General features: G+C 41.1%; 1 protein-coding gene across 2 annotated transcripts; it reads left to right on the top strand.

The window, feature by feature from the left end:
• The first annotated feature begins 17790 nt into the window (after nt 1-17790).
• Nucleotides 17791-100819, top strand: PLOD2 (procollagen-lysine,2-oxoglutarate 5-dioxygenase 2). 2 transcript variants are annotated; one of them, XM_004597755.3, is made up of 20 exons: nt 17791-17930; nt 58975-59066; nt 61265-61401; nt 71832-71995; nt 73106-73218; nt 74686-74749; nt 77012-77109; nt 80814-80915; nt 83713-83838; nt 85221-85342; nt 86774-86878; nt 90551-90676; nt 92138-92279; nt 93642-93704; nt 94666-94779; nt 97466-97531; nt 98791-98895; nt 99964-100110; nt 100220-100345; nt 100510-100819. In XM_004597755.3, exons 1-20 carry the CDS (start codon nt 17822-17824, stop codon nt 100663-100665), a joined length of 2277 nt encoding a protein of 758 aa, XP_004597812.2. In that variant the 5' UTR covers nt 17791-17821; the 3' UTR covers nt 100666-100819. The 2 variants fall into 2 exon arrangements, with proteins under 2 accessions (XP_004597812.2, XP_058517393.1); XM_058661410.1 differs by lacking the exon at nt 93642-93704.
• The last annotated feature ends 22071 nt before the right edge of the window (nt 100820-122890 follow it).

Raw genomic sequence — 122890 nt, 5'->3', positions numbered from 1 at the left:
TGAACTGAAGCCACAAAATCTACTTCTACTGAGCTGAGGGGGTAAGAAGTGCTTCGTATAGATTTATTGTCTGTAAATCTTCTTGGTGTTACAAATACAAATTCAAAAAAAAAATGCTGATGCTGGGGTCCATGCGGTGGGTGTGGAAGACATGAAGGTGTGAAGAGTATTGTTCATCGCAGGCAGGGCTGAAAGGAATTTCCTGCTGCATAGCAGGGCCGGGTGGATGTGTCTGCATCCACCTGAATGCAGCTCCACCTCCCTTTGCATGGACACCCAGACAATCCCGCTGAGATTTCTGTAATCTATTTAGCCATTGTCTGCCACTGCAGAGTTGGTCTTTACTATCAATGTGAGCTTGGAAGTTGATGCTGCTGATAACGTCTTAGCAAAATGGCCTTTTACAAATTCATGTTGTCTCTGTTTTGGACCATCCTTGATCTTTAGCTCCCTCCTTCTGTGATGTATTTCCTCCTTTAATTGATTCAAGATTAAGTTGTAAGATGAGGATTGGAGTACGAATGTGTTACTGATTAATATGTGCTGTCTATTGAGAACATCCTGCTTTAAGGTGAAATAAACGGCCGAATTATCCTTGGAAACACCCCCTTGACCATAAAGTAAAATGTCTGAGCCAGAGTTTGACTGCTTCTGTATAAATAAAGGGGACAGTTTTCTCACATTGTCCATTATGATCCTGGAATTGTAGTGGTCCGTTTCGTTCCTCTTTGCGCCTCATCCACGCACCGTTCTCGAGTTCCAAACTCAGCTGGAGCTGGATTCTGGCAGCTTTTCTGTTGTCAAACCCATTTTACTAAGGCAGTTTTTACAAAACAAATTACACAGAAGATCCTTTCCCATTCAACCACTGAGTGACCAGCTCCTCCACATTGACTATGAAGTTCACCATAAAAGCAAGTACCACTTGGCACTGGCGGATCTAAGTTGGATGTGCCAATATATTATTCCTAATAAGTTCTAAACATTGTAAAGAAAAATTTACTCACAATCATTATGCCCATGTTTTGATTCTTACCAGTTACAATAATGGAAGCTTCACAGTAGTTATGTCATCATACATATGTAGCTAATTAGCATATCTGAGCATGTTGAGACAACAGGCTTTGAACTTCTGCCAACACTAGACTGTCAAAGTTCTGATCCATTCTGCATCTTAACAGTGGGTCAGTTTGCTTAATGTGAGGATAAGTTACCACAACGATTAGAAGAAAAAGGCCATTTCTCAAATTTATTATATCCTAAAATGAGAAGAAAGTTTTATTTTAATGCTGGAAATGGGTTGTGCCAAAGATAACGTCTCCTGTAGTACAGCACGCACCTAGTGGCTGCAAAGATACATTTCAACAGCAGAGCGGATTGTGTCTCTCCTTGGATGCAAACTCTTCAGAGATTTCAGTTGCTGTTTTTATGAAGCCGTGTCTCCTTAACCAGCCATGCTATTGCTTATGTCCACCTCGCCCCTCGCTCACACACTCTTTGCTCTGTAGGGTCAGCAATGTGTGTGTCCTCCTGCTCTAGGACGGGCCCCTCCTTGGCAGACCCTCTGGCTCACTCCTCCTTTTTCCTGCAAATCATGCTTCATATCTTGTTTAAACATTTGCTTATGAAAGCCTTGCCTGGCTGGCTAACCCGCCCAGTCAGCCTCCATAGAAGTGCTTTGAGCTGCTGCTTTTATCACCTTTATCATGCTTGGAATTCCCTTTTCATCTTTGTCTCCAGGACGGGGACAGAGAGGCGCTTCCAGGAGTGCCGGGGCCGCTGTTGCTTAGTGTCACACACTCTGCCCCAGTACTCAGCTTACACACAGTTCACGACGCTTTACGAATACTCATACAGGAATAGTTGGCATTCACCAAGGCACCAACATTTACTTTCTTCCACTCCTTCCTGATTTAAAACTCCCTTAGCACATTTTTTTTATTCATTAATTACATTGTATTATGTGACACAGTTACATAGGTACTGGGATTCTCCCCACCCCTCCCCACGCCCTCCCCCCATGGTGGATTCCTCCACCTTGTTGCATAGCCACAGCTCAAGTTCAGTTGAGATTCCCTCATTGCAAGCATATACCAAACATAGAGTCCAGCATCTTATACATTTTTTTAAAGGCAGCATGAACAAAGCAAGACAATTTAGTTGGAACACATTTTCCTTGCCAATAAATAAATAAATAAATAAATCAGATTATCTCCTAACACTTCCCTAGAAACATTTTCCCCAGATGACCTCATTCTCAGGGATCATTTTTAAATTTTGTTGAGAAATAAACACGGTAAAGTGAGCAGATGCTACGTGAGATGAGTTCTCAGCAACTTCAGTGCAGAGCAGGCCTGTCACGGTGCAGACCTTTTCCATTTGCACGGAAGACTCCCTCCTGCCCTCTGCGTACACCCCATTTCTGGTCCAGCAGCAGGCGCAGTTCTGATGTGTGTCCTGAAGGTCTAGTACTCCACAACACAGCAGAAGGGGCACCTGCTACAGTCACAAGGTGATCTCAAAGAGGTTCAGCTGCAGCAGCCAGACTCAAAAACACACCTTCTCTGTCTAAAGATAACCACGTTTCAATACATTGCTTCAGCACACTGCAGCTGCTCTCGTGTGCTAGTAAGGGGTTATTTTTCAGTTAAGAGATACAGTAAATTCTAGGCTGTCAGGTTTACAAGAAATGAACATTTTAGATGCATTATTTTAGGAATATATGGGCACCGGCAGTAGTCTAGTGGCTAAAGCTATTGCCTTGAAAGTGCCAGAGTCTCATATGGGTGTATGTTCTAATCCCGGCAGGCCTACTTCCTATCCAGCTCCCTGCTTGTGATCTGGGAAAGCAGTCGAGGACTGCCCAAAGCCTTAGGACCCTGCACCCATGTGGGAGACCCGGAGGAGGTTCCTGGTTCCTGGGGCTCCAGCCATGGCAGTCACTTGGGGAATGAATCAGTGGGTGGAAAATCTTCCTCTCTGTCTCTCCTCCTCTCTGTATATCTGACTTTCCAATAAAAATAAATCTTAAAATCAATGCATTATTTTAAGAATGCAAAGTGATTGTTACCTTTAATATTCTTTAAATGTGTTGTATGTCCTCAAAATTCAAGCAATATGCTTTTCTCATTTTAATAGTTTCCTACGGATGGACACCGTGGAGCAGCAGGCTCATCCTCTGATCTGTACCACCGGCATTTCATTTGAGTGCTGGTTCGTGTCCCATCTGCTCCGCTTCAGATCTAGCTCCCTGCAGATGGCCTGGGGAAGCAGCAGAGGACAGCCTAGTCCTAGGACCCCGCCCCCTTGCAAATGTGTTCGTTGCTGTCATATCAGCCTCCTAGCCTCTGAACCAGAAGTAGTGAAGTGGAATTCACATGTAATGATATCAAGAAAAGAGCAACTGAAAACAGGGAAATTCAAATGTAATATTTTTTAGATTGAGGATTGGAGGTTTAAAATTGTATAAAAAGAGTTGAAATCCCTTTTCTATTAACCCTAGTATAGCAAATAAAATAGATATATAATATATACCAGTTGCTGAAACTCTCAGGGCTGTGGGAGGGAATTCAATGAATTGAGTCTTTTTATGTCACAGCAGAGGGAATCAAAAGTAAATGAACTCATTTATTCATGAGGTAGTTATTTCATGACCACAATTTTCAAGGCGCCCTGCCAAGTCTGGGGGAATACTAACATAAGTCAGGCACAGCCTTGCCTTAACCAAGAATCCAAGTCTTAGATGAGGAACTAGGCATAGTCTGATAATTCAAGTAGCACGTAGAGAAGCAGATGAAATGCCAGGCAGGGCTGAAAGGAAGAGCTTGTGAAGCATCCAGCACTAGGGAAGTCCAAGGGTGACCAAACTACTAGCTACTTCCTTTGTGTCCCTGAATATGCACACCGCCATGCGCATTCTTCACTGAGTTCATCTTGAGGATAAAACTTAATAGAATCTATGTTTACTATGTTGATTACTCAGATGTTTTTAAATATTTACTTATTTTTTTATTGGAAAGTCAGATATACAGACTTGCAGAGAGACAGAGAAGAAGATCTGCCATCCATTGATTCACTCCCCAAGTGGCTGCAATGGCCAGAATTGAGCCCATCTGAAGCCAGGAGCCAGGGGCTTCTTCTGGGTCTCTCATGTGGACGTAGGGTCCCAAGGCTTTGGGCCATCCTGGATTGTTTTCCCAGGCCACAAGCAGGGAGCTGGATGGGAAGTGGAGTCTCTGGGACATGAACTGGAGACCATATGGTATCCTGTTGTGTGCAAAGTGCGAATTTTAACTGCTAGGCTACCACTGGGCAGCACTCAGATGTTTGATACAGATTTCAGAAAGATGAAAATTGAATGTTTGAGATAAAAATTCTAAGGAGAAGTAAAAATAATCTAATAGGGAACAGCTGATGATATTTGGAGCTATCAAATGCTTTGGAAGTTGAGGGTAGAATATATGGCTATATGTAAGAGCATTGATGTGAAGTTTTTGTTGGAAGAATATAGGTAAGCCAGGTACGGCAAGATAAGTACAGTTTCTTTGAATCCCATCCCAATATCAAGATTCTTTCCCCACAGAAAATGAAACCAAAGAACATAAACTCTGGGATCCACAAGAGATGGGTAGCATACAAAACAACGTATGAAAAAGATGGCAGGTAGCTGCATCTATTAGTACTGTACACCCCTATGTGTTAAAGTGAATCGTTACATCACAGAATTCTGGGGACAGTGGTAAAACAAATTCTAATTAGAAGGCAGTGTGGGAGAGAGTAGGTTATAAACAATGTCAATTTTAAGTTACTATGATGAAGGAGCACTCAGTCCAAATTTTTGGGAAAAAAGTAACAAACTTAAAATTCTATATTTGGCAAAACTAGCACTTAAAGTTTGGGAGTCTATTGAAGACATGTTCAGACATGAAAAGTTCAAAATACTCAGATTTCATGTGCTTTTTAATCAGCAGATTGCTAGAGAATTCACTGTGTCTAAACAATGAAGTAATCCATGGCCCTGGGATCCAAAACAGCAGAGAGTAAGGGATTCTAGGGTTGATGGTGGATGAATTCCATGAAGACAGAAGGGAACTCAACCAGTCCTGGCAGGAGAAGAATAAATGATGCTCTTGTGGAGTCATTTGTAACAAAGAAGAAACTGGTTTTATTGACCATAATACTGATGGTTTATAGCTTTTCACAATAAAAAAAAGAAAAGCGATTAAGCGCTGAAACTGTGTGGGGGCCTGGCCGGGTTTGGTCCCGATAAAAAAAAAAAAAAAAAACAGTACAAAACACAAAATGCCAAGGTGAAATGGCCTGTGCCAGTAGGGAATGCAACACCCGACCAGTACACCTCCCACTGGTTTAGGTGAGGGACGAGAGTGTGATGGGCAGAGCCGGGGAGAGCTGCGATACTCATTGGTTCCAATGGAGGTCGGGGCTCAGAATAGAACCATCCCAGGGGGTAAAACCACCAGCTGATCGGAGTGATGGACTGTGGCGGGCACTGTGCTTACTAGTAGTGCATGTAGGAGCCTGGACTGCGAATGCCTCAAAGTTTTTTTAGGGGATTCCCCTGAACAAAATGGAGGAATCAAAGCATTAACCAAGAAAAGATGGAAAATGGAGTAGATGAATCAACCACCTCAGCTTTATGCTTCCAGCGGAAAACTGGACAAGGGGAAACTCTAAGATGGACTATGTCAATCAGTGGACTCTGCACCAGCCTCATCATACCTGGACTGTTGCTGATGGTATGTTGGAGCTTCTAATTGATCGAGGTGACGCTCTGCTGGCTCTGCCTTCAAACCTGAGAGGGCCTCCCTAAGAGGCCGTTGAACTTGAACTGGACAAGTGGGATGCCGGACTCTGTATGGTGTGAACTTTTAATTAGGGAATCTCAACGGAACTTGAGCTGTGGTTATGCATCAAGGTGAAGGAATTCACCATGGGGGAAGGGTTTGGGGTGAAGGGGGTGGGGGGAATCCCAGTACCTATGAAATTGTGTCATATAATACAATGTAACTAATGAATAAATGAATATAAAAAAAAAACAGAGAAAGAAAAAAACAAACAAACAACCAATTCAGTGTTAGTTTATTGAATACTAAAACAAACAAAAAGTCACACTGCTTATTTATTTATGCGTAAGTTTGGTTCTTTATTTGAAAGGCGGAGTTCCAGAGAGAGACGGAGAAACAGAGAGATCTCCCATCCACTGCTTCAATCCCCAGACGGCCGAGACAGCCAGAGTGGGGCTGGTTCGAAGCGAGGATTCAGGAGCTTCTTGCAGGACTTCCATGTGAGTGCAGGGGCCCAAGTATTTCACCCAAGCTCCACTGTTTCCCAGGCCCATTGACAGGGACTTGGACTGGAAGTGGAGCAGCCAGGACTTGAACCACGACCAATACGAAGAACATGTAATAGTACCACAGGCAGAAATTGTGCCCAGAACACTACAACCCCTGCCTTAGTAACTTTGTTTTCAGGAAAACAAAAACAAACAAACAAACAAAAAAACCAGGAAGCATATATGAACGGACAATAAGGGGCTGGCACAGTGGTCTGTGAGGCCAATCCTCTGCCCTGCGACTCCGGCATTCTCCGGTTTGTGTTTTGGCTGTTCCATTTCTGATTCTGCTCTCTGCTATGTCCTGGGAAAGTAGAGGAGGAGGATGCAAATTCTTGAGATCCTGCACCCACATGGGAGTCCCAGAAGAAGCTCCTGTCACTCTAACTTGGGATCAGCTCTGCTCTGGCTGTTGGCAGCCATTTGGGGAGTGAATCAGTAGATGGAAGATCTTTTCTATTCTTCCTTTCTCTGTGAAATCTGCATTTTTCAGATAAAAATCAATAAATCTTAAAAAAAAAAAAGAAGAAGAAGAAAGGACGGACTTGGTGTTGTGGTATAGTAGCTTAAGCTGACATTTGATGTTTGCATTCCTTGTCAAAGTGCAGATTGCAGTACTGCTGTGCTTTTGAGCCAACTCATTGCTATGTACAAAGGGAGGAAGCAGAAGATGGATCAGGTAATCGGGCCCTTGAAACCTACTGTGGAAACCTGGAAGGTGTTCCTGGCTCCTGTCTTCAGTCTGGCTGTTATGCTCTTTTGACAAGTCAGCTGTGAATGGGAGATACCTTTCTCTGTGTTTCTCCTCTGTCTCTCAAATATGTATGTTGTAAAAAGAAAGAACATTAACTCATGAAAAGTGCTGGGCCCGGCGGCGTGGCCTAGCGGCTGAAGTCCTCGCCTTGAAAGCCCCGGGATCCCATATGGGCGCCGGTTCTAATCCCGGCACCTCCACTTCCCATCCAGCTCCCTGCTTGTGGCCTGGGAAAGCAGTCAAGAACGGCCCAAAGCCTTGGGACACTGCACCCATGTGGGAGACCTGGAAGAGATTCCAGGTTCCCAGCATCGGATCGGCGCAGCACCGGCCCGTTGCGGCTCACTTGGGGAGTGAAACATCGGATGGAAGATCTTCCTCTGTCTCTCCTCCTCTCTGTATATCTGACTTTGTAATAAAATGAATAAATCTTTAAAAAAAAAGTGCTTAGCTTAATAGTGTATTTTTTTTACACAGCCATAATTATGCAATCCCTAGTTACTAAAGAAATCAAAATTCTGACACACATTGGGAGAATTAGAACTGGTGGGTGTGGAGGGAGCAGGTAAAAACATTGAGTCTTCAACTTCCTTCGTAAGGCAGTCAAAAAATAAGTAAGGTACTAATTGGGTACCCAGCTTTTACACATTGTTTATAATACGCTGCATTTTGCTTGTTTTCCAGGCAAACTCCGTCCCACGTGGTTAGGAGCAACACGACCCCGTGACCCGTGACCTGTGACCCGTGACCCTGTGACCCATGCACAGCTCCAGGGGCAGCTCTTGACTGTCTCACTGTGAGTAGCATTGCTCTGAAATGATACGATTGGGTTAGGGAGGACCATGAACTCTGGTTTGGGCCAGTGACAAGTTTCTGGGCAGGATAGAAATAAAGGTGGTTGTTTTTCTTATTCGGGATTGTTTCTTGCCAATGTAATGATGCCCTGTTGGAATTCTAGAATCATAGAACAGCATAAAGAGCATCACCGAGAGACAGAAACAGCCCATCTCCGCAGTGTGCCTGAGAACTGCCCTGCTCCTGGGCATCTCTGTGCAAAAACATATCCTAGTTAATCCCAGCCCGATCATGATGCTAGCAAAGGAGTTGAGGGCGTCCCCGGCATCAGGGAAGACCTGGAGGAGGCAGAATGTCACATTGTCTTTGTTGAATCAGCTTCAGGGTATAAAGCGGAAATGAATTGTGTGATAGAGAAAGAGTGTGGGAAACTTGGCTAACAGGCCCTGGTGGCCAATAATAAAGACTACCAAAACCACCGATAATTTTTTTTTGTTATTTTATTCTTGCAAAAATAATAATAGCTATTGCTAATTACTAATCAGTAATGTTTTAGGTAATCAAGGTGTCAAAATTAATTATGTCCTTGGGTTTGTATCAAATTTTCTAAAACTATCTGATACTGAGAATCAACATGAATAGCAAAAGAGTCACATAAGTTACCTAACTACTGTTATTTAACTAATAACAATATTAAATACATCTTACAATTATAACCACAGGACAACAAAACACTACCTTAGTGTTATAACTTAAATGATTAATATATCCAAAACTCACACATTTATATTTTTTTGTTTAATGTTATTTTTTTGCTATACATAATGCAGGTTAAAGAAACTTGAAGCATGTTCTCATGTATTATGTAGCACATCATTTGCTTATGCATGTAGGTATTCAGCAAGAAAGAAGTGTTAGGAATTTTGGAATCCTGAATTCAAAACAGTGTCTGGAATATGGTGTGCTTTTGGGAACACTTATGGTGCTGAATAAATGAGCAATTGCACATCTACCTTAAGGAAATCGTGGAAAGGATGAGAGAAAAAGGTATTTTCCATTTTTATAAATGTATTTTTACAAAGTTTTGCTCTATGGACACTAGTAATATTTATTTATTTATTTATTTATTTATTCTCAGGCTGTAAGTTAAAATCCCTAAAAAGCCAAATACTTCAAAGGTAGAATTAGAGTAATTAATTTGATGTTTCCTTTTTTCAGAATTTTAAAAATTTTTAAGAAAAAATATTATGTAAAATGTTTCTTTAAATGCTTACTTTCCATACATATTCACAAAGAAAGGCAATATATATGTTGCCTAAAAATTGTTCTTTATTTCAGAAATAACGACAATTCTTTGTACCTAAAAAGTGTTTTTACTTTGGAATAAAATTGGTGTTAGTTATCTCTAAGTTGTGATTTTTTAAAGAATTATAGCAACCACTCGGGGGAAATGAGTACCTACATAGTTTAATGCAGTAAAACTACAGCGGTATTTAAGAAAAACACCGTTCTTGATGTAAAAGAGACATTAGAGAGCACCTACCAAAGGACGGCATCTTGATACCACAGTGGTAGGATGATAGCGTTGCAGAAGGCATGGTGCCTCCGGGGCGTGCACTGACTATTCTGTGTGCAGTCAGCAAGTGTATTCTATTCTTACTTGTTACTGTATTCATTGTTAACAGTGATCTTCAAGAAGCAGGAAAGCACCAGGTGCAGAAGCCTAGTGGCTAAAGATCTCACCGTGCTCGGGCGGGATTCAATGCAGATGCTGGTTTGTTTCCCTGTGGCCCTGCTTCCCATCCAGCTCCCTGATTGTGGCCTAGGAAAGCGGTTGAGAACGGCCCAAAGCCTTGAAGACTTACACCTGCATAGGGGATCTAGAAGAAACTTCTGGCTCCTGGATTCAGATGGGCTCAGCTTTGGCTCTTGCAGCTACTTGGGGAGTGAATCAGAGGATGCAAGATCTTTCTGTCTCTCCTTAAAATTTTAAAAAGAGAGGAGAAAGAGAAAGAGAGAGAGAGAGAGAAGCAGCAAAGGACTCTGTACATTGTGATCTTTGCCTATAATGCAGAAAATTATACTTGCTGTAAACCACCCCCTTTGGAAACACATAATGGCAAATATTACAGAGGTGACCTGTAATTTCTGAGGTCCTGTATGATTCATTGGCCAGCACCAGGCTTTTTTGTGTTTACGCACCCTTTGAAGTAAATTCTTTCAGTGCTATTGAAAAAAAAAATACTTGTTCTGCTGATTATAACAGAATGTACGTCCTTGATTTTAGGAATGACAGATTAAGAATAGTATTTGCACTTTTATGGTCGATTTCTGGTTAATATTCACTTCCCGGCCCGGGGGCATGGCCTAGCAGCTAAACTCCTCGCCCTGAACACGCCAGTTCCCATATGGGCACCGGTTCTAATCCCGGCGGCTCCACTTCCTATCCAGCTCCCTGCTTGTGACCTGGGAAAGCAGTCGAGGACAGCCCAAAGCCTTGGGACCCTGCACTCATGTGGGAGACCTGGAGGAGGTTCCTGGTTCCTGGCTTCGGATCGGCACAGCACCACCTGTTGCGCTCACTTGGGGAGTGAATCATCGGATGGAGGATCTTCCTCTCTGTCTCTCCTCCTCTGTGTATATCCGCCTTTCCAATAAAAAATAATAAATCTTTAAAAGAAATATTGACTTCCCTAAAACCAAAGTTTCATAATTTTCTGTTGTATTATGCTCTCTTCACGATACTTACAATAGTAGAGCCATTTGCATCTACTTTCATTATATGTCTTGTGGATTTTCTCAGGTAAACTGTGCTTCATTCCAGGTTAGCATTCTTTGAGGACTAATGATGCGGGTGTTTCATACAATTTTCCACTAAAAGCATTCTGGTTGGAACAGACACTTGGAGGTCAGACCTGCCACAACTAGCTCTTCAATCGTATGAATGAATGATCCGAGTCAGTGAAGGCTGAATCCTGTGTCAAGACCTGGAGTCAGACACTGTACAGCAGGTGGGAGGGCAATCCAGGAGACCCCAGCCCCAACTATATTAGGCGATCAGACAGGATCTGAGTTAGTGACTAAGATACTTGAGCCAAAGCATCGACGGAAACAATCTCAGGGCAATATAGTAGTAAGACACTAGACACTGAACCCATACATTCAGGCCTGCTTCAGGAAGGTCCAATTCCATGTTGTGTCCAGGGACCAGAGATTCTAAACTCTGTATACTTTTTTTTTAAAGATTTATTTATTTTTATTACAAAGTCAGATATACATAGAGGAGGAGAGACAGAAAGCAAGATCTTCCATCCGATGATTCACTCCCCAAGTGACCACAACAGCCGGTGCTGTGCTGATCCAAAGCCGGGAACCAGGAACCTCTTCCAGGTCTTCCACGCAAGTGCAGGGTCCCAAAGCATTGGGCCATCCTCGACTGCTTTCCCAGGCCACAAGCAGAGAGTTGGATGGGAAGTGGAGCTGCCAGGATTAGAACCGGCGCCCATATGGGATCCCGGGGCGTTCAAGGCGAGGACTCAAGCCGCTAGGCCACACCGCCAGGTCCAAAACTTATTTTACTCTAGGATCTTTAAGGGGGAAAAAAGATGAAGAATTATAAATATAGAATATGATAGAGAAGTGAGCACTTATTTAAGAAAAGAAAGTCCAGCAATCATTGGATTTCTGGAGCGCTGGCGTCCAGGAGCTGCTTCCCCTGCCCATCCCCCCCGCCCACATTTCCATAGACAGTCTCTGAGAAATTCTTGCTTGGGGACTGTTGCTGTTTACAAACTGGCTTTTTTCCCGCCTTCGGCTACTGTACACCTCTCAGACTGTCTCCTGACACTTACAGAGCCCCTGAGAGTGAGGCACACTGGCACTTCAGCTCCACCAGCTTCCAGGAGGATGTGCCTCTGGAAGGCTGATGCCTGTCAAAGGAGTTACACGGGAGAGTGAAGCACTCGCACAGAGACCCCCCCAAAATCACAGAAAGCATCACTGAACAAGGAAATTGAGATCTGTTGTACCCGATCATAATAAATATCATTCTGGTATTACCTTTGTGAACAAGTATGTCATAGCATTGAACTTTCATCAAACATACCAGGAAGACTGAATACAGACACCACAAATGTCGGCTAGTGACCCTGCCGGCTGGTGACTCATGGCCTAGACAGTTGTATCCCAATTATTTCCAAGGCTCATAAAACATCTGTTAAAGTCATCTTCCAACTATTGCTGTGCTCCCTGGCTCTCTCTCTCTCTCTGCTAGTCTGGCTTTCTCTTGCAACGTTGAACTTGGCTGAGTTTAGTTTTACATCTGACATCATTTTGCTAGGTACCCGGACTTCACAACACACATCTGTCCTTGGGAAGGTTCCATAGACCCATGCTAAGATGACGAAAACATACAACAGCGTTTTAAAAAAAAAAATGGTACCGAGACAGAAGTAAACTTTATCCCTTCCTGTAGTTAAATAAGAAGTCAGGGAGTAAAAACCTCCAGTCGGCTGCTCTCGCTCTTTTGACTCCCCTGCCAAATACCTAGCTTTTGTTTGTGAAGAATCCGATTTCTCTGTGTGGAAGTTGGGTTAGTGTAGTGGGTTAATGAGCTAATTAACACTCGTTAAGCGGAGCACTCAGGAATTGGGCCTGTGGCTATAGCACCTGGTCTAATCAGACTCATTGGTGCCTTAATGGCGCCCTAATGGGCTGGGGGGGAAAGAGTATATAGAGGGGTGATAAAGAGAGGCTTGAGGAGACTTCTCCCACCATGCCTGGTCTCCCTGTGTCGGTGCTTGACCCCCGGACCTTCGCCGTACCCATGATACCGGCTCTGCTGGCCGCGACAGGTTAGTTAATTTTCTCATATGGAATTTTGTTTGAAAGGATATACATCAGAAGCACTCACTTGGCAGACAATTCTCTTCAAATTATAGCTTTTAAAATTACAGCATTTTAGAGGAAAATGGCGGGGCCTATGGGGCTATAAGCCTCTCACACATTAAACAGCTTCAGCTTGGGAGTACCTTGTTCACTCTAAAGTTAGCAACGCCTCTCTGACGTCTGTAAGAAAGGCCCAAGGAGCACAGGCCGCAGTGCTTCCTTCTTAGAGCCTTCCACATGACCTTTTGGGTCCCTGAGGTTTGTGCCCCTTTGTAAAGTTTTCCACTTCGACTCATGTTCCAATGCTAAAAGCAATGGGCTCTCAGATTCCACCTGTCTCCCAGACCTCACTTCTGCAGGCAGGTTTTCCATTTCACTGACTACCAGGCTCCTTTGTGAAACTCCACTTTCTTCCCATACTCACCCCACCCCCAAAGACCTCTCTTGGGCATTTCAACTCTCCACTGATCGGTGCTCCTGCAACTGCTTCCTCCTCCAGGTTAGTACAAGCGTTCCCCAAGCTGTACTTCTCATTCACTCAACACACATCCATTAGGTAAATATTTTATGACACTGTATTCTTTTTTTAACGCACATTCAAATCATGTTGGGTGTGCATTTAAAACCTATCTAGGGACCGACTCCTTTTAATTGCTACCAATCTGGTTGAAGCCATAATCATGTGTCTCCAGGATGCTGCCGCAGCCCCAAACTGATCTGCACGCCTCACCTTTTATCTTTCCCACAACCTTCCCATCTAACCTGGCAGCTAGACTCTGTAATTCCTTTGCAAACCCATGTTCAGGTCATGCCAATGCTCTGATTAAAATCATCCATGTGGCTTTTCAGGTCCTTCAGAGTAAAGGAGCAGGTTGTTAGCAGGCCCTATCATTACCACCTCATCTTATCTGCTTCGATCTACCCTGCTTGCTATCTCTGGTGTCCCTTCCTGCTGTTCTTACCCACAATTTTTGAATGTTAATGGCCTCTCTATGTATATATACATATATTTTTTAAAAATTTTATTTTATTTTTATTGGAAACGTAGAAATACAGAGGGGAGAGACAGAGAAGAAGATCTTCCGTCCGATGATTCATTCCCCAAGCGGGCGTAACGGCTGGGGCTGAGCCAATCCGAAGCCAGCAGCCTCTTCCGGGTCTCCCATGCGGGTGCAGGGTCCCAAAGCTTTGGGCCGTCCTCAACTGCTTTCCCAGGCCACAAGCAGGGAGCTGGATGGGAAGCCGGGCTGCCGGGATTAGAACCGGTGCCCATATGGGATCCCAGGGCGTTCAAGGCTAGGACTTTAACCACTATGGCCATTGTGCTGGGCCCTATTTTTAAATTTGTTTGTTTTCTGCTCACAGGCCAAGCAACAGAGAGAAGTAACGACACAAAGAGAAAGAGATATTTTCCTCTGTTGCTTCTCTCTCTAATGATCACAGAAGCCAGGGAGTAGGCGAGGATGGTTTTCAGGCGCTAGCTCTCCCACGTGGGTGAGCAGGGGCTGGCCCGAACGCTTAGTTCATCTCCCACGGCTTTTCCACGTTGGATGGGAAGTGGAATAGCCAGGACTCTAAATAGGCTCTCTGGTATTTAATGCCAGGAACTGTAAGTGGCAGCTTAACCAGCTGCACTGTAACATTACCACGTTCATTGGCTTCACACAACACCTCACACACATTCTGGCCTCAGCATCCTTGAACTCAGTGTATCTTTAGTTTCCTCACACGACATGGCTTATTTGCTCTCACCATCTTCAGTGTTGTCTTCCCACTAATTCCTCCAAAGAACTCACTAAAGGTTTAGCACACCCCTTTCCTTCCTGGACTGTCCTAGTCACCTGTTCAGATTTATTCTTCTCTACATAACAAATTACTCTTATGTTTAACATCCATTACCTGAGAGTAAAGGTTCCGTAAAAATACTGTCGTTTGCTTTGTTGCCACCGATGTATCTGCTTTTGCTAAGGTCACAAACAGTGCTCAAGATAGTCACGCAGCTCGTGTTTTCCAACGGACAAATGTGTGAATACATAGGATGCTGTGCCAGTTACTCAGTACGCAAAATGAAAAGGACCTGGATCCTGTCCTCCTAAACAAACCGGCCTCTAAATGTTGTCACAGAGGAAAGGGATTTACTGAAGGAATCGGAGCAAGATGCAGCCATATAACCTGGTCCTTTACTTCAAGTTAGGCTTCCGTGGGAAGCAGCACCTGAGCTCCCTAGAACATGTTTGTCAGCTCATTTTAGACAGAATAAACATGCACAAAGGCATGGCAGCTGGGGAAATGCCTTGCTGTTTTTGAGCATGCCTGGTTCTCAAACAAGGGCTGCTGTGGCTGTGAGCACCGCAGACTGGGAAGGCCTGAAATTGAGTATTTTCCATCCCACGAATCAGTGGCTGATGGGTGTTGGTCGAATAGAGACCCCAAATTCTCTGGCTTCTTTCAGGATATTTTGGAGTGGTGTATTCTACGCCAAATTTGTTGGATTAAATTCATTATAATGAACTTAGCCATTACTGGCTGTACTCCCTTTCCTGTTTAACTTGACATTCATCTACCCCAACTCCTCACAAACATTTGTTATAGATTCTTGGCTCAGTGTTGGTTTCTGGAGGAACCCAATGGAATACAATGATTCTTACCCAAGCTCTAAGGAATAAATACAACGAGGAATTTTATCTGCTTTGGGAGATAATCAAGCAAACAAAAGTTGTTTGATACAGGGGAGAGTTTAGTTTGATCACAGAGGAATTTGAATTCTAGCTTAAAGGATTTGGATTGTTATCTATGTGGTGTTTGAGTTTGGGGATAAAATAACAAAAATAAGATGAGGATAATGAATGCAACTGTGGCTTATATATTAGTACTACTGTCCCATTGGCTTGGAACAGTGAGCAGTTAGCTAACAGTTATAGTATCATTAGAGTATGTTCATGGTTGCCATGAAAGGACAGTGAGCACAGGGGGTTGCTGGAGACAAAATGTGAAAGGAAACAATGAAAAGGTTTGACTCTAACCCTTTGAGTTGATGGGTGTGTGTGTGTCTGGGGACCAGCAGCATCACTGGTGGAGGTTAGGATGTCCTCCGTGGGATGAGGGCTGGATGAGTTAGACATGAGTTTATGCCAGGGGAACATTCAAGTAGAAATGTGTCACAGACGACTGGAAATATAAGGTGGCAGGAAGGATCTGGCTTCAAAACCGTGGGACGTTCAGTCCACAACAGAAGCGACTGTTCCGACAATTTCAAAGACGCACTTGCTTTAGGTAAGCCTCTTTCTCCTGGCTTTCAAAGCAACCTGCAGTTTCTGGTGGGTTTTGCAGTTTGAGCACCTACCCTTTTCAGTGTCCAGAGGGGCAAGAGAGCGTGTGAGAAGGCACAGACCTCAGATGTGGCTATCCAAGTCATGGAAAGTTCTAGAAAACCTGAGAAGCAAGGAGTCCAGTTCATAGAGTTTGGCAGAACGAGGCTGAGAATTCTAGAGGCTGAACTTAGGCCAAAAGACCAGCCATTTCTAGCAGAGTCCTCTCTGCTGGCCACCTGTTCAGTTTTTCTTCTTTAGACGAGCTAAACCTTGTTTCATCGTTGCACAGGTCACACTTTCCATTTCTTTAATTACTTGTTATTCCCCAAACTTATTCCAGTTTTCCTCTTCTGAAAAAAAAAAAACCTTTCAAAACACAGTTCTTGGAATAGGAAACAATTCTTTCTCCAAAACGTCACCTCCTAGACATATAGATACACAGTTATATGTTTACAGCTTTTCCCTGCTGCTAATGCTCTCATATTTTGATTTCATGTTAATTTCTGGCAAAGTGTTGTAACAGCAGAATTTATCTTTTGCAAAAATTGCCTGGTTTAATGTCATAGACTCTAACTTGGAAGGGTTGTTGGCTCAAGTAATTCTCCCGCCTTTCATTTGAGGTAGCAGATTCCAGAATGTTCTCAGGCTGATCATCTTTCTTCCTTAAAGTAGCTCAGGTTGTGAAATGAGTGAGGTAGGACTGTAAAACCTTCGCCTTCCTTTCTGTTTTTCACCCCTTTTTGCTATCAAAAAATATGAAGAGTAACACAGGGACTTGTTTAGAACTTAGTCAAAAGCTAAGCAGTCAGGGACGCGCCCCAAGGAGCTCCGGAGATGGCCCAGACTCCTGCCCGGGAGTACTTTTCCATGTGGACTAGTGGCAGCTGTTGTAAGGCACAGTCCCAGGTTACACACGCTGGGCTCCGATTCCGCAGGATTTAAATGCCTCATTACTGGAAAGAGTCTCCGGTTCTCCTGGCACTAGCGGTGGAGGAAGAAGTGTTCACCGGATAATAAAAAAAACTTGGGACTTACAGGGTGAGATAAAAACATGGCCTTGCTTTTTTCTTTTTTAACAGGCCGCTAAAACCTTCTCCCTTCGAAATAACAGACGGCGAGACAACAACTCCACGGCAGGGTCTGGCGGGGCCGCACCCAAGCCAGGGCAGTGGCGGATCTGCAGGCACTCAGGGTGGAGGCGCAGGAGCACCCAGGTCCAAAGAGGACCAAGTTCTCACCCTCCCCGGCTGCTGTTGGGAGCTGCGGAGCCGGGACGCAGACGGGAGCACCGCCCGCCCTGCCCCTTCCCGGCCGCTCCTCCTCCTCCCACTCCCAAACCCAAGCACAGCCTGCCCTGTTCCACCCAGAAGCGCTGCGTGAGCCTCTACACGTAGCCGCAGACAGCTCCTTAAATAGGGTCGGAGGTGAGCAAGAAACCCCAGCCTTGAGGCGGCCCTGGGCGGCGAGCGCGGCCGACCGCAGGGGCGCACGCAGCGGCGGGTCAGCAGGCGGCCAATAGCCAGGGCGCGGCCCGCCCCGTCGCCTCCCCTTTCGGGGAGCCTATAAGTCACCCCGCTCCACGCCTTCGCCTGCAGCGGGTCCTGCGCCCACCTCCGCCGCGTGTGCCGCCTGCTGGCGCCTGCCCCGGGTGGATCGGGGCTCCCTGCGCTCTCGCGAGAAGTGACGGTGGGGGAGCCGGCGCCGGCCCTCCCGGGGTCGAAGATGGGTTGGGACGCGCTCGGGTCCCTGCTGCTGCTGCTGGCTCTCGTCGTCCAGCCGTGGAGTCCCCGTGCGAGGGCGAGCACGGAGAACCCCTCCAGCATCCCTCCAGGTGAGCAGCGGGCGCGAGTCATTCATCCGCCGGCCCTAGGGGCGCTGCCCGTGGAGCCCGGGGCGGCCGGTGTGGTGCCAGGACCGCCGGGTTCTCCACCCGCGGCGCTGCGCTCAGACCCCGGAGGAGTGGGGAGCCCTCCGGCGGCCTCGGCTGCAACAGCGCTCCCGGGTTTCCCTTCCGAACGAGTTTTGGGGTTTCCTTTCGATCCTGCAGGTTCCTCGCAGCGTTGCGTTCTTCTCCTTTCCGGGAGCTGGCACGGTTTATCCGCGCCAGTGCTTTGCCCCTGTGACCCAAACACGGGGGTTCAGTGTACTTTCTGATTAATGGTGACAACATTCCTGCCAGGGCCCCGGGAAGCAGCCGGTATAACACCTAGCTCGAGCCAACAACAACCTCAGAAACCTTGTTTTCAGTAGGGCTCCTGGCTACTGGGGCAGCCCAGACAGAACTTTTCGTCCCCCGGGGTTTCCTCTACAGCTTCCCTCTGGGTCACCGTTTTCCTAAGCCCGGTGCTGCTGTTGGCTTTCAGAAGCTGGAACTGCACACATAGTTTAGTCAAGTTCCTGTAAAACAAACTTTCTACATTTAGCCAGATTAAAGAGCGTCTCACCACATGTTTGCCCAAACAAACTCTGTTGCCAGTTGCTGCTCAAGAGAACTCTTCGGGATTCTGTGTGTCTGTGCTTTGTTCCCAACTCTGAAACTGGATCTCCTATTTAATTCACTGCTTCTCTCATATTCTCTCTTCCCTCTCCTTCCTTCCCTCCCTCCCTCTGGCTTACCCCCTCCCCCGTCTCTCCTCCCCACCACTTCTGCATCCTCCTCACTGTTCTCTCTCCGAGTCCCTCTCTCTTCTCATCTTTTCTTTCATTAGCATCATTTTGCTATGCTTTATTTTTATCCCGTAAATTGCGTGTTTTCTTCTTGAACTTGAGTTGAGCAGAAACTTCCATTGCAAAGTGCATTCAGAAGGTGCCAGAGTCCTGAGAATCTGCGTGGTAGTAGTTTGTCCTCCTTGTTAAGTGTTTTCCAGGGAACCGTGCACAGGACAGCTGCCTAGCTTGCGCACGTTTCTGAGAACAGTGCTTGCTTTGTTACGTTGCGACGCCTGGGCTGCAGATGCGCTCCTGGGAGTCTTTCCATGCTTGTCTTTCTTTCAGGTACCCTCGATGACTTAATGGGACCCTGAACCTGTGTGTCTAAATGTGAACTCCTTTTAAAAAGTCGTTTAGAAATCTTTCTTGTAACATCTAGCAAGTAGACCAGTAAATGCCTTAAGCCTATTTGAAAATGTAAGCCTTAAAAAAAATGTTTCTCGTGTAAGTGCCCCTGTTGAAACTCCCAAGGACACATTGATTGTAAGTGAGCTAATTTAAGGCTTCCATAGTTTCGGAAGGGACTCTTCAACCAAATGTGTTTGTGTGTTTTATTCTCCTTTCCATGGAGTTCTTGCAAATGTCTTTACATTTACCTTCAAAACATGCTTGTTTCCCCTCTGACTTACATTTCACGGAGCTGAATAGCAAACTTTTAATGAATTATGGCATCACAGAAAGGGTATTTCAGATATAAATGTTTTCCTCGGAAGACCACATTAAACCTACCTTTGGAATGTCAGGGCACTTCTGGTAGGTGGGCGTGGGCGATTCCTAAATGTGCCACTGTGTGTGTGCGCTCGGTGGAGGTGGGTGTTGGTAGGCTGTCTGATAAGCTCGCCAGGGGAAAAGGCGAACACAGCGACAACGTGGCCAGACGCAGGAAGTGTGATTTGCTTCATCCCGTAGGAGACTGCTTCGGCAAGCTCATGGGAAAATGGAGTTAAAATAGGATGCGCCTTCTCTATGAACTTTCTGAAAACCTTGTATTTTATGGCTGAAAGTGTCTACTTGAGTTCTGTGGGACTCTTAAGATGTCTAGCATAAGAGACTTTGTCCATCTCTTACTGCTTGTATTCGTCAGCCTGTCCCTGCTAGCTACAAATAAATGCATTAGATTAGAAGCTCTTTGGTTGACATTTTGTTTGTTGTTGGGGTTGTTCTGTGCATTGGATGAGGTTTAGCAGTGTCCTCAGTGTTCAGTTAGTTAGAGGCCTGTACCACTGCTGGAAATGAAAAATGAGGAAATGTTCCGTGATGGGTAAAATTGCTCATTGTTGAAAATCAGTGACTGAGACAAATCTCTGTATATACTAGAAACACTGGCACATTCTAAAAGGGCATTGCAAAATTTCCAGCAAAACACTGTTGGAAGATGCTTGCTTCCGCACATGCGCTGTTTGAAGTATATACATTGTAGTGCTCACTGCAGCAGCACATATACTAAAACTGGAACGATACAGTGAAGTTTATACATTGTTTTCCCATGATGCACATTTGGAGTCTGCTCAGCAGTAATTTTGGATTGATAGCCACTCTGTTGAAAGCAAGTCGTTTTAGTGAGTTTCCATTTTTCCCCTGTGGTGGGGAATGTGCTGTTGGACTCTCGTCCACTGGTTTGGAGTGTAGTTTTTCCTAGCTCTGGTGCTGCGTGTTGAGGTCCTTGCATTTTGTCACAGTTCCTTAGAGTTCTGCTGTGGGGCTGGGTTGATTCTCTTCTGCTTGTTACTTTATGTTTAGTATAGAAAGAAACCAGCAGAATCTCAGTTGAAAAAAAATGCCTTTTTTCCCCCTAGACTCATGCATATTAATTGTATTTGAAAATTATGTCTTTATGGAAGCTTTTACAGACAGGACCCTGTTAGTCAGTGTCATGAAATCAGATCCATAGCTTGAAGTTACTCTCTGTTCTCTAGATGAAAGTGGGAAGGCCTGGCTCTCTATATTTTTGCTGGTCCTTTTTTTGTGTGAGATTTATTTATTTTTATTGGAAAGCCATATTTACAGAGATGAGGAGAGAGCAGAAGATCTTCAGTCTGATGGTTCACTCCCCAGGTAGTTGCAACAACCGGAGCTGAGCTGGAGCCGGGATCCAGGAGCCTCTTCCAGGTCTCCCTTGCAGGTGAAGGGTCCCAAGGCTTTTGGGCCGTCCTCGACTGCTTTCCCAGACCACAGGCAGGGAGCAGAATGGGAAGTGGAGCAGCCAGGGCACAAACCAGTGCTTGTATGTGATCCTGATGCATGCATGGCGGGAGGACTTTAGCCATTAGGGCCCCCTGCTGGTACTTTGTCAGCCTGTAGTGCTTCAGGCCTGGCCTAACAACTGTGGATATGTTTTCCTTGGTACTTTGAATGTACGGTGGTCTAAACTGAGCAGAACCCCAGATTTGGCAAAAGTGAAGGAAATGGTTTCAAATGTTTTTTTCAAGACCCGTATTTTTGAACCATGTTCCTTTTTCAACTCTTTAATTTACTGTGGTCCATGTAAGGAGAAAAGCAAAGATTTATCGCTGTCTGCTGGTGCAAACCAACAATTTTCAGGGTGGAGAAGGAAGGAGCAAGATGCTGGAGAAACTGTTAGATGGGAAGAGAGAGAGGTTTGTCTGGATATTCTCTGTCCTGTACCCAGCCACCCTGGCTGGCATATTCATCCACATCAGCGTCTATATGAAATCAGGCGTCAGAACAGCTCTAGACTGGCAAGGAATGTGGTCTTCCTTCTGTCACATGGGACAAAACATGGAGAAGGTTTAATGCTGATCCTGTCAAATGGTATGAAGATGACCTCTCAAGCTGATGTTGGAAGTACAGTGTCATTGGAGGACCAATTTGATAATGTTTATTTTTAATGCAATTGTTTTATGCAAATCATGCTTGCTTTGTGTTGTGGGCTTTTATGTTTAATACATTATAAATTATTTGAAGGAAAAGGCTGAGTTTTATTTATTTTCGTATTCTTCATGGTGCCTACCCTGTTTTTCTTGTTGACGTTTGTTTGTTTGTTAGACATTTATTTGAAAGCAGAATGACAAAGAGATGGAGAAGCATAGAGAGAAAAATGTCTCCCATCCCTAGTTTATTTGCTTAATGGCACAACAGCCCCCTCTGGGCCAGGCTGAAGGCAGTAGCCACGGTGGTCTTCATTCTGGTCTCTCACATGGGTGCCAGGGGCCAAGACATTGTGCCATCTGCCTCTCTCCAAGCCGCAAGAGAGAGACGCTGGATCCGAAGCAGGGTGGCTGGCTGTGGATCCAGCACTCTGACACGGAATGTCAGTCTCCCGAATTCTGGTTTAACCTGCTGTCTGTGATGGAAACCCAGACCCCATTTCTTGTCACAAAGAGATTCTCTATGCTGAATTTGACCTACTTTTAGAAGTAATGAAACTTGGCATGCAGTCAGTTAGTGTACTCGTTGCTCTTCTTGTCATGACTTTGGATACATTCCTATGCTCCGTAACCATCACTTCCTCTGTGTGACCTGGTGAGTTATCGGTCAGGAAAGACCTTGTGTGTGAGCTTCACGTGGCGGCCATTCCTCTCCGGTGACAGTTCCCGCCTGCCTCACTTGGCTGGTATAAAGCATCCCTTTCACTCTTACTGTCAGCTGATTTTGTGCCGCAATTATTTTGCAGTAAGAGTCAAATGGAGATATTTTGCCTAAGGTCAAACAGCTAGAAGGCAATAGAGGAGGGGGGAGCATGCTCTGTCTTCCGGTCTTCGGAATTTTTTTTTTTTTTTTGACATCATTGTTGGGATGTTGAATTTCTGAGTTCTGTGTGAAAGAAACAGAATGGGCAACCATGATATAAAGGAGCAAAACAGCACAACAGAAAGAACTGTTTCTGCTAAAAGCAGAAAGAACACACTTTTAGGCTTATATGAATGAAAAGAAATGGATTAGTCACAGACTGAAGGAAAGTTGGGCCCAAGGTCAGACTGTGTATGGCCCTTGTGCCAAGTCCAGTAAGCCAAAGCCAGCTTTGGCTTTTTTTGTTTTTTAGTATGATCTATGAGCAGGCAGGTTTTTTTTTTTTTTCAAGTTTCAGTGGTTAGGAAAAAAAATAATGTGCTATGATCCCTGAATATGATGTGAAATGATAAGGTCTGCTGACTTATTGCTTCATTCATTCATTCATGTATCGCCTACGGCCACTGTGACACAGAAGGTAGAATTGAGTAGCTGCCACACACACTAACATGCAAGGTATTTACTCTGAGACTTTGTGCAGAAAACTTCGCTGATCCTTGCCTTAGGAATTGGCATTCCTACTTAGGCCGTGGCTCACACAAATCTTTTCGAAGGAGCCAGATCGTGGACAGTAGCAGCTGGCTCTGGGCATTACAGCAGCCTGGTTCTCATTTTAGACTTTGTCAAAGATTACTCTGGTATTCTGGATTTGAGTTTCAGGCATCTCTGTTACATCTTTTTGAACTCGGCATTTAAAGCTAATAAGATGTGTTCTTTGGTGTGAATAGTGTTATTAGCAGACGTTATTCAACTCTGAAAAGGGATGCTTATTCTTCAGAGCTTATGTAGCAACGGTACTTTATGGAAAAGAATAAAAAATCATTTTAATGCAAATACATTTCGAAATCTATGCATTGATGTTTTCCATAATATTCAAACTTTTTGAAGATCCCTTGCATTATAGGAATTTGCTCTGGAAATGATCAGTCTCTTTATCAGTGAATATTTTTATTTGCCTTCGAACATTATTTTAAAATTGTCTAAATTGAGTAACTGGTGGCTTTTAAGCAGCACATATTTTAAAATAATTTTTTCAGTTGAGAAATGAATGGTAGAAAGGGGAAGGGCTGGAGGGGAGGGGGAGAGAGAGAGAGAGAGAGAGAGAGAGAGAGAGAGAGAGAGAGAGAGAGAGAGAGAGAGAAATGAATGAGTTCTCCCATCCACTGGTTTGCTTCTTGGATGCTGTCTGGGACTGGGCTGGGCCAGTATTGGGAGGAGCTGGAAGTTGGAAACTCAATCCAGATCTCCTGTATGGGTGGTGGGAACCCGGGTCCTTGCGCCAGCATTGCTGTTTCTAAGATCTATTTTAACATGATGTCAGAACCTGAAATCCAGGCCTCCCATGTGCTAATGGTAGTCTCAGCTGTCCTGTTTATTGCTAGACTAAATGACGGCCTCTCTCTATGTATATTTTTTGTTTTCTATCTTAATGGTTTGCATTTGCTTTGGAGTGTTTCCCTTACCATGCTAAACTTAATAAAGCTAGTTTCCAAAGCTATTCAACTTGTAGTCAGCCAAGAAATATTTATTTTTTAGATCTTAATTTTAAATGATCATTTTAAAATTCATATAGAGTAGATTTCTTATTTTTCATAATGCAGACTTGAAAGCACAGGAGTTCCTCTTTTCCTGATCATTTTCCTCTTTCTGTTTCTCCTCCTTGTTTTTATCCCAAATTATTACGATAACATGGGCATTTGCTTCATGGTAACAAGCTTAACTTTCTGCTATAGAAAGTATAGGGACATAACAAGTATAGGCCAAAGAAAGAACGCAGGATTAAAGACATAATAAAAACCAGGAATCCTACCATTACTTAGGAAATTGAGAAGCATGCGTACAATGCAATTTATTCCCAGTATGCTAATTTCAATGACAATGACCAGGTTTACCGTGCTCTGTGTATTAATTGTCACATATCAGAGAGAAGTTATGTGATATTTTTCTTTCTGAGACTGGTTCATTTTGCTAAACACAGTGGTTTCCTGCTGGGTTCATTTTCTTGCACATAGCAAGATTTCATTCTTTTTGATGGCTGAGCGGTAGTCCATAGTGTATGGGAACTATATTTTCTCTATCTAGTTAACAGTGGAAGGGCATATGGGTTGCTTCTGCATCTTAGGTATTGTGAGTTGCACTGCTCTAAGCATGGGCTGAGAGGAACCCTCTCACATGCAGATTTCATTTCCTTTGGACATAGTCCCAGGAGTGGTATGACTGGTTTGTATGGTAGATCTGTTTTCAGGTATCTGAGAAGTCTGCGTGCTCTCTTCCATAGTGGTTGGCCTGGTCTGCCACTTTTGCAGCAGTGGGATCCAGGTGCTTTTTCATCCAACGTCCTTGACAAGAGTGGAGGTACAGATGCTTCAGTGAGTTTTTCTACTCCCTCTGCTCCCGCGGGCCTGTGTGTGTTGCAGGGTGTATCTGGGAAGGAACTACTACAGATGATTTTGCAGTACAGGAGTGATCGCTCCCGTACAAGGCTTCCTCATCAGAAAAATTCTTTATGATTTCAAAGAACAGTACGTTCAAGTAAGCTTTGATATTTTTTCACTTAGGAAAAATAAAGTGCAAAGATTTATTATTTTTCAAGACATAAGTAATAATTCGATCACATTTTTTTGTGTGTTTAGAAAGGAGATCTACTTTTGTTAATGCACATGTAACATTCTTTAAAAAAACAATCTCATTTAAGAAGTAGTTTAGATTAATGTTTTTACATATTTGGTGACTAATAATTGACTTACTTTTTCCCCATTGCGTTAGTAGCATTTTGGGGAAGATAGTACTTTTATTATTACTATTATTATTATTATTATTATTATTTTGTGAACATGTGGATCTAATGCCAGTTAATGCAGATAGAGATAGTTAATTTCTCATCTATTCTGCTACAAAGTTTTAGCTTAAAATTTAGTTTGTATAGGTTTAAATTCTTTCCAACCAGGGGAAATATTTGAGTTGCAAGTGGACAAACTTTTCTAAGTCATTTGGAGAGCAGTCAACGCTTCAATCTCTTTTCCTTTTTTGACTGTTACTTTTCTTATTAAGTTCCTCAATGACAGGGAGGTTCCATGGGATTCAGCGGGACTGTCATCGACATCAGCAAGTCTTTCTCTAGGCTGGCGACTTTGTTTATGAAGAACTACTGTGCTTACAACAATCAAAATCGTCTCTAGAAATGAAAAACAGATTCAATTTGAATATAATTTAAAAACATGACGATTGCTGTATACTTAACAAACTTTTATGTAAATGAGAAGTTTGTGAGCATGCAATGAAATAAAGGGGTAAATGAGGAGAGAAGGGCAGGAAAACTGAAAATATACCAAAGTTAACATTAAATCTTATTTGTTATATTGTACTTTTAATATTTCTTTGCTTTGAATGCATAAAGTATTTTAATGTTTTATTACACTAAATGATCCACCTTCTGATTTGATTTTACGTTTCATTTGCAGACATTTTAAGTGGTATTTCCCCATTTGCTTTCCAGTAACTGTTAACTTATTTTGGGTTTCCTTCCAGAAGTTAGGGGACAGGTAGTGTTTTTTTTCTCTCATGTAAGTGCTCAGGACAGCAGAATGAGACAAAGCAATTGCAATTTGTTTTTAATCCCTATTTCATTTTCTTAGAGAGAGAGAAAGAAAGAACCATCTCCTGGTTCGCTCCCTAAATGTTTGCAGTAGCCAGCACTGGACCAGGCTGAAACTAGGAGCCGGAACTTTATGCAGATCTCCCACGGGAGATAAGTAAGAACCCAGTAGTTTAAGTTACTATCTGCTGTCCCCTCTGCCCCCCCCCCCCCAGTCAAGGTGCACATTAATAAGGGGTTTTCATTGGAAATGGAGTGCTGGAACTTGAACCAGGCATTCTGGTTTCCAGTGAAGGCATATCAAGCAGAGTCAATCATTGCACCAAAGACCCCAACCCAGGCATACAGTTTTGTCTTCACCAGTATTGTTGGTCAGTTCCAGACACTCCAGTGCATTAAGTAAGGAGATACTTAATATACAGCTTGCTACACAGGTTGGTCCTCCCAGCAGCAAATAGAAAGAGGTATTGAGAGCCTGCCAATCTTGGCTTCCTGTTACTGAGATACCATTCTGGCCTAGAGGACGAAAAGCCGAGAAGCAGTACTGCATTCCGGCCTCAGTGAGCAGTGTCCGTTGGCAAAGCTAGGCCATGGATGAGTCTGTTGGACTGGTCTGATGCCACAGCTTTTATGGAGCCCTAGGGAGCTACTTAGAAGCGCTACCCACAAGGGAGCCAGTTACTTTTACTTTTAGAAGATTTTAAGTTCGTTTTCTAAATCTTTCCTCCTTGTTTCTTGCAACATATTAAACGTTAGCAGCTATTTTTATTTACTTAAGAAGTCCTGTATATATAGGATGTACATGGTTTTCTTAAAAGAATTAAACTGGAAAACAAAAAAGAGAAAGAAACTAGCAGTTTTGCTGGCAAACTCGAATGACCACCCCGATTCAATCGTCTGGCAACTTTTTACAGGGAGGTTACAGAGAGTTTTTTGGAGGTGATTTTCCAGTCGTTTCTAAGCAAGCATTGGGGCCCTGGTCTTCGGAGGTCCGCTCTCCGCTCCCAGGCTGCTGGCTTCCCTCTGGCCTCCGACGGGCAGCGCAACTGTGAACGGACCCTCTGTGCGTCTGGCCTCTGCGCATTCCTGCGGGCCACGGCTGGAGGAGCACAACCCTCCCTTTCTTCGTCGTGAAGTTTAGACAAGGTTGGAATTTTTTGAGCAGTGACTTTACTAGGTAACCAAGAACAAAACAAAACAGAATTCCAAACTGGAAAATCACCAAAGCAAAGAAATGAATGCACTTAAAGAGTGATGATTTAGACTTCTTAATCTATTTTGACTTGAATATAGCTCAGTTCCCAAATACCTGGCACCTTCTCGGAGATTTGTAAATTCTGTGCTCACATTCAGCTTTTGTTTTTCAATTTTATTTTGTCAAGGTATGTTTAAATTTACTTACAGTAATTGTACACGTTTATTAATTGTACATACTATATTTGTAGTGTCTACTTACATATTTATGTATTACATGTATAATTCAATATATTTATGTCATGTGCAATGACCAAACTAGGATGATTAACTTTCTGCCTCCTGAAGCATTCATCATTTCTCTCTCTCTCTCTCTCTCTTTCTTTCTCCTTCCTTCCTTCCTTCCTTCTTTCTTTCTCCCCTCCCCTCCCCTCCCCTTCCCTTCCCTTTCTCCACTCCCCCCCCCCGTTTTTGTGCTTGGATGCCTCAAACTGCTCTTTTGGCTTTAAAAAAGTTATGCTAAATTCTTAACTTTAGTCGCCCTAAAGTGTTGTAGAAGTTACTTATTCCCTCTAATTGCGTTTTTGGACTTGTTATCTTATATTCTTTTATTACTCTTCTCTACCTTTGATAACCTCTAATGATCACTGTTCTATATTTTGCTCTTACACTCTTTTAGTTTCTACAAATGAACAAGAACATGTAGTGCTTTTTGGGTTTTGCATATTACGCTTAACACAATGTCTTCATTTCCATTCTTATTGCTCCATTCTAGTTTATGGCCAAGTAATATTCCATTTTGGTTTCCGTACCACACTTTCCTTATTCGTTCAAACGCTGATGGGTGCTTGGGTTGATTCCATGTCTGCTCCGTTGTGAATAGTACTGTAGAAAATGTGGGAACGCAGGTGTCCCTTTGGAATACTAAATCATTTCCTTTGGAAACATATCCAGAAGTGGAATAACTGTACCATGGGATAGATTTGGTTTTATTTTTGTGAGGAACTTCCACGACGTTTTCATTACATTTGTCCCATTTTACGCATGCACCACCAGCAGTGTGTTGGAGTTCCCTTTTCTCTGCATCCTTGCCAGCATCGCTCTTTTTGTCTTTTTAATGAAAATTGTTCTGGCGTGGGTGAGGTGGTATCACATCATGGTTTTGAATTCCATTTCCCTGATTGTTCGTGATGTTGAGCATTTTTGCCAGTGATATTTTTCTCCACTTTTCTCCATTCATTACCACTTTTTAAAAAATGTAGATAGTGCTTTTCCATGGTTGGAGCCGATAAGGAGCTTGTGTAGATTTGAAACTCTGAAATATTTTAATTGATTGACTTAAGAGGCAGAAAGGTGGAGAAACAGAGAGAGATGGCCCGAGAGAGGTCTTCTATATGCTGATTCATGTCCCCAAAGGCCTGCGACTCCTGGGGCTTCGCCAGGCCGGAACCAGGAGCCCAGAGCTCACTCCAGTTCTCCCAAAAAAGTAGCGAGGCCCCAAGGGCATGAACCATTGCTCACTGCATCTAATGTTCCACATTAGCGTGAAGACAGGTCAAAGGCAGAGCCAGGATTTGTTCCCAGGCACTCCAGCATGTGATGTGCCATTACACATGTCACAGGTGAAAGTTCTCATATTTCTGTATTGCCCTCATTGTTGGTTTCAAGTTGTAATTTGTGTTTGCTTTTTTTTTTTTTTAAGATTTTATTATTATTGGAAAGCCGGATATACAGAGAGGAGGAGAGACAGAAAGCAAGATCTTCCATCCGATGTTTCACTCCCCAAGTGAGCTGCAACGGGCCGGTGCGTGCCGATCCGATGCCCGAAACCAGGAACCTCTTCCGGGTCTCCCACGCGGGTGCAGTGTCCCATAGCATTGGGCCGTCCTCCACTGCTTTCCCAGGCCACAAGCAGGGAGCTGGATGGGAAGTGGAGGTGCTGGGATTAGAACCGGTGCCCATATGGGATCCCGGGACGTTCAAGGCGAGGACTTTAGCCGCTAGGCCACGCCGCCGGGCCCTGTGTTTGCTTTTGTCAGTGACGTATTACAATACATCTACATTTCTGTAATTAGGTAAGTCTCAAGATTTGATGCTTCATGCACTTTCCCTGGTGGCATTAACCAGAGTGCATCTTAGCAGATATAAAGGTATGCCAAGAATAACTCTCATTCTGTAATATTAAAAATGTGATAATATTTCAAGATAGAATGCATTTATTGAGTAACTCTGTGCTATGTTGTCTGTATGGAGGAAAAATAGAAAGTGAAAATAAGCTGACTATGCCTGGCCCTATAGCCTGGTGGATAGTCATCACTTTGCACACTCCGGAGTCCCATATGGGTGCTGTTTCCTGTTCCAGTTGCTCCATTTCCATCCAACTTCCTGCTTGTGGCTTGGGAAGGCAGTAGAGGACGGGCCAAGGCCTTGGCACCCTGTACTGCTGCTGGAGATCTGGAGGAAGCTCCTGGCTTCTGGCTTCAGATCAGCTGAGCTTTAGCCATAGCTGTTGCTTGAGGAGTGAACCAGCAGATGGAAGGTCTTTCTCTCTGTAAATCTTCCTTTACAAGAAAAATAAATATTTTTAAAAGAAAGTAAGATGAATAACAACAAAAAAAGAACGTTTGGTGCCTTTTCTTTACTGTAATGAAGTTTTCATGTCCTAATAGAGTTAAGACATGGGTAATACTGAAGAAATTGAAGATGTGTGTAGGGGAAGCAGCCTGAACTGCGGGGAGGAGTACACACAGCTGTTGTCCGGAGCACTGCAGCTCAAGTTCAAGTCTCCCCTCACAACCTGAGCCGTTTAATGAGCCGCTCTCTACTCGGGTTACGTCACGCTTTTCAGATTGTGTTAGGATGATTGACAAACACGCAGTGCTGAAGGCATCTGAACAGAGACCACAAGGAGGCTTAGCATGCATATATTGATTAGGCCAAAGGAGGCATGGATACAAGACAGTTTGTATTTTTTGAATCCTAACTTTGTTTTAGAAGTTAAACGTGGCCAGCACTTGATACTACTTTTTTCCTAATTCGCTTTCGATTTAGAGATCATCAGGTATGGCCAAGAATAACTAGAATTAAATTTCCATTTAAAAATATTCCAATTTTTTTTTAATGTGAGAAGATAAAAGAAGTGTGTTGTTTATAGGAAACTGTGTTCTTGTGAGGACTCCTGTTATCTTCACATTTTGAAAAATATTGCAAACTTTGTAAATTTGTTTCTCTGCTTGATACTATGTAAGTGTATTTCTTTTTCGAAGGCAGAGCAACTGAGAGAGATGGAGCCATGGAGACAGAGGTAGGGGAAGAAAGGGAGGGAGGGAGAGAAAAGCAGTCCTGAGCCCCTGGCCACCACCTGCTGCCTCTCAGACCCCTTAAGAAGCTGGCGGGGAAGGACTTTACCCCAGACACTCCAGCATGGAGTGTGTGTGTCCCAAGTGATCTAACCACTTGCTGCAATGCCTGCCCTTCTGTTCTGGATTGCTGAAGTCATGTAGATTAACAGAAGTAATTCCAATAACTCTGGGAGTTTCGTTTTGTTTTGCAAAACAAACAAACAAACGAACAAACACACCCCTTTGTGATGTGTGCTGCTGGAAAGTTGCTCACGCTCTTCCAGGGCTGGCACTATAGCCGGCTAAATCCACAGCTGTGGCGTCAGTGTTCTGTATGACCACTGTTTGTGTTAATAAAATTAAAAACCTATCAAAGGCTCCGCTTTACCGCGTTATTGAAATACTGTCCATCTTCTGAATTTATCTTTCAGATTTATGAATGTCTTTAAAGTATGATTGGATCATCGTAAGTTAAACCAAAGTTAACTTGAGGAAGCATTTGTGTGTGTACAGAGGTGTTTTCTAGTCACAGAGATTATGCTTTTAACGTTAAGAATATGAACTCTTTTTGGCTAGTTTATTGGGTCATTGTTACCATAGCGTGCATTTTTTTCCTGTTAGTGTCTCTGGAGTTAAGCATATATAGTGATTAGCATGGTCTTAGGCCTGTTATTGGAGGAAGGCGGTGCTATCCAGTAGGAAATTATGCAATATAAGATTTGAATGATTTAGATCAATAACCGAGAGAAATCCAGCAATAGAAGACATTTGTAAGTGTTGGCTAAGAGGACGTTTGCTGATGTAGAATTGGACACTTCATTCATTCCCTGGCAGAAGAAGTACAATATGGATAGTTAATTTGTCTGAGCTGTGCTAATTTTAGTGGTAGCATTTCATCTTAAGCAGAGGGACTATACCAACTGTTCTTGCACTGCCACGACTCCCAGCCTGTGGCTGCCGTACCCGAGAAACGGGGTGCCGTCTTTCCTTTTCGGTTGGTTGTAAGAAGTCCGCTGCTTGCCTTGGTGACTGACAGATGTTCTGAGACACAGCTGTTCCCTCTAACTCCCTGCTGCCATGATGGGTGTGTTTCATTGCAGAAGGAGCCTTCTGATCCCTTGGTATTCCTGAGAAGTTGAGGTGCATTTTGTGTGCTTGTGGAGAGCTGTGTGTTTCCACTTTCATTCTGATTAAACGTATCATAGAGCAATTCAGGATGATGCTACTTAAGTTTTAAATATTAGGGCAAGTACAAACAAGAATGTTTGCTTTCTGGAAATAGCAAGAGTGGGTCACTGTGTAGGAAGGAAGGATTATATATATGTATATGATCTTGCTTGGCTTACTGGAAGCCATGATTTATTTTAAGCCTGAATAGTTGGAAATTGCTTGCACGCTAATTATGAGAGGTGAGCCATGGGAGACAGTTTAATTGTTAAGAGTTTGAAATACACAACCTAAATTTAAGCCCCATTTCTACTACGTATTTGCAGATTGTCAGATTGAGTTATTTAACCTCTGTTAGTTTCTTTACCATGGTGATTGCCTGCTGAGATTGAACTTCAAGATTGAATGTGATAATGGCTAGCATAGTGTTTGCAAAGAGAAATGGCTCAACAAATGCAGCTAGAATAGGTGTAATCAATGACTGTGTTGTGATAATGGGAAGAAAAATGTAGATGTTCAGCGAATTGTGGAAATAAGCTGTAGCAAGGTAAAATGTACATCTTTGGTTATGAAACTTGTAGGAAATGCCTAACGAAGCCAGTGATGCAGTTGTAGTTGCTTTGCTGATGCTCTTGTACCACTTACTGAAGTTCAGATATTTTATTTATTTATTATTTTTTTAAGGTTTACATAGTTTATTAGGGTAAAAAGGTTCAAGGGCTATAGGAAAGTGGGTAAGTCTATTATTTCCATATTGTTTCCTTCATGTATGTGAGGTAAGGGGGATATTGAGGGAGAAGCCCCACCCAGTTTCCCACCCACCCCAGGTCCTGGATGTGAAGCCTGCTCTGAGATTCTTGCTGAAGTGGTTTTGATAGTTCACCAGTTATGAATCGCTGCCAATCTTGCCACTCCAAGCACGATGAGGTCGTTGAAGAATCCACTGATTTACATAGTCCATCATAGAGTCTCCGTTTGCCCGGTATTTCGCTGCCAACATATAGCTGAGGTGGTTGATTGACTTGTTCTGTCTCCTGTCTTCTCTTGGTTAGGGTTCTGAGTCCAGCATTTCAATTGGGTCTGAGATGTTCCTTTTATGTACTAGCAAGCACAGGGCCCGGCACAGTCATTGCCCCAATCAGCTGGTAGCTGCAACCTCTGGGTTGGTTCTGTTTTCAGCCCCGACTTGCACTGGAATCAATGGGTGTTGCAGTCCAGCCTGGTTCTGCCCAGCACTTACTCGGCCCTCGCATAAACCAGTGGGAGCTGCAGCTTAGTTGGAGCGACCCACAATAATCCCCACCAGACCTGCCCCCTACCCAGGTTTGCCAGACTGTGTAGCAGTTCAGTCTGTCCCACATCCCATTCGGCTCCCGTACATGTCAATGGGTATTAAGAATTGGTTCCATCTAACCAGCTCAACTATCCAGCCCTCATGGTTGTTGTTGGGTGCCTCTCTGTCTAGCCACCCCAGCCCCTGTCCTAGTCCTAGTTTTAGTGCCCTCCTGTGGAAGTGGTAACCCAAGAGGGAGGAGCCCACTATTTCCCTCCCAGGCCTCTCCCACTCCCAGATTATGCACTCTCCAGGTGGTTCTGTGGTTTGACTTGACAGAATTAGCCCCCAGTGCCAGCTTCTGCCAGCTGATGCTCCGGCAAAGCCCAGACAACCCTCACACATTCTAATTTTGTTTGCACCAGCAGGAATAATCAGCCCAGTCTGGCTTTTCCCTAATCTAGTCCACATGAGGCCCACAGGTGTTGTAGACCTGCTTGGTCTGGTCTGCTCCCTTCCCAGCCCACACTTTCCAGTGGGAGTAGCTGCCTGGCAAGAGGATCCCCCTTTATTCCCCCTGCTGGCTCTGCCCCCTCCATTCCTGGTTCTCACGTGTGCTGGTTGGGTGCTGCGGTCAGATCTGGCACAGGCAACCTCACCTTGGCATTCCGTATTGTGCACTGGTTTTTGTCGCGACTGAACCTGGCTCGAACCACACTCTGTTCTGGTGCTCAGATTTGCCAGTGGATGACGTGAACTGGTTCAGCCTGGTCTGCCCTCAACCCGTGCCAAATGTATGCCAGTGGGAAACTTTTCATGGCCTGTTCCTGTCTGTTTCCTTTCATGCTTCTTGTGCTTACCTGCTGGGTCTGTGTGCTGCCAGAGGAGTTGCCCAGATTCCTCCATCAGAACCCCTCCCAATGCCAGATTTTGCACATACCAGTGGGTGTCCATGAGCCAGCACTACTCATTCACCTCCTGTCCTAGCAGGAACAGTGGCTTTTCCTAACTGGCCTTCAACCCAAACTGGTTCTTGCTGTTGGATGCTTTAGCCCAGCAACGAATTGTCCATACCCACTTACAGCTCACACATGGCTCAGTAGGGGTTGAGACCTAGCCTAGTCAGTCCCACATCTACCCTGGTCCTCCAGAGTACCAGATGGTGTTGGAGTCTGGCCTGGTTTGGTGCGTCCAGTCCCAGTCCAACACTTGTGCCAAGGGAGACTACAACCGTTTCTTGATCAGAATGCTGCCACTATTCCATCCCACGAGCCCCTTGGTGGGAACCTCAACCCAGCTAGGGTGTCCCCTTAGCTCCGCAACTGGGTCTGTTCCCAGCCATAGATCATGCGCATGCCAGTGGCTGTTCTGACTCGGCTTGGCTCAGCCCCTCACCTGTCACGCCCTCTGCCTTAGACACTGTAGCATAGCGTCCCTGGCTCACGCAGACCAGTAGATGTAAGAGCCTAGCTCCACTTGACCTGTGCTCCATCTTGGTTTCTAGTTTCACTTGTGGGCTAAGGTTTGCTTAGTCCTGCCTGGTACACCCTGTTCCATTACCAATTGACACTAATGTCAATTAGCCAGCTGTTGGAGCTACTTTGCCCAGCTTGTCCGACCCCCCAGGTCTGGACCCCATGTTCACCAGCGGGAGGAGTTTCCCAAGTTCCTCCACTTGATCCCCTGCTAGACCCAATTCTTATAAATGCCATTGGGTTTTAGGCCAGTGCCCAGTGAAGTCTGGCCTTCCATTTGGCCTTGTATGAGCTGGTGAATGTTGCAGCCTGACCCACCCCACATGCTATTCAGGATGCACATTTGGGTGCTGCTGCCTTGACCAGTCCAGACTGTTGTGGGTTCCTTTACCTGTGATTGATGGCAGGCTCCTTGGTCACACCTAGCTTAGTCCATCACCCCTTCAACTCTTGAGCTAACCAGTGGGGCTAGAATTTCCACAGGGTTTGGCCCACATATTCCCCACAGAATCTACCCCGGATATGGTTCTCGAGTGCTAGTTAATGTCATGGCTCTGCATGGTGTGACCCATCTCCTGATCCATCATCATGTCAGGTAATAGGATATGATCTTGCTGGACAAGCACCAAGCCTTAGCTTTTGCATGGACTGGTGTTCGGTGATAAGCATTGTCATTAGGAATCTTTGGGATTAATTCGTATCCCAGTAGTGCACTGGGTTCAACCTGGAGCTACCTAAGCAGCAATTCAAAAACCAAAACCCCAGAGCACCCGGCCCGGCAGGCCTGGTGACAGCTTACCATGTGCACGTGGTGGCTGGTGTGTGGGATGCGGGCATGAGACCCCCCCTGCTGCCAGGAGGCTGCTGGAAGTTTTTACTCCCAAGCCCAAGGTCGCACCCCTCCCCTATCCCATTCACCGCCCTATGAGGGCGGTGGGTGGGCCCCGGACCCCAGGCAGCCCCGAGCCCGCCTAGCCCTGGAGACCCCTCCCTCGGTGTACTTACCCCAAAGGGAGCATCTGCTGGAGCCCAGGCAGGCCCGGGGATAGCCCACCACATGCACGTGGTGGCTGGTGTGTGGGATGCGAGCATGAGACCCCTGGCCTGAGACCCCCCCCGAAATTCAGATATTCAAAGTCTTTTTTTTTCACTTCCTCTCATTCTTGAAAATCAGATGTTGTTATAGCCATTTTATCACTATTTTGTTTCATTTATTATGGAGAACAAATATGTGTATCAGTCATTAAATTCCTCAAACAGTAAGAATTTTTTTCTCTTAAATATTTATTTATTTGAGAGAGTTACAGAGGGGGGCCGAAGAAAAGAGAGAGAGAGAAAGAGAGCGAGCAAGCGAGTGAGCGAGAGAGATCTTGCATCCAGTACTTCACTCTCCAAATGTCTGCAACAGCTGGGGGGAGGCTGGCCAAAGCTGGGAGCCAGGAACTCCATCTGGGTCTCTCATGTGAGTGACAGGGACCCAAGTACATGGTCATCGTCTTCTGCTTTCCCAGGCACCTTAAGTATGCAACTGGATGTGAAGTGGAGCAGCTGGAACAAGCAGTGTCCATATGGTATGCCGGTAACACAGTGGCAGCTTAACAGGCTGTGCCATGACATTTGCCTGTTACATACTGTTGATACTGTGAGCGCACTCAAAGTGACTCATTAATGTCACTTAATATTAATGTCACTTAATTCACTGTTGCTCACTCGATTTAGAAATGTCTTTTTGCAGTTGGCTGATTTGATTGGGATCTATTAATTTCTCCTAAGTGCCCCGTTAAGCTGCCCTTGTGTCAGTTTCAGGATTCTGGCAGCCTGAAAGACAAATCCAGTTTGCCTGTCATGTTTCAGGAGACTCGATTTCAGGCTCTGCTTTTAAGATAAGAACATTGACACAAAAATCAATGTTCTGTTCCTGGGTGAAAAGAAAAGGCAAGCCTGCCAACCCTGAATTTGCTTCTCACGTGGTGGCAGCAGCGGGGGGACCCTGGGGACTGTTATCCTGTAAGTGGTGTTTGTGTTCCCCTGGGTGTTACAGCTCCCACCTTGCCCCTTCCCCTATGAGCCGTGAGACCCCTGTGCTGGGTGTGGATTACCACGTGGGGTGATTATTCCTGGATTATTTCTCTTAGTTCCTCATGGTAGATGCTGCTGGCATCCCGAATAGCTAGCCTCCAGTGGTGCTGAAACACCTTCCAACGCACTGCGTGTCCACCACTGGGAAGAGAGATCTAGCCTGATGTCAGCTGGAATGGGGAGACAGCCTCTGTCTGAATGCATCTTTCTAAATTTGCGGTGCTACTTCCTGTGCCTTGTCCATTTCCAAGTGTGTTTATGATTATTTTCAAGTTGGTCGTTTTCCCGAGTCTTTACTGTCACAATCCTACTCAATATTTTCATGGTGTCCTTTCAGCCCGTTCATGAAATCATTTGAAGGATAATTTCTCATAGCACTTAACAATTTATTCTATTAGAACCAAACATTTCTTTAAGAACTACTTTAATCTTTTTCTTTATTTCAGTCCCTGTGTCTTCATCCCTGGAGGCAGAGTTGGAAGAAATCAGAATATTTGAGCTTTTTCTTATCCCGGCTTTTTTCCTGGTCTCTTGTTCTCTCCTCCCTGCTGGCCCCTACAGTGTTTTGTGGTAATACGTAATCTCTGATTTCCTTAGGGATATACTAAGATCTTCTTAGTATTTTCCTGTGAATCAACCTCCTGTTCTTGGCTGGATTTTAACCTGGAAGAAGGAAGAGGCAGCATCTCTTACTGCTGGATAAGAAGCCAGTGTGTGCTGCTCTGCCTAAGGAGATTCTGGAAGCTTCTGTCGGGTCACTGCACTCACTACTGTTGAGAAATGTGAGCACCTGCATCAGTCAGGGTTCCATTTAGGAAAAGGAATCCATGTTAGGTTGAACAGAAAGGGATTTAACAAAAGTGATCCCACGCTTATAGAGAAGGCTTGTAAAAGATAAGATTTTCAGCTGAACCTGTAGCAGCGACTTACACAATAGTGGAGAGCTGCCCGAACGAACGAGGAAGCCATAGTCTTTGTCCCAGTAGTGTGGCAGCAGTTCAGGAGGCCACCATTAGAGCCGCTGAATTCACAAGTAAGTGTCATTCGTGGCTCAGGATCCTGATCCCACGGGCTGCGTAGACTCAGCAGGTTGTTGACTGGACTCCAGTCTGCCTCTGATTTGTATTTATCTGTTTCTCTTCTTGTTCTGTCTTCCTCTGCTCTTTGCCTTATCATTCACAAACTGAGAGACTGACCCTGGAAAACTGATGGAGCAGAACCTGGCATCTGTCTGACCCTTGTTACCTATAGAAATAACCCAAATCGGGCAGGGGCTGGGGTCAGCTGCCTTTCACAGCTCAGGAAGACATGTGAAAAAGGAGCGACATTGTCATCCAGACGCTCAGCTTCAATAACTGTTGTAGAATCTCAACAAATCGCTAAGTCACTTTTGAATTTTATGGACGACACTTAGAATTTTATGGAGAGGCCCTGGTAGGGACTCAGCGCTGTATACAAAGCATATGCCACTTGTTAACATTGAGTACTAATATTGAATGCTTTGTCAAGTTTTAGAACAGTTATTGAAGAAAACAGTCAAGTACAAGTATAAAATAAAAGCAGCTAAGTGTAGAGATTTCTGTCTCCTCACCCTCCACTTTTACGCCAGTGGATCTCATAACTTATGTGAAGGAAAGTTTAATGCAGCTTATCCCCCACTACAATCTTACAATGTTTGTTTGACTTTGCACTGTTTATTCATTTTGTTGCTATCTGGTGCTCTTATCAAATACAGTCCAGTGTTAACTTTCACTAAATACTCAGCTGAGGAAAGTCACTTTTCTGAGATGAAACAACCGGGGCTCGCTCCAGGCTTTGGGATTTCGAGAAAGTCAAGAGATAACAGAGGAAAATTAAGATCCTTTAAAAGGAAGGCTTTCATTTGACTCAGCTTATTAAGTATTAATGAGAGCAAAAGTACAAAGACATACACTGAGAAATACTGTTGAATGTACTTTGTAATGATGGATTGATTCTTAATGATTTTTATTTGAGAGTTTGCTTTTCATGTAACTGGCTTTTTCACTGCTGCAGTTTGTTTGTTCCTAGCAGGAGCTATCAGTCAGCTTGAGGCTGGAACTCCTGCTGAGCGGCTCTGCAGAGGAGCACCTTGCCTTAGCATTCTGGTGTTTGGCTTCCCAGCATTGGGGGTTGGCAGTTGCCACGGTGCCTTTCTTTTGCTTGGCTCTCCTGGCTTCCTCCAGCTTGCTACACAGGGCGTTTATGTTAAAGTTCTTGTTTATTTTGCTTACTATTGTGACAGGTCCAGGTGGCCGGCAGATATACTTCAGTGTTAAAATGAATGAACACACGGAACTAGTTTGGGAAGCGATGCATTAGATGAAAACATTCCTATATAGGTGTGGTATGTTGCCATGAAATTTTAGTTCTGTGGTTTGTGTGTGTGTGCGTTTTAAAATAAACATCTGAAAAAAATGTTTACTTTCATTTTGATGAAGATAAAAATAGATATTCGATGAGTCCGGGTTTATTTTGAGAACGTGTGTCTAATAGGCCAACATGTGCTCCATAAGCAGTTTTCCTGCATAAATCGTTCTTCAGGCTCTGGTAGGAAATGACAGAGCTCTTGTAAGAAGTTTTGAAGTACAAGTGGGAGTTCATGACAAGGACATATTAGTTTCAATGAAGATACTATGATTTCATTTAAAATTAATTTTTTGGATATATAGCTAAATATGAAGACATGAGAACATATGGATTTTGTGCATGTGTCCACCCTCAACAAGTGAACCATGTAAAAACATTGTGATATTTTCCCTTTGTTCCTATATCCTCATGTGTGTTTAGGATAAAACTGCTGCAGACACGCTGTTGACATTTGTGAAAAAAGAAGCTCTGCATTCTTCTTTATTCAAAACACATTATATTGTAAACATTTTTATGGCATTGGACACTCTTGTAAAGTTAACATTTCAATTTCTACCAGAGGATTTTCCTGTAATTTGTAAATCACCTCCAGACTACTGATTATTAAATTTATTACTTTGCACTGGCAGAAATACTGTAAAGATACTATTGAAACTAAAATTTGCATTCTATTTTTGCTTATCTTAATATGATATATTTAGAAGCAAACTACATCAAAGAAAATGAACTCTCGAGTATCTCTTGTTCATTATTATCATATTGCTTTCAGAAGATTGCATTGGTGTCTGTACCAGTAGTGTACAAGATGATCTCTTGGTGAAATTGCATTTTAAATGTATATCCTTGAGTGTGTAGGGGTGAATCATGTGTGTCTCTTTGTTTCTTAATTTTACGGTTTTGCTTTATTTATTTATGTACTTGCTAATTTATATAAGCGAGCAAATAAATAATAAACTTATATACATGCATATGTAGGCACATGCATATACATGTATATATACATATACGTATACACATACACATGTATTTTGTCCATCACTGTTTCCGCTACATGGAAAATGGAAAATTGCCTGTTGATCTCCTCTTTTTCCACCACCATTTCCACTACTTGGCAAGTTGCACATTTTAGTGGAGTAAGACAGGATAAGGCACAAATATCTTGCTGGACTGTAAATCATGTGAAGAAAAATAAAGCGAAATTAGGGCAAGCGTGGTAGATCAGGCCATGTTCTTTTGGGGAGAGTGATTCTCCTTTATCTGTGATTTCATTTTCCAAGTTATCAGTTATTGGCTGTGAACCACAGTCCAAAGTTGCTCCATGGAAAATTGCAGCAGTAGACATTCCTAAGTTTAAAATTGTGTGCACTTCTTAGACGCATGATGAAATCTTGCCACGGCCAGCTGGGACATGAATCACCCCTTTGTCCAGCCTGTCCACGCTGTGGGTCTTGCGCTTGTGTTTTGGACCAACTCTCATGATACTGCGATGATTGCATTGAAGACACTGCTGTCTGCTTAATAATGGTCTCAAAGTGTGTGAGCTGCGATGCTGGCGATTCTGATACTTCAAAGAGAAGGTGTGGAATGCTTCCTTTACATGACAAGGCAGTAGCTCTCAGCCCCATAAGGAAAAGAAAAAAAAATTGTGTTGTTTCCTAAAATTTACAGTAAGCATTAATCTTCTGTCCATGAAATCATGCAGACGCATGAAGAAATTTGAGCTTGCTGTGCTGTCACATATAGGTTGCAGAAGTTGTGGCCACATAATGTGAGGTGTTCTTATTTGCATATCTTCCTGCATCTTGTGACATAGGCATTTTCTCATGTCATCACAAGGAATCTGATTCAATACAGTGAGATATTTGATTAGAACATATTCACTAAAAACACTGATTATAGAATAATTGTTTTGTTTTATTGCTAGTCTTATATCATGCTGAATTAATAAGTTAATCTTTATTGTAGCTATCCATGTATAGGAAAAAATCTTCTCTCTCTCTATCTCTTTTTTAATCCATATGAAAGCAGAATTACAGAGATAAAAGGAGAGACATTTGCTGTTAAACTCCCTAAACAGCTGAAACAGCAGGGCCTGGGCCAGGTCAGAGCCAGGAGCCAGGTGTCTCTTCCAGGTCTCCCATATCGGTAGCAGGAGCCCAAGGACTGGGACCGTCATCTGCCATCCCCTCAGGCACACCAGCGGGGAGCTGGATCATGTGCTCACATGGGATGCTGGAACCACTGTCCACAGCCTAACCTGACGTACCACAGCACCAGCCACCTGCCAGAAATCACAGACAGGGTTAGATACTGTCCAGCATTCTGGGCTTCCATTAGGCATCTTGGAATGTATTCCAGTGGACAAAGGGGTCTGGGAAAGCAATGGTCTTGTTTTCTGGGGATGGCTTTTCACATTTGGTAATATTTGAACAGGACTTGATGGATGGGTAGCTTCTGGGAGAGCATGGTCATAGGCAACGGAAACCACACTTGCAGAGACTGAGTGAAGGATGTACTTGATGTGTCTGCTGTGCAGCCAAGAGCCTAGTGTACCTGGAGTGGGGACAGGGAGCTGGCGGCCGCTGCAGCGATCTGATTGTTGTTTAGATCGTATGACTTAGAGAATATGTTAATGTGTATTGAAGACGAGAGGGAGTAGCTGTTCGAAACATTCGTATCCACAAGAGACAAGATCTGTTCTGCCAGCCAGAATTAGTTATCCAATCTGCATGTATGCTTGGAGAACATAGCTAAGGCTAAACTTCAGCTTCACTCTGTCTACAGATGGGTGGCTCTGTGCAATACAATTGCCAAGCCCTGAAGAGGCATGGCTGTAGTCATCCCATTCTTATAGCAGCGTAAAGAATACATGGAAGAAGGCAGGGATGAACGAGTGGAGAGATTATAGGAAATGGTTTCAGTGGTCCAGAGAAGAAATGGTGGTACCCTTGTTTTTATTTGAAAGATTTGTTTATTTGAAAAGGAGAGAGAGAGAGAGAGAGAGAGATGGAGAATGATCTTCATCTGGTTGGTTCATTCTCCAAATGGCTGCATTGACAGGCTGGGCCATCCTGAAGCCACTAGCTGAGAAACTCCATGTGGGCCTGGAATAATGGGTTATCTTCACTGCTTTCACAGCCATGATAACAGGAAGCTGGATCAGAAGTAGATCAGCTAGGACTCCAACGGGTACTTGTATGAAATGTCGGTGTACAGGCAGAACCTTAACACTCTAGGCCACAACACCATACTCCAGGAGGTAAGTTTATGCCACACACAAAAAAGGAGTCAGGATAGGGTAGGTTTTTCCAACGTTAATAACTTTCCAAACATTGGTTGGTAAGTGTGAGAGGATCATAGGAGTTAAGAAAGACCCCAGGGCCTCTCGCAGTGGCTCAATGGCTAAATGCTCACCTTGCAACCGGGATCACATATGGACACTGGCTCGTGCCCCAGCTGCTCCACTTCCCATCTAGCTCCCTGCTTGTTGCTTGGGAATGCAATAGAGGATGGCACAAAGCTGTGGGACACTCCACCCTGCATTGAAGAGTCGGAGGAGGCTCATGGCTTTGGATCAGCTCAGCTCCAGCAGTTGTAACCATTTTGGGAGTGAAGCAATAGATGCAAGATCTTTCCCTCTGTCTCTCCTTCTCTGTAAAACTGACCTGCCTTTCCAATAAAAATAAATAAGTATTAAAAAAAAAAGAACTCCAAAATTTGTTCAAGACGTTTTGCATGTTATGAATCTATAAAGATTAGGGGAATATGCTATGCTTGCTATTCTGTATATTCTTACACGTTTCAATTGGGCACATTTTTTAAAAGATTTATTTTTATTGCAAAGTCAGATATACAGAGAGAGGAGGAGAGACAGAGAGGAAGATCTTCCGTCCGATGATTCACTCCCCAAGTGACTGCCACGGCCGGTACTGCGCCGGTCCAAAGCCGGGAACCAGGAACTTCCTCCAGGTCTCCCATGGGTGCAGGTTCCCAAGGCTTTGGGCCATCCTTGACTGCTTTCCCAGGCCACAGGCAGGGAGCTGGATGGGAAGTGGAGCTGCTAGGATTAGAACCGGCAAATTGGGAACCTTTTTGAGAGATTTTGGTGACTGTTTTACAGATTTCATTAGCCACTGCTGCTACATTTAGTCTGCCTTATGTCTCTGAAGTGTTCTAAATGAAAAACAGGCCCCCTCAGCAGAAATTTTGCAAAAGAGGTTGCAGCATCTGAACTCTGGAAGAATGCCAAAACAGCTGCTATGATTCATTGAGCTGTGAATTTGGAAGAGAGCCTACTGCAAAATGTTAGCTGTAGTGCTGTGAAATTACAGAGCAGCTTGACACAGATTTCCTAGTTTCCCAGAAATTGTCTTGTAATCCAGTCAAGAGGATGGGGAGAAATGGAGGACCTCTCTGGCTGCGGGCCTGAGGTCATCGCGTGGGCAGGGGCCCTGAGTCAGCTGTGGTTGGTGGCAAGGCATCAAGTGGATTGGATCTGACAGGATGTTGGAATGTGCTGATGATGCTGCCCCTAAAATAATCTAATCAGTGTATTGGTTAAAAAGGCTTAGTTGTTGTTTATCGTTGTTTACTATGCTTACATTGTGTTTAAAGCCAAGGACTGTGAGATTTATATTCCTGGAAAATATTGCTCGCTCACCCCACTTTGCATTTAGGTACCAAACAAAAATTCTGCCTGAAATTGAAGAGGTTTGGGTGTGGTGGTGTTCTCATTGATGTCTTTCACATAAAAACACAGTGTCCCTGGGATTGGCAAGGGCTCCCTAATGCTTGAGTCACATGAGGTCTTTTGAGTTTTCAGAAGCCTGTGAAGGAACAAAGGCTGGGAACAGGCCCTGGGATGAGTGTTCAAGGAGAAGACACAAAAGGGAGCACGGGTCCATGCAGCTGGCCAATTGGCCCGGCACCTTCTTTTCTCTTGCTTGCACATGGAAATTTGTCGGATGACATATTTTTCTATTTACTAGAAAGAAATTAGACAATATTCTTCTTGGTTGCATAAAAATTAATGACTGAACAAAGAAAATTAGGTAACAGTAGACAGTAATTTCAGTTTTTTTGGAGATACTTTCATAGGAATAAGTCATTTTTTCATCACCTTTTTGAAAGTATGGGAGGATGTTAAATTGTGACTTGGCGTTTGCTTCTCTGGCTGGACAGTGTGCTGGTCGGGCAGATAACCAGGCATGTTATTACCAATTGTCACACCTTCTTGGGACAGATATGGGAAGTCACAGAACGCACAGCAAGGGGGTCCTGAGACATCAACGTTACTGGCTTAGAATCTTATCTGCTTACATGCAAATTTCTTCACTTGGTGAGTATGAGTTTTTCCTTCAGTGTTAGTGTTAGTGTAAACTCCTGAGTATTCTTTCCTAGTCTTTTCAGTTGAAAACCAGTTCCTCTGTGAACAGTCCCTCACTTCACTTGAATTTTCAAATTAGGCTTTATCAATTTCCAATTTACGTGGCGCAATTATTCGTTTGCCACATACCATCCACCCGTAAATGTAAGGTCTGTGAAGACAGTGCTTGATCATTCCAGAAATGCTTGCTGAGTTCCTCCTGTGAGTCCACTAGAAAGAGGGGATGTAATAGAAATCTTAGCCCCGTATCACAGTGCCTGACTCATGTCCTGGAATGCTACCCTTCCCATACAGATTCCTGCTGAAGTGCTGAGGCAGCAGACGGTGGCCTTAGTACTTGAGTCCCTGCCTCCCAGAAGGAGTTCCTGGATCCTGTCTTTACAACCTGGCCTTATTCTGGCTCTGCAGGCATTCGGAGACTGTAGTAACATGAAGAGCTTCCTCTCCATCTGCCCCTATTGCCTGTTGTTGAAATACATGCGTATGTACATATGTACGCGAACCCTATGTTCTCCTAGAATGTAATACTTTGTCATTGTCTTCAGCATATGCTGTAGTCCTGACTCACACTGAACATCGATACGTATTTGGTAGAAGGACGAAGATGAAAGCTGCTTGGGGATTGGTTGTGCAGCTGAAGGACAGAGCAGAGGCAGAAGAGGAATGCCAACTTCACTGCCTGCTGCAGACTCTCTGCTAGCATCTCCGAGTGTCTCCTCCAGGCTTGTCTCTTGTGCAGGTGGAGCTTTCTCTCATCTCAGTGGTCTCCCTGTCTGAAAAGGGAAAGTAATTTAGCTTAGACATGCTGAATAACTAATTTCGGGGAGGAAAGTCCTGGGCAGCCATAGTGAAAATATTGTCTGTATGCGTTTAGTCCATCATTCGACTGAAGGAAGAAGAGTATGGAGTTTGTACGTAGAGCTTTCTTGAATGTTTCTGGTTTTATTTTGGCAGATCACGTTATATGTATAGGGTGTGGATGTATATGTGCTCATGTTTGTACCTCCAGAAGAAAGTTTGTATTTTCCTGTGCATTTCCAATCATCAAGGCAGAACCATTTTGGAACAGACACAATGGATACCCAAGATTTTTCACTTCTATCTGGAAGGGTTTTAGGCCAGCTTGACTCCTTTTATTCTTTTTTTTTTTTTTTACCTGTTTTTAAACTAGAACCTCTCTATTGTAAGAAACATTTTATAAGTTGCCTTTGGGGAGCATATGAAATATTGCTGAATGTTTGTGGAATACAGTGGTTTTTAATTCTGATTCAATTAACTTGCTGCTTTCTTTACTATAGTCAATCTAAATATTCCACTAGTTTTAAAATTTAACTCATGATTAAAAATAGACAAACCGTAGATTGACGTTAAGCCACAGTATAAACAAATGAGTTTTCTACTGCTTCATGCATAATATAAGAATTGTAATGGAGCAGAGAATGAACAAGAATGCTGCTTATAGAAGCAGGCTGACTGACACTCAGACATGAAAACAGGACCAAGAAATCAAAAATCTGAAGCTACATGTGAAACATGGTTCTGTGTGGGCTGTTTTTGAGATAAACAGTTCTGTGGATTTGGGCATGTTCCAGGGAATCAGTGTATCACCCGAAAGCACAGGAGGAAGTGACCATGACCCCGCAAGACGAGGTGTTTGTTGTTGTTTGCCATTCCTGACTTACAGAACTTTACAGAACGGCTTGTACTAAAGAGTGTTTAGTGGTAGAGCAATGGCAGTAGTTTCACTGGCATATGACTTAAAATTCAAAGTAATATGTGAATTTGAGAAGCCTTTTCTGTTCCTGTATTCAGCCATATTGGATATTCATGTGGTATACACACACATTGTAGTTTAATTTAGAATCGTCATTAAAGTGAAGTTGTGCGTTCCCTACTGTTCGGAGGGATTTTGAGATAGTGAGGGGAGAATATTGGGAGAAGTCACTGATGCTGAGAACATATTGAATGTTTATTGCTATGTCTAGGTCCCCGGGGAGCATTTCTGTGATGACTATGCCCTGCACCCACTGAGAGGTGGGTATGTCTGCTTGTTGGGCTCTGTGGGACACAGGCATGCTGGAGAACTGGGAGTTTTTGAGGATTCCTCGGAGGAATTGGCCCATGAGGGCACTGCCTGAGCCTTGCAGGGAGGCAGCCCTCATTGCTTGCACTGTAACTTCCCTGCGTCGCTAATCTTGCAGATACAGCCTAACCCAGTTCCTAGGAACACCCTGCCCTTTGTGGCGTTGGACTGCCGAGATCAGATTGCGTTCCCAACAGCTGTTTTGTGAACATCTGCTTTACATGTGTGTCTTGTTTAGGACTTGGATTAGTGCCTTGCAGTGTTTTTGTGGAGCTGTCGTAAGTGTTGAAGAGAAGTTGTAATGTGTTGCAAGTAGGACTTGATTGAGTGTGAGTGTGTAATCACAGCGACAGGGTAAGGCGGAAGGTAGGAAGTCATGGGAGAAGACTGTATCCTCTTGTTCATGATGCCCCATCACAGAGTGCCCTCTGCCTGGCAGCAGCGAATATTTCTTTCTCACAGTTGCCTTTCCAAGTACACATTCCAATCCTTGTAAAAACAATTTCTTACTAGTAACACAATGAGATGCTGCTTACATAGAAATGTGCTATTGCTTGCCTACTCTACAAATTTGTTAGAAAAAAAAGCTTCTACATATAGATTTCTGCTCAACTCCATTGAAAAACCTGAATACAGTATTTGAAATGTAGAAAGCTTCACACGCTAGGATTATCTCAGTCATTTTTCTGCTTTAGACGTTATAATAAAGCACTTAATATCATAGTTAGATTGTCTGCGAGTTGATGTCCATAACTTTCTCAGGAAAAAAAATCCACATCATATGTTAGAGATTACAGGGGCTGCGTTTGTCTTCAGCGTCAGACATTTACATTTCTTAATGAGAGTCACAATGCTTATTTTTTTTAATTATTTATTATTTAACTTCATTAATTACATTGTATTATGTGACACAGTTACATAGATACTTGGGTTCTCCCCACCCCTCCCCAAAGCCTCCCACCATGGTGGATTCCTCCACCTTGTTGCATAACCACAGCTCAAGTTCAGTTGAGATTCCCCCATTGCAAGCGTATACCAAACATAGAGTCCAGCATCTTATTGTCCAGTCAAGTTCAACGGCTTCTTAGGTATACCCTCTCTGGTCTGAAGACAGAGCCAGCAGAGTATCATCCCAGTCAATTGAAAGCTCCAACATACCATTAGCAAAAACTTACATCATTATGGAATTAATTGACATAGTAATGAGTAACCAATATGTTAAAAGTAAATGCGAGTTCCCAGCCACCTTCTGTGACCACCTCACCTATACTTCAATTTTAGTTTATACACAACATATAACATTCAAAAAATGCTTATTGTTAATTTAAGCATGCGCTTGTCTAAATGTTATGCTTCTAGTAGACTTACCTATCAAATTAGTCATCTTAAGACTCCTTCCTTTATGGCTATTTTTTGAAAGGCTCATGAAGTCAGTTTTGTTTATTCCTTTTGAAACGTATCCAAATTGATGCTCTTAACCTTCAGTGCTACCCCATTTCCCACATCAGTGTTGTCTCTAGTTTTGCCCTTGACTTTTTTTTGGTGTTAGCAACCAAAGAAATCTTGAGCCTGAGTCGGTTATGGGACAGATGATTGCCCAGAAGTCAGGAGACTGGACCCTGGAGCTCGTTCGAATCTGGGCCCTGCCATTGAAAATATAATGAACTGCAGACAGCTTACTTACATAGAAGATTGAAAGAGCAATGGTGTTTGAATTGAGCATTTCTGTGGCAGATGTCGTGGTTGTTATGATCTTGAGTATTCTTTGCTGAACATTCTGCCGTAGTTTCCTGGTGCACTTGAAGTAAAGCCCCAGTCTTTGCAGGGACCCACTAACAGCACGAACAGTCGCTGCCCCGTGACCTCTGCCTTCATGTTCTCCCTCTCGTTGAGCCTCAGCTGGGGCTCTGCGTGCCTGTGGTGTCCTCCCCTTGCTTCTCGGCCAATACATGAGGCCTGGGAGTTATTCCCATTCTTTGTGTCTGCTGTTTCCTCTCACTGGAAGGCTTTCCCCAGTTATCTGCATGGCTCACTGCTCAGCCTCAGGCCTCCCTTTTACTGAAGCCCGGTTATGAGACTGGAAATTCTGATACAGCCACGACTCCTTGCTTCTCTCTCTCTCTCTCTCTCTCTGTCTCTGTCTCTTGTTTAGTCCTGTTAGATGAAACTACTTCGTTTGGCTTTTATTCCCCAGTGTTAGAATATAAATTTCATGACAGCAGAACCCTACTTTTTGTTTCATTTGTTCATTGCGATACTGAGCCTTCACTCCACTTTGTCATATAATAAGGACACAATAAGTGCTGAAGGAATGCGCGACGTTACAGCAGTTTCAGAATGTTCAAAGCCTCACATGGCAGCATCTTTCCTTACTGATGCCAGCAGTTCTGCTTGCTGTGATCTCTGCGGTTTGGCTGTCCTGGGCTTTAGTCCACTCCCTCACAATTCTAAATGGGGATTTGGAGTGATTGCTTGTCTGAGTGCTGAAATGACTATTTTCCCCATTCCATTTCTGAATAGCTACATCTAACCCTTTGGGATCCACTTGAATTATTTTCTTCTATGATATTACCCCAAATAACAAATCTTTCTTCTCTGTTTCACTTCCTGGTTGATCTGTAATCTAGGATGGGAGATAGTTACTTGTGCATATTTCTTGGTTGACCTGGGATGGCAGTTCCTAGGAGGTGGTCCCGGTCCAGCACCACCAAATCTTCTCAGGCTCACATCGGACACATTTCTTCCCCAGAGGCTCCTCACACATGTGATATCAGAAATTCTGAGGATGAGATCTAGCAATCTGAGTTTTAACAATTCTTTATTTAAGTTTAGCGATGTTTTAGAGCTACTGAATGATGGGCTAGCCATGTGACATTAAGGGTCTAACTGAAGCCTCCTGGTCCAGTAACACTAAGGGATGGGAGGAAGTGAAGTAGGAGTGGGAGGCCAATGTTGGAATGTTTCATGAAGGAGTAAATAAAATGTGTGCAAAGTTTGTCCCACTCTGGGGAACATGCCCAAGGGTAGGAGATATTAAAATGGAGATGTTAGTTAATGTTCAAGTCTGTGATTCAGATTTGCTTTTTCTGAGTACATTTTGAGTAGCAGATGGTTGGGAGAGGTGTGGGGAGCAGGGGGGATTCGCCTTGGGTGAATGTTGGGAATGATGAGCTGCAGGCAAAGGAAGGGAGTGTCTGTACTCTCTCCCAGATGGCAAGTGTTTGGGGTACTCACTCCAAGACTGGAATTAAACAGTGAGTCTGAAAATCAGAACCTAGTCCTTTATTGAAGGAAGGTGGCATGAAAATGGTGTAAACATTGCTGGAGAAAAAGGGAAGGAAGGGATACAAAGCAATTAATCAAAGATGTACATCTCCCTAGAGCAGCCTGAAATCAAAAGAATGCAAACTCTGGGAACGGGGTCAGTGTGTCCTCCTGAACACGGTTAAAAGGCCTAAGGTGCAATGATCAGAGGCACAAAATGGTTAGGTTATGGAGTGAAATCAACAATCAGCTTTCTTTTGTATGGTACATATTTGATCAAATATTTGACTCAAGGCATGTTTTTTTTATCCATAATAGGCTACTCTGTCTTTTTGGTGCCTAAAGATCATAGATTAAACGTCAACACTTTAATCATTTTTACATGTATGTAATTGTTTTATTCTTCTTTGTGTGCATAGCAGGTGTTACTGCTTGACATTTCCACTCTTAACTATGGATTTGACTGAAAGTATACTCTCCAAACTCTCTAGATGTGCCTTACGGCTTCTGAGTCCCATGTTGAGGTGCCAGGCTTTCAAAGCCCATACCCTCTCCAGCTCATGGGATTGGCTTAGCTCTGGAACTTGAGTCCAGCTAGTGTTGGAGCCACCTAGGCTGTAATCTCAAAGTCTAGATGTCCACCAGAAATAAGACGGACTTGGTTAGCAATGAGTTGCTCTTAGGAACACTCCATGAGAATGTGTTAATGTCTGACTTGATTCAGCTTTCAAGGGGATTATTCTTAACAATTAAGGGAAGAAATACAAATGGAAGAAAATCAGGCATTTTAGTGAGGAGGGGTCATTATTTTTCAGAAGTTAGACCTATTTGTTCAATCAGGGTAGTGCTAATTTGCCTCGACTTAAGAGGAAAAACAAATAGGATTGTATTTTTTTTTTTTTTAGTGCTTTTAGAATTTGTATCTTGTAAGACATCTAAAATACATTTTGGTTAATTCTGTTTTTCATTTTAAAAGTTTTTTTTTTGATAGATGTTTTTATTTTTATTTGAAATACGGAAACAGAGATCTCTGATCTCTTGGTTCACCCTCCAGATGAGAGGTAGGAACTTCTGGGTGTCCCAGGGGAGTTCACGGACCTAAGGACTTGGGCCGCCCCCTTCCGGCTTTCCAGGCTGGATCAGAAATGGAGCAGCCAAAACTTAAACCAGTGCCCACATGGGATTCTGGTGCAAAGCCAATTTGCCAGCCCCCCCCAGTTTTTGTTGTTGTTTTTAACTGCACCTCATCTTGAATTTGGTGGAAGTAAGCAATATTGCTTATTAAAATCTTCACATGGTAATATGCAAAATTCAGAGCAGAGCTTACGTACTTCATTGCTTGGAATGAGACAAGTAAAGCTTCAGCAAATTCAAAATTTATTCAACTAACATCAGTCAGTTATAGGGTTTGAAAATGAGACCATCAAAATACTAGAGGGGAATAAAGCAAAACCATTTCACAGTTAGAGCATGTGGAAAGTCTCAAGTGTGAGGCTTAGAATCCAGAAGAACAATTAATGACTAAAAACAATACATTACCAAGAAGCAAGTCACAGAGAAAAAAACAAATCAGTCTTGTTTAGAAATCCGTATTTGGAAACTCTGGGGACAACACACACTAGAGGATTCCAGTGTTTTCTGGAATTATTCCAAAAGAAGACAAAACATCTTACATAAAGTGAGCATTTATGACATATTGTAATAGAAAATAAAATAATGTCATGCTTTTTTAATCTTATAATAACTCATAGGAGATTTCATTTGGAGTTGGTTCCAATCATCTACATTTACTTTCGTGTTCCAAAAGTATCTGTTAATAACTAATTCAATTTTTTTAAAAATTAACACCTTATGGCAATTTCAGTTTGTTGAATAGCGCAAAGAGCTACCAAATTCGGGAGGAAGGATTCTGAGTTGCCAAAATTTATGACGTCGAAATTTCGAGGCTGTGTGGGGGAGAGGCTTTCACTAGTTTAAATGCACTCATTTTGCACAAGCTAGGTAGAATGTAAAGCATTCTATAGTAAATGTTATCATAATACTTAATGGTGGCGTGGAGTAGAAGAAGCAGATATCTGACTGTAAATGAAGATGACAGTGGAAAGTTTGAACTGTTCTTTTGTTGCCATTTCGGTCATACTGTATTTATCAGATCTGCTTTTAATTTTGCATTCTATCCTGTATTATAATTCCTTTAGATTGGGCAGATTTGGAATTTTTTTGTTTCATTCTCTGTTGTGGAGAAGTAAAGGTTATCTTGGTTCAAGCACTTTATCTTTCCAACATTTCTCTTAGAGTAGCTTGCCCAAGCACAGATCTCACTCAGTGTGGCCAAAGTGAGAAACAAAGAAATGTTCATCTGCTGGTTCACTTCCCGAATGGCCACAACAGCTAGGGCTAGACCAAGCTAAGCCAGGAGCCACATTAGTGACAAGGTGACAAGGTCTTGGACCATCTTGCACTGCTTTCCCAGGCTTATTAGCTTTGAGTTGGATGAAAAGTGGAGCAGCCTGGATTCAAACTGGTGCTCATGGGATGCCCGTGCCACTTCCATGGCTTAACCCCTGCACAGCAGTGGCCATCAAGGGGACAGTTCTTGTTATGCAGGAATTAGAAGAACTAGGTTAATTCAACTCCTGCAGATTTGTCCTTGTTCCTAACTTGACTTTAAAACCACTTGCATAGTCATCTAGGCACTATTTTAAGTACCAGTGAAAAAGGGGGATAAATAGTAACAGATTAAATGTGTTTCATAAAACGACATGACCTTAGTGCCAGATTTCTGGCAAGCTGTTCCTGCTAGTTTCTGATATAGCATTTGGTCAGCAGATGGGTCAGCTGATCCGATTCGCAGGAGATTTTCATTAGTGTACATCTTTCATTTTTGAAAGTTGTCGAAACTGTTGAACTTTTAGAATTCCACAGATTGATGTCTACTTTGTGAAGGCGACAGAGCTTTTCTCCATTGGCGTTAAAATTACATCCAATGTGTACATTCATGACATGTGAGCAGAGGAGATGTGCTTCCCAACTCATACATACTAAAAAGTAATCTGATACCGCTTTGTTTTGACATTTATAAAGCTAAGAAGCCTAATGTATTTCCAAGATAGTCCTTTCATTTTTATGCATTTGATTGTACGCATTTAATTTTTCTCACCCGACACCAGTCAGAAATAATATTGATGGGCTTTTTAATTTGAACTGTGATGAATGGGGAAATAGTGGATCACTTTTTCAGGTGGGAAGATCCTAATCCTTTAGCCTTTATATTCAGTATGTATTTAACATGTTCATACGCAGTCCATGTATGACTTCCAGACCTCTCAGCATGGTGTGCTGGTGCCGTGTTTATCCAAATTCCCCGTAAGGTAGCATATCAAATGGCTCATAATTTTTCTACACATGGGCTAAACGGCTTACAGTGAGGTCATCCCTTCTCTTGTTAAGACTGCCTTTGTCTTTGGCCTGCTGTCTTATATTAGCTCATTTGTGAGCTCCTATATAGCTATGGCGCATAGTATACCATGTTTCTTAAAAATTTTAAGTCAGGTTTTGCTTTTACTTTACTTGATTAAAGTGTTCTTTGACACAGTCATTTTTTGATGTTTACGTTTTTACTTCTTCTGATCTCTGGAACGTATTTGCTGGCACTCAGTGTATACTTCTTGGCTGATATCCAGTTGTTACTTTTTTTTTTTTTTTTTGTCTCCATGCTTACAGGAAGGAATTGGCATGGATGTAGAGGAGTGAGTCTCTTTTGTGTTTCTTGTTATTGTTTAATGCGTTTTGACTGAGTTCTTCATACTCAGGTCCTGGGTGTTCGTTGAGAAGTAGAAAGTGGATGTGTCTAGATTATGTGAAAGGGTGGGATGGCTCGAAAGAGAGTTTACCCAGGAATTCTGAACCAAATGTTGTTTACATAATGAATGAATGATATGGTTCACACCACACTAACTTTCTCTCTTAAAAAAATTATTGATTTATTTGAAAGGTAGAGTTACAGAGAGGAAAAGACAGATACTGCATCTGCTGGTTGAGGCAGCACCCGCCTGGCCAAAGCCACAAGCCAGCAGCTTCTTCCAGAATTTCCACGTTTGTGCAGAGGGCTAAAGTTGTTGAGTCATCTTCTTTGGCCTTTGCAAGCACATCAGCTGGGAACAGTGAGGGCCATATGGTCTGGCTGCATCACAGATAATCGCTTTACACTCTACGCAACAATGCTGGTTCTGATAGGTTAATTAGTGTTTGGCAGTTATTTTTTTTTCAAAAATTTTTATTTTTGATGATATTTACATAGTTGATCAGGGTGAGAAGGATTGAGGGTTAGGGGAAAGTGGGTGAGACTGTTGTTTCCAAATTTTCTTTTTCTTCTTCTTGTATCTGGGGCAAGAGGGAAAATAAGGGAAGAAGCCATAACCAGTCTTCCAAACACTCAAGTACCCAGGGATGGGGAACGACTACCTGATATCAGCCCGGGGTCTCCCGTGTGGAGCATGCTCCAAGAGTTCTGCTTCAGTGGTTTCAATGGATCTGAAATGCCGTCAGTCTTGCGGATCCAAGGATGGGGGAAGGCTTTCAATGTCACTGGCTGACACAGCCCACCTTAGAGTTTCCATTTGCCCAAATATTTGTTGTCATCGCTTGGTTAGGGTAGTCGTCCAATTTGTTCTGCTCTCCGTCTCTGCTGTGGTACCAGACGTCCTCTGCAGGCCCGAGTGGACTGCCATATCCTCCAGGAGCATCTGGGCCTGCCATCCACTGCTCCATCTTTTCACTGAGGAGGGTGCCTATGCCTGTCCAGCCAGGGTCCCTCCAGACCCCCATTCCATGGGTCACAGACCTGGCATCCACTGTGTGGTGAGCCTAAGGACCCAGGCCAGGCAACCAGGGCTTTGCTGGAACCCCTGTCTTCAGGGCTCATGGACCCAGCACCTTCCTGCCACTCCCCCCTTATTTTTAGAAAAAATAACATTTATTCTATATTCTATATATATATAATAGGCTAGGTGACTGTGCTGGCACACTGGTTGGTTAACACAGATTTGGCATTAACTAGGCCCAGAATGTGTGCCAGATGTTAGCTACTTTTCTGCTAGTTTGTAACACCTGCCTAGGTACAGGCAACCTAGGCCATTGGCCCACAGCTGGGGAATCATTTTTCTTTAACAATTCATTTTCCTTTTAGAAAAGAAAAGGAGTATGCCAGGCCATCTCCAATATCCTTCTCAGGTTTTCTTCTTTGTTGCAATTGTGACATGGATTGCTCTTGAGCAATTTTTTTCTTGGATTTCTTTCAGTAATTCCACAAAATCAAGCTAGTTTGCTAGCTATCTAGACTCTTTGGATTCAGTTTGTCAGAATGTTTGGGTGAGTCACTATAAACAGCAACAAAAGTGTACATAAGCTGAGGAAGCCAAGTTTTCTGGTAATTAGAAATCATGAAATAGCCCCAAATGGGTTGTCACTTAGCCACCTACAGGAGCCTGGAGAAGTCTTGTATTTTATCGCCAGATTCTAGTTTCATCTTTCACAAATGAAGTGGACTCTACTAGACTGTCTTCAAGTTCAGTTTACAAAGAGATGTGTCTCACTTAGTGGAGGGCATGAGTACCTTCTGGACCACTACGTACATTCACTTCTGGAATCTCTTGAGAATCTTTTCTAGGTTTTCCTAGTGTAGCTCCCACTCCCATTTCAGCGTCTGTACCTAGCCCTATATCACACACATGACCTCTTATCCTCCAAGTACTTCTTTGAAATACACTTACTGTTTAGAAGTAGAAGTGTAATATTTCAAGTGTCTCCAAGAACACACCCAGGTTCAATGACTCACTAGAACTGGCAGGATTTAGCACATGGTTATATTTATCTCTATTACAATGATAGGCTGTGAAGAAAAAAAAATTAAAAGAAGAAAGACGCATGAGTAAGGTCTGGGCAAATAAAACAAACTTTCAGCAATTCTTTCCAGCCAGAATCTTGCAGGATTTTAATTCTCTCTGAAATTGATTGTGTCAGCATATAATGAGGGAATCTCATCGAGGACTCAATACTCAAATTTTTTGCACATAGACAACTTCTGTACCCAAATTCTGGGCTTCTGAAAGGAATGCTCTTGGTTGGAATAAGCCTCATTGTCTGACTGAGGCACAATGAGCCATTCTTACCGTGGAGTGATGGGAACTTTTCTTATCGGAAAGCCATCTGGGAACCATCTGGAAGTTCAGATGCCCACCTGGGACGAGCCCTGCCATCAGATCTTTCGGAGGAAGGGAAGTGCTGCTTGTTATCTTGTTTTCTGTGTATTTGGCAAACCTCAGCGTTGGCTTTTGGTGTTTTGACCACTTGCCACCTTATGAGGCCATATGAGATGCTGCAAGAAAAAAATGGACTTTAGAGAATACCTCTGAAGTTTCAGTGTTGGCTTCACTTGTTAGGTAACTTCAAGTATGTTGTTGGAAAGATCTAAATGGCATTTTCTTCACCAGCAAAGTTTAGACAATAATGGTCACCACATAAGAATTTTACTAGACACATGGCATCACTTGTCCTTGAATCCACTCATTTGAAAATATATAAAATGTATATTAAGGTACTACTATATGCTACATGTTGTGAAAAACTCCTGAATTCTACTGTTGAGCGAAAGAATGCCCTGCCTTTCTTGGGTTTAGACTATCTGGCATGAAACTTTAACTTCAAGTAGTAACTGGGCAAATGAGCCTGTGGTTACAGTTTATGGGAAGTGCTCTGAAAAAGAGGTAGAGTTTACTGACTGACCTGTCTAGTACATCAGAGTGCCTCCTTGAACAAATGCGGGATGTAGGCAGTGGTTAGATCAAGAGATCAGGGAGGGACATTAGATAATCTACTTTTTATGTATAGGACAGTTTAAGCTTTATTGTTTGAGTTTTTGTGAAAAGCTGAGTGTTGGTTCTTATGGAATTATTGTTAACTGATTCTCAGTTTTGTTGAGGCTGTACCCAGTGACGATTGTTTTGGGGACACTTTATACCACTTGCTTGATAGTGATGGATGAGAGCAAAATGATTAAGGATGTCTCAATGAATTTGTAGGAGTATGAAAAGATAAATTGAGTTTGATACCCAGAACATCCAGAATCCTTGAAGTTTTTTTATGCTGTGCCTTTACTATGTTTTTTGTTTTTTTAAGTCTTATTTATTTGAAAGAATTCCAGAGACATGGGGAGGGAGAAAAAAAGAGATCATCTACTCTGCTGGCCCTACCTTCAGACCAGAGAAGGTCTCCCCAACAAGCCGTTGAACTTATCTGGACAATAAGATGCTGGACTCTATGCTTGGTATATGCTTGCCATGAAAGAATCTCAACTGAACTCAAACTGTGGTTATGCAACAAGGTGGAGGAATCCACCATGGGGGGAGGGTTTGGGAAGGGGTGGGGGGAATCCCAGCACCTATAAAACTGTGTCACATAATGCAATGCAATCAAGAAAAAGAAAAATAAATTTAAAAAAAGAGATCGTCTTGTTAATTTCTCAGGTGGCCACAAGGTCCAAGAGCTCTCCCTGGGGCATTTGCATTGTTGCAGGGGTTCAAAGACTTGGACCATCTTCCCCTGATTTCCTAAGCCATTAACAGGGAGCTGGATTGAAAGTTGAACAACCAGGACTTGGACAGATAACTGTACGAAATGCTGGCACTGCAGGCTCCCATGCCACAGTACCGGCCCCTCCCATGCCTTTTTGAAGAATGCGTATACGTGTGTATGTTTACCCCTAACTGAACATCTTTTAGCTCCATTTTCCAAGAGATAATTTGAAGTGTCCTTATGTAACTGAGTGTTAAAAATACTGAAAATCTTTGTGCCAGAATAAAAGGTCCTACCCCTGTATCATTTGCAAATGTGCTTGTTTCCTTTATGAATTGTCTACGATGACCTTTCCTCAGGTGAAATATCCTTAATAGTTCCCAGACATGATTTGAACTGATTCTAAAGTCTAGTCAATTTCTACTCAGAGGATACTTTATAATGGTTTGAAAATCACAGTTTACCCTGAAACGGGAGCTGAAGCCTGGTATTCTGCCAAGGCAGCATGGGTTTTGATTTCATTCTTCTTTTAAAGTAAACGAAAGACTGAGTAAATGAATGATATTAACTCCAATGGCCTTCAAAAGTTTATGGAACTGCACATTTTAAAAATCTATTCATTAATTCTAAAAAAATCAAAATATACAACATTTAATGCTATCTTTCCATGAAAGCTAAAGATGGTGGCTTTTCCGCTCTGTCACAGTGCCACCTCTTTATAAATCAATTGAGAGAGAGAGGTATCTCTGACCTACTGGTTTACTGTGCGTCTGTGTAACAGTCAGGGCCGAGACAAGCCCAGGCCACTAGCTGGAAACTATCCAGACCTAAGTAGGTGTCCAGCAGCCTTCTACTTGAGCAATTACTACTCAAGGCGCACATTGCATGGAACCAGGACTTGGAAACAGAGCCAGGCGTTGAACTCAGACACTCTGGTGGGGTGGAGGCCCCCACCTGGCCATGCAACAAATGCAGCAAATGCTCACCCTGATTTCGAGAATGTGTAGCTTAAAAATGTGCATTTTGTAAAAGTTTTTTTTTAGAGATTCATTTTATTTTTATCGGGAAGTCAGATATACAGAGAGGAGGAGAGACAGAGAGGGAGATTTTCCATCTGTTGATTCACTCCCCAAGTGGCTGCAACAACCAGAGCTGAGCCAATCTGAAGCCAGGAGCCTGGAGCCCATGTGGGTGCAGGGTCCCAAGGCTTTGGGCCATCCTTCACCACTTTCTCAGGCCACAAGCAGGGAGGTGGATGGGAAATGGGGCTTCCGTGATTAGAAGCATTGCCCATATGGGATTCTGGCGTGTGCAGGGCGAAGATTTAGCCTCTACGCTACTGTGCTGGGCTGGCGAAAGCTTTTTAAAATGAGATTGATATACTCCAGGCGGGACATGATATTCTCTAGATGTTACTATGTTTTTGTAAACGTTGTATTCAATGGTTCATGATTTTGCGGTAATCGGTTTGAATTCATTGTTTTTTTTTCCCAGCAGCGTTTTGTTAAAATGTTATGTAGATGGAATTCTTCTGGATTTAATGCATAATGAGTTGTAAACTGTTCAACATTCTCAAGTTATTTCTTTCTGTCTTTGCAGATAAATTATTAGTCATAACTGTAGCAACCAAAGAAAATGATGGATTCCATCGATTTATGCAGTCTGCCACATATTTCAATTATACTGTGAAGGTATGATTATTTTTTGTTTTCTGGAGATGTGAGAAATATTAGAATGAGCACCTAAATAAGAGTTTCATAATATGGTCCATATTCCACGCAAGGGCGATAAAATGTGGCTGTATTAGTTGTAGTTAATTTAATGAACTTAGCCACTCAGACACTTTTTCTAATGTTTGTTAATGCTTTACATGCACATTTGGAGGCTCGTGTAGTAACGTAATACAACTGATGTTTAACAGTAAACGTTTTTCCCTGACTTGAATAATTTTTCACGGATTTACCTGTCATGGAGTCTGTTTGTTCACAGAAACTTCTAAATGTGACTGTGATGGATGTGTCGTTTGCTCTGCCGTTACAAATTGCTTCCCCTCTTTCCTGATGGTTAGAGGAACTTGTGAATGTGTAAAAGGGTTTTAGAAGAGTTAGAACAGAGGTCATCTCATTGATAAATCATGAGAGGAAAGTGGGGAGAACTATTAAACTAAACTATGGAGGGCCTGCCTGCATTACTTAATCCTTGTTTTAAATAGAATGATGAGGCATGTAGGTAGGAAATTAAAGTATAAAATGTCAAAGAGGAATAAGATTGCTTCCTGCCAGGGAAAAAATTGGATGTCCTAGTATCTAATATAGAAAAAAGTTAATGTTTATTATATGACCACTGGAAGATTAGATACAGATATTAAAGTAGGGAAGCTATTAAGGAGGCTGAAATTTGCTTGGGGAGAGATCTAACAGTAACAAGCAGCTATTTAATTTGAGAGAAATGAAATCTCTATTAGAATTCTGTTAAGGCCAGGTAGCAAACCTAAACAGCCTGCCCTGATGGGAGATAGTATGGAAGTGATGGACTAATCAGGATAAAGGAATGCTGAAATCTGTGGGGAGACTCTTCGGGATCAAACCGAGGAGAGGGAGCAGCTGCTTGGTAGGAGCTTGAGCTGTGCAGTGCTGTGACTTCTGAACCATGTAAAGCAGTTAATACCTCGTTCATGGGCGAGCAGAGCTTGTCTTGGGGGACACAGCCACACGCTGTCAGATATGGGACCCCAGTTCCGTTTGACTGAGGTCCTGATCCTCCTCCTGTCTTCCTGCTGTTTAATGTGCTGGTTTTTAAATCACCAAGTCAAAATCCCCCACCACTGCATCACCTGGAACTAGATAGCACACTGAGGTTTGACACGCCTACTGTGGTGTGAGGTCAGAGAGTCATGCCTGGTGCGGCGCACTGCAAAGTGCAACCTCCCAGATGTACCCAGGACTAGGAGGTCTAGAAGGGTTCTGGGACAAATCAAAGAGCTTGCCCCACATTTTAGGGCAAAACCAAAGAATTCTACTAGATGAGCTCCAGTTGAATTTCCTGGAAGATTGTGTTTTCTCAGAGCTCGTTTATCTTGAGACCCTCGATATAGACAGCAATGAAGCAAAAACAGGAGAGCCTTCAGGCTGGGAGCCTCCCAGGCATTGCTGCACAGAGGTCGATTCGGCTCAGTACTGTTCAGTCTCTAAATTGCTTTTACCCTTTCCTTTTGCATTTCTTTGTAGTTTTGTTCCCCTGCTTCCTCCAGATCTCCTAGTACAGAACTTTTATAGTGCTTCAGTCTCATGTTTTGATGAAGCCAAGATGAAAGTCACGTGGAGCGGGCGGGACATGTGTTATATGTACTTCCTGTTTGCTTAGAAGCAGGTGTGTCAATAGTGTATTTCTGACTTGGCTGGCATCTGCTCAGCTAAGGCAAATAAAATAATGCAGACACAGGGACACAAGTTTATTACTTGCACTGATAAATTTTTAAGCGGATTTTTCTGAACTTGCTCCCCTCTGCATGTCCCTGATCAATTCAAATTTGCGTCAGGGCCCGGATTCAAAAATCACTGAACTGCAAGGGGTTTTAAGGCTCGTCACACAGATTGCCTGCCAGATTAAGAAGAAAAAATTGTTAAAGGTTTTTTTTTTCTTGTTCACTTTAGTCTGCACAAATAGGAATATGATAATTAACTATGATAAATGCTGAGTCCATGTACGTGCATTAAACTCAACTTTTAAAGTGATAAAATCAAAATATCTTTTTGAGGTGGAGTAGCAATTGAATGACACAGTAAACTACACGAAAGTAGTGCTTGTGATACATTATTTAGATTTTCAGGATTTTATGACACTATTAATTTGAATTTTGCTCAGTATGAAATGTTGATTTCATTTATAGGTACTTGGTCAAGGAGAAGAGTGGAGAGGTGGTGGTGGAATTAATAGTATTGGAGGGGGCCAGAAAGTGAGATTAATGAAAGAAGCCATGCAACATTATGCTAGCCAAGAGGATCTGATTATCTTGTTTACAGAATGGTAAGAAAAGTATCTGGTGGTCTTTCATGTCTAGTTTGAGTTATTTTTTAAAGGAACTGAAATTTGCATCTGCAGATTATGTGTTAAAGGACTTTATTCACAAGAGATCATTGGTTAAAAAACCATTTGCTCATTGTTGTGAACCACAGTCTGACATAAAGTTGTAATGTGATGCAGTGGATGAATTACCATAAATACAGTCAAGGGAAAATATGGTGTAAGATGCGCTGTTACGTTGAGGTGAGACAAATACCACATGGAGTTTTTCTGCTGAGAAGGATAAGTCAATGGATTCTGGTCAATATAAGGACAATGATGATACAAAAATGGCAGTACGGAGGAGACAAATCCTGGGAGAGATAAAAACAATAAAGAAGAGGCTGTTTTTTAATGTGTAAATTTCTTTGGGTAAGCTGTTTTAATGTCTTTCTCAAAGTTAACCACATATGAGCCAAGAATATCTTTAGAATCTCAAACATCCCTTGGGGTTTTAGGAAAACGAATTTTCTCGATGCCCTGTGATTTGGCCCTGCAGGATTGCTGTGCTGGGGGCCAGTCTGCCACGAAAAAGATATGGACATTGGGAGATACTTGAAAGTTTCAATGAAAGAGCTAATGTCCTCTAGGCAGTATTAGTGCCTGGATATATTAGTGGCTACATTTTTACAAATCTTTTTAAGGTTGCATTTCGTTTATTCAAAAGGAAGAGAGGAAAAAACAAGGAAGAGAGAGAGAGAGAGAAAGGTTTCCTCCACTTACTCATTTCAAACATGACCGCAGGCGCCAGGGCTCAGCCGAGGAGCCTGGGACGACATCTGGTTCTGGCAGGAGCCCAGGTGCTTGGGCTGTCTTCCGCTGCTTCCCCGGGAGCCTCAGCAATGAGTTCCATCAGAAGCAGAGGCCCGGAATGTGGCAGCTTGGACAGGGGAGGCCTGCGCAACAAGTGGCCGCTTCACTTACTGAGTCACGTGCCAGTTACAGAAACAATTTCCCTGACGCTTTCTCCTGCAAAAAAATCAAGACAATCGAAAGTGTGAATTGTAACTCAGCAAAGTCATCACTCCATATTAGCCATGAATGTTTTCTCCATTGTCACCCACGGTGTCTGTTCTGGGGAAAAACCCAGGGATCGTGAGGAACTAAGACGTGAACAGGAGGAACCCATTGGGGCCTTGTCTCAGCTTACTGTTTTGTTGTTGTTGTTGTTGTTTGTTTGTTGGTGGTTTTTTTTTTAGATTATAGTTTTTTTTTTTTGTCTGGGGATTAAATATGGTTAAACATTTCTTCTCTGTCACCATTCTCAAACAATGGCACTGCTCTTGCTTCCAACCCATTTTCTTCTACCTAATTTTCTTAAGTCTAAAAGAATCTATATTTTTAAAGCAATATATTTACTGCAGGCCTGTGGTATATAGAAGTGTTCCTGTTTGTTAACATATTTGTGTAAGCATGGTTATGACTTTGAGCATAATATAAGGAATTGTATAATTTCATCTGAAGATAGCAGTAAGTAAAATTAAAGTTAGTAAGAACTAGAATGGTATCCATTATTTCCGTAGAAAATTTGATAGGAATACCTGAAAATATAACGAGAGCTCTTTTAAAAAGATTTTTTTTTTTTTAGCAGTTTTCTAGGTGTTTATGCTCTCAGAGTTGGTACAAGGTTAATAGACATTGACGAGAAAAATGGAGCCATTTCATCCCACAGATTCATGCTGATTGTCAGTGTGACTGGTCCTGTTCGCTGTGCAGGGCTGACTTCTCCAGTTACATGCTGAATGAAACTGTGTGTCCCGGAGCCCGATGTGGTAGCCTAGTGGCTAAGGCCCTTGACTTGCACATGCTGGGATCCCTTTTGAGCCCTGGTTCTAATGCTGGCAGACCCTCATCGCATCCAGCTCCCTGCTTGTGGCCTGGGAAAACAGTCGAGAATGGCCTGTAGCCTTGGAACCCTGCACCCATGTGGGAGACCTGGAAGAAGCTCCTGGCTTCTGGCTTTAGATTGGCTCAGCTCTGGCCATTGTGGCTGCTTGGAGAGTGAATGAGTGGACAGAAGATCTTCCTCTCTGTCTCTCCTCCTCTCTGTATATCTAATGTTTCAGAAAGAAAGAAAGAAAGAAAGAAAGAAAGAAAGAAAGAAACTGTGTGTCCCACACATTGGAGCTGAGTGGGTGCTGGACTTAACCCATATTCAAAGTACAATAACAAGGAATAATTAGTGGTTAAGGGAAATTCTCTATCAAGGAGAAGCAGACCTTGCAAGTGGGAGATTTATGGTGGATGTTTTGAAATTATTTTCCACACTTATTTTTCTTTATTCATTGGGAGTAATCGAATGACTTCTTGGGAAATATCAAACGTGGAAGTTATTTAAAAATTGTATTTTGAACATCAGATTGGGCTGTATCATAATGTTCCTTCTGATTGCTCATGCTCCTGTTTATTTCTCCTGGCTTCCAGTTGAATATTAATTGGCTACAAATGAAAGCTCAGAGAGTGAATTTCTCACCTTGTGTTTAGTGCATGTTTATTGAGCACAGAATGTGTTGTAGGCATTGAGCTAAACACTGTGGACAAAGAGAGCAGCACATCTCACCCTTTAGGGTTTCTAATTTATGTCACACCAATTCTGTAAGCAAAAAAAAAACTGAACAAAACTAATATGGAAGAAGAATGCACATCTTCCCAGAAACTTGAATGCTGGTGTAATTTCTTTAGAACAGGTAATTTTCAGATAATTATGAAAGGGCACGTCAAATTGATCACTTTGCTAACGATTCGTAAAAACAACATTTTCATTTTGTTTTTATGTTGTAAAAATGCAATTCATACGCAATGTTCTAAAGATGAACAGATCCTAGGCTATTTGTAGCCCATGAAAGAAACATCCTCCATCTCACAGTTGAGATTACATACCCAGTATTCTTGCCTTTTATATTGTCTTAACATACTTTCACAGATGACAGACTAAGCATTTCCTGAAAGCAAAGCTTTCCAAATACGACATCTATAATTTTACCTTGCAGTGGCAGGTTTATTTGTCGGTCTCCTCCTCCCTGGCAATGATGGCAGTTGGAGTGGGCTGATGCAAAGAACATAGTCATTACCAACAGACAACAGTTCATTATTTGGGGGTCAAGGAAAGCCAAAACACATCATGGTTCCTTGCTTCTAAACCATCTCTTTCTTGCTTGCTTTTTTTTCTTTAATTTTGTTTTTTGAAGAAAAGATTGACATCGTTAGCTGTCGCTTAAATGTGATGCCCTGCTCTCCAGCTCGTCAAACATAATGCACCATGGAGGAATTAAGCACAAAATAAGGGATTTTTGTCTTTCTGGTTTCAAATCGTTCACATTTTCTTGTTAGGATTTACTGTTAGAGTGTTAGTAGAAGCCTTGGAACGCAGGTGAAGAAGGCGACACCCATAAGAAGTGATGGGTGTTCGTGCCTGTCTTACATGGATTGATGTCCGTATGTGTCGCCTGTGGGATTACTTGGCCGGTGTTCCTGTGTATTCCCACGTGAGACTGTCTGCTCCTTGCCTCTTACTCTTTGTTTAGCGAACATGTTATTAATTAGATGTTACGCACAGGATTTGACATCAGCTGCTGTGGTTGGTGGCCGACTAGGACAGAAACCTTGCCCACTGAACACATTTCTTTTTCAGTAGGACTGGATATGTTTTATCTGCCAAAGTTGACCTTCGTCATAATGCTAGCCATTACAAAAGTTATTTCTCCATTGCTTAGATTAATACTTGTGCAAACGTGTGTGTCGAAGTGTTGAAAGATTTATATTGAAGAGATAAACGTAACTGTCCTTTTAAAATTAGAGAAAAAAAATTATTTTTTAAAAAGACACCTGTTTTTATTGGAAAGAAAGGCAGACAGAGAGAAAGATCTGAAATCTGCTAGTTCACTCTCCAAGTGGCTGCCAACAAACATAGCTGAGTTGATCCAAAACCAGGAGCCAGGAGCTTCTTCAGGGTCTCCCGCATGGATGCAGGGTCCCAAGGCTTTGGGCCATCTTCTACTGCTTTTCCAGGCCACAAACAAGGGACTGGATGGAAAGTGGGGTCACTAGGATTAGAACCAGTGGCCATATGGGATTCTGGTCTGTACAGGGCAAGGACTTTAACCACTAGGCTACCGTGCTGGGCCCAATTTAATTCAGTTAATATCATCTCACAAATACAGAAGCTGAGTGACTGAGGAACAGATGCCAGTTCCTGGCACAGTGGATAGTGCAGTGTGCCCTCCTCCATCCCTGCTTCTTGCACTGCAGCTGTGCTAGTACTTCAGCACCTTGGCTTCCATGAGAAAATGGCCTGGAGGAAATGACCCATAACTGCACAGTGCTCATTGGCTGCTCTTCCACAGTCTCAGCAAGTGCAATCCCATGCCGTGTAGAGGAAACCTCCAACGTCATGCTCAGCTCCTAACATCGTCTCTATGTTATGCCAAAGAACTGCTTCCACAGTTCCCCGTAAATTCTTAAAATAAGCTCAGTCGTTTCTACTGTGATGTGATTGTCATGTAATCCATTCGATGACGAAGTGAGTGGGCACTTGAAGTTTCTTTTGCTTATTTTTATCATTCTTTTTTTTTTTTTTTTTGATGATTTCCTCGTGTGAGAAGTGATAACCGTGTCGAGCATCATGGACATATACAGAGGAGATGATGTGACAAATGAATTATCAGCAGGGGTGCGACTTTCTCTTCTTCTGTTTTGTGAGACTTGATTCAGGCATTCAGCAGCCAGCATTGTTTATTGAATTACAGTCGTTTGCTCAAGTTTTTGGAAAGAGCTGGAAGAAACAACAAACTAGGGCATTCTTGTGGCACTTTGTTTATTGGCTCCTCAGTAGCTTTGGCTTCATGTGGAGACTCGAAATGATTCATGCACTCGATTCCCTCATTGGTTCAACAAATATTTATTGACCGACTTCAAAATTAAAAAGATGAATCAAGACGTGAACCCGCCTATGAGAGGGAAAAACAAACACTCTAGTATAAGATTGACACTCTGCATGAAGAGCAGCCAAAGGAATGTTTGGTTGAAAGTGGAGAGTAGAAGAGCCCTGGGAATTCAGAGGAAGGAAGTGACGTGTCCCAGTGATGCCAATCAGCCAGGAGTTTAGAGAGAAGGACACGTTGGAAAATGGGCCTGGATGGCAGACGCTGGGGATCCAATTAGAAAAAGATGTGTTAAGCAAGGATGACTTCACTACCGAAGAAGACATGGATGGCAAATCTGTTTTGGCTTTAGATCACATTATTTAATAGAAGCTTATTCATGCCAAGCTGACTCACTGAAACTTTATTTTACAGGATTGGGGTCAGTAATTGTTGCCAAGCCCACTGTCTGATCTTGGTGAATAGTTTTGTAGGAACCCATCTCTGCTCATTTGTTTACATATTGTCTGTGGCTGCTTTTGCACCACAGGGGTGGAGTTGAGTCCATGCAACAGAAACTGTCTGTAACTCTGAACCGAAAATAGTTGTTTTAAAAAGGGCAGAGGGCCCAGCGCAGTAGCCTAGAATCTGAAGTCCTTACCTCGTACACGCCAGGATCCCATATGGGTGCCGGTTCTAATCCCGGCTGCCCCGCTTCCCATCCAGTTCCCTGCGTGTGGCCTCAGACAGCGGTCAAGCACGGCTCAAAGCCTTGGGTCCCTGCACCTGTATGGGAGACCCAGAAGAGCTCCTTGCTCCTGGGTTCAAATTGGTGCAGCTTCGGCCTTTGCGGCCACTGGGGAGTGAGCCAGCAGACAGAAGATCTTTCTCTCTCCTCCTCTTTGTAAATCCGACTTTTCCAGGAAAATAAAATAAGTTTTTAAAAAATGCAGAGAGTAAAGGTTTATTAAAATTTTAGACCCGTGTTGAAAGCCTGAAGATTCAGAGAGGGCTACAGCATGTCCGACTGTCTCAGTCAGAGGTGACGAGGGGCTGGGTCGTGCGGAGGGCTTGTGGGGTTTCTCAGTGAACCCAGTACAGGAATCTAGTGACTGGAGAGGATGTGAATGCTAAATAGATTTAGTGGATGGAATCAATAGAATTTGACAACATATTTGCTGAGAGACGTGATGGAAAAGAAAGGCTAAAAAGCTGAATGAAAAATGTTTCACCTGATGGACGGCGCGGTTGATGGCGCCCCCGGAACGGAACGCAGCAGGACGAGTGCTGGCAGGCATCGCAGTGACCTGTTGGTGCAGGAACACTGGCGAGTCTGGCAGAGCCTCCGTAAGACCACATAAGGTCTAATCTTGTGGCTTTTTCGGGCCCAGGAAAATTTAACACAGTAAAATGTGGAAAATTTTATTTTATGCTTAGTGTTTTAATGTACCGAATTCCTATGAGAATTATTTTTATAACCCTTCTGCATTTTTTCAATTGCCTATTAGAGCTTTGGTAGCCAAAATAATTTTAAGTAGAAAAACTTGCTTGCCCTTTGAGAACTTTTAACTTAAGTTCAGAACTTTTAAAAAATACTTAAACATCGGGCCTAGCACCGTGGCCTAGCGGCTAAAGTTCTCGCCTTGCACGTGCCGGGGTCCCATATGGGTGCTGGTTCTAACCCTGGCGGCTCCACTTCCCATCCAGCTCCCTGCTTGTGGCCTGGGAAAGCAGTCGAGGACGGCCCAAAGCCTTGGGACTCCGCACCCGCGTGGGAGACCTGGAGGAAGCTCCTGGCTCCTGGCTTCGGATCGGCACAGCACCGGCTGTTGCGCCCACTTGGGAAGTGAATCATCGGATGGAAAGCTTCCTTTCTGTCTCTCCTTCTTTCTGTATATCCGCCTTTCCAATAAAAATAAATAAATCTTTAAAAAAACATACTTAAACATAGATATAGCAGTGGTACTAGAATGGAATGGGAAACCTTACAGTAACCTTAGGATGTTATTCAAAGTCAGAATCTTTTTTATTTCTAGATGTATCTATTTATTTGAAAGAGTTGCAGGGAAGGGAAGAAATGGGACATGGGGGGAGATAATCTTTCATCCACTGATTCACTTCCCAATCGCCAAAATGGCAGGATGATGGAAACATGAGCCAAGAGTTTCATCTTGGTGTCCAGTGTGAATGACAGGGGCAAAGAAATGCTCTTGGGCCAGCCTCCACTGCCCTCCGCCGCCCTCCTCTGCCCTGCGCTGCTCTCCGCTGCCCCCCGCTGCCCTCCCTCCGCTGCCCTCCCTCCGCCGTCCTCCCTCCGCCGCCCTCCCTCCGCTGCCCGCCGCCGCCCTCCACTGCCCTCCGCCGCCCTCCGCCTCCCCAGGCCATCCGCAGGGAGCCGTACTGCAGGTGCAGCAGCTGGCGCATGAACCGCCTGTAGGGTGCAATTCGTTCATAAATGCAGTGCATGTAATAAGTGTAATGCCTGCTTTAAACATATTAAATTCTTTAAGTAAAATTTGACACTATCATGTCTTTTTCAAACTACTGACTTGTTTATTGTTTAAGACATACCATATATTTATATGTGTGTGTGTGTATGAATATATATGAATGAATGAATCTTATGCTCAGGTTTACAAGATAGAAGACATTTCAAAGTGCATGAATTTTGAATATACGATGCTTCCTGCAAGCTTCTGAAATCAACAGGGCTTACATTTCCATGGTGTAATTCTGTGACATAAATATGCTCTTTTCCCCGTAAATGAACAGGGCACCGGGGTTGCGCTGAAGCCGGAGTGAGAGTCTCGTCTGAGAATTTGGTTAATTTGTCTCGTTTCTCATGGCTCATTTACCCAGTAGAATAGCCATTCGTCCTACTGTGTAATATCAAAGACATTGTCAGCAAACTAATTCTCCGGAGGGAAAAATGCCTCTATTGAAAAATAAGACTGAAGAATTTAATTGCACTTAGAAGAAAAGAAGAAACTTGTTCATGCTTTACATTGTTAGTTTAATACAATTTTTTAATAGATGTGAAAGTTGGATTGGAGGTGGAACAGTTTTATTTTGTCTTAAAGTTTTTCCTTTGAAAATAATTTGGCTAAAAATAAAATTGTTTTAGCTACCATACTGGTAAAACGTAATAGTGTGTTATTCTTTCCTTTCTTGTATTTAGTCCTAGTTGATAATCCTGGTTTTTGTTAACTTTGTTGGTTGTAAACCATGATAGGTGCTATGAATTTTTAATTATTATAACAATATTTTGATATTATTTTCTCCCCGATTGTTTAAAGAAAGCTTTTATTTATTTGAAAAATAGAGTTACAGAGTCTCCCCAATTTACAGAGAAACTGAGCTATATCAAGATTAACTAGTCTCAGGTTGTTGTTGTAACAAGTGGCAGAATTGGAGTTTGACACCTAATTGACTGACTTCAAATTATGGGCTGTGGATAACTTTTAGGATTATGTTACAATTTCTTACTACTGGTTGTAGGAGGAGAAAGATAAAACTAAATAGCCACATCTGTGTGCCCGTTTAGGTATAGAGTTATGGATATGTTTTGATTGTGAATTATTTTTTTGTGATTGGAATGAAAATAAATGATGAAGTTTAAATCCTCTGAAGTTCAGAGCAATGTGCAATAAAGGATTAGTCTATCTCTTACTGAGTCGAACTCTGTTTTTCCCAATCTTTTTTTTTATTTTTATTTTTACTGACCTTAAAAAATACTTTTTGTAATTACAAAGTTGAGCTGTATGATATTAACCTTCTGCCATTGTGCTTTTTTAAAAAAAGATTTTTTTAATTGTAAAGGCAAAGTTAGAGGAAGTCTCTCTCTCTCTCTCTCTGTCTCTCTCACACACACACAGAAGTGGGCAGAGAGAGAGGTATCTTTCATCTGTTGGTTTACTTCCCAGATGGTGCAACAGGCAGTACCTAGGAGCCAGGCAGCCTGGAGCTCCATCCAGGTTTCCCATGTGTGTGGCATTGTCCCGTTGTGCTGTTCTACTAAGTCCCTCAGTGGAGATATGGATCATAAATAGAACAGTTGGGATTTGAACCAGTGCTCATATGGGATGCCAGTATCACAGGCAATGGCTTAAGTCACAGTATGAGCTCACTGACCCCGGTTCTCGTGTGTGTGTGTCTGTGCGTGTAACTTAGAAATGTCCTACATGATGAGAACATGAACTCTGTCACCGTGCAGGGGGAGAGGGAGGGAGTGGAGGGCAGGTAACTCCCTTTGTGAATGTAAGTTGCTGTACCGTACTCTGCTCAGGTTCTCTTGAACAGTGCTAAGCCTACCTCACCTGTAGCTTCGGAATAGCCCTGAGCCTGACTACGTAGCAATGATTCCACTGTCAGTGATGAGAGAACTGACTGGGGATGTATCTGCATTCCTGCCACAAGTCAGAATAGTAACATCAGAGATGAGCAATAATGTGTTTTATTTTGATTAAGTAATTGATATAAAGAAAGTTAGTGAATCTTGCCTAGTGTTTGATAACTGGTCTGGCATACTAACTACCTCCTTGGGAGTGAATTTATTTCTTTAGTCAGAAATCATAGCAATATGTCCAGAGTTTTGTCTGTAAGAACATGGATGGGGGGTTGTCAAGAACATTAGTTTATTGTTATTACTTATCATGTGGAATATTAAGTCATTGAGTGGTTTTCTCCGTAAACTGTGGTCTTTAGGTACACAGAAGTGAACAAAAAAATGTAAAAGAATTTGTGATTGTAATAGATAGAGGACTTATTACCAATTGGAAACTTCTCAGATGGTGCTTTTTAACTTCACATTTTGTTAAATCAGTGTAATTTTATGATGAACAAAGCCTGCAGAAAAATCAGTGACACTAAAATGATACAATTCTAGTGTTGATTTCTGTGTTTTTCAGTTTATTGATCTTTTAAAAGATACACTTTTCTGAACACATGTTATTATTTTTTAATTTCAGGCTAAATGGTGATTTATGTACTGAATGTAAATTGATGGCATTTAGTAGCTAAAAACATGTTTGTCAAGGATAATAAAGTCTTAAGAAATTATGATGAATTAGCTCAATTTGAGTTGAAATCTAATATAGTTTTGATGGGAGCTTCTGTAAATGACTGTGTTTGAATTACTAAATTATATTAGCAATGATTATACCTTGCATAAACTATGTTGGCTACAATACTGCTACTGTACACATTGGTGCAATTAAATTATATAGCAAACAATTAAATTTTTAATACTGAAGCGTTATTTTAGAATGTCTATCTTAAGGATAAGTGATCATTTTATAAAATTAAGATTGACAATAAAATTTATTTGGACTTCGTTTGCTAATATAAATACTAATAGTTCAATACAACTCATATAACTTAAGTGGAGTGAAACTTATCTAATGTAGTGTATATTTAATAGTATAAATCTTGTCATGGATTCTAAATTCTGGCTTTTACTAGAGTTCTTTTCTTGGTTTATGTGCCTAAATTCTGATAACTATGTTTTAAAACTTCTTATATTGTTACATTAAATAGCTTCCATGTCATATTTGCTGGTGGTCCTGAAGAAATTTTAAAAAAATTCCAGAAGACAAACCATAAAGTGGTGTTTGCAGCAGATGGACTTCTGTGGCCAGATAAGAGATTGGCTGAGAAGTATCCCATTGTGCACAGCGGGAAACCCTACCTGAATTCAGGAGGTGGGTATGGTGCTGAGACTCTATGCCATACTAACTTAGGGCCACTAAAGGGAAGACCTTCCCAACATAAGTAAAAACCTGTCAATTCGAAATCAACTTTAAATGTATTATATTTCAGCCAGGGGAGGTATATTTCAGCCAGGGGAGGGGATGTATTATCTTTCATAGCAAGCTTTTTAATGTGGCAAGGATACCAGAAAATGATGATCTAATGATTGCTTTTTGTTGTGTCTTTATTTTGTCTTGTATTTTATTGGACCTATTTCTTTCACTTCTTCCCCTAGGAAAAAAGTTTGATTTTCTTTTCCATTCACAGGAGTAATATTGGCCCTCCTTTGAATAGTATTGAATATTAATGAAGCATTGTAAACGGGCTGCTTTTCTTAAATTTAGAGGACAACTCGACAGGAAAAACGATCTTGTTGTGAGCCTTTTTATAGACAGTTACTGGCAGACTTAATGCTTGTGCTCTAATGCCAAAAGGAACACTCCAATTTTAGACTTCCCTTTTCCAGACTATGACTTTAAAAACCTAGCCAGAAAATGGTTTAGCAGGCACAGTGATGACTGCTTCAAGTAATGGAAAAATTCCCGAAATATCCCGGAGGTAGCATGTCTTTGGGATGTTTGCAGCGGTGACAAATCCAACATTCCAGTGATGAGCTTCTTCGGCATGGACGTGCGAACCACAGTGTTAGGGATTTTCTTTCAGAATAGTGAATCTTCGGCATAGGATCCCACAAGGGCATTCCAGAAGAACAGAGGGGAAATTCTCCACTTTGCTTTCTTCTTTTCTTAGCAAGTCTTTTTCTCTTAGGAATGTTGGAAAGAGTAGAACATGAGTACATTTGTCTTTTAGGTCCAAGTTAGGAATATGCTTTTTTTTTTTTAAAGGAGCCTCTGAGTGTTTCTGTTTTCAAGTTTGTAATAACACTCACTCCATACAGCTTATTCAGAAAACAAAAGGCAATCAATAACTTCTTTCACAATGAACTCTGAAATCTCTGTGGGAGGAAACAGTCTCAACTTGAGATGAGTGAAATTCATTAGAGCTGGACTTTGGTCTGTTAATTCTACACATCTTGACTCTCTCTCCCTGCTTTGTTGCAGGATTTATTGGCTATGCTCCGTATGTCAATCGAATAGTGCAACAGTGGGCTCTTCAAGATAATGATGACGATCAGCTCTTTTATACTAAAATTTACATCGATCCTTTGAAAAGGGTAACAGCAAATGCTTTCTCACGATTTGATTGTTTGGGCTGCTGTGTTTTTGTATTATGTTAATGTGAAAATATTCAAAATAAAGAATTTCGGTGGTAATTGAAGGGTGATAGCATTTCTTACAAAGGTGTTCGGCCTAGCAGTTTAGATGCTATTTGAAATGCTCAAATTACACATCCTTGCACAGGATGTCTGTTCCGGCCATTGCATCCATATTGTGGTTAACTGGAAGATAGAATAGTGAACAAACATGTCCATCTTAGTGGTATCATGTCTAGAAAATTCTTATTACTTCCTCATACATTTTTTGAAAAGAGTATGTTGATGTCACTACATATAATATACAAGGATTCTTTTGTCTTTTATTTCAAGCACACAATAGAAGAATATTGAGACTCTGAGTTATGTTATTAAGGGGAGAATATTGGGGATGGTACTCATTTGCCTCATTCCTGGAACTGATTCACATGAAATTTTGGAAAAATGTTAAACAAAATTTTCTGATTTGATGGAAATTTTATCTATCTACAATACATTGTTTCATAGTTTACTATTACAGACACTGTTGCGCAATTTTCTAAATTATGTATTAAACGATGTTTTACAGTGCTTTGAAATTCGCTAGACTTGTGTCTCATCTAAATACTTTAGTCATTTAATTATTTTCATTAGACACTTAACATATAAGATTTTTAATCTTTATTTTTTTTACCATGAATAAGAGAGTTTATTTCAAATGGTCAAAAATTAATCACTCAATTTAAAGCAAAAGCATCTATGCTATAGTTTACCTTAATCTGGGAATGCAAGAGGTTACATAACACCCGACACACACAAGGATACGCATGCACCTTAATTGATATTTTGTACAATTTGAGATTTTTTTTCAGATGAAAGCATTTACAGATAGAGTATCTAAGATTTAGGCTCCATTTTTCATAGTGACACATATTGTGGAATTATATTTAGAATGAATTAGAATAAATTAGAATAAATTAAGCACATTTTCTCCTTTTTTCTAAAGAAATGATGCATGGAATTTAAAACGCTAATAAATGTTTAGAACAAGTGTCATTTCAGTAGCAGTATGTTGAACCTTTTTTTTTTCTTATTGTTTTTTTTTTATTTTTGTGTGAATGATTTTTTAGTATTATCACCATTTTATGATGCAGTTCCATAGATCCTGGGATTTCCGCTGTCCTCTCCCTAAGTTCCTTCTCCCCCTCCTCTATATTACTGCTACTGTATAATTCTTCATAAACAGTCAGATGTCCATCATTGCAGGCAGAGACAGTGGCAGAGTCCAGCATCCTATTGTCAAGATATAGTAAACAGTTTCATTGGGAATGAATCTTAAGATTTTTAAACTTTAAATTTCTTTAAAGAGCAAAGGGTATTGTCGTGGTAGTGGTGATTGCTTTTGTTATTTTGTCATTTTCAATGTTATCTTCATTCTTATTTTTGTAGGAATCTTTTAACATCACCTTGGATCACAAATGTAAAATTTTCCAGACTTTAAATGGAGCTGTAGGTATGTGGTTTCAGTATGGGGGTTGCTGAGATCTACAAATGCTTCTTGTGTTTTCAGCTGTTTTTCTTTTGTTATATTCAGTTTGGGTGTACGGTAAGGTTTGCAGGACAGGTATTGCAATCCTTGAAATAGTATTGATCTTGAGTTTAACTTAACATAGTTTAGTATAATCAGTCAAAATCATTTGGTTTTAAAACTGGTTTGGAAATGATATCCCTCTTGCCTTAAAGTCTAATGTCTTCATTGCTTGGGGTTATAGATAATATGTATGTGTTGTGCATTTTTCAAGGTGAGGTACTTGTATTGAGAATTACCCAGGAAGCTTAGAATGGATCCAGTTGAAAGGTGTAACAGTGCAGGCCAGCAAAAAAATGGCTGGTAATGAAGTTCTTGTCTTTGCTGCAAGAATTTATGAGCGAATCAGAAGAGTGAATAAGAAACAGAAAAACATTTCATTGAGAAAATGAAAAGAACACATTCCGGAGGTAGAGTGTGGCTTCATCTTCAGTGAATATTGCATGGACTGTTCAATGAAAGAGGAGACACACATGTATAAAAGGGAATAGTATTCATAATTTTTCTGGAAAGTGGATGAAAATTTCTCAGAATCTAACTGCCCTCTGATTTTTGTCCTTACGTGGTTTAATGTGTCCTCTTATGGTGGCTGGCAGGTGTGTTGCTTAGCGTATAAATACATTACAGTGAGTATGCAGTGAGTTGTGGGTTATTGTAGGTCACTGTTACCCCTACACTGGTGTTAACCTGGTTTAGGCAGTGGGTCTGTTTATCTCCAGAGGAGCAAGAGGATGCAGACCCATATTCTGCAGGCTGTCTGTGCAGTTCCGTGTACCTCTGTGTCTCAGTAACAACTAGACAGGTAGCCTCTGAAATTGTGTACACATATGTGTATATGTGTTCGTGTGCACACTGGGAGTGCATATATGCATGTGTGCTTGTGCGTGTTTTTGCAGAGATACATTATACATATATATTTTTAAAAGATCTAAATTATTTATTTGGAAGATGATGTTGCAGAGAGAGAGAGAGAGTTGGTATGGGGAGATCTTCCATCCTCTTGTTGAGTCCCCAAGGGGCCTTAACAGCCAGGACTTCATCACAGTGTCCAGTGTGGATGCCGGAGCCCAGGGACCATCTTCTGCTGCTTTACCAAGCAGATTAGTCGGGAGCTGGACCAGAAATGGAACAGCTAGAGTTTGTAGTAGTACACATATAGAGTGGCAGCATTGCAGACAACCTAAGCCATTATGTCACAGTGACGACCCTAAGATACACATATCTTGATAAAGCAAATTACTGTACAAAACACCAACTATCAGAAGATCTTAATTCATTAATCCCTTGAAAATTGAAAATATATTGAAATTCAATACTGCCCGGTACAGTTCATATGATAAAGTGACTCTCAGAATGAAAAACATTTATTTGAGTGCCAAAGAAATATCAGCAAAGAAACCTGGGAAGAAAAAAAAATAAATCCTCAGAATTTTGTATTTCTGAACAATTGGACCATGTCTGAATCTTGGAAAAGACGTGTGTGTTTATTTGCTTTATAGAGACAGAGAGAGGGAGAGATAGAGAGAACACAATTTTCCATCTGTTGGTTCACCACTCAAATGACTGGTCAGGGCCTGGCTGAAGCCGGGAGCCTCTTAAATGTCCCCTACATGGATGCGGGGTCCACACACTTGGACCATCTTCCAATTGCTTTCCCAGGTCATTGCAGTGAGGTAGACCAGAAGTTCATTGGCCATGACTTGAACTGGAACGTATAAAGGATAATGGCATCACAGTTTGAAACTTAACCTGCTACACACTCTCCTGTAGCATTTTAGCTACATCATGTGGTGTAGCCTCAATAGAACTGGCAATTCTGTCATTGTAGCCAGTTGTGGGAAACCTGCCTAGATCAAGACGTTGCTCCTGTCTTCCTAATAACCTAGCAAGGTAGACACCAGTAGACCTACAGATGAGAAGGTTCAAACAGTACTATAGTGTCTGAGCATCAATTTACCATCAACGAAGGGAAGATGCATTCCTCCCACCTGCCAGTACATTGCTGACACCGGGTGGGATGCATGGGAGAGGCATGCTCCAGTCAGTGTCTGTGTGACCGCCAGGGTTCTGTTTCATATTGTCTATCTGCGGGCTTGGAGAAGACAAACGTTCCCCAGATACACAGAGTATAACCACTCTCACGCATGCGTGTTGAAGTCATCAAAACTTTTTTTCTTTTTAACCTAGATGAAGTTGTTTTAAAATTTGAAAATAACAGAACCCGAGTCAAGAACACATTTTATGAAACATTACCAGTGGTGCTTAATGGAAATGGACCCACCAAGGTGAGTCACCGTGACTGCTTGCCCAGCCATGTATTCCTGAGAAATAGAGTGTGCAGAATGTTGTCTTTTATTATTATTTTCTGAGAATTGCAGAAAAAATGCTTTCCTTTGTACCAGTTACTTATTGACTCTTTTTTTTTACAGCGCAACATCTGGTTTGATATTAATTAATCACACTGATGATTTTTGCTCACTGGAGTACATAACACGTTTCACCTTGGCAAATTATTTAATAACAGCTGCTAAAGCGAGAGCCACGTTTTCCTTATGTAGGACCCCTTCTCTGATAATGTTGAATGTTTTTCCATATCTTACCTCTCTCTCCCTTCCTCCCCTCCCCTGCCCGTCTCTCTGTGGTTGAGCTTGGTGAAAGTGTTACTGACGGGAAGATTTACAGGTGAAACACTTGCCTTTGCTCCTCGGGTCTCCAGGGTACTTGTGTAGCTTTGGGGCCTTCATCGTGATGCGTACCACATACTAGGTAGAGATGACATTTGATTGCTTTCCTGTTGGGCTCCCTTATCAGGCCTTCAGCCTACAAACAATAAAGCAGCCGTCCATGAGGTTTCTATTTGAATTTTGCCTGTGACATTATCATTACCAGTGAGGCAGAGGATGCTCCATCCAGAACTTCCCGTGACAAGGCACTGTGCTCTTCCTCCCTGGGAATACGAGGATTGACTCAAATTTGAATTTGTGTGTTAGGAGAGTGGAAGTGATGTCGGTGAGACATGATGATAAGTGATTTCAATGGGATTATCTTGAAAGTTTCCAGGATGATGTTGACTGGAGATTTATGTGAGAAATTACAGATGTGATCACCAGAAAAGGAGCCCTCCTCTTGAAGAATTCACAAAGACCTATATCAACTGAGTTTTCAAATACAGAAAATGTTTTAGTTGAAGCTATCACTGTTTCTGGTGTTCTAGGCTCTGACAACCCCATTTTATCCCAAAGCACTGACATGATTCTGACTAGTCTGCATTCTTATGATTGTATTTTATAATAAAATAGAAGTAAGTTTTGTTTCAAGCATTGTAATTGGGATAATATAAAATTCTGAGGAAATTACAGAAAGAACAACCAATAGTATTTTTTCATAGCAATACATTAAAATTCAGTATATTGGGGTAGCTGGCCTAATAACTCCGCCTGTAAGTTGTGGCGTCCCGTGGGTGCTGATATGTGTCCCGGCTGCTCCACTTCCATCCAGCTCCCTGCTTGTGGCCTGGGAAAGCAGTGGAAGATGTCCCAAAACCTTGAGACTCTGCTTCCACATGGGACCCCTGGCTCCTGACTTTGGACGGGTTCAGCTCTGGCCATTGTGGCCACTTGAGGAGTGAGTCAGAGAATGGAAGATCTTTCTATCTCTCCACCTCTCTGTAAATCTGACTTTCCAATAAAAATAAATCTGAAAAAATCCTTGTATTTAAGCCACTGTGACCTTGAAAACTTGGATGGGTTTTTAAAAAGCAAGGAAGAAAGAAGGAAAATGGTTGGAAAGTTTCCCTGCCAGTGAAAGTGGCAGCATTGTTGGAAACATTTGGTACTGTGAAAGAATCAGTAAAATACACCGCCTGCAAGCTGGGGAGCCTGCAGGATGGCGTCAACACACAACTCTTTGCACTTGCTGATGCTGCCAGCAGAGGTGTCTGCAGTCATAATGGAGGAAACAGATGTGGATGGAGGGTGGAGAGAATAGATAACCTCTGTGTGGAAAGATCTAGAGGAGGGAGGTTTCCAGTTACAAGTAATACTCCAAAAATGTTAACTACCTGTGAAACAAATTGAGTAAGAAGCAGAAAGTAGGAATGATACAAACTCAAGGTTTAAACTGAAGACTGAAAATAATGCCTTTGTGTGCTCTAATCTTTTAAAATGATGATCCTTTTGCTATGTTTGTAGGGACTTTAAGAGATTAATGAATAATTCATAAAATAATTATTATGTATCTTATGGTTTCTAAAATGGGGAAGCTTTCATTATGTATGTGATGGGGATTTTATACATGATCCACTGCTTAAGCTATCTGTTTCAGTTCTTAATATAAAAATCTTGCCCAGAATATTTTGAACAAAACATTTCATGATTGCAGTGGTATTTCTCTTTGAAATATTTAAAATGAGGGACCCAAGTATAGATAACTGTTTTTGCTTGAAAACTATATACATTGAAGAATATTAATGGCTAAGTTAATATTCATGCTTTTCTTTTGATAAGAAATAGTCACACTACTCCTAAATTTCAGAACTGCAAAAGGCATAATACTTTACTTTTTAAAAGTTTGTTTGCCTGCAAAGGAGAGCAACAGGAAACACACAGAGAGATGCCTTCCGTCCACTGCTTTACTCCTCAAATGTCCACAACAGCCTTCTCTTGCCCGGACTGAGGCGTGGAGCCAGGAACTTTGGAAGTTTGCCATGGGCTCCTCCATGCAGTGGCAGGTGCCCACGCACTTGGCTCATCCTCTGCCATTTTCCTAGGCTCGATGGTAGCAAAGTAGCCATGGTCCAAACTGGCATTTGTACATGGGATGCAAACCTTATTGGCTTTACCTGAGCACCAATTATTTTATTTATTTTTTTATTTATCAGCAAATCTTTTTCTAAAGTCCAAACTCTGGGTAGGTAAAGATTTTCTTGGATTTAGAGGAAATCTTAGTGTGTTTCCTCATCTTCCTCATCACCTTCCTCTCACCAGGTTGACACTCATACGGAGTGGAATACAGACCACTGCAGACACAATGAATGTCTCTAGATGCACAAGGGAGGAGGTGATGGGTTGTAAAGGGGTTGGGAGGCCTGAGCGGCCTGATGGGAAAGCACTATTGCCCAAAAGGCCAGTGTTTTTGTTGTTGTTATTATTTGAAGGACAGAGACCTTGCATCATCCATGATTCACTCCCCTAATGCTCAGATAGTAAGAACTGTGCCAGGTCAAGGCAGAAACTCGGAATGCCATTCGTGTCTCCCACGGTGTTGCTGCCACCAGAGTGCACTGTATTAGAGAACTTTGTGGGAAGAGGAGGCGGGCCGCACACCAGGCACCATGATAGGAACATGTGTTTCAGGCACAGTCCTAACTTGTGTCAAATACTTGGCAGAGCTGATTAATGGGAGGATTTGAGTGACTGTAATTAGGAGCCACACTCTGTCTTACTGAATCATTGCTGAGAACTCTAGTTCACAGTAGCCTGATTCTGGGGGAGAACTTAGTGCCATTTCTTGATCAAGTTTAATCAGTGTTCAGTGCAGAGAATAGTTGCTAAGAGATTACATTGTCATTGCCTCATTTCTCTTGGTGTCTCTACTGGGTCTATAAACATGCTTATCACCCATGATTATGCACATGGCCTCAATTTGGCTCTTGTGTTTGCTAATCAATTTCATCTGTTCATTTAAAGCTGCGTTTCACCGACGTGTTTCTTGTTGACGTTTCTAGTATTATTTCTTATGAGATGAAGCGTAACCTTTAAGATCTGTAAGAATGGTTTTGACACGTGTAGACACAGTTTAACCAGCTTTCGAACATGAAGTCTGGAGAAGCACTGTATTCAGTCAGTATCGCCATGTGGAAGGGAGTAGTTCAGCAAGTAAAGGAGTGCACAGAACGCAGAAAACACAGTCCCCAGTTGGACGCGCGAAGACCGAGAGCTCCATGACAGGAGGGCTTTCCCTTGTTCACACTCTGTCCCTCCTTCACCAGATTGTCCTGAATTATTTTGGGAACTACGTGCCTAACCTGTGGACACAGAGCAACGGCTGCTTGCTTTGCGAAGTTGATACAATTGACTTGTCTTCAGTGAATGTGAGTAGAACTGTCAGGCAATGCCGTGATACATGAAAAAAAAATGTCAAATTATGTTTATGGAGTTAATTGTAATGAATTGATTTGTAGTACAATAACATATAGCTCAAAACTGTTAGATTTGTGTATATCTGAACTGTTTTTGGAAACAAAATAGCTGATAATTGAGCCTAGTTATTAGCCTTGGTTATTAATACTTAATAGCTTGCTGTTGCTGGGTTCTTTTGTTGTTCTGCCTTGCTGACATGGCCAGATTATTAAGAACAAATTCTTTAGGTAGTTCAGTATTTTATTGGATAATTTTATCTGTGTTTGACTTTTTAAAAATTAGATGATTGAAAAACAATATTTGATTGTATAAGTAAGAACTGTTCTAAATTCTACATATATAGTAACCCGTTTAAAGTGATGGTCCTTAAAGTAGGTAATAACCTGCGACTCAGTTGTAGAGGTGAGTAAACGGAGGGTCAGTAACTTCCTTAAAGTTATACAATTTTCAATTATTTGACAGGACTTGATTTCAGATCATATGATCTTGGCCACTGTTGACTCTATCTGGATATCATGTGAATATTACGTGCCAAACACAATGCTAATTACCCCTCTTACACAGAGAATTATAGCATATGATATCATTTATCCTTTGAGAGTGAATAGGGTGTTGGAAATATTTGTTTATTTCAATTTCAGGTTTAGAACTGTCTTCTGTCGTTAGAGCAGATTTAAGGTTATTCTTTAGTAACATAAAACTGTTCTGCTATCTTGGGAGAATATTATGTGAATGAACAATTGTATTTCAGGGAGTGCTTTTGTCCTGCAGCTTGATTCCTTCATCGACTCCAGGGTGGAGTACCTGGGCACACAGGGCAAAAGCACACCCCCCAAGCGCACAGTTGGGGTGCCCTCTGGACTCAGGCAGATGGAAAGTACCCTCAGTGTGATGCACCCAAGCTCCTGAAAGTACTACTTTTCAAAAATCGCTGTCCAAAAAGAAAATAAACAGCAAATTGCATGCGTTTAGGAGCTTCAGAATAGAGTTTTATTTTACTGGAAAATAAGATATTTTGGCCAGTCTCGCTAATAACAAACTGAATGTTCCCATCTGGAAAGAGCACTAGAATATTTAGTGAAGCTGCAGCATGAATATAGGTGAAATTTATCAAGATCTTTTTTTTTTTGGTTTTGCATAGAGGAAGTGTTGTCCCATGCAAAGGAAGTTGATAATTTTTATCTGCTTTGTTTCAGTTTTTTTTTTTTTTGGTTCAAGAATAGAAAAATATTTAAATGATTTTTTCTACAAGTAAATCACTATAAGTTCTTAAGTTATTTTGTGTTAACTATTCTTAAAAATTTGTAAAGTAAGATATGCTTTGTGTTTGTGGGGATATTAAAATTTAAATTGTGTAGGTAATTGAGATCCCAGGCCTATCATAATTTTAGGTAGAAACTGCCCAAGGTTTAGCTTGCAATTGACATGGAGATGCAGCGTGTTGGATCAGAGCTTTTACCTCCTTTTCCAGATGTTTGAGTTACTCAGCCTCTCATCTCCCGTTCTCCTTGCTTGTGTATGTTGACATAATAAGTAATTCAATAGCAGTTACAAAGTTTGAATGAAACACATCCTCTTATTTGATAGGGCGAAATTGTGATCTACTTTTTTTTTCTTAATATTGAAAATCCCTAGAAGAAAATCCCTAGAAGACTATTTAATTCTTTGTTTATTCCTTTAAGAAAATATTTGTGGGCAGGGATGATCATTGTGGCACAGCATGTTACGGAGTAGCTAGAGAAGCCTGTATCTTATATCTGAGTGACAGGTTCGAATCCCTGCCTCCCTGCTTCCCATCCGCTTCCTTCTGATGAACCTGAGAAGTAGCAGGTGATGGCTCAAGCACCTGAATCCCTGCCATGCACGCAGGAGACCCAGCCTTTCAAATCAATAATTCTTTCATAAATGAAAAATATTTGGATGGGTGAATGAATTGATAGACTCACAAAGTACCACAGTGTACAGTTTGATGAAATTCGTATAACTACGATTTTACAAGGTGTTTTATCTGTGTTTCTGACTTTTACACCCAATTGTAAACTTTTCAGACCAGAAACTTTGTTTCTGTTTCTTAAATGTTACTTATCACAGCACTGGCATATACAAAGTCTATTTCAGAAATTTTTATGTAGTGAATGTAAAAAGTACACACTAAAACATACGTAAAGAAGATGAAAGAAATATGTAAAAATAGAAACAATGCATTAAGAAAATACATTAGTGAAAGGATATGATACATAATTTGAGTGAAACAAAATAAATGCTAGCAGTAAAATGATATTAAAGTGGCTATTCAAGCATAGAGACGAAGCTACTGGCATTGCCTTATTTGGGCTATGTAAGAAGTGCTGAATTTAAATCATTAAAAATAAAAAGGAAAGTACATTTAGCTTTCTGGTTTCTGGAATGATGCTTTCAAAATAGCATTCAGACCTGAAGGTTTTTTCAAGGTCCATTACAAAGGAAGTATTTGACTAGTGGGAGTGGTCTTAAAGTTTGATTTGATAATGAATTTTCTAAGTTGTAATGCCAAGATATATTGACTAAAAGCCTCTGTTGGAATCATGCAATCCCTTCAAGTCTTGGAGAACTTTAAATGCTAGAGAACTTCCATGAGGCATTTCAAGTCAATTGGTATTGCGTTCACATTCTATTTCTTTCTTAAATGTGTCGGCGATTATTGTGATAAAACTGAAAATAATGACCATATTAAGCATAATTTGTTTTTATGTTTGATGTAACACAAAGGTCCATCCAAATGTAACAATAGGTGTTTTTATTGAGCAACCAACACCTTTTCTACCTCGATTCCTGGACACATTGTTGACACTGGATTACCCAAAAGAAGCACTTAAACTCTTTATTCATAACAAGGTAAGTATTTGGGGAAATGAGCATTTTCTGGGATGTTTTTGTTTATGTGTTAGTGTATCAGAGCTATTGGTTACTTATGACCAAAAAACCCCAATTTTCATTGGACTAAGTTCATTATAATTGCATAGCAGTCATTTTCATGTAGCTCTACGTAAAATTAAAGAATAAATTATCAAAGGGCCTTCCATTCCTTGCCTTTGGGTTAGTCCTAACACCTTCTTTCACAGAATTGGCCAGCTAATTTTTGGTACCTTGGTTTAATGCTATGAGCTGATGCTGAAACAGATTCCACATAACGTATTGTTTAAATAAATCACTTCAAATAAGCTCTTCCCCAAAGGATTTTGATACTGTCATTTCCATCAGAAATATCTGGAGCCTCCCACTCACCTCCCATAGCAGTCCTAATGTAAAGTCATTTTTTCTTTCAGCAGTATGCTGGTATTTGTGTTATCTGAAAAAATTCAGTGGCTGTAAATTATTTCATTGTCTCTCTTCAATCCTCATATTTTTGTTCACCGTTTCTCTTTGTTCCTAATGTACATGTCAAAAAACAGCTTCATTTAAGAGTAAAATAGTGGGTGTTTTGTGAAATGCATTGGAAAATATCCCTGCTTCCTTGCTTCCATGGGGTCTCCAATCCTTATTAATAGGAGTTTTTGTATTTTTTTAAGATGAAATCTGTGCAGCTTATGTGATCAGTGATTTGAACAGGCTATGAAAAGCTCTTCAGGAAATTTGAGGTTAGAAAATGCCGAGCTCCCCAGTGCTCCAGAGATGAGATGATACAGTCTGAATTTTAGCAAAGCTGAATCACATTGAAATGTTCATGTTGGTGACTTTATCATGAAACTTCCATGTCAGTAAAATTTTGGGCTTAGCTTCTATTTTTTTAAAAACAGAAACCTTATATGTAAGCATTATTTCTCGTTGTCATTTCAAGAAATATTGTTAATGTTTCCATTTGTACAATATGGCTTCTTATAGCATGTACTAATGTCTGTATGACTTAATTTGACATTTCTTCAGGAAGTTTAACAACATACGCTTTAAATTCGCAGGCCACATTTTTTCCCGTTTATGTTTTAAGTGGTTAATTACAATAGATAGAAGTATTTACAGAAGGAAGGACCCGTGGAAAATGTAGGTTATGTAAAAACGTAGCTAGAAGTCTTAAGAATTCTGAAGTCTCTTTTTTTTTATGATATTAATATGTTTGTGTTGAAGTCCCATGCTTTTAATGGCTATTATTCTGTCCATAGTTTGGATAAATATGTGAATTGTGGGCTGCACGACTTTGTGAAGCCCCTGCTACATGTGAAGACTTCAGCCATCCTTTTGTCTTATTTTCTCCAATTTTCTTTTTTTTAAATATCTTATAGGAAGTTTATCATGAAAAGGACCTTAAGGTATTTTATGATAAAGCTAAACATGAAATCAGTACCATAAAAATAGTAGGACCTGAAGAAAACCTGAGTCAGGCCAAAGCCAGGAACATGGGAATGTAAGTTTACACTCATTGAAGTTAATTACACTACTAAAAGACTGTAACATTAATATTTTGTTGGAAAATAACACAATTGGATGTTTCCTCTGTGTGTGTGTATGCGGTGTGTTCACACACAGTCATAGCCCATGCTCACACTAGGTTTGTATATATATGTAATTATATATTTAACTTGTAAAGGGTCGTGGAAATTACTGTTCTTAATTGCTAGGGATCAATATTTTAAAATAAGCAATGAGCTGAATTTAGCTAAAAACTAAAACGATTAAAAAGGTGACTGCTAACAGCAGTGACGTCTATTGGAATTTATTGTCTGACAAACTATTGGAAGAAAAGCGTGTCGCTGCTTTGCAGTTATCTACTGAAATATGTTAGCACGTTTGCTACTCCTGCAGATTATGAATAATACTGTGACGATCATCAAAACGATGCTTCGCTAGGTGAGTGCCCGTTGAAGATGTCAGGCAGTGTTTGGAGTGCCGCTGAGCAGCAGGGGTGATGTCTTGGTAGGCTCTCATCAGGAGAAGGGCTGTGGTCTAGCAGCCCTTAACGCCTTGTGTTGTGGAGGGGCAGGCCAAGAGCGATGAGTAGTTGCTGGCCTGAGAGCAAGCAGGAACAGGCGGCCTGCAACGCCACGCGCATGTTTCCACTTACATATCCATCCCTGACTCCCCGGAGACTCCCCGAGTCCACATTCAGAGCTTATTTTCTCTGCATGTTTGTGGCACAGATTGAACAAGTTCTGCTGTGCGGTGGCGGCTGGCAGTAGCTTACAAAATTGTGACATGCAGATGCATGGTGACAAGAACGGGGAGTGAATACGGGGAGGTGAGGGAGCAGAACTGACTCAGAAGGAGGAGAGTTCCAGATGTAGCTTTTCCATGACATCATGGAGTCTGCAGTGAATTCCCTGGAATTCTGCTGATAACAGTTCACACGCGTCCAGCATGCTTGCTGATGGAAACACAGGGCGGTGAACGTCTCAGAAAGAATTCCAGGCAAATCTAGTTTCGAAATGTCCAGAGTCGAGCACACTTAGGTCTCCAGGGCTCTGGTGAATGCGAATGCAAAAGTATTGCTGTTCTTTTTGAAAAAAAAAAAAAAAAAAACTACTTGCTAACTCCTATTTACAAAAAGAAAAAGACATAATATTAAATTACAAATTGAAATTTGGGCTAGATGTTTTATGCCTTAAAATGTTTGACACATGGAAACTACATTTTACCTGCCCTGAACTTTTAAAGTAGATCTGTCAGAATGCCTGTGCTGATAGCGTGCCCATTTTGAAGTTCAAATTCAAAATGATATTTTGTTATGTGATTGAAAAGTAGGTTAGAGGATCCTTATTTATGAATAACCTTTATGTTAACATGTTCGACCAGCAGATGGCTATTTTATATCTTATTTCATTTTCTTTTTCATTGTCAGGGATTTTTGTCGTCAGGATGAAAAGTGTGATTATTACTTTAGTGTGGATTCAGATGTCGTTTTGACAAATCCAAGGACCTTAAAAATTTTGATTGAACAAAACAGGTACTAAGATTCAGTATTAACTTATAATAATTTTCCACATCTCTGTACATACACTGTGTTTGCCACGGTTTCATAAATTGAGGGACCTTGTACTACTTTATGTAACTTTAAATTCTCTCTCTCTCTCTTTTTTAAAAGATGTATTTGTTTGTTTTAAAGGCAGAATTAGAGAGCAGTACCCAAGACAGAACAACCTTCTATTTGCTGGTTCGTTTTCCAAATGGCTGTCACAAACTGGGCTGAACCAGGCTGCGGCCAGGAAGCTATAGCTTCTTCCGGTTCTCCCACGTGTGTGTAGGTACCCAAGCAAGTGGCGAATCTTCCACTGCTTTCCCGACCCATTAGCAGGATGCTGGGTCACGAGCGGAGTGGCCAGGTCCCAGGTGGGCTGCTGGGGTCACAGGCACGTGGCTTGCATGCTGCACTGCCAGGCTGGCTCCTCTGGCTTCGAATCGTAGTTACTTACTCTCAATGAGTCATAGGGAAAACAGCCTAAAGACAGCTTGAACTTTTTAACGTGTATAATCTTAGTAGCGTAAATAGGATGTTTGCCAATTTTTCTTGGCAAGTTTTTCTATTTAAAGTTAGATGAAATTATGATACAGCAGATACTCATGAAATTTAGGGTTATTTTGTTCTCTGTGGATGTTTCAACTTAAAAGGTTGCTGCAGGTGCAAGTGTTTAGCTAAGAGGTTAAGATGCTGATTACCGCATTGTGGTTTCCCTGGGTTCAGTTCCTAATTGCAGCTCCTGGCTTTTAGCTTCTTCCTACTGGAAGCCCTGGGGACAGCAGTGATGAGTGAAGTAATTGGGTTTCTATCTTGCACATGAGAGACTTAAATTGCGCTCTGACTTTTTATTTCTGGCACTGCCCATGCGTGGAGATGAACCAGTGGATGTGAGCTCTCTCTCTGCCTGCCTTTACAATAATTATTTTAAAATTCTTGCATACAGAGCCATTGTTCATCGTATCTGAATGGAATTTTAGTCTACAAGGCATTCCAAAGCCAGATTTGTAGTTTTACTCACTATTGAATGAAATAGGAACAAGCATTGCTTGTTCGTACTTAACTGCAGTGGGGCAAACACACATGTCAGCTTGTACTCAAGTTGTTCATTTGTTATCGCTGCTACTACTATGCTAACCACTGCTATTATGGCTAGCCATAGTTCACCTTTAATGAGTTTTTATTACGTTTCAGATTCTGTTTTAAGTATATACTTTTTTATATTAAAGAACTAATTTCCATAACAGGTATATATGGGAAATGTATTATGTTCTCTTCACCCACCCTGAAACAATTTGTGAATCTGAGAATTCAGTTTTCATTTCAAGATGTTGGCCCCCTCAGTATGTTATACTATAGAACCATTGTTTTATCTTTCTGTGGATACTTAACCTGTCTCTAACTATCTGGAAATTACAGATGGTTTTTCCAAGGTTTGTGAATCAAATCTTTGTTACTTGACAGGAAAAAGCAGTTTGGATGCTGTAGATAGGGAACAGGGTATAATTTGTAATTTTTAAAAACTGCTGAAATTCAGTTTAATGTTTTGAATTTTCATTGCTGATCTATTATTTTGAAATGCAGCAGAGGGATGCATATTTGCTTTTCACATTGACATGTTTTCATTTTATGACTTTTTGGCAGGCACTGATTGTGAAATAGTGAATGTTTGCTATGTATTTAACATATATCCCCTGCTTGCGTTAATTTAATGCTTTAAACCTTCTGAAAATAAAACTTCCTTCTTAAGGCACTCAACTGTCATCTTGGTCCCTTGCCTTTTGGAGAGTGAGTAAAACGCAGGTGATGTCTCCAACTCCACGTATTTCTGATGCTTATCACAGGCGCACTTTGATGTGATGCCTTAGAGTTCTTCCCTTATTTCCAAGCATGCTGTTTCCCTGAGTAACGTACACAAGCAGATACTGCAAGGATGCTGAGTGTGCTTGGCTAAAGGACAAAGAATGATGCATCTTGGGCATGTGGCTTTGCAGTACCTCGGCTGCTGTCTTTCCTCTTGTCTCATCGCTTGCTCCTGCCTGGCTCCAAGTTTTTACTCGTCCCGTGCATGATACAGTTCATTCTCCAACTGCTATCCTTACGTTTCTGTTCTCGAGGCAGAGAGGAACACGGCAGATGGATTTTGACTTTCCAGGTTTTTTTGGTCCAACCTTATTTCAAAGGCACCATGTTTACAAACTTTGAGCTTTTTAACTAAATATTTGATCTTGTAAATGATCAGCTTTGATTAATACTTTCCTAAATTTGTATATAGATAAATCTTAACACATGGTATCTCCAATATTGTAACCATTCTAAGCCAAGCAAGATTTGTGTTTCTAGGTTAGTATCTTTAAAAAAAAAAGAGGGAAAAATGAATCCAAATTATTATTTTGCATGTTTTGAATTTATCTGTTTTATTTAATTTTTATGTAGAAACAGACCATCCGGTCTTCCTTAGACCAGTTATGGTGAAACAGTTTTTTGTTTTTATTTTAATTTTAAAGAATGTTTGGTCCATAATCTCTTGGTGTAATTGGCTAGCTGAGCTTTTCTTAAAGATATGAGTGGCACTACTGAACTTTAGAAGCTAACTCTGTAAGAATCTCAGATTTTATGATATCATTTGGAAAATATTGAAATTATCAATTACATCTCCCTAAAGAGAAGTCTTGAATGTTTTGAATTTGTAACATATGGTTGTCTTTAAAGAGGCCTTTTTTCCCCCCGGTCCTAACAAGACAGAACATAAAGGCAGTGGTTGTATATGCTTTCTCTTGCTGTGACAAAAATCCACACATTGTATAAGCCAGTATCAATTGAGATTTATTTGGTATATGGCCTGTAATTTGGGCCGTCCAAGAGCCAGCCACCGCATCTGGAGAAAAAGCCTTCGTACTATGGCCTAACTCATTCCTACAGTGGTCATGCATTTAGGAAGGGACTGCTCACTTCTTAATAGTCCCTCCTCTCAGTGCCATCACAGTGGCAGTTATAGTTAAGCCTGAGCTTTAGAGGAGACATTCAAACCACGTAGCAGGCAGTTACTTCCTATTTTATCTTATAAAGCGGTTGCAGAACCAGCATGTTCAGTGTTACTTGGGCTTAGTTAGTCTGACCACAACCTGTTTTAAAAGGAAAAACGGCAACAGAGAAGAAGACATACCTTAGAGTCATTTGGGGATGAACTTGAAGAAAACCGGTCTACTTACTAACATCTGAGCCCATTTCACTCATATTGTTTCCATTCAACAAATACAAATCAGATATTTTAAAACACCAGATGCTGTTCTGTCTGCCCATTGACTGTGAAGTATTTGTTTTGACTTAGAGTAATAATTACTTGAATTAAATTGAAACAAAATTAAATAATTTTAGTGATTTCATCCTCTTGGATGTGAGGTATCTTAAAACATATTTTTATATTTTATTAGTCTTTTCAATGAGTTCTATTTTTATTACTCTTACTTGAAAAATGATTGAAAATCAGTGGTGCACTCATGTAAGAAAAGATACCAGCAATATTTTTTTTTCTTTTTCTTTTTTGGATTGACCTCATGTGTTAAATGACCTTTGTGTGTTATGTTATGCCAAGACCACAACACCTGATTCTGTGCTAATTCAGAAACCAGTAATGACACAGTTCTTTTTCTCTGTCTTTAGGAAGATCATCGCTCCTCTTGTGACTCGACACGGTAAGCTGTGGTCCAACTTCTGGGGGGCGCTGAGTCCCGATGGCTATTACGCCAGATCGGAAGACTACGTGGACATTGTTCAGGGGAAAAGAGTGTAAGTCCCTGGGCTTCACTTTTTAATGTAAAACAGCATCATCTAAGGATACAGCATCATTCACCATGCTTTGACTTTGTTATTGTTTATGTCCTGTATGTGTAACAGAAGCTTCAAAACATGGGGACCACTTGAGACCCTGAACTTTTAAGAATTTTTGAGAATTTTTTTCATATTGGTATAAAACTGAAAAAGTGCTTAAACTTCTAAGTCTTTACAGGTCTAAATTTGCTGTGGGAAGTACTGGGAGACAGTAGACATGCGCTGTGCGTTCCGTGGCTGGGAGAGAAGTGCTCCTCAGCTCACAGTTTGGAAAGGACGTTTCAGTTCAGCCAACCTTTTTTAATAGCCTTGATGAAGGGTTGCTTTAATAGCTTTAAAAATTGATAAGTAAAGAGACAATGATAGTACCAACCTCCAAAACGCGTCACTGTTCTGTGAGCTTGCCCTCTGAAACAGCTGATGTTCCGCTGTAAAGACAGATTTCTTCAGCAGCTCATGACTTCTGTTGCTAGAGATTATGAAGTCTTTGCGGGGGGCGGACATCATTCTTTTCTCAAACCGATTTGGACCACATTGAAGGAGTCTTCGTGTGCTAAGCCTTAGATTCAACCGTGGCATCCCAATTAAAGAGGGAAAGCAAATTCTAAAAAAGATGTGCCTTTGCACTTAGGGTTTTTTTTTTTAGATTTTCAAATGTTTCAACATTTTTTTCATTTTTTATTATTCTCATCATTTTATCATACAGTTCCTTAGACCCTGGGATCTCCCCTTCCCTCTCCCCAAGTCGCTAGATTGGGAAACAACATCCAGGAGGAGCACAGAACTCCCACCAGGGTTGATCACGAGTGATCTTCACCATGACACATGATAATCAGGCTCTCTTCAATCGAACATAAGGAAAAGATCCATGAATGTGTACGTGAAAAAAAATCAATCAACCTATATAGGAATGGCAGTTAAACTCACAGCCAGCCTCTCACAGGAAACTCTACAGGCCAGATGAGAATGGAGCAACGTATTTCAGATTTTGAAAGCAAATAATTGTCAGCCCAGGATAACATACCCAGCAAAGCTTTTCTTTGTCTTTGAAAATAAAACAAAATTCTTCCTCAGTAAAGTTAAAAGAATGCGACTCTTGCAAACCTGCCCTATAAATGATACTGAAAGATGTTCTCTTGACAGAGAAAAGGAATAACAGTGGAACAGTATGCTACAACAACAACAGCTGAGAGCAGGCAGCCAAAAACCCCGGAGATACCACCCCTAAATAGGCATATATAGAGAGGGACAGAGACTTGCCCCTTAATCCCATCAAATCATGGTGGATAGTTTCATGTAGTGTCAGATATTAGATGTGCTGTTGATCCCTTAATTTATACACATAAAACACTAGTATTTATCATAGAAATACAAAATGAAATTATGTGATCTCTTAGAATGTGTTCTGTTTAATTTCAGAGGAATCTGGAATGTCCCCTACATAGCTAACATATACTTAATTAAAGGAAAGACGCTCCGCTCGGAGATGAGGGAAAGAAATTACTTTGTTCGGGATAAATTGGATCCTGACATGGCTCTTTGCCGAAATGCTAGAGACATGGTAAGAGGCTCAGTCATGGGGGCTTGAATGTTCTCATCCTACGGCTTGCTTTACCAGTGGGCGTGTCATCGTGTTTTAATGCCTGTTTCTTTCTAATTTGTAAGTACTAGCCAATTTTTTTGATTCTGTATTAAAAACTTGAGAACAGTTTTGCAGAATACTTTGTGAACATTTACCTTAGAAATCATTTGAGGAGGTCACTTTAGACAGGCCGACTTGTAGGCAACCCAGTGGATTTAGGTAACAAAGATAAAGTTGGTACGAGAGAACTTTGCTTTTAAAAGACATTTTTGCTTTCATTTAAAATTCTATAATGAAAATTCAACTAATTAAAATTTAGTTGAAGCTTGAGTGAAATAATCATTATAAATAATCATTATAATCTTAAGTCCCAAGTTTTCAATTGTGCAAATATTTAAATACAAAATTTATCTCAAAGTTACCATGTGCTGTATTTATAAAATTTAATTTGTAAAATCAAATAAAACATTTTGATCTAGATTGACGGACCTGATGGGTTAAAAATATATTTTTATTTTGAAAGCATTATCCATATTTTCTGAAACTAAGTGTAGTGTATATCATTAGACTCCAATTATAAAACAACAACAACAAAACAGCAGCAACAACAAAACAATTTCTTTACTACTATTCTGAGATGGGGCTGAAATACATAGTATATTTCATCTGTCTGAAAACATGAGGATACATTACTCTTCTAAAAATATTAAATCTTTATAGAATATAATTGAAGGAAACATTTCTTTCAATGTATAAATATGTTTTAAGACATATTTATGTGATTTGCTGTTGTTGAAATGATTTTATTTACAAAGTATGTGGACAGTTATGGCTTCTGGAAAAATCAGAAAAGTTGGCAAGTATTTTTTCCGTAGTTTAACAAGGCATGTTTTGTTTCGATGTTTCTCTTCCTGTAAGCCTGTATCTGTTATAATTGTTATTGAATCTTCTCAGTGCCTTTGAGTGTAATTTGTGCTCAAGTTTGGCTGTTTGGACTCTACAGCGCATCCTGGAATGGCCTCTCTCACTTATGTTTTCTTCGTCTTAATTATGTGTCTAATGAGAATTCTACTAAGGAATGAGCTTGACTTTATGTGCAGAATTGCCCCCTCACCGCCACCGCCAGAAATAAGGAAATAAATAAATAAAAAGGGAAAGAAGGAAGGGTTGACAAGGCTGGGGTTTCTGTGTATGCTCTAAGCTTTGCTTGTCCTGCATGTTGTTTCTGAAGGACATTTCAGAATGTCAGCTTTTGGTCAAGAGCTGCTTTGTAAAATAGCAAAGAATACCTGAGCGAGTGAGTGTACTGATCAACTTACCCACTGCTTCTCTTCATTTTAGACTTTACAAAGGGAAAAAGACTCCCCTACTCCGGAAACATTCCAAATGCTCAGCCCCCCAAAGGTGTTCTTTTTTTATTTATTTTTATTCATTTTCCTTCTTTTACTTAATGATAGATATGATATGTTACCCAAAAGTTAAGATTTACTTAAGAGCGTTCTTTGTGTCTATCTTGGTACATTTTTGGTACTCATGATTAGTGATCTACAGTTAATGTGTGTGTATTGTTGGGAGAGACACCTGGCGTGATTGCCAGTTCTAGGTTCTTTGAGCTGACTTCCCGTCTTGTGGTTGACAGATTTGAGTTAAATTCAAGTCCCTTTTGACTCGATTTTCTTCGTATTTTATTTCTTTTCATAGGAGGAGAAGAGATAGGAATAGTTAATAATATAAGGCACCTCTTGATTAAAATGAAATTTTAGTACTCTTCATCTTCTTTTTTTAATTGATCACTAACTCCTTTATCATTACACAGGTGTGAAAAGAAACAGCGTAACCCCAGTGCTGTTTGCCATTAGGGCAAGGCTGTGAGACCAGTTTTATTTAGATGTGTTTATGGCATGTGACTACTTTCTGTGTTTAGTCCTGATAAGCAATAACATAACTAAAAGATTGATGAAATAATGTTATTTTGAAATCTTGTATAAAAATAAGATACTGTCTTTGGAAGGAAAAGGAGGCCAAAGAGGTAAAGGTCATTGCGCTTCCCTGTCTCAAAAGTATTTCTGCTTTCAAATAGCATTATTTTCTAGGAGAAGTGAGGAAGAGAAAAGCATTCCATTCTTTTACTGTTGCTTTTTTCTGCAGTTGTGTGTCAGTACTACATATTGTAAGTTACTTTTATGTGTGATCACATACATGATCAAAATTGTGCTACTTTGAATCATGCATGCTTTACTTGACAGAAAAATTCATGTTCATGTAGGATGTATACAAATTGAAATTAACATCTCTGCTTCTTTCTAAGGTTACTTTTGCTGCTTGTATTTTTCGCTAAGATTAATATTATTATTTTTTGACATAGGGTATGTTTATGTACATTTCTAATAGACATGATTTTGGAAGGCTATTATCCACGGCAAATTACAATACATCTCACTATAACAATGATCTCTGGCAGATATTTGAGAATCCTGTGGTATGTACTTCATATCCAATTTCATTTTTTATCCTGATTTTTCTTAACTCTATGCAGTTAAAATATGAAATTTTCATTTAAAGATGAAATGACACATTTGATGATTCATGAAGTAGATCTAAACTGAACTAAATTCAGACATATCAGGTTTAGGGGGGACCTGCTGATTTTTATTCTTATTTGTTTTATACATTCAAAAACAGTACTCTAGGTTTTCATCGCAGTTTCAGAAAAACTATAAATACATATATCTAATACATTTTATTTTTCAAAGAAAACTTGAGAAGGTAGCTTGGGAAAATGCTTGTTATAATTTTGTTATTTTTTTCTGAAAAAACTTGAATTTACAACAAAAGCCTGGGTTTTCCGAACAAGCCGTTCAGCACGTTCAGAGAGTATTCACTTGAGGACACTGTTTCCTCTTAATCTCTAGAAAGTTTTTTTTTTTTTTGGTTGTTGTTGTTTTTATATAACTTTAAATCAAAAGAGAAGACTTTAAAAAGTTGAGGGAAGGTACTTGTGATGAAAAAAAGTGTGAATTTCAAGCATTTATAGCCATAATAAACGTTTTTTTTTCATTTTTCATGTGAATTTTTTGAAATTCCTCGTATGTAATTATCTCATTAATGTTGTTTTGTTTCATGTTGGGAGATGATATTGAGTCTACACTTAAGTTTTTCTCAGTGAATCCTCATAGCTGTATTTTATCAAAGGAAATCCAGAATTTTGTCTAATTGTCTACATTCAAAAAGAGATCATTTTAGACTTTTTCCCCCGCCAAGAGATTTGTTTTAGTTATTTGAAAGGCAGAATGGCAGAGGGACAATGAGATGGGAAGGAAGAAGAATGTGTGTCATGTTCTGGTTCGCTCCCTGAATGGTTCAGTTGCCAGTGTTGGGCCGGGCTGAAGCCAGGAGCCTGGACCCCAGTTTGGGGCACCCACCCAAGTTGCAGGTGCTCAGGTCCTTGAGCTAGCCACGCTCTGCTGCCTTTTCAGGAACATTGTTAGGGATCTGGGTCACGACCAGGGAAGCCAGGACTTGAACTGTTGCTCTAATATGGGATGCCAGTGACATGAAGTATGTCCCTTATTTTATTTTTTGATTCTAAATCATTCCATGTTCTTTTTAAAATTTTTTTTATTAATTACATTGCATTATGTGACACAGTTTCATAGGCTCTGGGAATCTCCCATCCCCTCCCCGTACCACCCCCCATGGTGGACTCCTCCACATAGTTGCAGTATTACAGATCAAATTCAGTTGAGATTCTTTCATTGCAAGCATATACCAAGCACACAGTCCAGCATCTGATTGTCCAGATACATTCAACGGTTTCTTGGGGAGATATCTCTGGTCTGAAGGTAGAGCTGGCAGAATATCATCCCCACCACTTAAAAGCCCCAATATAACATCAACAACAATTTACAACATTATGGAATTAATTGTCATGGTATTGAGTAACCAGTATGTTACAAGATGCAAGTTCTTAACCACATCCTGTGACTACTTCATTGACATTTCAATTTCAGTTTATATATTACCAGCTTCTATACACCTTAAAATGTCTATAGGGTACTATTAAGCTGTCTCGTGTCGATTTTCATTTTAGTATTTAGTAGTTTATAGTGTTGAAGCATAATTCTACTGAACTTGGCAGATTTTAGGATAGTCTAAACTGGCTTATAACTCTAGCAAGGCATATGTCAACAATTGAGGTGCAGAACTGTTTTAGGAGGGGTGTGCAGAGAAATCTTCCATTCCCCAGTGAGGAGCATCTAATCTCTGTGTCCTACCTAGTAAGGTATATGTGAATCCACGCTGACCGTTTCCTGTCTGATTCTAAGCTTTCCTTGTTGTTCTCTATCTATTCCAATTTCGTTTGTTTGTTTGTTAGTTGTTTTTTTGTGGGGGGGAAGGGAGGTTCCAGAGCGACCCTGATGGTCATTGCAAGAGAGGGTGGGGATCCAAAGTTGGAACTAAGGACCAGAGAAAGCTCCTCTCCCTAGTCCTGAAACAAGCTAATTATTCCATGTTCTAATGTATGACCTCTAAATACTGAATTTTAAAATACCCAGCAAAATAACTTTTTAGCTAACATTTGCAAAGCAAATTGAGATGTTGTGGTTTGTGGTTTATGTGCCAGAGATGAATCAGAAGGAAGTTAAGTTTATACTAATGAAAATGAATCATTTCTCAACATAAGGCTCTATACCTTAATTTTGTCAACTAAAAGAAGTTAAAACGTTGGTGACCCCATAATCATTCTTTGATTATTAAATCCAGTTATAAGTGCAGAAATTAGAGTTTGCCATACCGAGACAAGTAAGGTTAGTCAATACATTAATTAAATTTCTCTAATTTATTGGTAGGGTTTTCTTATTCACTTCTAGTCAATAAATGCATATTTGTGCAAATATGCATGGTTGGCGTAATGACCTAGTTAGTGTCAGATGACACAGCTTTCCCGAGGTATGCAGTACTGTATAAATAAAAGTTTGTGTACCGTAGGATGATATGAGCATATCCCCAAATAAGGAAAACATTAAAATGTTAAAAATTTTGAAAATCCCTATTTTTCCATCTTATGCTTTTTTTAAAAATTAGCCTTTGAGACCCTCCTATATTTGCCAGTAAAGTGTTTCTACAGAATGTATTTACTTTAATAATGTGGTTTTTTTTTGTAGGACTGGAAGGAAAAGTATATAAACCGTGATTACTCGAAAATTTTCACTGAAAACATAGTGGAACAGGTCTGTATTAAAATGGTTATGACAGTTGGAGCATTTTTGTTGTGTTTTCCCAAAGGCAATATTATTAAATTTGGAAAATAATGAGAAATGTTGTACAACTAGAGAAACATCTCTAGGTAAATATTCTATGATTTAGTTATCAGTTATACACATCTAGAGGTCATAATGTAAACATGGAGGCTGTGGAGATGAATGGTAAATGCAAACATTTTTTCTTTTTTTCCTTAAGTTATCTCATTTGAGAAGCAGAGAGACACACAGACCAGCTGTGGAGCTCCCATTCGCTGCTTTGCTCCTCGGCTCTGCAGCACGTGGGACTGGCTCAGAACCAGAGTCAGAGGGAGAAAGAACCCCACTCCAAGTTTGGGGGGGCTGGAACCCCGTTAGTGAGCTGTTCCTGCTGCTCCTGGGGTCTGCATGGCACGGAGTGAGTCAGGAGCTGGAGCTTTGGGATACTGGTCTAACTAGTGGACTCAACATCAAGGTCAGCTCTGAATTGAGCCTTTTTTTTTTTAAAGATTAATTTATTTTTATTGGAAAGTCAGATATACAGAGAGAAGGAGAGACAGAGAGGAAGATCTTCCATCTGCTGATTCACTCCCCAAGTGGCCGCAATGGCCAGAGCGGAGCTGATTTGAAGCCAGGAGCCAGGACTCTAACTTCCACGTCTCACATGTGGGTGCAGGTTCCCAAGGCTTTGGGCCATCCTCGACTGCCTTCCCAGGCCGCAAGCAGGGATGCTGGATGGGAAATGGGGCCTCTGGAATTAGGACTGGTGCCCATATAAGATCCTAGGCTGCCGCGCTGGGCCCTGAATTGAGCCTTTAAAAAAAGAATTCTGTCATGTATTCCAGCTTTCTGAAATCATTAAAAATAAAGCATCATTTACATTGCTGAGGAGTAGACATCTATCAATGAAAATTTGAAAGAAACTGGCTCGTTGTTTTAAAAATGAACTATAATTTTGGGGTAGTTCTCAAAACTGTTACTAAAAACTTATATTCAAGGATACATGGTACCATCAATTCTGAGATGTTTTATAAATGCTAAGAAAAATACCACCACCGGTTAAATCATGCCACAATTTCTTTGCTAGTCATTTAGAAATATAAAATACTCTTTTCCTCTGGAGATCAGACAAGTCTTTCTCCTTTGACGTAAGATTTTGTGGTGGATTTTTGTGCACGTCAGAGCAACTATTTTTAGACTCAGTGCAGCGTGGGTATTGTGTCCTCTCATGGGCGTGTTGTGTTTTACAGCCTTGTCCAGATGTCTTTTGGTTCCCCATATTTTCTGAAAAAGCTTGTGATGAGCTGGTGCAGGAGATGGAGCACTACGGCCAGTGGTCTGGGGGAAAGCATCATGTAAGTTGTGATTCCAGGTGAAAAAGGAAAGTTATCCTGCGGGACAAAGAGTAGGTAACCATGGAAGGTCAAGGGACATGTCCTTATTTTCGTGTATCTCTTGAGTCCTCGAACTAAATCAATGGCAAAGGCCAGGACATCCTGAAAATGCTGCTTTCAGTCCCATCTTGCTCCTGGCGGATTATTAAATCCTAACGAGTTTTAATCTCCCTGGACCTTGGGTTCTCAGTAATGCATCTGACTGTTCGGATTGGTCAGCGAGGCTCACTGTCTGGAGGCTGGAGATGCCTGGAAGATGGGTGCCCTCAATGGGGGGTACTGTTCTTTCCCAAAGCCACTATATATTAACATTTTCACTGCAAGCTGTAGCAATAGTAGTAAGATAAAAAATCTTGTTTGCTGTCACAAGTGCTTTCTGTTTCTTTGGATACCTTTGGTATGGTTTAGGTTTGCATGCAAATTCAGTGACAAAGGTTTGCCAAGAAGTGTTCCTTGCCGTGGTTCAATGTGTTGCTTTTCTTACGAGAACTCACGGATGCTGGCTGTGTACCAAGACAAAGGCATCTTAGTAGAATAGAATGGGATATGATCACATCCGCTCCAGTGTGTCTCTCCACAAGTTAACTCATCAGAGAGTTAATTCAAAAATTCAAAGTATAATATAAACTTGAACAGTGATTGGTGATCCAAAGGGCAGCAGGTGGACACTACCCACCCACAGCTAAGGCTATCTGGATGGCCACGTCAAGACGGAAGCAAAAGCACCCTGTTTTTCAGGAGATGTATAAAACCTTAGCAAAGCCAATTTATTGTTTAATTAATTCTCATATATTTATTTAATAAGTAGGAAAGGAGTTACCGATGCTGAAGTATTTTGCTTCATCATTGGTCCATTTGCAAAGCCATGATAGCTCAGTTATTTTGATAGTTTCCCAATGAACGTAGATGGTATGCCATAATTGAACAACCGCTAACTTTGTCCATTATGATTGCTGGTTGAAAAAAAATGCCAAGAGAGCGTGAATTCATGTGGGTTACACTCTGAGTTGCCACTGACCCTGTGTCTAGGATAGCCGCATAGCTGGTGGTTATGAAAACGTCCCCACTGATGATATCCACATGAAACAAATTGGTCTGGAGAATGTCTGGCTTCACTTTATCCGGGAGTTTATTGCACCAGTTACGCTGAAGGTCTTTGCAGGATATTATACAAAGGTAACGGTCCTTCCATCACCTCTGCCTGCTCCCTACCGGTTTTTGGACAAACGGGTTTTTTCTTGTCTTTCTTCTTAAGTGAATCCACTGGGTTGTTTTGCTTTTTTAGGGGTTTGCCCTGCTGAATTTTGTCGTGAAATATTCCCCCGAGAGACAGCGTTCTCTTCGTCCTCACCACGACGCTTCCACGTTTACCATCAATATTGCGCTCAATAACGTGGGAGAAGACTTTCAGGTAAGTGTGACCTTTGTGTTCCCGTTTTCAAAAATTGATTACAAAAAGGGTTATTGGCTTAGCTGCTTCTTAAGATTCTCCTCACGTGGCATGTTTGGATTTTTGTGTCTGATTAGCAATTAAAAATAGTTAGCTGATACATGTATCTGTTCTCATTCCTGTAGGGAGGAGGATGCAAATTCTTAAGGTACAATTGCTCCATTGAGTCGCCGCGGAAAGGCTGGAGCTTCATGCATCCGGGGAGACTCACACATCTGCACGAAGGACTTCCGGTCAGAAACGGAACAAGATACATCGCAGTGTCCTTTATAGACCCCTAAGTTATTTGCTCTCCATGGAATTGAATTCTCTTTGGCAATGAATGACTGGCATGAACATGGCTTTGAAGGTGCGCCTGAGAAGACCAGAGGAATATTTAAATAATTTTAACAGAACAACTTCACTTTGGGCCAAACATTTGAAAAACTTTTTTTTTTTTTTTATAAAGAAACATGTTTGAAGTTTCTTAATGTCTGCTCTGAGCCTCAAAACACAGGTTGAAGAAGAGAGAAAAAAATTCAAAGTAAATATTTATTTCTGTGCTTTACTGTCTCTGAGGACAGTGACAATTTCCTGAGGTTTTTCTTCAAGTTGATAAAATGTTCAGGTACAAAAAGTCAAGTGACAAATACGTCTAATAATATTTTCTTATTTAAGAGTCGGGAAGAATTTTATTTATCACATGTAGCCAAAATGTAGATGCAATGGATTTAAATGAAAATTAACGAGTTTTACCATCTTGAGAATTTGATTCTGACTAAATTTGCATGCAGTTCTGTAAGTACGTTCTGATCACGTGGTCAGAAAGAACTTTTACAGTCGTTACCATGGGAACATACAAAAAGCATAATCGTGTTTTTGCTCAAGCCAATGCAAACACAAGCAAGAAGCATGTCATTGCAAAGGTCTTTGTGTTGAGTTCTAGGCCAATTAATTTGCATTTGTGTTAGAAATTAATCCCCAGTTCCTGCAGGTGGCCCCCCCAGAATGGTTCCTTTTAAGGATACCCTGGATTTAGGAGAGCAAACAGATCTTTGCAATCCTTCAAGTTTATCAGGTATCAAAAACTAGATTTTTAAAACAAGTTTCCTTCTGCTTTAATGCTAGAAAATAGTGAGAAAAAATTTTCATTGAGTTTAAGAGAGCTCACTTTATGTTTTTTTTTAAGCAGTACTTGAATTTTGTATTAGGAAAATAAAAGTGTTGAGCCTTACTGTTTTCCTCTTCCCCTTTTTATCGCTTCTTTTTGGGCAGTGGGGTTAGGTTCTATTTTAAACCTTTGGAGTCCTTTATTATCTTCCCTCCATCCCACTTAAAAAAGATTATCCAACCAAAAAAATGTGTTGATCTTTTCTTTTTTTAACCATTTCTCTGAGGTTTCAAGTATCTTTATTGTGGCTACTGTTTTAATTTAAAGGTTAAACTTGAAAGTAAGTTTTAAGTATGGTGCCAAAATACATTTTTTCTAACACTATGTGTTAGAAAATTATGAAAAATAAAGTAATTTAAGATAAGCGTTTGTTCTCTTTTTATTGATGATGTGTATATGAAATGTATGTATTATGGGATATTCAGAATTTGTCTAGATGTGCAGGTTCTGATTTTTTTTTTCATTTTGCTTGGCACGTTTGACTACCCCATTCATTTAATTATAAATTGAATTATAAAAATGTTAAAGTAGAATGACCACTGATTTGATTCAATTCATTTGCAATTGAGAAAATAGAGACCATTCTTTTTTTTAATTTTAAGGAATTATTTGTACTTTAAGGGGGTTACAGAGAGAAGAGGGAGAAAGAGTGAGAGAGAGATCTTCTGTCCGCTGGCTCACACCCCAAGTGGCCAGGATGACTGGATGTGAGTTCATCCAACACTAAAAACCAGGTGCTTCTTGCCTGTCTCTCCTGTGGGTGCGGGGGCCCGAGGACTTGAGTCTTACTTCTGCTGCTTTCCCAGAGCTGGATGAGAAGTGGAGCAGCTGGGACTTGAACTAGCACCCATATGAGATGCTGGAACCTCAGGTAGATATATAGCCTAGCATGCCATGGCACAGGCCCCTATCTATGCATTTAGCACTATTTTCTGAGTCTCTGCTTTCAGTCAGGTGCTATTGCAATAACTGAGGATGAACATGACATTGCAGTCCCCAGGAGATGGACTTGAAGAATAAAGAATTTGGATTCTGCTGTAGAAAAAGAGTTTGGATTCTGGTAACACTTCACACTAAAAGTTCCTACCCATCTTTTAGGATGAGTAAAACATTACAGTGACGACTTTGAATTCTATTGGTATATTTCAGAGATTGTATTCAAAATATATAACAATTGGTATTGAGTATCCACTCCCAACCACTCCCAAGAGACCAAGATTATAAACCATGCAGGCCAGCATAGAATTCCCTGTGTGCAGCTCATGTGAAAAACAGTTCCCAGAGCCTGGCTCTTTCTCCTTGTGATGTACACGTGTGGTCAGTTCTTGTGACTCTTCGTCTTAGGCTGTGTTTCCAGAAACTGGATCTGCGCCATCAATGAGCACATTTTTTTCATTTTCTTTCTTATTCCGGTTTTTCCATGAAACAATTCAAGATGTACCTTTAGAAAGAATGATTCATAATTAGTGAAAGAAAATGAAAGCCTTTTCCATAATTAGAGAACTTGAAACATGGAAAACAAGAAGGCTGGGATGATGGAGAAAGCTTCATCTGGAGCTACAGTCCTCTTATTTATGAACCGCTTCTGCTGTGTGAGTCAGTCATCGTATAGGACGCCATGTGGTCTTTCAAAAGAATTGTGTGTATTTGTTTACATAGCTACCAAAATATATAGCAGTCATTTTTCTCTAATGAATATGACTCTATAATGGTCAGCATGCTCACATTACATAGAATGTCATGCCTTATAAATTCAAAGCAAAATCCGATGTGTCTTAGAGAATTTTGTGGAAATTCTTAAGAAGCGAACACACATTGGGCGTGGGGGAATCTCTGTACTCCTGGAATCTTTTGAAAATACATTTGTGGACCAACTGTTTAACTGAAGAAGAGCAGTCTTGTAACTAACTGAATTTGAGTTCATGGAAGTTGATGGATGTCTGTAGTAAATACGTGTGTGTGTGTGTGAGAGAGAGAGAGTGTGTGTGTGTGTGTGTGTGTGTGTATTACCGAGGGACTTTAAGTGCTTATTATGGTGGCATTTTCCCCTAATTTTTACTGCACATAGGAATCAATATAAATAATCTCCCCTAATAAAGATATGTCCACAGTAGTCCCCGTCTACTAATCGTCACCATTCTGCTTTTGTCTTTGACAAATACTACCAATTTACTTGTCACTTACCCGGCTATAGAATAAAAATATGGAAAGTAATAACCGTAGGAATTGGGTGCTCCATCCTGGTGACAGATTCCGTTGATAGAGTCCCTCCTCCTATTTGCCTGTCAGTTTTATGGACTTCCTAATTGCCCTGCTTGCTAAGTAGTAAAACTCATCTTCTATGAGATTGTAGGATCTGTCACTCATTTAGAGTCTCAAATGGTTTATTTCACAGGAAAAAAAAAGCAGTTGAATTTTTAGTCATAATTTATTCAAGCTGTAAATAACTCTTTGCAGTTATGGAAAAGCAAACTCTTGAAGGCTTCACAGAAGTGTCTTTGTTAAACAGCGTTTTTCCGTGGTTTTTCAGAATAACTAGCTATAGATTTTTTTTTCAGAATAATTCTATTAACTGAAAAATCATTGGGAGAAAAATGAATTCTTTGATGAATTCTAATGATTCATTCCCTGGATGCCTGCAACGGCCAGGGAGTGCAGGGCCAAAACCAGGAGCTTGGAACGCAGCTGGGTCTTAGATGGAACCCCGGGTACTTCAGCCATGATCTGCTACGTCACAGCACACACATTTACATGAGGCTGATTGCAGGGCCGAATCGGGACTCCGCAGGCATCCCAGACTGCGCCGTAACCGCCACGCCCAACACCTGCCCCATGAGAGCCATGACCTTCATTTCTTCAGCAATATGTTGGTCATTCAGTAGCATGTTATTTGACTTCGTGTTGTAAATATTTGAATTTTTCTTCGTATTGTTTTGTTTTATGGTTTTTCATTTAAGGGGATGTTTAGTGACTATGTAGTGAAGACTGTCACACACAGATGTGAAGATACAATGTAGTATGCATCTGATTCCAAATAAAAAAAAATGGATTCCCATTGGAACCATAAAATATTTGACAATAGGACCCTGGACTCCGCCACTGTCCATACCTACAAAGTCAGGATACACTTAAATAGCAGAATGATTCACTTATGACTGTTTTGAAGAACTATGTTATTGTAATGATATAGGGGAAATACACTGGGGCAGGGGGGATGGGGAAGGGGTCAGAGATTCCCAGAGCCTATGGAACTATATCATCAAACAATGAAGTCAATACATTAAAAAAAATGTTAACCGGATTGTGTTGCTAAAAACAGCAGGAAAGTTGGAAAGATGAACACATAGGTTAGGCTTTGCGGAAGCCTAAGCCCGAGAGCATTCTTTTCTGTTGTTTTAAGTAATAATGTTAACATGTAGTTCTGTTTCTTAGTTGATTGAGGTAGCTTAGAAAGCAATTTTTTAGACAAATGCCTTCATTTCCAACACATGTTTGAAGAAATGGTATTCTTTTTGATAAATTAAGAAATGTTGATCCATTTGGCTTGCTGTAGTTATTACTGAAAATCACTGATCGAAGATCTAAACACTTCTCTTCTATTGTAAATCACAAAGTTATTTCCACCTCTAACAATACAAAGCACAAAATGCTTTTCACAGATGATAAAGATTATGCATAGTATAAAGAAAATACTTCTTTTCAAATCATTCTCACCTTAAAGTACATATGAAAATACAAGATAAAAATGAAAGAGGAGAAAGCGTCATTTTGTTGTCTTTTATAGTGATTGATTATGAAGTGTGAGATAATCTCTAATGGTGTTTCTAGTGCTAGTTTTGAATGTGGAAGTTGAAATTGTAAAAATATTCCAGTGGTGTATCGCTCCTATTCAGGAACATGCATTGAGCCAAATTCACCAACTTCTATGGCAGTACTGGAAAAATTAAGGCATGTTATTTCCTAATGAGTATTAATATTAGATAACTGGCTAATTGAAAACTGTAGATTTGAAAGCAGATTGTCACATCACACTGTGTTATTCATCTGAGTTTACATAGTTTCAATGGTACATAAATCTTGCCAAACTATGACATCACAGCCCCACCTTGTGGTGAAAATAGATAACTAATGCAGTTGAAATTTTAAGTACAGTGCAAGAGTTTTTGTTTGTTAGCTACTTTATAAAGAATTCAGAATTGGGCCAGCATCGGGGTAGCTGATAAAGCCATAGCCCGTGACACCAGCATCCCACACAGCTGCTGGTTCCTGTGTTGACTTTCCCGTTTTCCATCCAGCTCCCTGCCAATAACTCACTGACACAGCAGAAGATGGCTGGAGTATTTAGACCTCTGCTGGCTTCCACGTGGGAGACCCAGTTGGAGCTCCTGGCTTTGACCTAGCCCCACAGTGGCCTTGTGGTCACTTAGGAGAGTGATCCAGTGGATGGAAGTAACTGCTATGTTACAATAATAGTTCCTTGCGACCTTATTACTAAGCAATATTGTTTTAAAACGATGTGTTTTTCTTCATAATCATCGCAAGACTGGTAAGTGCAACCATGAAGACAAGATGCCAATGGTACAAAAAATTGGGGTGATTCATACACTGAAAGTTACCATTTTTCATCTGGCCTTTTGAAGATTAACTGCATTTGTTTCCACTGAAGTTGTTGAAGGGAGGTATACTAAAGCTGTTCTAATGCATATTTCATGCATACTGCAATATGTTATTGCATATTTCAGTGTTTATCACATATCCTAGATCACTGCTATCATCCTTTGGGTCTCCTTATTCCATAACTGCTTGGGTGAATCAAGGAGATCCTCAATTTACTCTGACGTGGCGTCATTAATGTTCATATTGTCCCACAACAACTTCCCCGTTGTTGTTCTATGAGCTAAGAGGAACAAGACTAAAACCGGTGTTGGGCTGGGGTAGTGTTGCAGTGGTCTAAACTGCTGCCTTTGACACCAGCATTCCTAGTATTCCATACGGGCACCAGTTCAAGTCTTGGTTGTTGCATTTTTCAGTCCAGCTCCCTGCCAATGTGCCTGGCAGCAGAAGATGGTGGAAGTACTTGGGCTTTTGTCACCCACATGAGAGACCCAAATGGAGTTGCAGGCTCCTCAGCTTTGGCCTAATGCAACTCCTGTTATTGCAGCCATTTGGGGAGTGAAGCCGTGGGTATAGGATCTCTTTTCGTGTTGGTTCACTCCTCTTTCTGTCTGTAGTTCTGCCTTGCAAATAATTGTTTGTGTGTGTGTGTGCCATATCATTTCACATACTACATCTATCTATCTATCTATCTATCTATCTATCTATCTATCTATCTCTAACTATATCTATCTCTATGTCTAGATATATAGATATCTAGAGAGAGAGAGAGAATTGAAATGATTTTGTGCTTGGAACCCCAAGTCTTCTAAGGTGGTCCTCAGTGAACCATACCTCCAAAACTTAGACTGTGTATATTTATCTCACACACTTCGCTCATGAGTCCTGGTGAAGCTTCTATGGCTGTAAGAAGAAATGATTGAATAAATTCCAAATTATGAAGACCTTGTGGCTTTCATCTCTTGGAACACCTTAGGCCACTCTCTCCAACATCGAGGCACCATGCTGTGAAAACCTTAGGCCATAGGGCATGTATTAAGACTTCCCAGCTGAGCTCTTTTCAACGCTCACCATGAAAGTGAAAGATTCAGGTATCAATTCCAGGCAAACCTTCAGATGAACACCCTTCCTGTCAATGTCCACCTGTAATGCCATGAGATTCTTGTGAAAATAACCTGTGTGATCTCAGCCAATCCACTGGGCTGTGGAGAGAATGTCCACTTAAGTCAGAGGCTTAGAGAGCAGAAACAGGAGTAATTATTGATTCTCACTTCTCTCAGGCTGTCCTTTGCTCAGCAGTCAGGGTACTAGATTGTTTACTTAGCTTTCATCTCAGCAATGCCAGGGCTCTGGAGGGCAGGAGCTCGGTCTGACTCACCCCTTTCTGTTCCTAAAGCATGGCAGACAGTCTGGGCTGACTGTAGGTACTTGCCTGTAAATGAGGAATGAGAGTTGGTTTTGTTTAAGGTTTTATTGTGTTTGAGGTAAAAGATTCTCACGGGGGATGGGCCCGGAGGCGTGGCCTAGAGACTAAAGTCCTCGCCTTGAACTCCCCGGGATCCCATATGGGCGCCGGTTCTAATCCCGGCTGCTCCACTTCCCATCCAGCTCCCTGCTTGTGGCCTGGGAAAGCAGTCGAGGACTGCCCAATGCATTGGGACCCTGCACCCACGTGGGAGACCCGGAAGAGGTTCCAGGTTCCCGGCATTGGATCGGCACACACCGAGCTTTGCGCTCACTTGGGGAGTGAATCATTGGATGGAAGATCTTCCTCTCTGTCTCTCCTCCTCTCTATATATCTGACTGTCATAAAATAAATAAATCTTTAATAAAAAAAAAGATTCTCACGGGTGAAAAGGAAAAACTAATTTAAATTATACGATATATATATATACAATACATGTATATTTATCATATAAGTATTTTATATGCATTTTAGTTATATGATAATTATTGTACAGTTTGTTCTAAATTAGTGGTTTTGAGCTGCATAGAGTGATTGAATAGTGTATTGCAATCCATGAACCTGGAGTATCCATGCATTCATTTATGCCTGCTCCAACTGTTTTTGTCAATGTACTGTATCTCATGGAAATTTTTTTCACCATTTTGGTTAAGTTGACCCCTGTTTTTTTTTTTGGCATGTGTGTGCGCATCATGAATAGGCTTGCTTTCTTGATCTTATTTTCCGTTAATTTTCCAAATAGTATATAGTGCTATGGAGTTTTTCCAATTTGATTTTTGTATCCTGCAACTTCCTTTTGTATATTTGATTTCTAATGTTCCTTTCTGGCAGAATATTAGGGGCTTTCTACATTCAGATTTTGTTATCTATGGTGATAGTTTTGCTTCTTCCTTTCCAATTTGCAATGTGTTTTATTTCTCTCGCTCGCCTTATAGTTTTGGCTTGGATTTCCAGTACTCTCTTGAAGAAAAAAATTAGGGGAAATAGGCATTTAAAAAAAAGACTTAGTTGTTTTTACTGGAAAGGTAGATCTACAGAGTGAGGGAGACACAGAAAGAAAGATCTTACACCCTCTGGTTCACTCCCCAAGTGGCTGCAATGGCTGGAGGTGGGCTGATCTGAAGCCAGGAGCCAGGAGCCCCCTCCAGGTCCAAGGTAGTTGCAGAGTTGCTTTTCCAGGTCACTGGCAGGGAACTAGATGGGAAGTAGAGCAAGTGGAACAAGAACAGGGGTCCAGATGTAATGCTAGTGCTTTCAGGAGAAGGATTAGCCAGTTGAGCCATGCCCCAGCCTTGGAAGCGGGTGCTGTTGTTTTGTTCCAGGACTTTGAGAGAAAGGCTGCTTCCCTTTCAGCATGCTGTTACCTGTGGAGCTGGTTATCCGTGGCCTTTGCTATCTTGAAGTCTATGCTCTTTGTACTTTATATTTTATCAGAGTTTTTATCATGAAATGTGCTGGATTTAGCAGAATGTCTTTTTGGTATCTATTGTGATGGTTATATGGCTTTTGTCCTACATTTTGTGTCGCGCACTGCTGTCAGGAGCCCAAGGTCTTGAGCCTTCCCAGGTGCATTTGCAAGGAGATGGATTGGAAGTGCAGCAGCAGACCAAGGTTGAGTTGCAAGTTTCTGGCTTCATCTTGGCCCAGATCCAGCTGTTGCAGGCATTTTAAAAGTGATCAACAGATGGTGGTCTCTCTCTCTCTCTCAAATAAAATTCAAAAAGACATGGAGTAACGGAAAAGAATGGAGAATCTGGAAGTAAACACATACATCTATAGTAAGTTTACTTTTAGCAAAACAAAGGACAGTTTCTTCAATACATGGTGTTGCTGGGGAAATTGAAAATTCATATGGAGAAGTGAAAATCTAGATGCCTGTCTCTCATCAGGTCAACATGGATCAAAGACTCAAACCTAAGACCTGAACTACAACACTACTGGAAGGGAAATATTTTACTCTGGACATTGAAACAGGAAAAGAATATGTTTTGTCATTTGTTTCAAATATGGTCCAAAATTACCGGAGAAAAAGCAAAAATAGACACGTTGGGATGCATCCAATTAAAGACTTTCATGTAGCAAAGTAAACAATGAAGTGAAGAGACAGACAACCTATTGAATTGGAGATCTTTGCAAACTATGCATGCATGAAAAGGATTTAATATCTAAAATATAGAAGAAACTCAATAACAAAAAAGAGAGTAACATAATTGAGTAATGATTCTAAATAAATATTCTAAAAAAATAACACATACAAATACCTGATATATGAAGAGATGCTCAAAGTCATTAATCACCAGAGCAATACAAATTAAAACCATGGTGAGGGGTCCCCTGATTCCAGTTAGAATCCCTATTAGCACAAAGACAAAAGATAACCGTTGGCACCGAGAAAGTTAGAAATATACAGTGTTCATGGAAAACCAAATTAACAGAACCACAGCGGGAAAAGCTTGGGTGTTCGTCAAAGTTAAAAACAGAACTACCACACGATCCAGAAGCCCAAGTATTTTGTATATATCCAAGGGGGAAAAAAACAGTCTGTTGAGAGGTCTGTACTCCGCGTGATTATTATAACACTATTCACAATAGCTAAGAGATAGAAGTAACGTAAATACTCGTCAAGTGGCATGTGAATAAGAACAGTGAAATGCTACCCACCCAGAAACATGAATGTGAGCCTTTTGTTTATGACAACACAGATGGAAGGAGACCTCACTGTTTTAAGTGAAATAAACCAGACACAGAAAGACAACTATGGCATGAAATTCACTCATGCTGTCTTAAAAAAATTGCAAACTGTAAGACTGACGGTAATCAGCAGACACTGGGTCCACTGGGGTGGGGGAGAGGATGTGGAATGAGTGGGATCCTGATTAACCAACACCGAGCAGGAAGCCCTGCTCTGCTACTGTCCCATAGATTGGCTATAAACACTCACACGTTACTGTGTATCCTTTCCAAAATGCAGAAGAAAATATTTTAATATTTTACCACAAAGAGGTGCTTAAATACTTGGGGAATCAGGCTTCTTGGCACTGATTTCTTTTGTACACACATGTGTAGAAACATCACGTGGTACCCCATATGTTGTACCATTTTCAGGTACCAATTATAAAAAAAGTTTAAATGTTGGCTCAGACAGGCATGCTGGCTAACTGGGCAGACATGAGACAGTGTAGTATAGTGGCACCAAGGGGTCCGCATAGTGTTCAGACTGGAGTTGGGGTACATCAGGGTGTTGTACTTCTTCCACAGCCAGCCATGCAGCAACAGGACCCAGCCCTGGGCAGCAGAAGCCCTATTTTTCTAGTAGAAGACAGCTACTTTTATGGGGCACCAACTCCTCTTGCTACCATGTTGACATAGCTGTCCCAGAAGCTGTCAGTCTTGCAGATTCAGGCGCTCGCATCCCAGCAGAGCCCCAGCTACAGGGTCCTGGTGGGACTGGGACCTTTACTCAGGGACATCACCAGTTTGTCCCTGTCAGGGAAGTCAGTGACAGATTTGGACCTGGCTGCTGGACTGGTTTCGGAGTGCCAACACACCTAAGATGAACAGCTGCTGGCATGCCGTGGCTTGAGCAGAGAGCAGTGTTTGAACTGCCGGGTGATCTGCAACCTGTCCTTGCTGTAGCTTTACTGGTCCGGACTGTTAGCAGAGCCCTGGGGCTTTTGGCCTTCAGTGTTGTGGACCTGAGTGTGGGCTGGTCAAGGACTCAGAGGAGCCTCTGCTCAGCCCTTCAGCAGGACCATGCCTGCTTCCTCTCAGAGCTGGTAGAACCAGGGCTGCTTGCAGGGATCACACAGCACATGGCTCTCTGCTGAGCCAAGGCACTCAGGGCGGGAGACAGCCAGTTCCTGACTGCCGCGTTGCTGTTCCTGTATTCCCAGAAGGCCTGCTGCCAAGGGGCAGTGGCTGCAGCTCAAGTCCCACCCTGACACCATGACTTTCTGCAGGTCACCCAAGCAGGCCATTTATCTCCATATAGGGGCTGGAGGAGCAACAGCAGCATCACTGCCTATGTCTCGGCTAAGCACGGGACCCTCGGTCCCAATAAATGCTGCATCGACTAATTAATAAACCTCTCCTGAGAAATAAAAAATGAATGCTAATGAAAATAATGTTGATAAAATCAGATATTAATAAAATGGTTCCTAAATAGATGAATGGTTTAAATTTATTGATTTGTTTGAGGTAAAAAGACAGACAGAGAGAGAGAGAGAGGTTCCACTGACTCCAAATGTCTTCAATTTCTGAGACCGGGTTGGGGTCAAAGTTGGGAGATGGGAATTCGGGTCTCCCACATGCGTGATCAGGGACACTGCTGCCTCGCAAGCTCTGCGTTGATAGAAAGCTTGACTCAAGAGTTAGAGCTGCAAAGCAAACCAGGCACTCCAAAGTGAATGTAGGTATCATAACCGATGTGGTGATTGGTAGACTGCACCTTCCCCGGAGATTCATTTTCCTTGTTTATTCTAGAAGAAGAAAAAATAAAGTATTGAAATGTTTAGCAGTAATGGTCACAAGAAATAAGTTAGAAGGCAAGATGCATAGAATTAGGAGTGAAAAGAACAAAGCTGTGACCCAACACAATCTGAAGCTTATTGAGATACAACCTGAAGTTCATCAAAATAACCAGAACAAGGCATATGCCAACAATTTTTTTTAAATTAGCTTATAATTTTACTGAATAATACAAATTACCAACTTTGACTATCAAAGGAGTAGGAAACTTAAATAAAACGTAACTGTTAAGAAATCTTAAGAAAAGGCTCAAAGATCAATCGTTTTTAACCAGCCTAGAGTAATTATAGAGGATGCTTTATTCTAAGCCTTGATCCATTAAACCAGAGTTATGGGGTTAGTGCTTAGGTGTGGCACTTTCTCAAAGCGCTTCAGTGGTTCTAATTTACAGTGGAATGAGTTTTTTGCTCTTCACAGAATTTGCTCTCAGCCTATCTATGTGTGATGACCCAATCCAGCTTCTGCTTTGTTCCAGGATGGTTATCTGTGAAGGTGTTTTAGCAATTCAGTTTAACTTTTTAAGGTTATACTTTAGTACAGTTAGAAAAATTCAATTATCGTTTATGTTTATCCATATATATCATGTTTAGAAACAATTTTGAAAAAAGAAATTATACTTTTTGCTTTGTTGAATTAAATATCACATAATTTGATTATTATTATTTACCATCAAGTATTTTAAGATTGCCCTATGAACTAACTTGCATGATTATCAACAGCAAATGGCATATGCAACTTCGTCTGCAAAGGATACAAAGTTTGTTTTGCAATTTCTAGGTCTTTTCAAATAATATAAGTGTTAATGCTATGCTAGTTCAGTTTTAAGGGATAACCAAAGTGAACTAGTTTTCATTCTTTTGGCTTTTGGTATCTTTCATCTGTTAAAAGAGGAAGTTTGGAAGATAATGTTGTCGCATCTAAAATCAGTCACTACAAAGAATTAATTAGAACAACTGCAATGGTTTAAATCTGAGTTCCTGGTTTATTTGGCAAAGCTATTGTTCTTTTTCTTTTCTCAAAGCTTTTAAGATTGCCTGAGTGTTGCAGTGTAGAGAATAGTATTTTTTAAAAATCACTGTTACTAGCTCTTTATTTAAAGGCAAAGGGCCTTCATCACTCAAGTGATAGTCCCCGTTATTCTTAGAATGTTGAGTGCGCTGTTGATGCTAAGTGTGATTTACAAATTTTATTGACAGATGATAATTGTATATATTTGTTGAGTACATTGGAATTTATTGAGCACCTTGGAATAAATCATTACATGGGTAGAATGTGACCAAATCATGATATTTAAAATGTATAATAAATTTCTATAAAGTATAGCAACTATACTATACTATACTATACTATACTATACTATACTATACTAACTATACTCTACTCTACTCTACTCTACTCTACTCTACTATACTATAGTATACTATGCTGTAGCTCAACATCCTTCTCTGCTTTTCTCCTGTATTTCCTAGTCTCTACTGATCACTATTCTACATCTATGAAATTAGTAACTTAGCTAACACCTGAGCAGGATATATGGTCTATCTTTCTATTCTTTTATGTCAGTGAGCATCATGATCTCTAATTCTGTGTGATTGCAAAAACAAACATTTCTTTCTCGTTGCCTTATTATAGCTTAACCTTCTCTCTATTCCTTAAAGGTATAACAAAATAATTGAACATAATTAACAGTAATTTATTTTCCACTTTACAATGTCGGTGTGTTAATTTGTACTTAGTGCAAATAAGAAGGCATCAATAAAAAGTACAAAGAAAATCTATATTCTTTAAAAGCGAATGACAATAAAGAATTTGACCTCCAGATGAAGTTTGAACATCTGTTTATCAATCATCTTAGAATGCAAATTCTCTTAAAAAAGAAAACATTTCGTGTTAAAAGCTACTGGATTATCAATGTATTACAATATATGATGCATGTAGCTATAGATACTAAAAAGTGGACGAATTTGTATCCACAGAAATCTGGACCAATAATCAACATTTTAAAAGATAATCACGGGCCCGGCGGCGTGGCCTAGCGGCTAAAGTCCTCACCTTGGAAGCCCCGGGATCCCATATGGGCGCCGGTTCTGGTCCCGGCAGCTCCACTTCCCATCCAGCTCCCTGCTTGTGGCCTGGGAGAGCGATTGAGGACGGTCCAATGCATTGGGACCCTGCACCCGCGTGGGAGACCCGGAGGAGGTTCCGGGTTCCCGGCTTCGGATCGGCGCGTACCGGCCCGTTGCGGCTCACTTGGGGAGTGAATCGTTGGATGGAGGGTCTTCCTCTCTGTCTCTCCTCCTCTGTGTATATCTGGCTGTAATAAAATGAATAAATCTTTAATTAAAAAAAAAGATAATCACGCATTTACCACATTCTAATTCTCTCTGGAGAAACTGGCTGTCGTATGCTCTTACGGTGTGCATACAGCCCGTCCTGGGTTTTCCATCTATGTATTTCTGAGAAAACACAGTATTATTATTTGAATATTTACAAAATTGGATTAAATAAAACAGAGCAGTAATTCAAGCTTACCCACAAAAACAACAAGGTCAAATTTGGGGTCAGGCTTAGGTATGTCTTGCGTCTGAACAACATCTGGCCTGCGTTATTGGGAGATCAACTGTCCTTTCTGAAAAACAACAATTTATGGGCACTATCTTAAGGCTGTCTACAAACACTCTTACTTTTCTTTAAACAATTTACATAGTGTATTTCTAAACTATATAGCTTTTTTGGCATGGACCCAATTTTTTTTGAAAGAAAGGTAATATGCTCTATATTTTGTGAGGACTGTTTTCATTTCTAGACAATTTAGCTGTTTTGTTTTCTCACCAGCTCAAGCAACCATCAGGTTTTGGGGTAGCTGTGAGTTTTGGTTGCCTGTAAAATACTCAATTGCTCTTCTTTTCCGCTATGGAGACTGGAAGGTGAAAACATTCAATTTCTTATCTTCCCTGCAGGGGATAACGTATTAGCCCTGGATGAAAATCTATAATTCAAAAAACAAAATTCTAGGAGATTGTACAGCTTCTCTTGGTTTTCTGCCTCTGGCTACCGTGGAACAAAAGACACTGTGCTTTCAATTTCTCAGGATTAAACCATCAAGAAACGATTGCATTTTCTCTGTATAGTAAATATTATAATATGTGTATGTGCATGTGTTTGATATAAAACCACTTTGTATTTGTTCTTAAAATCTCATTGAATTTACTTTGTAACTGTTTAGAAGCTAACTGTTTTAGAAAGAACCGGCATCAGAAAGCAAGCTGTTAAGAATTTCAGATTGCTAAATTCAATCTTTGGATAATAGACAAAACAAGTGCCTTTTCGTTTCAAGCTTAACTTATAAAAAATCAACTTATAAGTTCAGCTTATGAAAAATCAGATACATGAGGCTTGGGTAAAAAGCCCTTTTTATTTAAAAAAAATTTTTTACACATTTATGGGGTTGAGTGTGACATTGAAATACATGTATAAATGTATAAAACAAAACATAATAGTCAAAACATAATAGTCTAGCTTAAGTACTCTCTTGACATCACTTTATGATTGGTGCTTTGGAGTTTCTTTTACTTGCTCATAGAGTACTCAGTATGTTACCATGCCTAGAACCTCCTACTATGCTGTGTAAAACTCTGACTTATTCCTATGAGTGGCTCTGATTTTCTAGCCATCATTCAAATTTCCCTCAATATCCCCTTCCCAATGTACCTGGCCTTTAGTAGTCACTATTTGGTGTTCAGATTGAGCTTGCTTTTAGTTTTCACTTCTAAGGGAGAGCATGTGGTATCTATCTTTTTTGCATCTGGTTTATTTCATTTAAGATGAGGTCCTCCAGTTTAATCAATGTTGACACAAATAGAAGAATTCATTCTTTTTATGAACAAATAATATTCCAGCGTGTATGTTTGTTTGGGAGTGCAATATGTTTTCTTTGCCCATTCATCTCAAGACAGACATCTTAATTGATCTCATATTTAGGCTATTGTAGACAGTGTATTGTTATAAGCATGACTGAAAACATAATTTCACATCTTTTGGATATGCATTTAATTTGCTGGATCACATTGTAGTTTTACCTTCAATTTTGAGATAAACCAACACGCTAATTTCCATGAAGATTATTAATTCATATTTTCACATGTTCTCCTTTTTCTGCGTACTTGCTAGTGTTTGTCACTTGCTGTGTGTTGATATAAGCCATTCTAACAGGCATGCTGTGACTGCTCTTTGTGGTTTTCTTTGCATTCCCAGATAGCTAGTAATATTGAACATAAATTTGCTGGCTGTATTTCTTCTTTTGAAGCTGATCATTCAGGTTAGTCCTTTGCCTGTTTCTTAATTGGGAATTGGTTGACATTTTTCTCCTGGGTTTTTAAACATTTTGATTTATTTATTTGACATGCAGAGGGACAGAGGTGGGAAAAGAGAGAAGGGGGAAGAGCTTACTTCTGGAAGCTTGTGCCCCAAGTGGATGCAAAAGCCAGATCTGGATTATTCTGAGCTAGGAAATCAGAAATTCCATACTTGCCTCCTTCATGGGTGACCAGGGTTCAAGGACATGAGGCATCTTTTGCTCTTCCCACAAGCATTGCCAGGAAGCTGGATTAGAATCAGAGTAGCTGGAACTCAAACCTACAATCTGATATATCATTGTTGCATGTAGTGGCTTAAACTGTTAAGGAACAATGAGAGCCCCAAATGTTGTTTGTTGATTCTCTTCCATGTTTTTTTTTTGTATTAATCCTTTAATAGGTGTGTATCTTACAGATAGTATCTTTCTATTACTAGAATGTTTCTTGAGTCTTTTGATTATTTCCTTGGCTATACAGACGCTTTTGAGTTTGGTGTAATTCCCTTTGCCTAGTTTTTTGAAAATTATTGTCTATTCATTGTGATTTAAAAAAATTGTGTATACCAATTTATTAATGTGGTTCTCTTGCTTTCTTCTAGTAATTCCTAGGTTCAGTACTTCCATTATGTCTTCAATCAATTTTTATTTTTCTATATGGTACAATGCAGAGATCTAATTTGTTTGGAATGTGTGTATCTAGTTTGGCTATGATCGTTTATTGAAGACTATCCTCTATCAAATACATTTTCTTCACATCTTGGTCAAGCATCCATAGGCTTTATACGTATGGATTAACTTCTGGGTCATTATTCTGTTCTGTTGATCTGTGTGTCATGTTTTTGCCAGTATCAGGCTATTTTAATTATTGTAGCTTTGTAGTACGCTTTGAAATAAGCTACTGTAGTGCCTCCAGCTTTTACAAAAAATACTTTTTTCCCCCTCAGTACTACTTTGGTTATTTTTGGGTCTTTTGTAGTTCCGTATGAATTTCAGGATTGCTTTTTCTAACTCTGAAAAGAAAGGCATTGGTATTTTCAAAAGAAGCAGATTATTTCTGGAGATTTCTTTAGGTGGCATGGACATTTGAACAGTATTCATCCTTCCAGTCCATCAACACGGAACATTTCTTTATGACCTTGATGATTTCATCAATATTTCATAATTTGCATTGGAGGAATCTCTCACCTTACTGGTTAAGTTTATTCCCAAATATTTATTTTTTAATCTATGATGAATACAATTTCTTGCTTGGTTTTGTCTGGACCCTATAGGGGAGTGCAGGCATTCCTGAACTCACAGAATCTAAGGTCATAGAGCTGCAGAATGCTGTGTGGGGGGTCCTTCACTTCCCACTGTGCATGCAAGGGTGATGCTGAACTTGTGCTCTGGTCACAGAACCCCATAACTAACAATATGCTGAGGGGAACTTGCTCAGCTGTCTTACTCCAGATATGTGTGTTGATTGCTATTGGTGCTGAGCCTTAAGGAACAGAATGGTACTTCTGTAATTCTCACAAACGTCTCACTGAGAATGCAAGCTGGACTCCGTGACCAGCAATCTGACAGCTGCAGGTGCAGTCGGCTATGCAGAGCACCCTGACTCTGAGCAGGAAAGAGAGGACTTCTGGTGCCAACAGGGCATCCTGCTCTTCCCTAATACAAAATGAAGATTAGAAATCACACTGAAACAGCTGGGGGCTGGGGTTTTGGTTGCACCAGGAGGTGATGTGATTTCCTTCTTCCCTCCCTCCCTTCCTTCCTTCCTTCCTGCCTTCTTTCCTTCCTTCCTTCCTCCCTCCCTCCTTCCCTTCCTCCGTCCCTTCTTTCTCTGCACCTTTTCCTTTCTTTTCTTTTTCTTTCTTTCTTTCTTTCTCTTTTCCTTTTCTTTTCCTTTCTTTTCTTTTCTTTTTCTTTCTTTCTTTCTTTCTTTCTTTCTTTCTTTCTTTCTTTCTTTCTTTCTTTCTTTCTTTTCTTTCTTTCTTTCTCTCTTTCTCTCTTTCTCTCTTTCTCTCTTTCTCTCTTTCTCTCTTTCTTCTTTCTAGAAAACAGTTCTACAGCTAACCAGCAGCTTTTCCACAATGGATTTACAACCAATGAGGACTGCAATTATGCTGTACTTTATACCACTGGCCGGTGACAGGGTGGGGATTGCAGGGATTACCTGTTTACCTTTGCCTGGCGAGATGGAGTCCCCTGAGCTCAATGGCTCTCCATTCCTCTGGACAGTATGGACTTGAGTCATTTCTTTACTGAAAATTTCCCTCAATTTTGTTGAAATACAATCCTTTTTTGTTTGTTTGTTTTGGTTCTTCTCTTTTCCAAAGGTGGACACAGGGTTTTTTTAATTATCTTCAATCTTGCATTTTTAACAAAATAGCAACAAAAATGGAAAGTGATTAGGCTTGTGGATCAGCAATATTAACAGAGGGACCAGCACTGTGGTGTAGCACGTAGTCATGATCTGAGCTTCTGGCATCCCACAATGACACTGGTTTGAGGTTCGACTGCTCCACTTCAAACCCAGCTTCCTGCTAGGAGAGCGTCAGAGGATGGAGCAAGTGCTTAGGTTCTGGCATGCATCTTGGAGAGCTAGAAGATGTTCCTAGCTTGTGGCTGGTGCTTCAGGTCTTATGGGGAATGAGCCAGCAAACAGAAGACCTTCCTTTTCCTCTTCATTTTCTCTTTCTCTGTCTCTTTCCTTTTGCCTTCCCCTTTCTCTCTTTTACTTTTTTCTATTTTAACTCTTATTTTTATGTAAATAAAATAAATCTGAAAAATAAAGATATATTAGGAGAGAAATAGACTTTCTTTATTTAGGGGCTTTTAAAAGAATTATCTACTTGCAGTAATTCCTGAATTTATCCAAGTTTGATATTTCATATCCAGCTGCAATGTACAAGCTCATTAAAATGCATAATGGTATAATCAAAATTCACTGAGGTTTATTAAAATAAATTGGCAATTGAGACAGCAATAAAATGTGAAAAAAGCAATTGCATTATTTTCTTTAAAAGTTTGATACTGAGTATGTTGATTTGTTGCTTGAAATAGGGTATTATGTTTAGATGGTTTAATAGCACATGTTTATCAGTAAAAGAGAAAAAAATTAGGAATGAGCCAGCAGAAAGGAAATTAATGTCTCTGTCTTTTGACTGAAAAAAATAAATCATAAATGTCTTTAAGAAAGAAATCTTATTGTAATTTTTCTTCAGCTAAATGTATATAAAGTTGAAATACGTAGAGTTTTTTTTTGTGTGTGTGTGTGTTAGCCCATATAACCTAGACACCATCAAAATATAAAACTTTTATAGAAAGCTTTTGAAAAAGTTACAGTGTGACTTGATAAGGAAAAGTAGGATGGACTATGCCTGGAATCTTTTATTTATTTATTTATTTTGACAATCTTTACATATTTAGTGTAAAAAGGTTTAAGCACTAAAGGAAAATGGGTGAGACAATCAGTTCCATCTTGTTTCCTTCATCTATCTCAGGTAAAAGGGGATTTTGAGGGAGAAGCCCCACCCAGTCTCCCACCCACCCCAGGTCCCAGATGTGGGGCATGCTCCGAGGGTCTTGCTCAAGTGGTTTTGATAGTTCAACAGTTCTGAATTGCTGCCACTCTCACCACTCCAAGCACGATGAGGTCGTTGAAGAATTCACTGATTGACACAGTCCATCAGAGTCTCCATTTGCCCAGTTTTTCACTGCCAACATATAGCTGAGATGGTTGATTGAATTGTTCTGTCCTCTGTCTTTTGATGATTATGATTCTGAGTTGGGCAGTTTGATTGGGGGATCAAAAAAGAAACTTTGTCTGAGGTGTTCCCAGACCAGATTCTTGTATGTACTAGCAAGTACAGGGCCCAGCACAGTCCATCGCCCGATCAGGTGGTAGTTGCAATTGCTGGGTTGGTTCTGTTTCCAGCCCCGACTTACATTTGAACCAGCGGGTGTTGCAGTCCAGCCCAGTTCTGCCCAGCACATACACGGCCCTCGCATAAACCAGTGGGAGCTGCAGCCTAGTTGGAGAGACCCACAATAACCCCCACCAGGCCTGCCCCCTGCCCTGGATTGCCAGTATGTGCAGCAGACTAGTCCGGTATGTCCCACATCCCCTTTGGCTCTCATACATGTCAACGGGTATTAAAGCCTAGTTCCATCTAACCAGCTCAACTATCCAGCCCTCATGGATGCTGTTGGGTGTCTCTCTGTCTAGCCACCCCAACCAAGGTCCTAGTTTTCATGCCCTTCTGTGGGGTTGGTAACCTCCCAGGCCACGCCCACTCCCGGATTATGCACTCTCCAGGTGGTTCTGTGGTTTGACTTGACAGAATTAGCCCCCAGTGCCAGCTTCTGCTAGCTGATGCTGTGGCTATGCCCAAACAACCCTCACTCACTCTGATTTTGTTTGCACCAGTAGGAAAAATCAGCCCAGCCTGGCTTTTCCCTGATCTAGTCCACATGAGGCCCACAAGTGTTGTAGCCCTGCCTACTTTGGTCTGCCCCCATCCCAGTTTACGCTCTCTAGTGGGAGTAGCTGTCCAGCAAGGGAACCCCCCTTTATTCCCCCTGCTGGCTTTGCCCCTCCCTTCCTGGTTCTCACGTGTTCTGTTGGTCATTGCAGTCACATCTGGCACATCTTGGCATTCCATATTGTGTACTGCTTTTGTCACAGCTTAACCTGGCTCGACCCACACTCTGTTCTGGTGCTCAGATTTGCCAGTGGATAATGTGAACTGATTCAGCCTGGTCTGCACCCAACCCATGCCAAATGTATGCCAGTGGGACACTTTCCATGGCCTGTTCTGGTCTGTTTCCTTTCATGCTTCTTGCTCTTACCTGCATGGCCTGTGTCCTGCCAGAGGAGTTGCCCAGGCTCCTCCATCAGAACTCCTCCCAATGCCAGATTTAGCGCATACCAGGGGGTCCATGAGCCAGCCTAACTCAGTTCACCTCCTGTCCTAGCAAGAACAGTGGCTTTTCCTAACTGGCCTTCAACCCAAACTGGTTCTTGCTGTTGGATGCTTCAGCCCAGCAACGAATTGTCCATACCCACTTACAGCTCATACATGGCTCAGTAGGGGTTGAGACCTAGCCTAGTCAGTCCCACATCTACCTTGGTCTTTCAGAACAGCAGAAGGTGTTGGAGTCTGGCCCGGCTTGGTGAGTCCAGTCCCAGTCCACACTTGTGCCAAGGGAGACTACAACTGTATCCTGACCAGAACGCAGCCCCCATTCCAGCCCATGCGCCCCTTAGTGGGAACCTCCACCTCTTGAATTCACAGACTGCTGGTGCTGGAGATCGAGGTCAAACTTTACGGGCAGTGGTCTTCAAGTGGGCAAAGTCTGAGGGTGCAAATATGCAGTTGGCCAATGATCCAACACTTTAGGATTCTGTGCCTCAAGTTATCCTGGAGACAGTCACGGATTGATCTTCGTACTTGGTTCACACTCTGCCTTCCTGATTATCAAGCATTGACTAGTTTATGTCAATATGGGATATTGCTATCAAAACATATGCCACATGAATCGTGCAATTTGATTCCCCAAGCAGTTCAATTAAATGTTGAGGCAATGAGTCTTGTGGGGTGCTCCCTACCAGCCTCCCATGTTTGTAGCCTTATTTTGTGTCTGAACCATTTTTTATTTCTCAGTTTCACATGGCTTCCCTCTCCAATCCTGTACATGCTATAAAATATTGTGAGCACCCCGGAAATTTTTCCAGGTTCATCGTTGTTGCTACCTCTGCCTCTAAGAAACAACTCTTCATGATTTCTGTGTTGCTTAGTTTTCTTCCTCTAAAACTTTGTATAAATGACATTGTTCAGTATTCCTCCCTGGTGTCTGGCTTCATCGACTTACAATAACATGTCTAACATTTTGCCATCCATTATTTTTACCAGTACTTTTCCCCATCTGGTGCTAGTATGAATACGGTTGCTATAAATATTCTTTTCCACATTTAGTTGCAAACACATCATTTTTTTTGATAAATTCCTAGGGATGAAATTTCTGGGTCATGTCCATTTTGTAAGAAATCATCAGACCATTTTTTTCAAGTAATTTTATCAATTTATTCTCCAGTGGTGTATGAGTTTCAGTTTTTCCAAATCTTTGTCAACATTTAGTGTTCAATCTTTTCGTGTTTAGGCTCTTCAGTGGGTATGTAATAACATCTCATCTTGAAACTCTCTATATATACAACAATTCTTTTTAAAAAGCTTATGTAAGTGTTTTGCCATTTTAAAATATATTTTTGTCTTTCTTCTTATTAAATTGTTCTATCTGTTTTTGTGCAAGTATTTTCCGGTAAATGACTTGTCTACTGAGAACCTTGCCTTTTAAAATATTTGTTTATTAAAAAATAGTAACACACAGAGAGAGGGAGGGAGGGAG

This window comes from Ochotona princeps, chromosome 3 (assembly GCF_030435755.1).
Source record: "Ochotona princeps isolate mOchPri1 chromosome 3, mOchPri1.hap1, whole genome shotgun sequence".
Classification (NCBI taxonomy): Eukaryota; Metazoa; Chordata; class Mammalia; order Lagomorpha; family Ochotonidae; genus Ochotona; species Ochotona princeps.
Note: the sequence above shows the minus strand (reverse complement) of the source record. Positions and strands in the feature narration are given on the sequence as shown.

What these genes read in the sequence shown, in the direction of transcription:
- PLOD2 (XM_004597755.3), top strand. Translation starts at nt 17,822, where the DNA reads ATGGGTTGGGACGCGCTCGGGTCCCTGCTGCTGCTGCTGGCTCTCGTC. An exon ending in AAAGCCAGGAACATGGGAAT is followed by an intron (nt 85,343 to 86,773) that starts GTAAGTTTACAC and finishes TTTCATTGTCAG; the next exon opens with GGATTTTTGTCGTCAGGATG. An exon ending in ATTGTTCAGGGGAAAAGAGT is followed by an intron (nt 90,677 to 92,137) that starts GTAAGTCCCTGG and finishes GTTTAATTTCAG; the next exon opens with AGGAATCTGGAATGTCCCCT.